The following is a 144,179-nucleotide window of genomic DNA, read 5'->3' as shown; positions in this document are numbered from 1 at the left end:
CTGAGGCTTCAGTGAGTCTCTCCACCTTAGCTGCCATTTATGGATTTCCCCTCTATCATTACATCATAGGAAAAAGGTGAGTGGTGAGCCCTAGATGAAGGCTTCCCAGAATGCCCTGCATTTCAAAGATTCTCCTCTTCAACCACTTCCCCATGTTTGCTCACATTCAATTTTGTTTCTGGTTTTTATTACATGCATCATGTTTAAGCATACCTGACCAGAATAGCACTAATTTGGAATGCTGGTTTCACAATGGTTAGAAGACACAGAGTTTTCTACAACAATAACATGGCCTAGACTGCAGTCTGCTTAGAGAAAAGCGTACACTAACTCAGACATTCCAGAGTCTCAGTAAATTAGCTTCATTTTCTCCTGTAAACGTAACATCATTTTGTTTGTTTTGTTTTAAAGTAGGATAAATGCAATTCAAAAGGTTTTTTAAAATTATAATGAATGTTTTATTCTTTTTTTTACTACAATCACCAGAATAATAATCATGGTTGATATGGTATATAACACATTATTACTAAAACTACTACAAATGAAGTGATATTTAGCAGGAAAAAAATCCGTGTTTTGTCTTTCTGTAGGTTTTCTGCACTGCCTTAGAATTTATGTGAAGAACAGTTTTAGCATACATTTTAGCTATTTTAAAATTACTGTTTCTTAATTTTTAATATAAAAACCATTCTATTGGTAAGAAAGCAGTATTAGGATATAGACCAAAGGAAAGGTAAGATGGGAAGCAATGTCCTTAAGCAGCTTGTAACTGGTTGTCCAGAGCTCTCTGAGCATCTTATATGACTTCTAAACAAATCCAGCTGTCATCTAAATTAATTAATTTTTTTTACATTTATGTGTGTGTGTGTGTGTGTGTGTGTGTGTGTGTGTGTGTGTGTGTGTATGTGTGTATATGGGGGTCAGAGGATAGCCTGTGTGGAGGGCCTTCCACTGTGTGTTCTGGCTGGGGGTGGAACTCCTGTGACTGAGCGTATCATGAATGTTCTTTACTTACTGAGCCATCTCATCAGCCTATTAAGTATTTTTTCTCAGTGACATATTTTACTTGTATATTTTGAGAAAGACTTAATTTATTGGTCTATTTAACTTTGTGTTTCTTTCATATTTAATTAAATAATACAAATATAATTTTTGAGCATCATTTTGGCAATATCATATTACTGACAGTAAGTATGGGTGAATAACAACTAATTTTTACCATGTTCGAGCATTTGTGTGTCATGTATTATGATTTCTCTTGGTTGATTATCATAACCGGGTGGTATGATGACTGCTGATGACACCACACACTTTGCTTGCAGGGTACAGAGAAATCAAACTGACCAGCACACTCTACCTGCTGGCTCACTTTCATGGTGCTGGGATATCAATGCTCTAAGCCAGCGCTCGACCCTGTGTGCCACACTACCCTCCTACCACACAGAGTGGCAACGCTGTGCACGGGTGTAACCAGCACCTATCCTGATTAAATCTAAAGCCTGCTGCATATGAAAGACAATGCCTGGCACTGTAAACATGGTTAAAATCCATGGCTAGGGAATTCATAGGCCTGAGGCTGGGGAGACTACTGTTGTTTTGTTCAATAGTCATGTTGTCAAACTGTATTCAAAGTGTTAATGTTTTCAGGTTAAAAAATACCAATTTCAGTATATATGACATATTACTCCCGTGTGTGTGCATGCTCCTGTGTTCACATGTACACACATGCACCTGTGTGTGCACATGTGTATGTGCAGGCTGGATCAAACTTGAGTGCTGCTCCTCAGGAGCCATCCATTTTGTTTTCAGGAGACTGGGTCTTTCACTGAGACCTGGAGCTTGCTGACTGGGTGAGGGTAACTGGTCAGCAAGGTCCAGGGATCCTCTTATCTCCAACCCTTCCCCCCCAACACTGGGATCACAAGTGCTCGGCACCATACCTGGCTTTTTAACGTGGGCATTGGGGATCAATCTTCAGCATTCATGCATATTTGGCAAGAACTCTATCAAGTGAGCCGTTTCCCAAACCTCTAAGATTAAAATATTCAGTTTAGTAATTTGTCCTTGAATTAGGCATATATTTATAATTGGGAGATATCTAGTAATTTCTAGGTGCCATGAGCCACAGTTGGCAATCACTGAACTAGATCATTTGTTGAAACTGCTTTCTGTACTTTGTCAGTGTGAAAACACCAGGTAGGGCACCACAGGTGAGGATTGTCATGGAGCTGCCCTGTAGGTAAGGCACCAGGGGTGAGGATTGCCATGGAGCTGCCCTGTAGGTAAGGCACCAGGGGTGAGGATTGCCATGGAGCTGTCTGGTAGGTAAAGGCACCAGGGGTGAGGATTACCATGGAGCTGCCCTGTAGGTAAGGCACCACGGGTGAGGATTGTCATGGAGCTGCCCTGTAGGTAAGGCACCACAGGTGAGGATTGCCATGGAGCTGTCTGGTAGGTAAAGGCACCAGGGGTGAGGATTGCCATGGAGTTGCCCTGTAGGTAAGGCACCACGGGTGAGGATTGCCATGGAGCTGCCCTGTAGGTAAGGCACCAGGGGTGAGGATTGCCATGGAGCTGTCTGGTAGGTAAAGGCACCAGGGGTGAGGATTGCCATGGAGCTGCCCTGTAGGTAAGGCACCACGGGTGAGGATTGCCATGGAGCTGCCCTGTAGGTAAGGCACCAGGGGTGAGGATTGCCATGGAGCTGCCCTGTAGGTAAGGCACCACGGGTGAGGATTGCCATGGAGCTGCCCTGTAGGTAAGGCACCACGGGTGAGGATTGCCATGGAGCTGCCCTGTAGGTAAGGCACCACGGGTGAGGATTGCCATGGAGCTGCCCTGTAGGTAAGGCACCAGGGGTGAGGATTGCCATGGAGCTGCCCTGTAGGTAAGGCACCAGGGGTGAGGATTGCCATGGAGCTGCCCTGTAGGTAAGGCACCAGGGGTGAGGATTGCCATGGAGCAGCCCGGTAGGTAAAGGCACCAGGGGAGAGGATTGCCATGGAGCTGTCTGGTAGGTAAAGGCACCAGGGGTGAGGATTGCCATGGAGCTGCCCTGTAGGTAAGGCACCAGGGGTGAGGATTGCCATGGAGCTGCCCTGTAGGTAAGGCACCAGGGGTGAGGATTGCCATGGAGCTGCCCTGTAGGTAAGGCACCAGGGGTGAGGATTGCCATGGAGCTGCCCTGTAGGTAAGGCACCAGGGGTGAGGATTGCCATGGAGCTGCCCTGTAGGTAAGGCACCAGGGGTGAGGATTACTATGGACATTCATTTCTCTGAAGCTCATTTCCAGATGTCCACTTTCATTGTTCCTTCCTGGAGACAGGAGCTTGCATTTGAAGTCATTCAATAGTCCCGACAGCAGTGACTCAGAGCCCCACCCTAACCCAGTTCCCACACCAGGAGTAAAGCTGAAATGCCGTTTATGGTGTCTTACTCAATGAGCAGTTTGGACTCTAGTAGCCTCCTTCTCTCGCCTCTCACATCCTAGGTTCATGCCCATTCCCACAGCCTCTCTCCCCCAAGTCTTCCAAAATTTTTGGCCTACCTAGTGAGATACCTTCTTGTTTTATCATTCATCAGAGATTCATGTTCTCATTTTCTGTAATTTTCAAGGACTTGGAGTAAGGATTTGGGACAGGTGGTGAAGATGGAGCATGCTATATTGATTAAAATTTTAATAGTCATTAATTTGCAGATTCTGCTGTGTCATGGACATACTGGTGACAAAATATGTCTTCAAAAGATAATTAAATAGTACAAACATACAAGGCTACAAGGCATATATAAAAATTACATTTTGTAACAATGTGTCACTCTACCAAGCTCTTTCCCACCTACAGACAGTCTTAGCTAGGTGAGACACTGTAGCTGTTAATTAAATGATGTGTCTGTAAGGTTAAGGCAAAGTTCAGAAACACACACATAAATTATCAGTGTATCTATTGGAGCATCTCCCCCTAAAGTAACAGATGTGTCTTCTTTAGAAACAAACAAACAAACAAACAAAACTAAAGCTTTAACATTCTCCTAAAAGAAAATGCCCATCAGTGCTGGGACAGACCAGTGATGTGCAAGCACATGCTCACAGCCTTACGACAGGAGATCAAATGCTTTGATTCTAATAGTAGGAAAACATGAGAAACCGGGAAACGGTTTCCAAAAACATTGCCACAGTGACTGGCATTTTCTTTCCACCCTGGACATGTGTATAAAAATAATTATAATATACTATTTACTAGGGTAGTATATTCTTTTACTCTCTAATTCTTATGGAAGGAAAACAGGTAAAAGGTATGAATGTATATCTATATCAAATATTTAATTATGATTTTTTTCCAAATTCTCAGAATACAATCCACTCAGTTGGTCACTCTGTGACACGGAGGACTTACCATCTGCCTGCTACCTCTAGAAGGTGACCTTCTAATGGCAAATTGTGTTTCTGGATGGTAGTGGTTTACCAGAAGATTGAGACAAACAAGCAATAAACTTGCAGACAAGTGACATAACCTACTGCTTTTGTCACTTCTCACCCTACGTATAAATGCTCCATACATCAATTTGATTTTGTTAAAAGTTTTTTTCCCCTGAAGCTCTGATAAAAATAATTATATCAGCATTCTTTGATAGACCAATAAAACCACATCTGGCAAGTTCATTAAACCAGTATTTTCACCCTAGATATAGAAAAGCTTGGGTTCTCTTCTCATGATCCTTTCATACTTCAAAACTTAATGTCAACCTCATAAGTCTCCTTTTAGCTTTTTTTGTTTGTGATGATGATGTTTTGGTTTTAGCCAAAAACTCTTACAACATTAGTATTTTATTAGCGTGAAATGCTTGATCTGTAATCATATATATATATAATATATATATATATTATATATATATATATACATATATCAGCTTTGTTTCTGGATTATTACATGTTCTAATGTAGGTGTAGGTTTGGTATCTTTTAATATAAAGTCAATTTCTGTTCTATTATTTTTCATTTATTTCTGTTGCTGAGATTAAAATATCTTGATCAAAAGCAACTTAGGGGAGAGAAAGTTTATCTGGTTTATGACTCTAGGTTACAGACCGCCATTAAAGGGAGTTAAGGCAGAACTCAACCAGCCAGTCATATCACTTCACAGTTAAGAGCAGGGCAAATAAATGCACACAAGCGTACTTGTTTCCTCACAGCCAGCTTGCTCTTACACTGCCCTGGACCTTGGCCTGGAATGTTGCTACCCACACTAGTCTAAGATTTTCTCTATCAATCAACAATCAAGATGATCCCCCCCACAGACATGCCCACAGGTCAATCTGCTATAGATAACCAGCTCCTCACACAGTTAACATGAAAGGAAAGTCCAGGTGGGCCCTGGGAAATCTCTAGAACATCTTTCCTATGAATATCCTTTGCCTCTCTGACTCTGGACTTTCTTCAGTTGAGCTTTTTATCTTAAGATGGAATCTTGCTACAAAGCCTAGACTGGCTTTGAACTCAGGATCCTTCTTCCCCAGCCTCCTGATCACTTTGAACTCAAAGTTTGTCTCCCTGTCGAGCCCCTCTGCATGTGCATGTGTGTGTGTGGGTGTGAGTGAACAGAGGTATGGATGTGCCATGGTCACACACAGAGGTCAGAGGACAAGCTCGGGCATCAGGCTGTAGCTAGAGTTTTCCTGCCTGGCCCACGGTCAGGGCAAATCTCTCTCACCCGCCAGTCCCACAGCCACTCAGACCCAACCAAGTAAACACAGAGACTTATATTGGTTACAAACTGTATGGCCGTGGCAGGCTTCTTGCTAACTGTTCTTACAGCTTAAATTAATCCATTTCTATAAATCTATACCTTGCCACGTGGCTTGTGGCTTACCGGTACTTTACATCTTCCTTGTCCTGATGGCGGCTGGCAGTGTCTCCTTCACCCAGCTTCCTGTTCTCTCAATTCTCCTCTCTGTTAGTCCCGCCTATACTTCCTGCCTGGCCACTGACCAATCAGTGATTTATTTATTGACCAATCAACAACACATTTGACATACAGACCATCCCACAGCATCAGGCCTTACCTATTTTGTTTGAAACAGGGCCTCTGCTGTTTCCTCTCCACTTGCCAGACAAGCTCCCAGGGCTTTCTCATTCTCCCACAGAAGCCCTGGGTGCAGATGCTCACTCTACATGGGTGGCTCAGGTCCTCACACTTTCATGACAAACATTTTTATTTACTGAGCTGTATCCTCAGAAAAACTGGAACTTCTGAGAGCATCACTCACCTAGTAAGTGATCTTAGGCAGGAAGGTCCCAGAATAAGGCAGATCAGACAAAACATCAAGGAAACACCAACTGCCAAACACCCTCAGTGCTTCTGGCCGCCCATCCTTGAACCCCAGTCCCAAATACCTCTTTTATGTGTCTTCCAAAGATAAATTATATCCCCTAAGTAGCTTTTTATGGGTCAAAACCACATTTCAATGAAAATCAGGTAGTAGTATCTGTAAGTCTCAGTCCCCAGGAAGGAAACTGAAAATCTCAATACAATTGTGGTGGAAATACTTTGATTTCTAATATTGAAAAAATTTTTCTCCAAGTAAAAGCTAAATAATATGAGCTATATATGAAGTCATGAGGTATTTGCAATCATAACTTTTTAAGTATGCATAAAAGTACCTTGTTACTTAATAAAGACTCAGGATAAGTGTGCCCCTTTTGGCTTGTCTGTGATAAAAATCATCAGTGCTGATTTAAGCATGCTTTTGCTATTTGACGATATGCATTTAAAACGTGTCTACTGGAGTAAAGGTAGGTGGTATACACAGCATGGGAGATAACAATTACTCACCCTGTGGGCTGGCTCTCAAATTCTTCTGACCACTGCTCTTGAATATCCTCTGTAGAAAGATCTACATCCCGGGTGGTGGCAAAATTGAACTCACTGCCTTCATTTCCATGGAAATAAATGGAGTTCCCATCTGACTGACAGCTATGCTGTAGGAAAAAAAAGAGAGCATGGGGTGGCTGTTGAATTGGTTTTGTATCTGTTTTACTTATGTATAATTAGAGTTTTCAGGAAAGTCATTATATTATTCCCTCTACGATGGACTCACAAATCAAAAGGGCTTGTTACCTCCTTTTCGCCTTGCTTAATTCAATTATAATCTCTTTCTAACTTATTAAGTCATCACACAAAAGGAGTCATGAGGGCATTTGAGCTTTGCCATTTCAGCCTTTAGTATGAGACAAGAATATTTTAATTGGAATAATATCCCATCTTTATCACAGCCCTTGTTGTGAGAATTAAGTCTGATAATGACTTGTCATGTATTTTCAATTCTGTGGTTATAGGCTAAATCACAGTGACCTTTTCAATATTCCATATAGTTCTGACTTGCCATTCAAGTCTTTCACAATTTGTCTGTAAGTGGAATATGAGTAGAATAGCCAGCTAATCAAAACATGGGATACTGAAAAGGTCACAGTCATCCCTGACATGTCGTATATTCTTAGCCATATTTTCAGTAAAAGTTTCTGAGCAGAACTGAGAAGTGCACGTTTCCAGTGAGAGGCTTGGAAACCACAAACTCTGTTATTCTCTGACAGAACACTTGTGAAAGAAAAAATAATTTCTTGTGATTTATTTTTCAGCCTGTGTTTTTCAGCTTGATGTAAATGGTCAAAGACAAGATGAAAATCTAGAACTAAGTAAACTGAATGCCTCCTTCTCAAAATTAGAAGCTTTTATTATGGCTTTTTGGTAATAAATCAAAAAGGGAAATGCTAACATGTTTAAGGGCAAACATTCATTTAATCTTTAATACTCTTAAAATGAGGTAGAGATGAAGAAAAACTGGATAAAAATACCCATTATGACAATGGCTCTACGGAGCAGGGACATTTCACCAGGTCTCAACACAGTGCCTGGCATGTAGGCATTCAAAACATGTTAAACAGCTCAATGTATGAAAGAAGTAATGCCATGGCTATGATTTTTTTATTTTAAAACTATTTTATTTGTGTGTGTGTATGTGATGCATGTGTGTATATATATATATATATATGTGTGTGTGTGTGTGTGTGTGTGTGTGTGATGTATGTGCATGTATATGTGAGTGTGTGTGATATATGTGTATGTATGTGTATTCACATAAATCACTAGAGATGTAATTTTTGATAGAATAGTTGCTGGCCACATGTGAGGAATTTGGTTCAATTCTCAGCACAACCACCCACCACCACCAACAAAAATAATTGTAGTTTAGTTGAGAAATATTAAATATCAGAGATAGGGCTCAATGGTAGGCAGCATATTAGTGTATAAAAATGTGTAAGAGCTGGTCAGAATCACCTCTAGAAGTACTCAGACAAGCAGACTTTACAGATGAGCAGACCTTCATCTGCTTTAAAGGACAGATAGATATCTATGTTGGACGACAAATATATACATCAAAACAAAGCTGTAATCCCCACTTTACTATACGAGCATAATTCTAAGCTGTATTCTAAATATGCGTCCTTAGACCCACAGACAAATGTAGCTCTCATCCCTCGTCAGAGAAGCTTCTCTTTGCATTAGACAGAGACCATCACAGAAAACCACAGCTGATCAAAATGCAGAGAACAAGCCATCCTATGGTGCCAGCCCCAGCTGATCCATCATCTACAACACAACTCTTGCACCTAAGGAGCAGGGAGCGTCTTCAAAGGGTTGGAAAGATTGTAAGAGTCAGAACAGGATGTGTGTTGTGAGACCCATGAAGTCTCAACAGCACAGGTGTATAACCAAGACCTGAACAAGGACGATGCCAACAGTCAAGTTATTGGACAGGGAAAAAAATCACACAGGACCACAAGTCTGGACAAAGAACTATCAGCAACCAAGGAATGCCGAGAGTGGAGGAAATTAGTCTTCTGTAGGGAAGAGCTGCAGTTGGTTATTGAACACCAAGTGGTCAGCCTGAAATCATCTACATATGAACAATATAACAATATAAGATGTCCACAGCAGAAGACACATGCATGTCTTCTGGGCCCTGCCATCATTTTAGCTAATACTTCCACGTGGCAAGCACTGACTGCTTGGGACTCTTGTCACATGCAATGAATATGGATTACTCATGGATGTTAAACTGAACTCATTTTATGCAATCCTTAGCATGGACATATCAACCAAAAGGTAGAACTTAGTTCTTTTGACAGTAAATGGAAACTGTCAAATGAAGATAAATTTTAAAGATTTCCCCACCATGCCCACCTGAAAGAGAACCAATGCTAACAAGCACAGCAAAGGTTATTTCCCTGAAATCACCCACTGAGTCCTAGGTGTGGGCCTTCATGACTTTCCTCACTGTCAGACCTCAATCCACTGTGGCCTCTGGGTATCTGAAACTAATACACAGACTCAGACATCATGGAAATGGCAATATTCAAAGAAATGGCACACATAAAATACCTTCACATGTGAAAATAGCAATGTGAATAAATTAAGTCACTTAAATGATTATCAACAAATACTCATATTAGTAGGCTATAAAACTAATCTGTCTTCAAGAAGTTTCTGTGAGAGACAGAAGGGTGTCATTTTTTTTATACTGTTTTAAAATCTCTTTAGAGCTCTTCTAACCAATACTCAATACCAGATAGACACAGGAGAGCTCTCTGTATGCCAGCTTCGAGGCTTGGCCTTGGAAACGTCCTGTTAGGTTTAAATAGTAAACTCAGTTACCTGATTCTCCTCTCAAGTGAGCCCAGTGTCTTTGTGGTTGTTCCAAGAGGTGAATTCCTGAGTTACTTGAGAGCAATAGACCTATTGAGCCCCCTACACTCTAAGAAGTTGGTCATCTGCAGGCCTTGCATACACGAATCCTGGGTGCAGTACCAGGCTAGTGTTGTATTCTCATTCAAGGATCTTGAAATTGATTATAGGACTTTGAATGCGTGGAACTCAATGTTTTGAAATCATCATGATTCCCTAGAAACTCTCCAAACTAACAAAGGAACTAACAAAGTTCCTGGGCTTCCAGAGGGCTTCTCAGCCTCTTCAGGAGAATCCAGGGTCTGCTTGCTTAGGGGCTGTGTGAACATCTCCCTCCAGTCTGACTTATTAATGAAGCACTTAACACGAATCAAGGAAATCAAAGCTGGGAAAAGCAAACCAATGGAAACCAAAAACGATCAAGCTGATACAGAACGAAAACTCAGGTGCTGCATCCATCCTCAGGGACTCTGGAGGTTGGGATGAGAAGGCACAATAAAGCACATTTTTTTCTACCTGATGGCTAAGGGCTGGCACAAGCCATTTTGCCCTGTAGGCCTCAGCTTCTCAGGGTGAAGAATGGTGTAGCTGGAGTTTTTTCCAGTCCTGCCCAGGCCTGCAGTTGCTCAGGCCCAAATAAACACACAGAGGCTTATATTAAATAAAACTGCTGAGCCATTAGCTCAGGCTAACTACTGACTAGCTCTTACACTTAAACTCAGCCCATTTCTGTTAATCTGTATGTTGCCACATGTTCCGTGGCTTTACCTGTGTTCCATTACATGCTGCTCCCTGGACGGCAGGCTGGCATCTCCTGACTCAGCCTTCCCCTTCCCAGAATTCTCCTTGTCTGCTTATCCTGTCTATACTTCCTGCCTAGCTACTGGCCAATCAGCATTTTATTTATCAACCAATCAGAGCAACACATTCACAACATACAGAACACCCCACAGCAGAATGGAGTCAACAATATCTGCTCTCTTGATATGTTGTGAGAAACTCAGGGATTGAGAGCATATCTTTTTAAATTCTAAGTGCCAATAATATCTATTTCTGAATATACACTTTTAAAAGATATGTACTACTATATTTTACAGTCTTAGTAGTAGCTGATTGAGAAACAGAAGAAACTTAAATATATTTTTGTTTTTCATTATAAAAAATATTAAAATTCCTCAGATCAAATTAAGACCTTTAGAAAATTATACAAGAATAGGTCCCATGATACAATATAGTAAAAAAAATACTGCAAACATTCACACATTATTACAGCAGATAAAAACCATCAATTACATTTCAAAAGCCCTCAACATTTTGGAAGATCACCAAATAATCTCCTAACAGATGAAAATCAAGAATATGAAATGACTGACACTACCTTTCTTCACAGAGGAACTTTCATTGAATGACATCAAAATCCAGTATGCTAAAAATCCAAGTAAAACAAGTATTGAAATTATGAAGTTCCAAAATATTGTTCTCCATTTTAATACCCAGCTGCTTTTGTTTAGCACCAATTCAAACTCATTTCACTTTTGTACATTAACAATTACAAACCTAAACAACTTCAACAACAACAGCAAATGTCAAGTAGTTGAGCCAACATTTAATAACTAACAACAAATTAGCTCATCTATTTGGGCTAAATAAGGCATAAATTCTATGGCTAGTTCTATTTTTCTGTTTTGGGACCTTTCTATGTGCCATCAGCTATTACATTAATTAATTGCTTCATTATTTTAGCATTGGTAAATCATATATACTTAAGTAGCAATGAATCTATAATTTTGATATCCCTATGTCTTTATGTGTTTTCCTCATCCAAAAAAAAAATAATAAAAATATTTCTCTGCTTTGCCACTAAATGAAATTCCTTTATTTGACAAGCAGAACACAGTGTAACTAAGTGACAAGAGTTTGCCATTCAAAAAGGCATCAGGAGGAAACCTCAGTGAAATTCCTCAATTCAGGTTAGCATTTCCTAAGCTTGCTCCCTCTGCTCTGCTGCAAATGCTAATGACTTCACCTCTGCACTTGTAAAAGGTACTTAAATCACCTCTACCGTTGTTTAATTAGGCTTTCAGAAAAAAAGAGCATCGGAGGGACTCTTAGTACTTTCTCTCTAGGGCCTAACGACCCTGATGATTCTTTTAGGGATCTACAGCCTCACAATTTACTTCCTGATGGCACCGTTTCTGCTGAAAGGCGTACACTGGGCATTTGGGCAATGCCAGCTTGTAGAGGGCTAGCAGCAGATGGAAGGAAATCTGCCTGGTGTGTTTTCCCTCCACATGAGCCGAGAGGCATCCATTTCCTCCATTAAGGAGCTGTCACTCAGCCCGCCCAGCTGGAAGACCATTTCTGATGGCCAAGCTGGCTGGTGGCAGACAATTCAGATACAAAGTGCACTTTAAAAGGAAGCTAAAACAGCATTTGTAGGAAAATTGAAAATGCATGGCTTCCACCACAGCCAATTTTTTAATGACTGTAATATTTTAAGTGATTATTTTTGCCACTTCAGATTGCTCCTTAGAGAGGAGAAGATTTTTAATTAAAATTTAGGCAATGCAAACAGATGAGATATGAGGGGCACAGGAAAGAGAAATAAGATGAATAAAATTAATTAAAATGGCATTGTTGGCAGAGCCATAAATTAGCCAGTGTCTGGCTGGAAATAAAATACATTGGCATGTGAACTTCCTGATGGAAGTAAGATGTGCTGTGTGGTGGTTGAAGTGGACTGGCCGTTAGCCTACATATTGTGCTCTGAAGCCTTTTGTATATGTTATATTTTTATCACATATTTCCTACATCCTGGTTCCATGGTCTTTAAGGGTACAGACATCCACTATAAAAAGAAAAAGAAAACCCCTAATAGGAAGAGAACAGTTTTCTCTTGAGACAAAATAAATTTCTATTATTTTCCACACATTTAATTCTAGGTAATTTAATGCCAGTTCCAAACCTGAAAATTTGGCTGTGAGCGCAGTCCAGGTGCAGGAGGGCTGCCCTGTGTTTTCTTCAGTCGACACAATAGATTCAACCGTGGTGAGGGGATTTTAGGGAGCCCAAAGATTGTTTTTTTTTTTCTCATTTTCTGGGATCATTAAACATTCACATTTGAACCACACTGTAGTAGGATTTACAAAGATCTCAATTTATAGTATATTTTGTGACAAGTGTATAATTACTTTACAATAGTATCAACTCTGAAATGGAAATAGTGACAGAGAGGAGGAATAACCACGTGAACCTCCACCAGATAGTTGTGAGCCTTGTCTTTGGTGATCAGCTCGATGTTCAGTGTTGGGTTTTCATACTTGCCTTCTCAAATTAAGGCCCAATATGCAGGCATCAGGTGGAGGGCACAGCTTGGCATGCAAGGGGCACGCCTCACAATGAAACAGACTTGGCTTCAAAGTCAAAGCCTTTTGACATGTTGGAGCCTCTGCTTCCTTGTCTTGGAAACGGGGATAAGGAATAGATGAGAGGCCATACGGAGTATGTTTAAAGATAGCAATATTAGGAAATCATAAAAACTACTTTTCCCTTTATTTTTGTTCCATATCTTTAGTCATTTGCTTAAGAAGCCTTACTTCAAAGAATGCTACCACGCAAGTTATTTTGTTAGGAGATGTAACACACACAAAGATGATGGAAATGTTACCATACAGAAAAAATAAGCTTTACTTATTGAATACTGTGCCAACTTTATCAGAGATGAAAAATATCAGTTTTAATTGCAAACAAAACAAGACAAAAGCAAAAGACACATCAGGCTCAGGGGATTTGTCTGAATGGTTATCTTCTGTAGAATTTATCAAAACTAGTTGTTCCTACATTACTGCCACTTTTGTTATGGTGACCTGGCTCATGTCCATATTTCACTGATGCTATTCCATGTTAATTACTATACAAATAGACCTCACTAGGGGGAGATTGTGAAAAGCACACTTCCACACTTAACCCTTCATCCCCAAAGTACTCTTATTAGCTTAACAAATTATATTCTGGCGCATTGTATAATATGTATCCACCTCTTGGGGGAAACACAATAATAAGAGCAGCACAATCCAGATGAAGAGTTCCCCAAGCAGAGGGAATCTGGGTAGACAGCATGCAATTAACCAAGCTGGAACCTAGCCAGGAAATCACAGTTATCATTCAGACTCCTAATGGAATAAGACATGGGAACATGGTTGGCCACGAGTCTCACTGTGCTCAAGTTTATCCTCATTAGAAACTCAGTACATAAGTCCCACAGTCACATTCTAGACAGTCTGAAGAAGAGCGATCCGCAAAGCATAGTTTTGCCAAGCAAATCTGATTGCTTCCTATTTGTCCTTTACCTTGAAAGAAAACAAAATTGTGAAGTCAGCTGTTGAACCACTTTTCCAAGGTACTGAGTGGAATGGTGTATGGAAGACAAGCTGGACACCTGCGTCAAGCAGGCCTTGCTCTTCAGGGGGTTTATTCCCAGAAGGCAGGTTTAAAAATGATTTGGCTTCTCCTGGCTTCTCACTTTCGCCATTGTCAAAGACTTTATTTTTCCTCATGAGCCTCAAATTTCATTAAGATTTAACAATTTTCAGCCAAATTCATTTACATTTTTTCTTAATTTGAACACGCACACACATGCACACACGCATGCACGCATGCGCAAACACAAGACAGCAAGAAGCCATGGATGATTTATACTTTCAAGATAAAAGTTGTGCCTGCCATCAAAGGTGTGAGCAAACAGACAACAGAGTGAAACATCTGCTTGACCAGCACATGTTCATGGCGTATTAATTCATTCGGAAATTCTTCTTCATGGGGTTTTATTAAAGAATGGGGAGAATAGAAAATTTTCTGACTCAAGTGTAGCTCTTTCTAGCTCGTTTAGTCATGATTCTCCTGGGAGTAACTCACTGACGTTTGCAACCCTCCTCTCTGATGGCACAGGATGGAAAGCATGCAACTGTGGCAGCTCTGGGCTGACCCTGCAGACTTACACGAAACACATTCCTTTGAGTTTAAAACTAAGAATCTTCTCAAATTGCATGATGCATATTTGAAAAGGTGGAAACATGAGCCTGATGAATTTGTTGAGACATTTCAGGAGTGGGTAAGCAGACTGAACACTGAGCTGTCAGTGTCCTCCCAGTCTCCCAGTGCTGATCAGCACTGATGCAAAGCTGACGTCAGGTCTTCCTCACAGTGCCTGTAGCTACAAGCCTTCGTGAAATACTACCAGTACAACCGCTCTTAGTTACCATTTATCATAGATACAGTTATGCTACTGTTATTATTTTCATCCATTATTGTCAAGGATCCACACAGTTTTCACAATACTGCAAGTATCTTTCCTGAGTATGAGAACCTTACCTGGCATAAAATGCTGAAACTTGATAGTCTTAAATGGGAAGAGCAAAAATATTTGGTTCATTTCCTTTAATCCTTGATTAGACCAAAGTCACTCACAGCTGGTGCTCAGAAGTTGCCTTGAGATTACTCATTCCCTCTCACCAGGTGGGAAGGTGATATCTCTGACTCTTATATGTGTCATGTGAACACCCACAGCTGCCAGACAGAGGCCCATCCTAACAACTGTATTGATGAACTGATACTACAACCCACTTTAGAATAGTATAAACTGACAATCTTTTGTTTCTAGAAAAACATACAGAAGTTAAAAGTCTCATTCTGTGAAAGAAGACAGAATCACCATTGCTTGCAGGTGAAATGGTGATGTAATAGTAAGTGGCCTTCAGGCTTTTCCTGTGCTAAGTACACATCTGCTCCTGTGTCGTGGATGCTAAGGAGGCACCACTCTGAGGAGCTTTAGCACATGCACCAGAGTATTTACTGGCATTTAAAGCCTTGTGTACTTGGTAGTAAGCAAAGGGCTGCTTTGGGATTTGTGGGAAATGAAAAATAATGATGGTAATTAGAAGCACAATAGAACATGGCACACCTTTCCTTTTATGTGGGAACATTTTCTGGGAAAAGCCTGGAAGATGCAGCAGGCAGGGCTGTGGCCCAAAAGGATGAAAGAGAAACACATGTGGCTACCTGAGAGCTTTTTTACCATCTACTTCAGTTTACCAAATCAACACCTGCAGCAAAGAGCTGCGGATGCAGCTCGTCATAGATTACAGGTTCAATACCTCACCCCACATGACCAACACATACAACATGAGACAGGCTTCTCCAGTAAAAGCTGTATTCTCATGGACGCAGTTCACATTAATTATTAAAGACCAAGAACGTCAGTGTTCTACCAGCCCAGAGGAGATTTAAGCTGGTGAGGTATACCTACAGTTCCCTGGGTCATGGGACTCCTTAAGCTGTCTAGTCTTTGGCACTTTGCTCTACTTGGGATAAACAATGACAGTTCAGATGAAATAGTAAATATTTCCTGAGAAATTGAAACATCTGGAGAAGATGAGAGAAATACTGTGAGTGACAATGACTCATTTTTCTCTTTCTTTTTTTCTTTTTTTCTTTCTTTTTTTTTTTTTTTTTTGGTTTTTCGAGACAGGGTTTCTCTGTGTAGCTTTGCGCCTTTCCTGGAACTCACTTGGTAGCCCAGGCTGGCCTCGAACTCACAGAGATCCGCCTGGCTCTGCCTCCCAAGTGCTGGGATTAAAGGCGTGCGCCACCACCGCCCGGCTCTCTTTCTTTTTTGACCTATTACCTTAAACACTGTCTTTGAGATCAGCAGCTGGACAATTTAGTTGTCACAACTGTGTATATCTATAACTGTTTTACTTTATCAACATTTGCATTTAAGAGAATTTTATAGACATACACACACATGCACACTCACACACATGTGCACACACATATGCACACACATGCAGACATGCACACACATATGCACATATGCCCAATACATACTTTTTTCCCCTCTCTTAATCATGGGAGGTTTTTCTTTTTGACATAGTTAAAATGTAATTACCTTAGTAACATTTAATAAACATAAAAAGACAAAGTAGGTTGAGCAAACACATGTAATCCTTACAATTAAAAGCCAAAATAAAGCAACATTTAAAACACTCTCATAACCTACAGGCACACTGACTGACATGTTTTCTAAGTAGTTGTATTGTATTCTGTGTTCATCTCAGAGGCCACTAAGGAAAGAGTTAATAGTTGATAAGTAAATTTCATATAGTTTTAAAAAACAACTTTTATTTTAGTATTCTGGATCATCTGGTCAAAGAAAAAGTTTTCTGTTGTAGAATATTATTTTAAGGTGTGTTACTTTTGTTTATGTTGTATTTGTTTAACTCTGTGAAGCTGTGTTACTTTGTCTGTCTGAAACATCTGATAGTTGTCTGAAACATCTAATAAAGAGCTAAATGTCTTTATTAGACAGGAGAGAGAAATAGGCTGGGCTGGCAGGCACGGATAATATATAGAAGGAAAAATGTGGGGAAAAAAGAAGTAGCCAGAGAAGGAGGTCATCAGGGGCCAGTCACCCAGCTATATAGCAATACATGGAATAAGAAATAATGAAAGGTTTACAGAAATAGAGAAAGGGAAAAGGCCATGGCAAAAGCTAGATGGGATAATTTAAATTTAAGGAAAGCTGGTTAGCAACAAGCCAAGCGAAGGCTGGGCATTTATACGTAAGAATGAGACTCCATGTGTGATTTATTTGGGAACTGGGTGACAGACTCCCAAAAGAGAAAGTGTAAAAACAACCAATAACATTTTGGTGCCCAACACTGGGCTTGAATTTCCATAGTGCCTGAGAAAGCTTAAAAAAATATGTCTCAGCCGGGCGGTGGTGGCACACGCCTTTAATCCCAGCACTCGGGAGGCAGAGGCAGGCGGATCTCTGTGAGTTCGAGCCCAGCCTGGTCTACAGAGCAAGATCCAGGAAAGGTGCAAAGCTACACAGAGAAACCCTGTCTCGAAAAAAACAAAACAAAACAAAACAAAACAAAGTCTCCTTTAAGAGTTTCTGCTAGACAGTGAGCAGCCAGTATGTTAAGTAAGAACAAAAAAATAAGAAAAAACGTCCGCCACAGAGCAAGCATCAACATTCTAGAGCTCTAGGAAGGTGGAATGCAGTTCCTGGTCATGAACCTCTGATGAGGTCACAGGTTTTAGGCCTGACTTTCATGATCCAACAAGTAGGAAGAGCCAGCCACCAAAGTCATGGGCAGAGGTCCACGCTGCTTAGCAGTTTAAAGTTTGCTCATGAAGTAAAAAAAGGCTAAGTGATACACAGTAAAAAAAGGTCCAGATGGAAAAAACCTCTAAATAGGGTACAGTGTGCTTAGCAACGTGCATAGGCTTAAGAAAAAGGGTATAGTCATAGAAAAAAAAGAATAGTTCATAAAATAAAGTCTTTAAAGAGAAAGGAAAAGAAAAAAACCGTGTAAAGATAGGAAATACACAGGGAGTCTGAATTCCGTATAGTATTATTTTGATTTTGAATTTTTTGGAGGCTTATGGGCAAGAGACAGCTGCTGACAGACATGGGCGTGTGGACAGGACTGCTCTAGACACTTTAGAGCTATCTTAACTTTAAAAAAGAAGTTTAAAAATGTACTTTCAAATGGAAATAAAAAATGCTTAGGAGTTTTCTTCCCACAGGAGACGAGAGGTTGTGGATTCTTCAGGGTATGGATAAGGTTTGATCAGGGAAGACCTCCTGAATCTTGACAGGTGATATCTGTCAACAAAGGTTACTCCTGGTCTTCCCAGGACTTGGTCATTACCTCAAAATTTTCTTAGGGACCCACAAAGATGCCTTTGCCCACAGCCAGCAGGAAGCAGTTTAGAGAAAACTATGCCCACATTCCCAAGAGTTGGGGGGTGTGGGTGGCTTTTGGTTATTTGGTGGGTTACGGATGTTTGTTATCATTTAGGCGAATATAGAATATTGATACAAATGAAAGATATTTTTGTTATGCTGTACAAATGTTTCTACTCTTGTTTAATGGATTTTTGTACATTAATAAAAATTTAAGGTTATTTTTGTTACAACATATCGCATGTATGTTTCTATTTTTGTTTGAGGTATTGTGCCTATGCAGTTCATTTGGAAATGTAGAGTGAAGTTCTAGTTTTTGAAAGCTATTATAAACTATATAGGATAATCAGGAAACACAGGTTAGTGGTTAGTCATTTATAACAATCAAATTAGCAGATATGTTAGGTATGTTTTCAGGATCATATTGAAATATATTTTAGATAGATGGTCTTCAAATACTTCAAAGACCTATAGAATATGGTATTTAAAATGTTGTGTTATAATAAGGTTTTTCACGACAATGAGACCCATCTGCTCCTTGTAGCACCAATGTACTTCAGAGATGATGGGCATTGAGAAACTCCTTACGGAGTTTGCTTTCATTGTGGCAAGGGTAGCCACTGGGCAAAGAAACTGCTCTTGCCTTTGACTACTCAAAATGTGCTATGTAGACTGGACATGCAGGAAAAAATACTGTTGAACTTTGCCAAAACAAGGCAGGACAGTCCTTCAAAATTCCTGCTCCACAGGAAAAACTGCCAGATATTCTTCAGGACACAGAGGAAAGTGACTAATGAACTTTGTCAATATAGGTGGGACAGTCTTTCAAACTTCCTGCTTCACTGAAAAGTTTGCCAGATATTCTGGGTTTGCAGACTACTGAAGATGGATGCCCCAACCTTGCAGAGGAACTTTTGGTGACTGTCCGGGCAGCCAAACGTCTCTGTTGTTAGATAATATTACATCCTTCTGGGTCTTTGATGGAGTTGAAGACTAGATAGTTATAGTTGCAATTTTCCTTAGTTATGATAGAAAGTGGATTGGGTGTAAAACTTTGGAGTCACTAAGATGGATGGATAGTGGACTGTTTTCTCTGAATTTGCTAAACATAAATGAACTGAATATTGTAAATTAATTCTTACTTGATAACTGTTTTTGTTGTATGTAGTTATACTATTAAAGTTAAAACCTTTTTTTATTTAGACAAAAAGAGGAAATATTGTAGAATATTATTTTAAGGTGTGTTACTTTTATGTTACATTTGTTTAACTCTGTGAAGCTGTGTTACTGTGCCTGTCTGAAACACCTGATGGTCTAATAAAGAGCTAAATGTCCAATAGCAAGGTAGAAGAAAGTATAGGAAGGGTTGGCAGGCAGAGATGATATATAGAATCTGAAATCTAGGAAAAAAAAAAGAAGTAGCCAGAGAAGGTAAAAGCCTGAGGTAAAAGCTAGATGGGATAATTTAAAGTTAAGGAAAGCTGGCTAGCAACAAGCCAAGCTAAGGCTGGGCATTTATACTTAAGAATAAGCCTCTGTGTATTATTTTTTGGGAGCTGGGAGGCAGGACCCCAAAAGAGAAAGAGTAAAAACAACCAACAACAGTTTTCATTTTGAGATATTTCAAACAAAAATAAGAGTGGTCATTCAAATAAATTAAAAGGACAAATTCTTAGATTTGACTATGGCATTTACTTCAAATTTTCAAAAGAGACATCAGAGAAGAACTTCTATCTGGTAGGTGACTTAAAGACAATGAAATAAATCATTACCACAGGACATTTTTTCCTTCGTAGACCAAGGTCTCTTGGCAGTTCTCAATTGTGTGGTTAGTAAGCTTATGAGTGGGACAAAAGACCAAAAAGGAAAAAAAAAAAAGCATTTTCTACCCAAAGTTTTAATTTAATTAAATTTTCTACTGAAGCAAAAGCAGACCTAATTCATTTCTATCATGGGTAGAACCAAAGTACACGCATTAAGAAACCAAGCAGCTAATTAGGTTAGTATAGTAGTTCGTAATACAAGGCATAAACGCAATCTGTTTAGCAGAGAGGATGAGAGTCAGATGATAAACGATGCTGCTGGAAAAGGGTTCAGTGCCTGCTTGTTAGTGTAGATGAAGACAGCAGAGAGCCCCCTTCAACACAGTGGCAGACGATATCCCAGAGTATCATGACAAAGTTCTCTACGCAAAAGGACTGGGCACACTCTTTCTAAGGGAGCGCAGCTTTGGACTGTGTTAGGAGATTTTCAGTAAGGAGGCTAGCGGGATGCTTTTGTGAACTGAGCTGAGGGGTGCCTATTTTCAAGACCAGTATACAGGTGTAACCTTATCACCTTGAGCCAAAATGACTACAAGTTTTGATCACTTGAGGAAGAAGGAGAATTTTTGTGTTGAGATTTCACTAAATAATTTACAATCCTTTTTCTTGTATAGTACTGAAATAAATTATTATTTTTTTATTTTTGATAGTGAATATTTATTCATTGAGGTCAGATTCCTTTGGGTAGATGCTAAAAATAGGATATAACCAGCATAATTGTGAAATCTTAAAAACAAGTGTTTCTACAAGACTCTTGTTTCAAATATTATAATTATCAAATAATGATATTGTTTGATTTTCCTTCCTTAAAAGCCATAACCAGAATAAAAAAAAACTGAAAAAACAATCAACTGATATTTCAACACTCAATGTATTGTTCAACTGACATAAATATCAAGCAGAGTGGTCTAAGGCACCAGAGTCAAACTCAGCTTCCTGAAATAAATTACTAAAAGGGGGCAAGCAAGCTGTATCTTGTGGCACAGGCCTCTAATCCTAGATACCTAAGAAGCAGAAGAGCCAGAGGTGGCAGAGGGCAGAGGTCAGAGGTCAGAGGTCAGAGGCAGAGGCCAAAGGGCAGAAGCACCATAAGTTTGAGACCTATATGGACTATATGGTGAGTTCAAGGCCAATCTGGGCAACTTGGTGAGACCTTGTCCCAAGCCCAAATAGTAAGAAGAGAATTGAGGATATAGCTTAGTGGTAGAATATTTGCCTAGCATGCATATGGTCCTAGGTTAATTTCCTATATTACATATACAAACAAGTAAAATACTTTAAGTCTTTATGTTCTCTTAGTTTCCCTTATTGTTACCTTACTTCCACCTAGCACAGGATTGTTTTGCATTAGTAAGCCACAGCTAAAAAACAAAAATATCTGTAACCTGAATTTGTAATTTATTTCTACACGTTAGAGATATGTGGGGACATAGTTGAAGGCCTAATAACATTTTTCATATTGTTTCTTTATCAGACTCTTATCAGGCAAGTTCATGATTGCCATCCCATTCATCAGTGACAACTACCAACATTGCACCTTCCTAACTTTTTGACTCATGCCTCTGATCTCTTGCCAACCATTTGCTGCTTGGCTTTAAGAACATCAAGAGTTATGTGTCCATACTAAAGTAACCCTTACCTTCCTGTGAACCTGTTCCTCCTCCTCTATTTCTGTTTCAGTGAGTAACACCCTTGTCCATCTAGCTGCCCAAACCTTGCCCTTCACACCTACCATCCCTTTATCTTCTTTATCAGTTCCCAACCTGAGGAGGGAACATTCACTTGTTACAAAATCTGGACTATGTCCACACTTCTTCTGCCTAACAAGATCTCCCATTGAATGATTTGTAAACATCCTATTTGGTCTTTCCATGTATTCTTTTCATTCAGTGTACTCTTTTAGAAGAGCAATTTCAGGTACCAAATATGATTGACTCTTATTTAAAGTACCCCAGTAGATATGATCTTCAGATAGAGTTTTAATACTACAGCAGCTAGCAGATCTTCAAGGTCTTCTCACTTGTCATACACTGGAACTACTTACTACAAGTCTCAAGAAATACTGGAGAACTATTTTGAACTCCATTTAAGGGTTTTTGCTTTATGCATTCACCACCTAGACCAGTGGTTCTCAACCTTCCTAATGCTGTGACCCTTTAATACAGTTCTTCATGTTGTGGTGACCCACAACCATAAAATTATTTTGTTGCTTCTTCATAAGTGTAATTTTGTTATTGTTATAAATACTAATGTAAATATCTAATATGCAGGATATCTGATAGGCCTTGTGATCCACAGATTGAGAACTGCTGATCTAGACTCTGTCTTAGTTTGGGGCTGCTATGAGAGACCATTATAGCCCGGAAAACTGAAATAGGAACATCTATTTCTAACAATTTGGGATGTCAGGGTCTGTGATCAGAGCTCTGGAAGACTTAGTAAGTGCCTACACTTTCTCCCTCAGTCTTGCTGGCTTCACATGCTGAGGGCCAAACAGTTCTCTCTCTTTCATAGGGACACTAATCCCCATTCACAAGTGCTTCATCCTTATGATTGAATGACCTCACAAGGTCTCTACTTTCTAGTCCAATATGATCATCTTGCAACACACAAATATGTGGAAGACACAAACACTCAGCTCAAACCTCTACATATGAGATCTCCAGTTCCTGGCATGCTAGTCCTCCTCCCACCTGCCACCTTCCAACCACCCTTACCACGCTTCAGCATCTGCTTGCCTTCCCTATTTTCTGGATAACCTTCCAAATCCCCATGCCTGGACTTAATGCTGCCTCACAACTCTAAGCTTTCCCAGAAAATGACAATTAGGCTGTTCTGTATTTGCACAGCTATGTGTCTATCTGCTTCCACTAAAATGATAGCCACAAAATAGGAGAAGAAGTGTATTTGCCCTTTCATGATTATCTGCTCAGGGTTCAAACCCAATCTGAGTTCTCAAACAATTGTTAAATGAATGAGTAAACAAACGTTTTTTTACAAAATGATATCACACCCTTAAATGGCAATATATGAGATAGAAGAATGTTAGTTAATACTCAGAGTTGTCTTGGGAAAACGTTATCTTGAAATGACTGTTCAGTGAGCTTTGGGTTTCTAAAGGAAGAAGAAATGAAAGCACTCAAACCTTGACCATTGCTCCAGGGAAGAAGAGCCAGTTGCCTGTGTCCACTGGGTCGAGACTGTCTTCCAGAACGACTTGTCTGTGGGCTGCATTGATGACCAGGATGTTATCCAAGGCCCAGCAGGCTTCGTACACTTCACCTACATCCAGGCTGTCCTGCTTCCACTGGAACTGCACATTTTCTCCTTTGGCTTCCTCAGGAAGGTAGAGGATGTGGATGATTGTGCTGATATTGGAAGGGGCTCTGGAAAACATGGTGTGAAGAGGAGGTCAAGCACAGTTAGGATCACTGGCTTACTGTGAACATGCAATGTTCACCGTAGATTAAATATAAGCCCATGGTCCAACCTTCAGTCTCTGCTGCTTGCTACAGCTTTCCTACTAAGTGATAACAGGGCATATACTTAAGGTCTTTGAGGGTTTTATATTTGACACAAAGTAAGCACTAAGTGTGTTCAAATAAGCCAAGAAGGGAGCAAGGGCAGGGGCAGTGGCCCAGCTACTATGATTACACAAAAAGAATGAAATTGCATCGAGAAGAGTTCTGGCACATGGTAGATGTTCTATTTAAAATCACTCACTTGATAAGAAAAAAGAAAAATAGAAATTAATATTGATTCTTTGAAATTATGCATTGAATAGAGGTCACTGCATATGCTATGTTTAAATACATATACACACATATATACGACAGATTAGTCTTTATAATGGTTATTTTTTTAGTTATCAGATACATTTTTTACATCTAATGACTGTATTCACTTATAATTATTTACAATTGTATTTGGTCAATCTTTGAAAAAGATATAATTTAATAAGACCTTTATATCACATCTATTAGGATCTGTCTCTTTCTGCTATGTAATAAAAGTTTTATTAATCTTCTTATTCTACCAAAGTAAAAATCTGCTGCTGTAAAAATGGCCGTTTTAGCTGAGATTAAAAATGGTGCTAAAATGCAAACTAGTGGTAGGCTGGGCTTGCTATAAATCAGTTTTGGAAGGGCTGGAGAAAAAAACCATATTTTTCACTCACCAGTGAAGCACATATATATCTTCAGAATTGTCAGTGCGGTTATAGATGGTGTTTCTCACCTTTGGGGGTAATCAATTCAATTCTCTTTTACAATATTTCATGGTGAGTATTATTTTTTTTAGCTTCAGAAGAATTTAAACTCATGAAGAGAATATACTTCAGTTGAAGACAGTGGTTAGAAAAAACTTTCATGCTGATCCCCAGTGGTAAGGAGGATTTGCATTCACGAGTATGGTGGTTTGATACACAGCCTAAAACTGAAAGTGCCATTTCATGAAAAAAAAATTATTGTACTCAGCTGAGTGTAATCTTCATATGTGCAATCAAATGTGTAGTTTCATCATTTATCACTTCAGAAGCATATAGCTCTTTTCCAGCAACAAACATACATTATAACTTATTTAAGTCATGATATAATAGAGTAGAAGAAAAGCTGTGGGGATATAGGTAAAATTTCTATATGTATATTGGTTTGCTTACAGCCATTTAGATGCCTAAGTATCTAATATGAATGCATTTTCAAAATTCTACAAATTGGAAAGAAGAGCAAATGTTATCATAAAGTTGACACAGCATGTTAGAGCTCAGCATGCAGTAACCATCCATAAATTATATTTTATCCATTCATAGAGGAAATAATTTATTAAAATCCTAACTTAGAATTACCTTTCTCAGTTTTGTAAGATTAGAGCTTAGATACTTGGGTTTTATTGTTTAATGTACTCTAGAAGCCTTGTACAAATTGGTAAGTATTAAAGATTATCAACCTAATATTTCTTCTGCTTCCCTAAACAGATTATCATTCTTTTAACATAAAGAAAAGAGCTTATGGAAAACAAATGTCTCAAAACTGTTGGGAAATATTCTACTTAAATTTTTCTCCAATTGAAGAACTAACCCAGCCACGTAATCATTTTAATACAAACATGGGGCTAAGGCCCTCAGTGCAGCAGGCAATATGTCAGTCTCATTGTTTTCTTTTGCATATTATTCCTGCAATTAATTATCCACTTTGAAGTTTATTTCATGGCTTAACCTCGATAGCAGTGATAAACACAATTTGGGACTTTTTAACATCATCAAAACCTAGAGCATCCTACTTCATTTTCTTATTGGAGAACTCTCGAAGGAAGGAAAATACAGGATGTAAAGATGTGCTTGAGGGACATAAGAAGTTAAGTGGCAGAACTACATGAGATGCAAAGGGCCAAGCAGCTATGAACCCATATCACCGCGGAAGAAACGGATGCAGGCAGTCAGTCTCTGGTCCTACTCTCGGGTCTGCATGCCAGGCCAAAGTCAGCTCACCTCCTGCCTGCCACAGCTGGTGATGTTATATGGTAAAAAGTGCTCTCTCAAAAGTTATAGTCCCAAATGTGCTGCAACCCCAAACAGTTTGGTATAAGGAGTACTAACAGTAGGAATTTATGAATGGGAAAATTACATTTCTAGCGACATCTCCCTCAAGTAGGACAGGCCATAATATGTATACTCATGACTTAATTACTTCAAAGAAAAATGTTAGGGGTAGAGTGCAGGAAGCAGAGGATCGCAGTCTACTCACAACATATAGGATGCAAATACTTCAATGGTAACAAACCTGATTTTCTCGAGTTGTATCCAGTCGGCAGAATTGTTCTTGGCGTATGACACAGTGATGCTGGGGTCGGAGTAACTAAATCGGCACGATCCTGACCCTGTAAATAAGAATACCAATGAATTTGAAGATTAAAAACAATGCAATTACAAAGGATCCTTCCTATAAATATTCAAAAATATTTGTGTTTATTCTACTACTTCTACTATGTTGAAATTTCTTGTGTTCTGTTATCATAAATATAATTTAATAAATAATCTTTGAAACCAGAAGGAAGGTACAAAAGATAAATTTCAGATTTCTCTAGAGAATATGAACTATTTAAATTACATTAAAAAACAGGTCTGTGGCAAGAAATATCTAAATTTTTTGAATGATTAATAATGCCATTATTGCTTTTGAGAGTTAATATCAATTGCTAGTGATTACTTTAAATGGTATATGAGTCATTGAATTGGAGAATAGAGTCACCATTCTCTTTGTTTATGGGCTATCTAAATGATGCAACAGTATACAAGGAAATAAAATAGTGTAAAAACTTTCTGGTTCTAAATGCCTAATGACTATTGGAGATGTGGTAGGTGTGACTTTATCACATCCTAGTTCCTGACATCTAAGACAGAGGTATGACATTCCATTGTGAGTATTTGGTGCTTACTTCTCATTATTATTTTCAATATTAGAGTATGAATACCAAAGGAAGTTTTAGAACTGATGAAGTATTTGATTCTCCATTTTCAATGAGTTCATATAATGAAGAATGGTCTGAGTGTAATTTCAAAGATCTCAAAAATCCCAAAACAGCCATGAAGCATTTGCTACAAGTTTACTGTAACTAATATAACAGAATTTTTTTATATTGCAATAAAAACAAATGAACCAAAAGGAAAAGAAACAGTGCAATTTGTGTTTAACTTTCATCCATCTGCTAGAAGAGCCTCCATTTCAGCAAATAGCATCTGTTGGTGGTTTTATATTTGTAGTAGTCAGGGGTGCCAAGCTTTCGGCAGACTAATTTACTTCATTTCAGTGGTGTTTAGTACAAAACCAGTCAGTTTGCAATTGCCAAAGCTGGCAATGTGCTGAAAGGCCAAACACCAGTCTTCTTAGATTTATTCTTACAGCTGAAATGTAGGTGAAAGAGGATGAAAGAAAGGAGTATCTAACAGAAAGCCACTCGGCTACCTTGATCTACTCAGAAACCCACCTTATGTCACTGTAATTGTTGCTAAATTCCACCTTTCGTGAACAGCTGATTAAAATAAATATCAAACTGTGCGGCTGAAAATGGAAGCTGCCAGGATTTGTGGGACAAACTTTAGCACAAACCAGAATGAGGTCTGGCAGAGAATGGTATTTCAGGGAAATTCCAAACTAGCCTGAAGATTTGGATGCTATTTGCATGCTTCTTTTGTGTTTTGTGTGCCCTAGTGCTTAAAAGTAAATGACTGGGTGACTCCTTGAGAAAGATAGAACAATAACCTAAAAGTTACATACAGAATGCAAAATCCTGCAAACATAGAAAGAATGTTGACACATATCAAATAGATATCCAAGGCAGCCTGATAACAATCATTATTTCTGTCGGGTTTCTTATGCTACCATTTCAATGTTTTGAGATTAAACTACGGCATAACTACGAAACAGAGACATTTGACTCCTGACTATGGCAGGGAACTCACTTTCCCTTCCCACTGGATCATAAAATTCTCTCCTATCTGGTGGAAGGCAAGGAATGGGGGGTGAGAACATAGGGAAATGGGAGGGCCGAGCTGGAGCGGGTGGAGTGGGAGAGCAGGGAGGAAGATACCGTGATAGATGAAGACATCATGGGAGTGGGAAGAGCCAGGGTGCTGGGGAATCTCTCAGGAATCCACAGGGATGACCCCACCTTGGAGTGCTGGCAGTGGTCTAGAGGGTGCCTGGACTGGTCTAATCTGGTGACCGGTCTAGTGAATATCCTAACTGTCATCACAGAGCCTTTGTCCAGTGACTGATGGAGGCAGATGCAGGGATCCACCGCAGGGCACCATGCTGAGCTCCAGGAATCCAGTTGCAGAGAGGATGGATACGGCGGGCGGGGGACATTGAGATAATGATGGGAAGACGTGCAGAGATGACCGGCCACACTGGTGGAGACCCATGAACTGTAGACTAGTGGCTGTGGAGCCCCCATGGGACTGGACTAAGACCTCTGGATATGGGAGACAGTTGTTTGGCTCAAACTGTTTGGGGGGCATCTGGGCGGGAGGATCAGGATCCATCCCTGGTACATGGGCAGGCTTTTTGGAGCCCAGTACCTGCGGTGGGGCACCTTGTGCAGCCTTGGTGCGGCGGGGAGGGGCTTGGACCTGCCTCAGCTTGGTGCACTGGGCTCTGCTGACTCCTCATGGGAGACCTTGATTTGGGGGATGTGGGGATCGGGGGTGGCTTGGGAGGGAAGACTGAGGGGTGGGAGGAGGGAGGAGGGGGGATCTGTGGGTGGTATGTGGAGTGAGTAGAAAATTTCTTAATAAAAAAATGAAAAAAATTCTCTCCTATCTAAAGTGAGTTCTTTAATCCATCTCCATGTCACCACTGTCAAGGCGGCCTCATTAGCTCTCGCCAGGTTTCTGTACTTGTGACTAGCTCCCCCTTCCACTTCCAGCCTCACTGTCCTCACCAGCACTAGTGTTCTTTCTGTAAGTGAATGAGTTTTCCTGCGGTTTATAATACCAATTCCCCAGTCCTTTCTGCAATCCTCAGCAGCGTCAAGAAATCAAAAAGAGAAGTGCATCAGGATTCTAATAGAAGGGTGGACACCTGGGAGGCCACGACTTGGGTTCAGGGTACGAGTGGCCTCTGCCAAGGAACTGAGATGAGGACCGCCAGCTGGTGGGAGCACCTTCTGGAGAAGTGTTCATCTTTGGAGAGCTGCCATACTCAGAGGCTATTCCTGAGTCACCCTTCCAAGTGGCACCAGTCCAGTGGAGGAATCCCATCCCATACCCACTCAGAATGAAGCTGCTACCTGTATAAAAACCATTCTTCACATAAACTGCTTTGAGACTGAAGTCCCCTCCATGTTTATTCTCACATAGATTTCAGTCAGTATTGTGAGATTTGTTCTTTCCCAGACTCAAGATGATTGCTTAGCCCTCATGTGGGAGAGAGGAGTTGGTAACTTTCCACTGCATTCTTGCATACTCTGGTGCCTAACGCTACTTCTGAACTCCTGTACCCTGACGTGATATTCAATTATTGCTTCTGCAAGCCTCATGCATCTGAAACAGGTACCTCTGTATTTCCCTCTCACATTGAAGATATCAAATTGACAAGTCTGAACTGTAAGATCAGACCATAAGTGTCAAATGCAAAATATCCTCATTTGCAGATCCATTTCTCCTACACCAGACTACTGTTATTGCAATCACTCACTCTAAAATAGCAACTGTGTAAGAAATTAAAGATTGGATAACGGAAGGAAGACCATGGTAACAACTATGGTCTAAGAGACAATGTTGGGTAAAATGGGTCTAAAGTTCAAAGGCTAGGCATATGCTTTTAATCCCAGTACTCAGGAAGCAGAGGCAGGTGAGTCTCTTTGAGTTGGAGGCTACCCTGGTCTATATCAAGAGTTCCAGGAGAGCCAGGGCCTCATAGTGAGACCTTAACTCAGAAACAACAACAGCAACAAAACCTTCAAGCATTTTCTTTGGTTCTTCTCAGCCTATACTTTCATTTTTACTCACAAAGTGATAAAGTTTAGTGTCAATAAACAAAATTAATGAACTTCTCAAATTTACTGAAGATGCCACAGAACCCAAGAAATTCGGTCACCACATAGTGCTGCAGATGGTCACGTGCTCAGTGTTTGAGGTAGGACCATATATTTTATGTAAAGGGACTTTATTAATCCTCTATCTAGCTGTCTCAGCTGGCAGTTCTTAATTTTAAATTGATGAAGACGAATAGCCAGCAACTGTTGTTTACACCCCCATTGAGCACTCACAACTGTGGTGTATAATGACAGATATTCTACCAGTACTTCACCTCTGGTTTAGGACACATCTGCACTGCAGTGTAATACAAGTCATCTCTTGTGTGTGTGTGCTAAAAGTGCTGGATACTACCTTGAAGCTGTCCAGCAAGAAGCAGCCCTTTACCCTTTATCGAGATGTCCTGAGCTGGGCCACTCTGTCTTTGAATCTGTGCTATTTAAAAAAACCTCAAGTTCTGTACAAGAACACTGGGTTGTCTTTATAGCTTCTCAGCATTTAAATTTAACATTCTGTTCTCAGATCACAGTTGATAACAATGTAGGATTTATATATTGAGACAAACAGAACATGTGATGACAATGTCTTTTTTTTTTACATACAAGTCTACACATTCCACATTGCCTTATATATTCATATTTTCTGCATTTCTCTGGCTATCCTGCTTTTTTCCCCTAACTGAGACTGTACCCTTTGCCTAGTGTCTCTCTTTACCTTGCCCGCCATCCCCACTCTCAGGTTTTGGTGACTATCATTCTATTTCCTAGTAGACACATACTGCTTTAATCCTTTCTTTTCTCTACATTTACCCCCTTAGGTTCTTACCTACTTCTCAGGCCTTTATTAAAATCTATACCATAATGACCTAGTGTGATGGCAGTACTTTTTGTCAATTGGACAAGCACGATCTAGAATTACCTAGCAGACAAACCTCTCGGCCTTTCTGGAAGAAATGTCTAGGTTGGATTAAGTAAAGCAGGAAGACCCACACCAAATGTAGGTGGGTGACACCATTCCATGAGCTGAGGTTTCTACAGAATAAAAATGGGAACGTGAGTGATGGAGCACCGGCGTTCATCTCTGCTCCTGATCGTGGATGCGCTGTAACCAGCTGCCTCACACTCCTGCCAGCACGCCCTCCCTGATGGAGTGAACTGGACTTCAGACCACAAGGCAAAGCAAACGCTTCCTTAACTTGCTTTTGTCAAGTATTATTTTCACAGCAATGAGAAAAGTAACTGATATATCTAGGTTTGTATCTCTCAACAGATTTTCTCTCAAGAGATCCAAGGGCTACTAGCCATCTCCAGTAGACATCTAATATGTAGTAAATCAAGATCAGAAGCATTGGTTTCCCACTTTTTAGAGTGCAATTGCCTCTGATAAATCTTCTACAAGTTGCTCTGTGTAGGTTAGGGTTAGGGGTTGGGAGAGCAGGTAGCTGAGTCAGGTTGTTATGCTTATAATCTTTACTTTCACATCTCTCAGCTGTGTGACCTTAGGAAAGACATTTGCTACTTCTGTGCCCTGGTTTCCATTATTGAAAACTGGGAAGACTAATGGCAGCCTACTTCACAGAACTGCTGTGAAGGCTGAGGAGGGAACTCATAGACATCCAGAAAGCAGTTCTCAGTCCACACTACTTCTTAACCTATTCATCAACATTTTAAGACTCCATTTCAAAAATTCATTTATCCTAGAAGAAGGAAGAAATACTTGATCATATCTGTTCCTGAGATAAAATTAAATTTAATTACCTTTTATCAAAGAATCATAGTACATTCCCCCTACAGTTTCTGACTCTGGCTTGTACAATTTCCTGTGGTTGGTTGAATTACTCTGCAGGGTGTTTTGTTTGGTTTCTTGCTTATTATTTTGTGAGGCTAATAGGAATCTGCTTTGTGATGACTGTGAAGCTTACAAAGAACACATTTTGATTGTAATGAGCTATTTTGAAATGATGGCAATTTAACATGATAATAGAAATGGGCTATGGCTTGGAGAGTGTTTGCCTGGCACCCATGAGGCCCTGGGTTCAATCTCCAATACTGACAGAGACAACTACAAAAGATCAGAAATAACAAACAACAGGAACAAGAGGAAATGCTAGCTGTAGCATGGGTTGAGGCCACATGTCTTCTCCTGACTCAAGTTGTTCCAGAGGCTCCATCCACAGGCAGACCTTGGAGTTAGGGCTTTTGGGCTCTGCTCAATGTTAAACTTCATTAGCTAAGGACTGTGTTCCAGGGCACAGTCTCCTGCTTCCTGTCCTGTCCTACCCCCAATGAATAGTCCTGAATTATTCCATGCTGTCCAATGTTGGGTGGTGCTGATGAAGAAAGATCCTTGGTTACCAAGCCTGACAGTGGCTAGTCACTCCTGAGTCTCACAACTAGGGGTTTGCACCTGTTCAGGGGTGCACTAAGTCTGATACCACAGCTGGGGATGATAGAAGCTGAAACACAAGGTTTGTCCTATGTAGGTTGACATTGGGACAGTTCTAAATCCCTGTCAGTGAGGACTGACATGGTCATAGTTTGCTTCCCAATGTTGGAAACAGTTCTTTGGCTTATACTAAATTGGGCTACACTTTCATCTTGAAGGTTCAAGGATCTGCACCATCTCAGGGAAGGATGAATGTACCTCAGGTATACTCCATGGCTGGAAACGGTCTAAGAAATTGGCTTGTCCCACTGAGATCCAGGACTCTGCCCAGTGCCAAGCCTTTTAGAGGCTCTGCCTGTGAGTTCTTGCCTGAGCCTGGAAACCTCAGGTCTGGTACTGGGCTGGGAAATATACCCCATGCTAGCTTACAGGGCCTTCCCACCAGTGGGTGGAGTCTACCTGACATTAGAGGAGGGGAGGAGAGACACCTAGCATGTTATCTGTAAACTTCCCACCAAGCCCAGCCACCTGGCACAGGCTGCCCAGCACTGGGCTTTACCAAGGTGGACCTAGTACTAGGTCTCACCCTAAGGCCTGGACTTCATCTTCACCCCCTTCCCCTGCAGGGCAGAGGTGCATCACGCTCTAGACTGGGTTGCTTGTGACTTTAGAGGAGGATGTTGCAGAAACCATATTCTTCCTATCTTCTGCAATAACTTGTTTTGTCACACTAAAGGAGACACTACGGTCTCTTACCATATTTTCTTAGCTTTTGTGGAGACAGTTTGGTGCATGAATAGATTTAACTTGGCTATCTGTTGGGCAACAATTACGGGAGGGTCACAACCACAATCTTGCTCTGCCTCTGCAGCCACCACTTGTAAATTCTTGCCTGATGAGTTTTTCCCTGCTCTACAGTGAAAATGCTTTAAGTTCACACACAAAATAAATGTAGATGACTCCAAGACAGTAACCCACCTGCCTGTTAGTAAGGCAGGTAAATATATTAGCAATTGAATCTACTTAAAATAAGACAAGAAAAGGGGATGTGCTAAGATTAGGACAGTAGACAAATCAGGACACAGAGATAAGAATTCATAAAGTCTATACAGCTGCTGGAACCGAGTTAAAATTTAGACTGTACAGTCCTCAGATGCAAAGATTAACAGAAAATATTTTCTATTCAAATTTTCCCAATACCCACCAAGAAATAAAAATCTGCACCCCAGGAAAAGAGCTTCTGTGAACTTCTAGGCACTATGCTATGCACCCCCATTTCTAGGCACTACACTATGCACCCCCACTTAACTTGGTTGCATGACAGCCAATACATGGGAATCAGAACCAGGCAGATCAGAACCCATTCATGATACTCTTGGTACACAAAGCACCCATTGCTGTTTCTTTTCCTTTTCTTTTAAACCATATCCCAATGTCTGAACATGCCTCACATGATCAGAGCATGTTGAGAGTGGTTTCTGTGCCTTTATTTCTACTTAGGATCATGACTTAAGACTGTTATTGCTTTGCTATTGATAAAGAGAGAAAAATACAAATATGCAAGCACCTTACACACCTTCATGGTTATAATCTCATTTCTCTTTGGTTAGCACCTAGACCAAGTGCATGGCAGCCTGTTTTGAGAAGAAAGATACTGTTGGATGGACATTATCTCATATTCCCTGTGCATTTCTCTTCTTTTCTATTCTCATAGCCACCAATTCTGGGGACTCTTTCTACGCCATTGTTTTTACTCCACCGTCACCTCCTTAGAGGACAGGATCTTTCACCCAGATCCCTGTGATGGTCTCCTAACTGGGCTCTCAGAACAAACACAAAAGGTTAATTTTCTTGATTAGTCATTTGTTTTAAAAACCCACGAGAAGCTATTTCAAAAAGACTTTATAAATTGCTACGTTCCATAAAAAGGAAGCAACATACAAAAAATTTCCAGCTCAGATAATTGTTGTATGTGTATGTGTGTGTGTGTGTGTGTGTGTGTGTGTGTGTGTGTGTGTGTGTGTGTGTATGGAGGCCCAGAGGATAACCTCAGCTGTCAGCCTCAGGAACTGTCCACCTGGTTATTCAGACAAGGTCTCTTGCTGACCTGCAGCTCTCTGGCTAGCCACTGAGTCCCAGGTATCTGTCTGCTTCCACCTCTCCAGTGTTAGGATTACAAGCAAATGTGCACCACCATGCCTGCCTTTTGTTTTGTTGTTAACATGTTCTGAGGAATCAAACTCATGTCCTCAGTGCTTAGAAGGCAAGCACTTCATCAATGGATCCATCTCCCCAGCTTCCAACTTAGATCATTTTAATTATGTGAAAACTGAGCCAACAAAGACAACAGCAATAGACATGCTAATGTGGATGGTAAAAGCCCATGATGCTTCATTCTACACAAGAAACTACAGGCAACTAATGAATGCGGAGAGCAGGAGAAATAGTCTTCCTCAGGAAGAGCACACCAATTATTTATCCAATACCAAATGGTCAGCCCTCAAAACATACATACAGATATCATTATACAGACTGAGCAGGTTGTCCTTATGTATTTAGGAATACTGCCCCTTCCCATGTAACAATAATTGATAGAAAAATAGGCCATGAATTTGAAAAAGAGCAAGAAGGGGTATTGAAAAGGTCTGGAGGAAGGAAACGGAAGGGGGAAATGATATAATTATATTATCAAAACTGAAAGAAATTACTTTAAGAAGATGTTAATCTGGTATGACATCAAAATTAAATGTCAGATTTCAGGTTAATTGCACTTGTAGCCTAATGAATGAATTCTAATGGTGACTTGAAAAAGCTACCACCGAGCTACACCCCAACTCCATATCACTGTAATTCTAAAAAAATATTTTATAGTAAACTTGGTCTGAATCACTTTACTCAGTTAAAAGTTGTAACTAAAATTAATTGTGAGCCCTTAGCCCCCACAATGGTCCAATATAAATAGTATTGTCCCTATTATGATTTAGAAGAAATGGACAAGGAATTTTCTGCCTTTCTGCCTTTGTTAATGGAAGCCAGCCCACAGGATAAGCAATCACTTAATTAATGAGTCAACAAACTTAAAAAGTAGTGCTAATGTCAGGGTTAAGTGTGGACTCAGAATTCTTCACTCTTATCCAGTCTTATTTCCCTTGACTTCAGCTGTCATTCAAGAAAAACAGATCCCAGACCAGCTTCTCTCTCCTAAGAGGTAAAACACTCTTTATTGACCACATTCATGCAGGTTCTACTGCGGCCAGAGATCTGTATGTATGGCTCCTACACTGGCCATACCTTCTGTTGGGCTCCTTCACACACTTCAGGCCTCTGCTGAATGAACTCTCAGAAACCTTTGCCTGGCCACCTTCAGTGGTCACTCACTGACCCTGGATTTAATTCCTTTGTTGCATTGCATCAACGTTGGCTCCAATGGAACTCCTCTTTCTGCGGGACAGGGAATTGAGAGGTACGGCCCCCATCTACCAGAATGGAGATGGAAACTCTCGAAGGTGCCAGGGCAGCACATTGATGTCTATTAAACCTGTATCAAGACAATCTGTTTACAATGGCACATGAATTGCCAATGTTGCATCTCTGTTCTTGTTTTAACATTGACCTTTGGTGGCATAAATCAACAACTAAATAAAATAAAAGATAAAGGTAAAATAACGATACAGCAACCAGTTCTACATTTCTTGTGTAGGTCACCTTCACTAAGACAGTCAACATAATAACCATGTTTCCTGACCAAATGCATTCCTGGCTAACTTGTGGCTCATTCTTTAATCCCAGTTCTAAGACGTTAAAACACAGTGGCAAAACATTTAAGCAATCAAAGAGACAAACACTTTTCTTTTACAAAGTGTTGCCAGGGGCGTACTTACTCAAGGGTGGGTAGAGGGTACATTTGGCATGGACATCGCCTCCCCGTGTTTTTATACCAACATCAAAATATATGTCATTATATATGTATTAGAAAGTCTCATATTATAGAATATTCTGAATGTAAAAGAAGAGTCTTAACTTCAAAACCCACATTAATGTGTACCACTTATTAGGAATTGGATCACAAAATGTAGCAGTTTGTAGAAATCTTCATGGTTCCTGTAGATGACTATGATATAGAAGTGTATTAAAGATGCAATGGAAACTTAAAGGAAAAACAGAGGCAACTAACAGGAGAATAAAAAGAAGTGAAACGATTTATCAGAATGTAAATACAGACACATGAATTAATGCAATATATATAAATACAGCATGTAATTCTAGCATGTTTAGTATGCACAGAAATGCATTTACCATTAAACTGACTTGCATGTATTGGCACCTTCCAAGACCCTTCTGAGCACTCTAGCAATGTGTTGCATAACAGCATTCTAAAATATTTGCTGTCTGCATTACTACTCCCTCATGCCATGCCTCATGACAGCCAGTGGTGATGGCAAGCATGGTTGCATTGGGAATTTCTGTAAGGAAAAGCTGATTTGAAGATACCTTTATTGTGGGTTGCTCTGACATTCTTCTGTAGTTTGCATCTATTTTAGAGTATAGTTATTCCCAGTATGAAAAGAGCTATCAGGAACTCCTACGGCCCACTGTGCTGACGCACACAGCACCATGACTCAACAACAATGATGACACATTGGTTAATGAATGACGTCAATTCAAATATTAGCTTAAGATTAGTCACTGCACAGAGAAAGTTAAAAATACCCTGAAAAAAAAAACCAAGACTTTTTCTCGTTTAATAATTATCCTCCAAATTTAAATGGCATTATTAAAAAGCGATAGGTATGGTAAAATATTAAACATCAAAAACTAGAGACAGAATTACCTCTCTGTGCTCTTAATAAAAAGTATCACAAAATTGCTTGTTAAATTATAAAATATTTTTAGAGCATGCAACCAATGAACATGGATCAACATGATAAGGTCACCAAAAAATTATCAAAGAGGTTTTTATTTCTTGATTTTGTAATGTCTGTAGAACTGCTACTTTCTAAAAATCTGAAACTGGTTCTAATTTTTCATTCTAAATATATAATCATACTTGTACCTGATTTTAATTCTACCTTGTTACATTTTTTTCCTTAGAGAAACCCTTGCCATGCCCCTCTAAACTGTAAATTAAATGTACAAACTATGAACCCCTCCTACAGAGAACAAACACAGCATTTTTATTCCTGAGTTTCATGCATGTCTAAGAGCCCTTGTACCAGAGGGCAGCAATCCACATCCCCAACTTTATCTTCTATTTTTCTGAGCATGACAAAATCCAGTGATAAATGTATTTTGACAATAAAAAGAGAATGGGGATGTGTGTGGCTATATCCAGTCATCCTGGAGTGTGAAGAATCTGTACTGTAGATATGGTTTGTTTTTTGTTGTTGTTGTTTGATTGATTGTTTTTGAGACAGGGTCTCAACATGTAGCTCTGGTTGTCCTAGAAATTACTGAGATCAACCTGCCTCTGCCTCCCAAGCGTTAGGATTAAAAGTGTGCACCACTATGTGTGGTTATGTAGATACTTCAAATCAACATGTTGTACATGGCAAATGCATATAATTCTATTTGCTAATTTAAAATAAATAGGTATACAGAAATATATGAGAAAGAACTTAAAAATTTCTGAAATTCTTTTTTCTATTACTGAATTAAAATATTCTGATAAGGAAATGGATCACATTACCATTCAGTTGAAATTAAAGAAATTACATTTAAGCAGTTGTTTGCTTACATAAGAAATATTCAGTTTTGGAGTTGAACCTGAATAAAGTCTCATGAGCCCCAGAAGTTCAATACAACCTGAAGAGGACCAGTAATTCCCAGGACCTGCTCACTAGAGTGCTTCTGTGCTAATCTGATCCACTGGGGACTACACAGAGCTGTTGTAGAGTTGATATTCCCAGGACCTGCTCACTGGAGTACTTCTCTGATAATCTGATCCACTGGAGACTCCACAGAGCTGTTATAGAGTTGATATTCTCAAGAATACACTAGCACATGAACAAACTGCAATTATAAGTGCAAGTCAAGTCTAGCCCATTTGAAGCACAATACAGGATTGCTCACTGTTCAGTAGCTCATTCACTATCCTGTACACACATGGAGAAGACTGTAAATATCTCCTGGAGCCAGAAACTTTTAAAAATTAATTTAAAAAACTTTCATTTCTTTCTAGCTGTCTTGGCAGCTGACATAAAATAAACAACTTGTACAAGATTTTGGTGTAAAATCAAGGCCATCTAAAGTCAGAAATATCAGTAACCTCTAATGAACATTGATGAATTACTCCTTCCTTGGAAAGAGAACTATATAGGTTCTTAATCCCATGAGGTTTAGTGGATAATAGATTTCAAATAGTTTATTTATTAAATTTACAGATTTCAGAAAGGAAACATGGTGCATATACCATATACTATGGCTCACCCCAAGCAAAGCTGGGGTAATACTTTCTAATCAAGTACATTGATATTTCTGCAGTGAAATGTGTGCATATTCACTTGTCATAGAAATAAAGGCTATAAATAGCTTTAAATCACTCAAGTCAAGTCTTGCTGGCAAATGAATTTAAGTCATGCCAGGTTTGCCACCACATATATTAAAAAACAAACCTGGCTTGTGATTTTCCTGTAGTTTTCTTTTTTCATAATATGAAATTGTAGATTAGGGATTGTAAGCTTCTATCTCTGGCAGCTCCCTCTATTTCTTTCCCCTTTTATAGTAACAGGATAAATCACTTGGCATTTCATCTCTCAAGGCCTGGGTAGTTTTTTACATGGTTATGTCCTTTCCCACTAATCCCAGAACTTTCCAAAGAAAATCAGATCAGAGCAGAACACAATAGAGGGAGTTATTGTCCTCTTGGGGACCAGCAGTGGATGCAGAGAGCAGCCTCCTCCCCAGCAAAGCTCTGCTTTAAAAACAATCTGCCTTTTAAAATGCAGCCCAGAGCCTCAGAAGGAGGAGAGGACCCATCTCACAGAATTGATAGATGGGGAAGAACACTGGCGAAATCATGCCTCTGGATAACAGAGTGGGGCCATAAATACTGTAGGCTCGAGGAGTGTCTGAACAGGACCCTGTGGAGGACTCTTGTGGTACAATTGCTCCTGCTGCCATCACTCATCACCCCATGAAATGAGCAGGCTCTAGGCGCTGCATGTAAATAACAGCATTAGGTATAAAAACATCATAAAGTTATGGCATGCATGCAGTCTGGCTGCTTAGGGCTCCTTGCTATGATTGGAGCAAATCTTCGCAGGATCAACATGCCCCTTTATCTTTCAAGATGGGTAAATAGAGGGCAGGGCCATTAGCTTGAGATTGGAGAGAAAGAGATGAATGAGCAACTTTGAGGAAAGCTTTTAAAAGGCTAGACAGTGTCACTCCCAGGAGTTACCTACTACACTCAGCTGCAGTGATCAATGAAGAGACTTGCCTCACTCTAAACTGAAATTAGAAAATAAGATGGGCAGCATGAACCCATTGGTAAAATAATTGTTAATTATATTTTATGTTTTTTTTTTAAAGCTATGAGTGCCTTTTTAATGACACACTGTGTGGGTGGGGGTAGGGGTACTATCACAGTATCCCCAAAGCATCAAAGAAAATAGTTTTCTTATTTGCTACTTTGTGATTTTTCTTTAAAATAATTCTGCCCAGTCAAGACTACCATTAGGTACATGATCCATTGTTTGATAGTGCCATGAGTGTCACTGGAGGCAGCTGTTCAGGTTTATTCATCCTTTAACAATAATAGTGTAGAAAATGGCTGTCTTACACTTAAAGTTTTATTTCCATCTTTACAGAGCCTGCAATAAGCATTCTAGGAGTACTGGTTATTATTATTATTATATTATTATACCAAACTAACCTACTGTTACTACAGAGCGATATCTTAATAGATCAAATCTAAAAGTCCTAACCTACAATCTGTAACTATACTATGACCCCCAGTTTTAAACATAAAGTATTGTCATTTTCAGGTCAGTTTAGTATTTCTTAGTTTTCATGTTGTTTTGTTCCTTTCCTACTACAAAACCTACACTATTATAGTGTTACATATTGATATAATTTATAGAACTTATAAATTATATAAAAATATAATTAGCTTTTCTCTAGTAGCAATCTAGCTTCTTGTCTAATACCACTCAAAGTAAATTGTTTTTATTATTCTTACTATTTTACTGCATATCAGCTACCACAGAATACCATGGGGTGAATGTAATATTTCAGGCAAGTGGGAAAATCTACCAGGAAAGACTAGAGTTTTGTCTTAAGTATGTCATTTTACCAAATTCTTAGATCATGAGTTAAAATATGTGCAAAGGAATGGCTTCAGAAAGAAGATGGTCCTTGGCTGAGGCAGCAGTCTACCCAGTTTCCAGGAGGCACGCTCTTAGCTGCAGATCGCATGTCTGAGGATGTTACACATCCTCCAATGCAGGGCTGCTCCTGGATTTCATGAAGGGCAGGTTTGATCTTTCCATGCTGTGCCTGCATGAAAAGCTGGCAGCTTGTGCCTCACTGAAGTTCAGGGGCTGGGGCCAAAGGGGCAGCATTTTGATTCATGGGTAAAAAGCTGAGTAGGAGAAAATGCTCACTCTATCAGATAATTTTTTGTGGCAGTCCAGGCAGGATATGTCCTGGGGCTTCTAGGTTCAAATGACATAGATGGGAATTGTGGCTGAAAGGACCCCACAGATAATCACTTTAATTAAAAAGAGTTCCATTCTACACAAAGGTAAATCTTGGAACTACTCTTGGACCTGTCAAGAACACATGAACTCAATTTTGGTGAAATAGGACAACCAAAGTTAATAAATTTGATACAACATTATTTTATTAATAGAAGTTGTCAATTTAGAGAAATGAATATGTCTATAATATTTGGTTAGCATTGAGTTATCAATTAATAATTATTTAAGTATGGAAATCTAGGGTTTAATGTCCACATTGCGTTTTGCCCACTAAAAATACCCTGGAGAAAATGGCATATTTATAATTTATAAGTACAGTTATATTTATAATTTATATTTATACTTGAGGAAACAGGATAATGTAGAAAGGATTATTGCACACAGGAAGATTCATTTTAAGCATTTACTCAAATAGATATTAAGGAATAGGAGAAAAAGTAAAGTATTTAAATTAATGACACCTCAAGGATATTTTGTAGGTATTAAAAACATGCTTCTTTTAAATCCCCCAAACGTAGAAACACCATGCTTTCAAAGCAAGTGTTTTCCATTTTCTGTTTTATCTGTTTATTTTTTAAATGAGGATACCAAGGAGCAATGACTTCTGCTTGGGGTTGAATCTATCAGTGAACAGGATCTGTGGACTTTGCAAAGAAACGTGACCGTGTGTGAGTTATTCATATCTTGTTCCTCAGTCATCTTCCTGGCTGGAACCTCATTAGAGGACATCTTCCAGTTTACGGCAGATGGACAGTGACCACAGGATATAGTGAACAGCTGTCACCACTTGTGCCTCTCTCCCTTTCAGCTCTGTCCCTATTTTCTCCCTCGTCACTGCCACACCTATCACAGGAAAAGACACATTGATTCTCTTGCAATTTGTGTATGTGACAAATGCTGTGACCTCCCTCAGTCGCTTCAGGTACCAATCCTTTTCCAGTTCCCTTTTAGGCCACATAAGAGAGCTTTTGCCAGAGACAATGTTGGGGGAACTCCTGGGCAGGAAATGTAAACTGTGTCCGGTTTGCCAGGACTTCCTGCCAGGCAGGCCTCTTTGGCTTTCTTCTGCTCCGAATCGCTTCGCCACCATCGTTGCATACTGTCCAACTTGCTTTCTTTTCACAAAGAAACTCTCCTTGCCCAAACTATTTGGTAATTGACTTTCAAAGAAGTTTTATTTTTTTGTTGACATAACTATATGTATTTAAGGGGTAGTATGGGATCTTTTGATGCATATATTTGGTTTGATAATGTTCTTAGTTATCGTAGTGATTACAGGTGCAGTACATCATATACAGTAAACTTCCTGAAGAGCTTCCCTCTGTGATAGAAGGATCCTTTATCAAGTGCTCTTGATTAATCAACAAGGAACTTGAAATCGCTGGTTCACATTAAGATCTGAATTGTTCTTGGATTTCCCTCAGCCTATTCCATTGCCACAGAAGTCAGGAATGATACTGAGCACAAATGTGGAACACCACTAAGTCACTCTCTACACCCATGAATTAAACTCAATCTAGTTCACATGTATCTAAAGCCACAAAGAGATGCACATTCCCTAGTCCTTGATGGTTATCTAAGCAACGGAAGGTAAAGAAGATGTATAGAAATGGCCAGTCAAGGCAGAGTGAAGCAGATATCACAAAAGAAATTCAGAGGACTTGGAGGTCCAGAGCCATCAGGCTGGGGCAGCGGAATGAGTTTTCAGAGGAGTGGTACTGGAGAGAATACTGTCTATACTGATGATCAACTACTCATTCTACATCTACTTATGTACTCCTTCTGTGAGGAAAAACCCTGATAAATACTAGCAGAATGTAGTTATGAATGAATTGCTGGTGTTAGAGGATCACTGGATGAGTGACACAGTGAATATTTCAAGAGAAAGGACATATCTTTACTTTCCAATAGAGTACTTTAATTTATATGAGGTTTATCTTTTATTTAGTTACTGGTTTTAGTAATTAAAAATTAATCTAAAAATTTCCCAGAAATGTATACTTAGTGTAATTTTACTGCAGTATTTAAACTGATAAAATAGTTTCTTTTAAAAATAACATTTAATTCTTTGGTGTGAAAAGAATTTAAAATATATAAGTATAATTTTAAAATGAACCATGTATGTTTTTAACTTAAACTAGTCTTTTAAGACATAGAAGCCCTACAGAGGCGCAGGCCACTCTTGCGATGAAAGACAGGATATCCTGGGACAAAATCAGCTTCACACAGTTATCGATTCAATCCAGAAGTAGTCTATACATACTATTTAGTCTATAAATATATTTATACAAATTTATTCTACATATATATTTATTCTATAGATAGATTTACTCTATTCAGAAGTATTATATATACATATTTAGGTTTTGTGTGTGGATATAGATCCTTAGAGACATGAAAATAAAGTTTTAAATGTAATTTTAATATAGTTTATACCCAAGAATTTTATAATCAAACAAAACATGTATTGAATTTCATAAAATATGGCATTGAATTAATTTTGCCATTAAAATTTTCTAAAATTCCACATTTTATTGATATTTGTTTTGAGCTCAGGTCACCAGAGATGTCATTGGTATGACTCAGATTTCCTGTCTCAGATGAGGTTTCACTATTCAGTCAGATTTCTTGAAGGTCTTACTTAGCAAGGAGAGCAAGTCTTGCATTGCAATGCACAAGCCTCTAATATGAAATATAGTATATAATTTCAGTAAGTTCATGGAGGAAATGAGCAGTAATTCACACAGAGGTATGGAGGGCTCAGTTTCTCCTTCCTCTGAATTACCTGTTCTAAAAGAACTGAGAAAATTTATCTACTGAATCAAGTTCTGAGTAATTAAGATATTTATGAATTGGGCTCAAGGGAAAGATGAACAGCTTCTCTATGCCACACGAACTATAATCTCTCATACAAGTGGCATTTTATTTCTTTATTTAATAAAAAAAAATGAAGCCACATTTCTTTTTTATAAATTTCCAATTCAGCTAAGAGCACCTCAAACTTGGGATTATTCCTGTGTTTAGTTTTCAAAGCATGTTCATACAAAGCAGGCAGCTCTTGTTTATCTCAAAGATCCTTTGGCACATGTAGTACAGAAAGAAAGAAATTCAGGCTCAAGCATTCTTTCACATCTTCATATCTAAACATAAAGCTTATATTGATCTAATGATCTTTAACTGCTTTGTGATTATTAAAGCAAACAAAAAAGGAATACAAAAACACAGAGACTCACATCCCTCCAATATAAAAAATACAAACATACAAATAACACCCTAATATAACACACACACACACACACACACACACACACACACACACACACACACACACACATGCTCTCTTTCTCCCAATATAAACACACACATACAAAACTCCTCAAAATAAAATCACAATAATCAACAGATATACAACCATCCAATAGAAACAAAAAACAAAAACAAAAGCCCAGACATCTATAAATAAAGCCAAATTTAAAAGGTAATCAATTTTATGAATTATCAACAAATTAGATATTCTAAAATTGCTCAATAACTCCATTCTGCAGAGTACATGAGTATATATTTCTGCCTATTTCTGTCAGTAGAAGCAAAATTTATTGGTGATTCTTAGTTTTCTTCAGGATCATCTCCATTGATTGACATCCTCAGATCATTTCTCTGAAACCACTTTTGTTATGAAAGCCTGCATCACACCGATTTAGCACTCACCTTGATGTCACTGGAATGATTACTTGTCACTCTGGTAGTAAATTTCTATTTGTGAGTCCCAGCTCTGGATCTAAGAATGTCAGAATGCTAAGACAGATTTGCCCAAGTCCCAACATCAGTTTTGTTCGTTTGTTTTTGTTTTTTGGGTGGGTGTGTACACATGTGTGTGTATGTGTGTGTGTTCACATATACGTAGGTGAAGCTTGAAGTTGATGCCAAGAGTCTTCCATGTTCACTTTCCAGTGCATTCCACATCAGAATGCGCCGATTCCTGCTAGTCTAAGTAACCAGCTAGCCACAGGGATCCCCTACCTCTGCCTTATGGGATTACGAGTGGCTGCATACCTGTTCAGCTTTTTAGATACATGTCTGGTCCTTACACTTAGATGGCAAGTGCTTTATCCACTGAGCCAACTACCTCCCCATCCTACACTAGTTGCTCTTTATGGTGTCTATTTACCTTAATCCTTATTTGGCAAATGATTCCTATTCATCTAAAGAAAGAACTGGGTAGAAGTGAATAAGTATATTCATAGAGTGGCTCAATGCAAGTTTCTATCAAGCAAATGATAAGTTCAGTCTTAACACAACTATAAAAACAAATTTCTTAAAGAACTCCCCTTTTTATTGTTCTAGTTTGAGTTCTGGTGTGATAAATACAATGGCCAGAAATAATGTGGGGAGGAAAGGGTTTCACTTGGCTTCCCCTTCCGGGTCACAATCCATCCTTGAGGAAATCAGGCAGGAAATGAAGCAGAAGCCATGGAGAAGCTGCTCTGCTCACTGACTCACTAGCTCTCCGGGACCTCAGCTAGCTTTCTTATGCAGCCTAGGTCCATCCATCAAGGAATGGTGCTGTCCACACTACTGTAAGCTTTACTATATGAACCAGCGATCAAGAAAATGACCCCCACACAGGTCATAGACAAATCTTATTGGGGCAATCCCCAAACTGAGACTCCCTCAGATAATTGGGGCTGTGTCGAGTTGACAGTTGAAGATAACCAGGATAATTATATTTTATTGTTTAAGAGGCCCTTTTGTAGACCTCTGTTAAAACTATGCCATTAAAAAAAATTCATGGTTTTTCTTGAGACAGGATCTGACTATGTAGCACAGGCTGGCCTTGAATTTGCTCCATGTGCCAGCCTGCCCTGAACTCTCAATCCTCATGCCTTAGCCTCCCGAGTGCTGGAATTATGTCATTTTAAATAAATTCAATTAACTGACTAAAAATTCTCAGGTAGCCCTCTAATAAACATTAAAATCTGCAGCCTAGATGAACTAGCTCAATTTACCTGACTTTGCTCACATCTGCCCAGGCCAGTCCTGCTTTAGGAGGGCACTCTTGTTTCTCTCCTTGCCTGTGTTCAACTCATCGCCTATTGTGCCTTCTTCTGACTCTGGTTGTTGGCTCTCAGGATTTTTCTAGTTAGAAAGCTCCCCACAACCTCTGCCTTTGAATTATACCACCATCAGGACTGACGGTGTCCTGGCTCCTGAATCTGTACACACTTACTACTGTAACAGCCTGAAATTGTCACCCACTACTGTAACAATCTGGCCTTGGAGAGTTCTTGTTGCAAATCACGTGCCTCCCACTACACTAGCTGACTCCTGTAAAAATACTGTCTTCTCACTTTTTCTTTTACTATAACTAAAGTTAGCTCAAGACAACAAGGAGCAAATATTCAGTAAAACTCTGTTAAATGAACGACAGATACAAAGAACCACCAGCATTTCCCTCGGAAGCAGAATTCTGTCTGGGAACACAGTTTGGAGAAATCTGTACGATAATGGTTCGCAAGAGCATCAGCTCAAATTTCTCTTCCCATCCCAGAGGAAATCTAAGGAAATGGGTAAATGCCCCTAAGGCGATAACCATAAATTCCACAAGTGGAATCTAATGAATCAAGTGAGGACTGCAGCAATCGATGCCTCAGCACAGAAATGGAAACAAGATCTTTCACTGGAATGGAAAAATGAAAAGTTCTTAGAGTATTTTAGGACGCTTTTTAAAATGGCGTAGCTACTGATAATGTAAGAAATTTTAGCTTGCAAAATTGGCTTTCAGAATGCTCTTAATGCTCAAAATCTTCTATTTAAGAGTGTTTGCATATCTATTTATTTATGTGCATATATTTATTTATATGCATGAAGATACATGAATAATATAAATATACCATTTTAAGTATGCATATAATATTTATCCACATTACACATATTTGAAGGAACTTTAAGACACTCCTTAGTAATGTAAGCAATTTCTGTATACAGGTCTCCAAGGCACTTGGGACTCCTTTGGATTATATTTGTAACATAACTGGAAATGTTTACAAGGACAATATGAAAATATTGCTAATTATGAATATAATTAATCATTGAGCTCATAAATAATAATGAAATTCTTTATAAATTACCTATATATAATCTGCATGATTCTATACAATAAACACTGAACATGCTATGTGACTTCTGAAGTAGTGGCACTGAAACTGACTATAAGTACATTAATAGTATGGATTTGGAGAATACCAAGATATATAAAGAAATGCAAATGCTGGGCTCACAATGCACAACTGATTCTGCATAACCTTGGAGGTCGGTATAATGAAATAGTTATTAAACTCCAGTTGCTAGTTTGATATTTCATTACTACGGGCTTGTAAAGTTAGAAATGAATCCACACATTTATGACACACTTAGGATTTATGTTCATGCTTAGATGTAGCCCTCATACATCCTTGTCAACAGAATGGTGCCACTGCCTTCTACCTCATAAACATCCATATAAATGAATGGTCATGAGATACATAAAGCCATTTCTGGAAATCGTTCCAACTATAATGTTTATATTTACCATACAACATCATACACAATGTAGGTAATGGTTTGTTATTACATTGTTTTAACCCTTCTTTACACCTGAAAACTTCTAGTCTCGAAATGTAGTAAATAAATTTCCTAATGAAGTTTCTAAGCAATAAGTTAAAATTTCTCTAACTAAATATATTGTTTCATTCCAAATGCTACATTACAATTTCATTTTTTATTTTAAAACCTTCACCCAGAAAGATTTTAAAAGTATACTTAGTAGGTTATAAACTTGAATCTCTTTCTTTCTCGCAGACCCATTTCTCTTCAGTTATGTTACTCTTTGTATCATTTAATATTGGAGCCAGGATTCAAATCTTTGCTCTAAATTATACAAGCTACTTGGTGAACTTGTAGGAAAATCAGTCTGGGCTAAGTCAGATGCTATGTCTAACCCAAAGACCTTGGCCTGGAGTTATTCTGTGTTCTGAACGTCATGGACTAAACCTTGCACTCTAGCCAACTCCCTCACTCTCCCTGCTTGGTCCTTTTCATCAGTTTTATTAGACTGATACTGAAAAGCTGTTGGTATGACGGAAAAGTGAAGGAAATAGAGAATCGATGTCATATCTGTTATTCATAAAGTAGGCTTTTTTCCTTCCTACAATAAAGAATAATTTAATTGATACTAGATCTCTTCTCCCTTGATTAAAATGAAAAATCTAGTGAAATTATGGATTCCTTTGTGGTCCTTCATTGCCTGAATATAATATTTGAAATTAATGTTTATTTTTAACAAAAAGAATACTCCACGTGACGGCTATTCTTAGGTGTCAACTTAACTATATCTGGAATGAACTACCTGGTAGGGTATACCTGTGAGAGATGTTCTGCATGGTTTAAAGTGAATTCACCTCTAGTCAGGACCTTTGAGATGAAAAGATCTGGGCCTTGAGGCTGAAAGACACACTACTTTGATTCAGATCTTGAGGTGAAAGGCACACCCTTAATGTGGACCACACCTTCTGCTAGAAGCCTATATAAAGACAATGGAAGAAGGAAGGGCTCTTTTTTTGCCTGCTTGTCCTCACCTTGGTAGCACATCCATTCCTTCACTGGCATTAGAGCCTACTTCTTTGGGATTTCAGCATATAAAGAAGACCAGCTGAGACACCTAGCCTGTTGGAACTGAGCAAATTCTGGATTCTTAAACTTTCCATTAACAGCTAGCCATCGTTGGATTAGCAGGACTATAGCCTGTGAGTCATTCCAATAAATCCCCCATATGTATGTATGTGTGTGTGTGTGTATATATATATATATATATATATATATATATATATATATATACACTCATTCTATAAGTTCTGTGACTCTACAGAACCCTGACTAATACACCCCAATACAGATAAACCAGAAACTGTAATTTCTTTTTATTTTGACTTTTCAATGGTTTAATAAATAGAACACATTAATTTTAGTTAAGATCCACGAAGATACCTGCCAGGCTATAGTTTTAAAAATTTGTTATTGTCAAACTACAACCATAAAAAGAACTATATTTCATCTTGATAATGAAAGTTAGGATGGGCATGCTAACAGATTGAAAAAACAAAGTTAAAAACTCACTATTTCTAATCTTAACTAGCATTTTTTAAAATAAATATGCACTTTTGATTTGTCTGTAGAATGTTGTGGGTTATACTACTAATGTGAGAAGTAATCCAAACTCTAATGAGGCAGTCTCGCACACCTACACAAGCTGAAATGAGGCTGGCCAATGGAAGAGTAACACGTGTATGCTAGAAAGACAACCACAGTGGGATCCCGGCTGTCAACATGGCCATGCACTATGGAATGGGAGCTGCTGAGGAAGAGGGTCTTCTGCCAGAGGCTGATCTCCAAAGTGGACAGTCCAGATGGTGGAGACTAGAGAACATTGCCTATGGCTATCAGATGTCAGCAAACTCTGCAGCAGATCAGAGATAAACCAGGGTCTCATTGAGAAGGCAGACTCTTTCTTTCTCTAGAGTATTTTCTTTGGAAATGTATACATGTTGCTTATTGATTCACACACATGTGTATATATACATGCACATATTTATAAAATTTTAAAAAGAATGGAATAGAGAAGAAAAGTGCTACCATTTCATTAAAAGGCAGATTGTTACTGAATATTTTGGGTAGGAACTTTCACTTTTCATAAGAAGCCCTTAGAAGAAATATTTTCAGATACAGTAATTTTTTCATTAACTATACCAAAATTAAACTTAGGTTATTTATGTCAAACATAAAATCTTAGTTTCCTTCAGCCACTAATAATATCTCTTTTACTACCCATCAGAGCTCAGAAAATTGAGCACATGTTTATCTTAATCTGAGCAGACATGACAAGGAAGGCATTTCTGCCACAATAGAATAACCCAATACATTCAAAATCCATATGTAATCTTTTATAAAAATATTTCAGGGCTGTGAAGTACACTCGGGGGTAAAGGTGATGCTGCCAATCCTGAAAATTGAGTTTGATCACCAAAATCCACATGGTGAAAAAAGAAAATCAACTCCATCAAGTTGTCCTCTGACCTCCATATGTAAGCTGTGAACCACATTCATCTGTGGATAGGTTTACACACACTTACATACACACCATAAATAAGTGAAATGTAATAAAGTCTTTAAAATGCTATAGATTATCTTCAGTACTTTTAATACCATTCACTACTGGCAAGGAGTGAGAATGAAGTATAATATTTTAAAATATTAAATTTCACTTTTTAAATTATTTGCTACAAAGACTTACTCTTTCCCAGTCCTAAGAGCGCCTGGTCCAGTTGTATATTTCTATGTAAAATGCTACAATTGCTGAGAGACACTTACCAATGGAAAACTGCAGGACAGATGCTGTTGTTGTGTTTAGGCATGTGGTGGTCTAGAAAGAAAACACAAAAATCAGACAAGGAATGTGAGAGGAAAACAAGCTTGTGGGGAGAAAGGTTTTGGGAGCAAGAGAGCCAGAAAGACCCACCCGCAAAGGTTTCCCTTTCCCGGCTGCTCCTCATGCTCACCAGTATGCCAGCAGCATAGACAGATTCCTTAGTCCCCTTTGGGGATCAAACTGCTTGAGACCCCGACTTGAGCTTGGATAGTAAGATTCTCAGAGTGCCATTGAAGCAACTTTCCAGGTGACCATGCAAGGGCTTTTGAAAGAACTACATGCAGCCCTCACTTCCCTCTACCTCACCACCAGCCTGGGAGCCAAAGAGAGTCTCATAAAAAAGGTGAGCAAACAAAAAATGAGACATAAATTAAGAATAAAAGACTAGAAAAAGATGATTTTTAAAAGTAACCAGAGGGGCAGTGATATGCCTCAGTGGTTAAAGACACTTGATCATCTGAGCTGAGTTCAGGCCAGGGACCTGGCTGATGGAAGGAAGAGAACCGATTCTAGCAAGTTATCCTTTGACTTTATGTGTCTACTGTGGCACCCCCATACCCTGTTCCTATACACACAAAGCAGATACATGTAACCAAAAGTTTTTTAAGTCAACAGAACTAAAATAGCTAATTTAAATGCCATAATCTTTGAGGGGGAGATAATAAGATATTCTAAAACTGATTATGGTAATGATTGTACAACTTTGTAAAAGAATTGTACAACCTATGAATATTTCTTAAGATTAAAGAGGGAGGGGGGAGGTAGAGGGAAGAGAGGAAGTGAGAGGGAAGAGAGGGAGGGGGACATATTTTGAATAAGGGCCTGGGAAGAGCTTCCCCACATTTCTGTTTAATTGTAGTGTCACAAAGAACTCACTGACAAACTTCTCCACTCTGGAAAGAGGAGTGACACATGTATGACTATGTATAAAGTTGTTTGTTTATTCTCTGGAGCAGGTACACAGCTCTAATGAGATGAAATTTAAGTTCTCATTTTGCTGGGCTCCTGAACACCGTACACTGAGGTATGGATGCCTCACAAGTCTTCACTCTCTGCAAGTGTGTGAAAGCGTGCTCAGTACGCAGGCACAGTATGCTGCCTTACTTTCCCTTCTTCTATGACCCGACGCCTTGAAACAAACACGTGACTGTGAAATCCAGTGGGTAGGCGGCAAAGGGAAGGGGGCTGGCAAGGGAGATTAGATAACGCCTTCAGCCAGAGTCAGTGTGAGGTCCTGCTGTGGGCCAAACACCAATCACCAGTGTGGACTGAGGCAGGGAATTCTAGCTGTCTTTAATGTGAGTCTGCCTGCCATGTCCAGACCTTCCTCCCAGCAGAGACATCAGAGAAATAGGAACAATAACGTACTTAGAAAAGAAATCTGCTTTCCCCCCATAGCTTTTAAAGTAAGTTTAACTATCTGCCCTCATGGGTTTCCACCCGGATAATTCCATATTAAAATCTAAAGAGGCACACTACCAACAGACAAATTTTCTTTTAATTTCACATAAATTGAATGATTTCATGTAACTGAATAGATTCCCAGATGAATCATGAAACCATTTCTTTGAAATAGTGATACTATGTAAATGAAAATGATTTTATTATATATAAATGATGGTTATTACCGCTGCTAGTGCCCAGAGCATCCTAGAGAATCCTAATGCTTGTCCTGGTGACATAATAAATGATGCTGGGTCACCTGTCTGACCAAGTCACACAGCTGTGACCTCTGCCACTGAGTAGCAAGTTACTGCTCGAAACACCACTAAGTTTCAAGGGCTAATGAGTCGACCCTGGCTTTTAATTAGTCATTGATTTTATATTCTTTCCTTCACAGGGAAGGCTGAGGACTCCTGTGATGTTTGATGTTGATTTCATTACTGTGTACCCCTAACATCAGCAAAACTTTCAGCTACAAAAACAATAGGAGGGCCTTGGACATAAGCCAGGTTAATCAAGTGTCTGCTGTGCAGCATGAGGACCCAAGTTCAGATCCCCGGGACCTGTCTAAAGCATCAGCATCAAGGGGCTATCTGTATAACCCAGAAGCTGAGGGAGGGGGCAGGGCAGAGACAAGTAGATCCCTAGAGCTCGCCAGCCAGTCAGTTTACCTGAATGGGTGAGCTCCCAGATCAGCGAGAGATCATGTCTCCAAAAATAAGGTGGAGAACAATTGAGGAACTCTGGCCTTCACACATATACACACATGAGCTCTCACACAAACACTACAGTACACAAAAAATATTAGGACAGATGAAGATAAGGAAAAAAGATAAAATCCACTCATCTGTATTTGTAATTGGGTTTTATAAGTTATTAATAGTGATTTCAAATGTGTAATTTTACATTATTAAGCCTTTATATCTAACATTATGGAAACAAAAGGGCTTCTTATGGGGTTTAGATAAATAATATAGTAATTATGAATGTGTTATAGGAATTTTTTTCACCAAATCTCAGTGCTCTGAAACAACTAAGTAAGTTTCAAACTATAGCAAACAGATTGACAATTTAAACAAACCTTGATAATTCACTGTAGGCTGAGGCTGTTTATTATGCCCTCCATCTTTCTGAATTTAATAGTCTTTTAGGCCAGCTTACCACTGTTACTAAAACACATTTCAACTGTGTGAGGAAAAAGTCTTTTTGGAAAGACACAGTAGGAATGAGACACAGCTCAGCGTTAGAGTGCTTGCTCAGCATGTGTGAGGGCCTGTTTCTCATCCCATAGCACTGCGAGTAAATATATACTTCTAAAAAGTGAGCAACATAACTCATTCCAAGTTCTGAGAATACACTTCTCTTTATCTTCATTTACATTAGCGAAATAAATGAAGTTCAGCATCACCACCTAAAACCTGAGACTTGAATAGTTAACCAAGTGTCTGAGGATGCCATAGAACTCAGTGATGGAAACAGAGCTTCTCAGAATGCAGAGATGATCACAGACACCATTTCCAAGTGACCCTGGGTGTTAATGGCATGACAATTTAAGTCTGAGGAATGCAGGTTTATGAGTGGGTCCTTTTGTACTATCTTTTGCTCTCTCCTTTCAGCCTTCTGAAGGAGGCCACACTCACCATCCCAACTAACTCCATTTTGCTTCTTTGGGTTGTTTTTGTTTGTTCAGTTCTAAATTTATTTCTATCTTATCTCAAATACCAGGAGCAAGGAGCTTTGCAGGCAAACCTTTTATAACAGGATCGAAATGGCTCCAGGAAGACATTGCAGCTCCCTCAGTGCCAGCGGAACCCACACCACCAGACCTGAGATCAAGATGACCTGACTATGTCAGCCACACCCTGCCATAATCTCCTGTAGGGTCCTGGAGCCCCAGAAGGCAGTTCTTAGGACCCTGGACATCTCGCCTGTGTTAGTTGCGTTGAAGCAAATGCCTTCCCTGGTTCTCCACCACCTATGTGTCTGCTGCCAGGTTCCTCCTTGGGTAGGGCAGCCTGACCAGCCCTGGGACCTCAGACCCAGACCCCGTACCAGGACTTCGGGGACACGGGTGGCTTTTTCAGTAGATCCAAAGCGAAAGCCTTAACCGACCAAGACCTTGGCTTGTGGTTCTTCATTTCATAAATCCATAGGAACTGGATTATGAAAAACAAGCAGGCTCATCATTTAATAAGCAGTGTTTCAGGGCTCATATCAGTCCTCATGTACAACAGTTTCGACTGGATTCAGTTTTGGAGTTCCATGAAAACGTTCGAATTTTAGTAAATATGATACTGACAACTGAATCTCTCACTTTTCATTTGATTGGACTGCTTTCTATGAGCATGACATGGATACTACACATACTTGGGCCTCGAGGAGACTAAAGCAGTATAAAACTTACTGAAAATAAAATAGAAGTTGTTACTGTCAATTCTATTGCTTTGAACCTACAGAACATGTTCATTTTCAGGAAATACTTAGGATGGGAATACAAAGCTGCAAACCACTCTTATATCTTATTAGACATTTTGAGACAGGCAGGCCTCAAGCTCACCATCCCTCTGCCTCTCTGCCTTGTGCTGAGATTACAGGGTTAGTATGTGAGTGAAGATTAATCTCACATATACGACTCAAAACTAACCAACTGGGATATCAAATCTAATAATGAACATATGGGACTATAGAGAAACAATCAGGATTAAATTCATGTCTGATCAAATAAAGTAGATATTTCAGTTTTTACTCAATATAGGAATCTACAGAAATATGAATTCTGGCATTATAATACAAGATACTTTTATTTCCCATTGCCAATGTTTTCAGAAATATTACTGAATGGAGCATCTCCTCAAATAGGCAGTTATTCTCAGCTCAATTAACTATGATAAATTAATTTTATTTTAAGGTTTATAGATAATTACTTCAATCATGGTATATTATTTAAAGTGTGCTGGAAAATTTATTTTATTTTTCAGAGAGAATTTCACCACCAGAGTCACATTTGTCTGCAGGTATTATAGCACCTTGTGAGACTTGAATTTTAAGCACCTATTATTTTAATTTACATCTAATTAATTCTGTTTGTGATCTAGTTTCAACTGAAAACTCCATTTATCAATGTTCTGAAGCTCATATCCTTAATAGGTTAAATATATGTATTACCACAAGAAGGGTATTCAAGCAGAATGAAGAAAGAACATGCAGCAAAGTTAATTGGGTTCCACATCGTGATAACTAAATCTTTTAGTTGCTTATATACACAGGGCTTTTCTCCCTCTTTACTATGGAAGCTAATCTTTTTGGCAACTCTTAAAGTTAGTGACTTTGAAATGACACAGAGTGAAAAGGAAGGTGTAGGAGAAAAAGGAGAAGGGGCTGTTAGGGAGCAGTGGCCAGGCACCAGGGAGCAGTGGCCAGGCACCAGGAGCAGTGGCCAGGCACCAGGGAGCAGTGGCCAGGCACCAGGAGCAGTGGCCAGGCACCAGGAGCAGTGGCCAGGCACCAGGAGCAGTGGCCAGGCACCAGGGAGCAGTGGCCAGGCACCAGGAGCAGAGCAGCCAGGCACCAGGAGCAGAGCAGCCAGGCACCAGGAGCAGTGGCCAGGCACCAGGGAGCAGAGCAGCCAGGCACCAGGGAGCAGTGGCCAGGCACCAGGGAGCAGTGGCCAGGCACCAGGAGCAGTGGCCAGGCACCAGGGAGCAGTGGCCAGGCACCAGGAGCAGAGCAGCCAGGCACCAGGAGCAGAGCAGCCAGGCACCAGGAGCAGTGGCCAGGCACCAGGGAGCAGAGCAGCCAGGCACCAGGAGCAGTGGCCAGGCACCAGGGAGCAGTGGCCAGGCACCAGGAGCAGTGGCCAGGCACCAGGAGCAGTGGCCAGGCACCAGGAGCAGTGGCCAGGCACCAGGGAGCAGTGGCCAGGCACCAGGAGCAGAGCAGCCAGGCACCAGGAGCAGAGCAGCCAGGCACCAGGAGCAGAGCAGCCAGGCACCAGGGAGCAGAGCAGCCAAACACCAGGGAGCAGTGACCAGGCACCAGGGAGCAGTGGCCAGGCACCAGGGAGCAGTGGCCAGGCACCAGGGAGCAGTGGCCAGGGACCAGGGAGCAGTGGCCAGGCACCAGGAGCAGAGCAGCCAGGCACCAGGGAGCAGAGCAGCCAAACACCAGGGAGCAGTGGCCAGGCACCAGGAGCAGTGGCCAGGCACCAGGGAGCAGTGGCCAGGCACCAGGGAGCAGTGGCCAGGCACCAGGAACAGAGCAGCCAGGCACCAGGGAGCAGTGGCCAGGCACCAGGAACAGAGCAGCCAAACACCAGGGAGCACAAGGAACATGTCAGAACATGGCAGAGTGACTGAGCCAGGACCTGATATATAACAATGCTTTGATATCCTTTTCAGGGATGTAAAATCAATGCAGTCATCATGTCAGAAAAGAAGACCCAGTCAAAAATAAAAGGCCCATGAGCTGGATGATGATGGTCGGTGGTTGCTCTGTTTTTGATTTAGAATGCTCATTGCACATATAGTTCCAGAATTTACCTTCTCAAGAAATGGCTAACACTGAAATTAAGTGACGGTAACCTACTCTGGAGTCGTTTGGCATGAATGACATTAAAAACAAACTCAGTTATTCAGTGAATTCTTTAAAAAGAAATCCATCAAAGTTCATCTATTGTTAGGAAGCAAAGTTTTAAAGTAATGTCATAAGAAACTCTTGACTTGCAAAGAGAAAATAATAATAGTAAGAGCAAGTCTTTATATAAGAACTTAGTCACAATTTGCTTATATATGACATGTATTATGTACATGTGATATACACAATCATATCTGTATTTTAATTCATCTAATTATAGTAATGAATAAAGTTGAGTGAGACATACTGATGCTGCCAGTTTTATCACAGAACTCTCATTTTTATATTTGATAATGAGCATAAAACTACCTCTCCCAATTTTGAGACATCGATAATAGTACAAATAATACTGCAAATTTTCATCTGAACTCCTAGAATGTAAGAGAAGCTTTTGTTGACAAAAAGCAGAGTGAGCACCGTAATGAAATAGCTACTTCAATAGCACACACTTACCAACTCTCGGGGGCCGTACGGCTCGCAGAAGGTGACGGCATTGCCATGCATGATCGTGCCACACTGCTGTCCTGTCTCACAGTTGCTACACTCAGCCCTGCAGGGACACAGAATGCATTCTCAGTCTGAGAACCGAGCAGTACAAGTTGGTTTCTTGCTCCAATAAGGAAATGCATGATAGTTATTGTTACTTGGCTCAAATTGTCACTGCATAGACAGTCGTGGTATACTGGATACTGACAAGCTTCCAAAGACACAGAGCCAGAAAGGCTTGAGAATAAACCTTAGTTCTTTCAGTAACTTGTAGTGGCGGGAAATTCCTTAACTCTCCCAAAGAAAGTTTCAATTACCTCATGAATAAAATGACGATAACAGTACTGACCTCAACTAGCCACTGTGACAATTACATGAGAGCATCTAGAAACTGACAGTGCAGAAGCAGTCTGATAACAGGCCTTAATAATGGGATATGGTATTTATTACCAATCGTTATAGATAAGATATTGAAGTCCAATAGGCCCAAGTGTTATTTCAAGTGTTAAAAATAAAGTAACATACACTTACACAATAAACTAAAAATCTACATCTCTAAAACGGAAATGTGTCTCACAAATAGACAGCTTGCATTATGGTCAGTATAAGTGTTTTAAATCACTATTCTCAAGCAAACTTACATTTTACATTCCACTATGCTAAAAATAATAAAATCAAGTGCAATCTACATATGACTAAGGAATATACACAGATTCTAATACAAGTAAGTTTTGGATACTGACTTACATTAACCTTGAAAAGAATTTAATCCTCTGTTTATCACTATAAACTGAGGTGGTTAATAAAAATGTAAGATAGGATCAAAGTATATTTTTCATGTCTCTCTAGTAGAAACTGAAAGTATTTGACTTGGGATATGTTCAGTAACATTTATAATGCTCTACACTGTAACATGTCCACCTACAATTATTACACATCTAACATGCAGGAAGAAAGATCTATATTCCCCCATCTGGTCCTCAAACCACATGAGAGCTTTATGTGATGCAGAGAGAACGTTTTCAAAGACCTTCCCACTCCAGGTGACAAACGCTATCTATAGAAAGGGCACTCTGCCCTCTGCTCGGCAGACGCTGTTACCCCTCTTGCTGGTTTATGCTTTCAGGGAGGGGGCAGCAACTCCCACCCAGACAGGAAGACAGTGTGGAGAGAGATGAGCAGCCCCTGAGGGCAAGAAGCAGAAGCACAGAAGTATAAACATGGCAAATGAATCTCAGGACTTCTTATTGGTTCTCCTGTCTAGAGCAAAGGGCTGCCATGTTAGCCTTTCCAGCTGTGCACACACTAGAAGATCAGCAACACCAATTATCTCTAGATTTTTTCAAAGAAACAGAAAGGATTTCTAATGAGGATTTACAGTGTCATTCATTGTACTGTAAATCTTAGCAGGAAGTTGGAATCCTTTCTTGATTATTGTGCCTCAAAAGTCTCATAAAATGTCTTTGATATTAGAAGGAAGACAATTTTTGGTATGTTCATTTACTGTATGTAGTACTAATAAGTACTGGTTGAATGAATAACTGAATGTAATACAATTTCATAAGCAGAAGTATTCTTAAGATCAGAAGTCCTAAAAAAATTTCATAATACTGCTTGGCACATACTATGCATGAGGTATTACCTTATTATTATTAGTGAAATTACTATCACTATTAATTTCTTGTGAATTTCTACCCTTTTTGGTAGTTACAAAACTGGTATATCTGACTCTCTTCTTCCTAGGACAGAGGATGTTATATGAATTTCTTCCTATTGTATTTCTAATTAAAAGAAACAGCATAAAAATTAGATTGGGGGAAGGGCTGGAGAGATGACTCAGCAGTTAAGAGCACCATCATGGCAGCTCATGGTCATCTGTAATTCCGGTCCCAGGGGATCTGATGCTGTCTTTTGACTTCCATGGTCACCTGGAACACATGTGGTACACAGACAACATCCAGACAAAATATATATATATATATATATAGTAAATTTTAAAAAATTAGAGAGATTTTTTTCATCGATATGGAATGGGCTTCTTATATTAGTGATAGATGAGGATTATTTAATCTTCGTCATTATGAAATAGCTTGAGAGAAACATGAAACTTGACAGAGAAAAAAATAAGAGAATATTCAGAATTCATAATTACAATCTGCCATCAGCTCCAGGACAGTGTTTCTCAATCTTCCTAATGTTGGGACTCTTTAATACAGTTCCTCATGTTGTAGTGACCCCTAACCATAAAATTACTCTGTTGCTACTTCATAACTGTAATATTGCTGCTGTTAGGAACTGTAATGTAAATTCTGATGGTCTTAGGTGACTCTTATGAAAGAGTCATTCAATCCCCACAAGGGTTGAGACCCACAGGTTGAGAACACTGCTCTAGGACCATCACTAAAAAATACCATTATTTATATAAATCTGAGGTTGGCTATTTGAATTTCTGTAGCAATCATTTTAGCTCTATGTGTTCACCAGGACTTCCTAATCAACCATATATAAGGAAAATAATATCTGAATACAGCATGCATGGTAGGCCTCCCTGATGTAGACAGCCTGGAGTTAGAGATCGGTGACTAGACAGGAGGTGTGAAGCATCTGGAGGACCAGCCCTGGTTTGTAGAGTAATGGGGGGCTAATGAAACACAGAGGAAGAGGAAGCCGCAAGGGTGGAGCTCTTCCGGACACTGTCCAACACTGTGCTTCACATCTCCAGAACTTAAAAAATATTAAAGGCATGCTACCATGTTTAGACGCTTGCTTGAAGATTTCCAAGTGCCAGCTGTCACTCACAGGGTTGCTACCTGGAGGAACAAAGCCTTCCCCAAGGATTGATGGGTTAAATCAGTGGGCTTCCTGCCAAAGTCTTTTAAATGTCCTTTGCTTGATTTTCTCACAATCTGACTGCGTTTGTCAACACAATTTATTTTAATTTACCCTGAATGCCTATCCCTCTAGGTGGTCAGGTCTAACCCTTCTCTGAGCTGCAAGTAGTGTTTATTCTTTTATCATTTATTACTGCATTCTTCTGTTTAATAACACCATGTACAGGACTTAGAGGTCTTAACTTTAACACACTGTGCCTAGCTTTAGCAATGGCTGACTGATATACAATGCTACTTCTTCCAGCATTTACACTCTAGATGGAAAGGCAGAGAGTAAATAAGCAGTTCCAACAGAGGGTATCCATGCAATGGTAGCTAGTTGTTGCATCGTTTTATATAGTCGAGCGCCCTAAAGTGCACCAAAAGTGTGTGACACTCTCTTGGAGGTCACAGGTTATTGTTTTCATTTTTACTAAAAGAATAATGACCTTCAGAGAGGAAAGGACACTTGTTCAAGGTTACACGGTTGAAGAGTTGCAATCTGAACTTTTTCTACAGTTACTCTGTCCTTAAAATGGAAATATACACTGACTGTGGTGGGAACACTTCAAAACTGGGCAAGTAAGAGTTTCTGGAGAAGGTAGCCTCTGAACTGCTTCTAAGTGAGAACTAGAAACTAAGCAAGCAAGAAAGGCCAATGTGTGTAGGGAAAAGAATTTGCAGAACTTATGATCCATAAACTGAGCTGTTAGTTCAGTGGGTTAGTACGGCTGGAATCATACTGTACACACAGAAAAATGGCAAATCGTGAAAGTAGAGGGTTTCAGAAATGACTGACAGGTGACTGACAGGCACTTTGCTAGGCAGTCTACAAACAAACCGTCAGCCACCTAAAACTATTGCCCTCCAATCTTTTTATTCTTATTTAGAGATGCTAAAACTGGAATTTAGAGACACCATTGTCCAGGTAACGTAACTAGTAATTTACAGAACTGTGTCAGACCCCCACTGTTTTGTTTACAAAGTCAAAGCCATGAGACAAAGCCAACTTGCAGGAAAACCACTGTACAGATGATGGACTGGAGGCCCAATAGACTAGGGCTACTAATGTAACCCCAGTAAGACACAGGGGCCATATAACTGCCTTCCAGCTTGCAGGACAGAGGGCTCAGATGGGAAAGGCTCCTGCCACCAAGCCTGGGTGTGATCCCTGAGGTCTACATGGTGGAAGGAGGGGACTTGTTCATGCAAGTTCCTTTTACTCCACATGTATGCCACAGTATGCCTCTCTACCCTCATAAATAAATAAAAGAATGTAATTTTCAACTTCCTAATAGCTGCCTTACAAGCTAAAGAAACAGGGCAGGGAAGGCAGCTTGGTAGCTGGGCATTTGCCTGGCAAGTTCAGAGTCTTAGACTCAATTCCTAGCATGGCAAAATCAGAAACCAAAGAAGTAAGGCCCAAATTAAAGAAACAAATGAATCTTAAAGATATTTTATTTGATTTAATATATTCAAATTATGTTTTCACATGTAATTAACATGAAAATTATTAATGGCATAGTTGATAGTCTTTTATTCATAGTAGCCTTCAAGTTGTAATTTATATCTTAATTCAGACGAGCCATATTTCTAATGCTCAACGGTCTCATGTGACTAGTGCCTCTCTCTCTGGGCAGCACAAACTGAGGGAATGACTACACTGGAAACTGATGTTCTCTAGCTGCAGTGACAACTGGAGATGACAAGCCAGACCCCCAGAAATGGCAGCTTAGGATCTGGTTGAAATAATAAGCGTATATATTTTTTTGGGCAGGGGGTCTAGGAAGGGTACAAACACAGAGGAGAGGTCCAACACTGTATCCCTGGGGAGCAATTCAGTTGTCCCGAGTCTGGCTTCTGAGCTCAGACTATCATCATGGCCCTTCAGCATAACTTCCCTCAACTCTAACTCCTTAAAATTTCCATGTTTTCCTGGCAGTGGGGTTTCTTTCCCTAATTGTTACTAACCACCCCGTGCAGCCTGTGAATGTGAAATTCCTGATAGTCAATGCATCACATGACCTTTCTAATATTTCTTTTCTATCATTAAGATTAAACATTGTACAAGTCCACATAAGAAGCCTATTACCACAAAGGGCAAGAAAAGCCATCAGCTCAAGAAGAGGGAACAATTCTGAGGGAAACCAGACAGAACAGAACAAAGGAAACTTAAGAGTTTCTCAGAAGAAAATTGTGATCCATGTCTGAAGGACAAGGCAGATTTTAAAACTCTACAGATGTAAATAACCACATAAACTCGAAAATAATTCCTGGGTAACTAAGGATTTCAAAACAATCCCTAAGTGCTATGTGTTCCTTCTTCCTAGGTTCCTATCTCAACAACAACAACAAAACCTCTGGATGCCTGGAATTTTCTTCTTCTTTTGTGGAACAGTTCAGCCTGTTTCCAAGAACTGGAGCTAAATTCGGTGACGAGTAGCCCAACTTTACTGAGGCTCATAGGGGAAATGAAAGGTGCCGTTTGCTGTGACATTTGAACTGATGGCCTCATCAGCGGTTTCTTCCTTTGAGCTCCTTCTGAGGAAAATCAGGCTTTGTAGAGTCAGGCAGCATAGTCTTCCAGATGTGTGGGAAGGAGGAAGTTTTACGTAATCCCAGTTAAACAGGCTTTTGTTTCTCAATTTAAAAAGGAATGTGACCTCCCATGGCAAAAATATGGAATGTTTCTCTAATTCAAGAGACCCTTTCTCCCTTTTCTTACTTCCCCAGCTTGAAAAAGCTGCACATAAGAATTGAACAGACACTGTGGTACATTATGAACTGTTCACATCAAAATATACCCATCAAGAACAATATGATCAGAACACATTTTAATGGAAATGCATGTAATTTTCAAAGATGATGTGAGACTGAAATTTATTACACCCTCTCTGGGCCTATTTATTACATGCTTAGGTTCCATATGAGCCTCCTCTTAGAGTTCACAGATCATCACATTAGAGGGACCTGAAACATCACTGTGTATCGTTACCAGCATTTGATAAACAATGAAACAGGACCAGAATCCAAGATACCACAGTCGCCCCTGAATACAGCCAGTAAGAGACAAGAACTCCAGTTTTATAAAAGAAGTATGTGCTGCGAAGAATGCTTGTCATTTTTTTTACTGCCATAGCTTACTTTGAAATTCTGTAATGACTGTTCTTAAAGTTATTTTTTTTTATTTGTAAGATAAAGAGATTTGGTTTCATTAAAAAAATCCTATAAAAATAAGACAATGAAGTAGAGTTCATAGAAAAACATTGAATGAATTCACAGGACTGGTGTATATAAGAATTAAGTTCAATGAGACTTTGGCTCCTAGAAATCCTGGGATAACTAATCAAAACTTATTTTGTGTTTATATTTTCATTCTCTTCCTCCTCTCTCTTCTTTCCCTTACTATCAAATATAAAACAATCAGTAACTATGAAGGTTGTTCAACAAAACTATTTAGGCTCAAACCTGAATCATGAAAGATGAAGAAGCCCTTGGATGGGGGTTTTGCTCTCACTGTACTTGACCCGGTGACAGCGAAGCTTGCATTTTTCTATCCTATTTATGTGTTTATGTTTTTATATTGAAACAAAAATTTTATATGATGTGTATTTGAGTAGAGAGCACACTTCTAAAAGTATAATTATGTCATTTATTCTAATTTTAATCTATTCAGCAGGCCCAGGAGAATCAGGAGTGCCATGTGGCTCTGGAGACAGAGACCCACACACTGCAGTGACTAGCAGGCCCTTGGGACACAGGAAAGAGGGGGAGGATTAATGAGAAAGCTGAGTTCTTTTGCACAATTGCAGATTTATGGATGGTTGGTGATGACATCATCCCGATAACAATAAATAAGTAATTGAAATATTATTTCCTTGAGTTGTCAAATGACATGACTCATTCCTCTATCAGATCAGAATGAACTCAACCAGCCTTTAGTCAGACACGCTTCTGAAACGAGTTAGTCACCTGGAAACTCACTGACAATCACTTATCATCAGATTCTCATTTGAGATACATGGCCTTTGTCCTCAAGACCTAGAACAACACATTATCTATCCATAATTTATTACTTCTGAAGAGGTCAATCCTACACTCCACCCCACAAGAAGCAGTGTGCTTGTTATTCAGTGAGCCAGAATTGTCAATTCACCAGCATTTTTGTACAAAGATGTTAAAATAATTTTATTATTTGTCTTGTTCACAAAGGTTCTTTAAAACTGGAAAAGGAAAAGAAAATTATTCTTATAACCCTTTGATCCAAAGATAATGTATCTCTGCCCCAGAGTAGCTCACAATGTGCTGACAGAAGCTGACGTGTGACTTCACAAATCAAGGGCCTTAAACAAACCAGAGTCCAGGGCCTTCTGTGAAGCCTCCACAGCCTTTGACCATATTTTATTTTCTTTTATTTGACTTGCTTTTTGAGACAAGGTCTTGCTATGTATCTCTCATGAGTATAGCACTCACTCTATCTGCTGGACTGGCCTTGAACTCATGGCAATTCTCCTGCCTCAGCCTCCTAAGTGCTGGAATTACAGGCATGTGCTACCACATGCAATTTTATTTTGTAAAATAGCGATGTTTTGTACTAAAGAGAGTATGGCCATTTATTTGGGAATTATTTATGCAACCATTTTGAAGTAATTAAAAATTAAGCTTTTTTTTTTAAATCAAGCTTTTTAAATTTCAAAAAACATTCAGTACTCATTGTAAATGTAGAATGTCTCAGAAAAACAGCAAGGTACATTCACTCTCTAAGAATAATCTCACCTTCAAGTATATCATGCTTTTTTTCTAAGGAGCTAACATGCTTCAAATGTGAACATGACAAACTCCATTTATAGCTCATTCTTTCTCATCACTTCTCACTGTGGAAGGTAAGAGAAGTCTTCCGATTTCACTAGGGAGTTGAAAAATCTGGTCTCTTCTTCATTAACAGGCACATGACAAATAGGTTAAAAATAACCCTCTAAAAACGTACTACTGCACACGGTGTTCTCATCTCCTACTATGGCGAATTCTACAACATACTGCTTGAAGAAATATTTTCTCACTTGCTTCAAATATACTTGACATTTAATTCCATTGAGTGAGCTCTTGTTTCTGTCATCTCAAATACAGACTAAAGAAGGAAGTAATAGTCTCTAGATTTATACCTTCTTGCATTAGTGGTTCACCTCCTGGTTCACCTTTCTACTGTAGATAAAGACTGTCCCTGAGTAATTACATCACAGTAAAAAATAATAAGGGGAAGGGATTAAATGCAGAAGAAGAGACAGAGAGTTTTGTAATAAAGGAAAAGGTTATTAATGAAAAATATGGAGACTAAACAAGAGAGAGAATAACAGGAAAAGTTGCAAAAGACTCACATAAGAGCAGAGTACTGTACTTTGTGCCCCAAAATAGAATTATAATTCTTCAACAAATACAACAGAGGTTCTGGCAAGGGTGTGTCAACGTAGAATGTATTTTCCTCCGTTTCTCATCTGTTCACAATCTCTTTGCGTCACCTGTCCTGTAAAAGCTACGTATAGGGTTTATTCTTCCTACAAGCCCTACTGTCTTCCAACCTCACTGCCCTTGGGACTGCTGAACACAGAGTAAATTCTGTCAAGCAAACCTGAATAAGACAATTTCACCAAATTTCTTCCCTTTTTTTCTCCCCTGATTATCGTGAAACTCCACTTGTATTGTACTTCTCACACCTGCTCACTGAATGGCGGAGGCCTCTTGTTTCGTTAGTTATGGTGTGATGGGGTCTCCTACATGCTAGTGGAGCAGCCATGTGCCCAGCCTTTCCTGTGTGCTGGCTGAGTGCCTACAGATGCAGCTTCCACTCATCTCAGCCTAAGACCAGTGTTTTATACTCTTTCTTTAGACAATAATTTTCTCAGTGGAAAAGTATGATACTATACAAAATCATCATTTTTTTTGTTCTATCTGATATTAATTGCTTTGACAAATTAGTAATTTCAAGAGAATGCAGCCATAGCAGAGTCTGGGATCTTTTAGCTGTATATTTTGGGATTTTCTGGACCGTAACAGCTGACGGAGGATTCTCACTCGTTAGGGTTTGAGACAACCTTATGTCTTCCTTCTGGAGGCCCCCACATCCCTGTGGGTGTCACAGCCCAGGTGCAGAGAGGCTTCTTTGGAGGAGCAGCCCCCGATCCTATCTGGGCTGCAGGACACGTTTGCTGTTACTGTTGCTCTGTTGCTGTGCTGGAGGGGAAACATCTGCTGTCCTCTGGTTACCATCTATCATTGCGTTCCTGAGTAGCCCTGTACTTCCCACCAGAGCATCCAGGATATTACAGCCCCAGACGCCTTCTGCGATCTTCAGAAAACAAGCATTACAGGGATAACTTCAGCAAAACAAAGATGCCTCCTTGACTTAAAATTGCCTGGGGAAAAACACACTTGTAACTCAACTTAATCATTTTTAAAAATTCATTTATTTGTGTTTCCCTTTCTCTCTTCCTCCCTCCCATTTCTCTCTCATTGTGAGTTAGAAACATACTTTATTTATTACTTTTCTTTTGCTTTCTTCTGTTCTTATTTTATTATTATCATGTGGAGATGTGCAAACCACAGTGCAAGTGTGGAGATAAGTCTGTGGTCATTTTCCCCACCCTGCCTGGGTTTTGGGGAGAAAATGCAGGTCATCAGGGTTGCATGGCAGTCGCTGTTACCTGCTGAGCCATCTTACCAAAGCTTGGTGAGTTTTTTAAATTGGGATAAATTTATGCAACCGAAATGCATATATCTCTATTTTGACAAATATGCACATCTATGCAACATATACTTTCTCAAGATCATCATTGCTTCATAATAATGATGTCACATTAGTTTAATTCATAAAAAAAGTACTCTATACACACTAATGTGAAGTAGTAGTTACCCAAGTGTTAATGAGATGAAGTATACTAGTGGTTTCTGGAGATACAGGGATTCAAATCTAAACCCTTGTGCATGCTAAGTAAATGCCTTACCTCTGAGCTAATCCACAGCCCTTCAGATTCGTGGTTCCTAATCTTCCTCTAGATTTAAATTTAGTCATGAAATTTCCACTCTTTTGTGGGGACAGGGTTCAGAGGGTTGTTTCTGCACGGTGAGCGCATTGTGGATCCCTCTATCACCAGCAATGCAGCTGTGCTGAGCACACTTGCTGACAGGGAACTGTCAGCGGCATTAATGGGTTCCTGTTGCTCTATCAATGCTCCCTGTCACCCCCTCAGGTTCACGACACTTGAGAATTGTTGAGGGCATTGCTGTCCTTCAGAAGTAGGCCTGCATGTGGCCCACCATACAGGCCAAGCGAGAGTGGGTCTCTCTCAAGTCTGAGAAACCACTCCATCTGCCTGCTTACTCTCTTTGTTCCGAATTTAGCTCTCAAACAAAGCAACCAGAAGTAGGTGGGAGGGGGAGAGATCAAGGGCCCAGAGGAAGTCCTGGGACACAGAAGCAATGTACCCCGGGGGAGGGGGGGAGAAGGACAAAAGCTGCACATCACCACAGTTGAGTGCAGTAAGGCATCTTGGAGGTATATTGCCTCCTCTTCCCTAGTTAAGAAACAAAGAGCAGCTCCCAAGATGTAATGCAGGAACAGAAGCAGCAACTGCCCTGGAGGAGCGATTAGGACTGGAAGAAAGGCTCTCTGTGAGTATAGAGTCATCAAGGACTAGAGCTGGTCATGGAGGACTTGGAGGGCATCTACAGAAACATGTCTGGGCACCAGGGGCATCCCTACTTATCATGTGCCATTGCACTAATATGACTCCTGAGACCTAGCTACAATCTAGACAAAGGGCAGAGGGCAAGCCAGAATTGAACAAAATTAAGGCTGAATGGGCGGAAAGAAAAGTGATTAAGTGGGGCTACAGAAGAATAAAGCAAGCTGTGCCTTCCTGGTTTTAAGTTTGTGAATGAAATTCAAAATTACACTTGTGTTTGCACAAATAATTTCTAGAAGGACAGAGAAACTACTACCACAGTCTGCAGCTCCAGGGAAAGAGAACAGAATTCTAATAGAGAGGGAAAGGCCTTATTATTGTTTATATTCTTTTATTCATTGATCTTCTCACCAAATGAAACGGTCATGTCTTAAATCTTTAAACTGCGCAGTATGGAGTTCATTCACTGTTATGCTCATGTACAAAGTTTCCTGATCCCACATCACTGTCATCAAAACTTGGCAGAGCCACAGCACTACCCTTTAGTCACGACAATGGGAATATCACTTTTATTCTTCGCAGTTCATGTATGGTTATCTGCAATAAGACATCAAATGAGACAGTAAACAACTGCATGAAGTAGAATGGAAAATGGACATTATAAGAAAGTAATAGGAGCAAATAAGTGAATGACTGAACTTTAGAAAGGATCTAAAATTACACAGCTACAACTGTGATTTCTTCATGTCTCTTTTTTTGATTGTCCATACAAATTATGCAGCTATAGCTGCAGTTTATTTCTGATTTTTTTCTGAATTCCCATGGCTGTCCATAGGAATTACAAACTGAACAATGCTTATGAAGCTTCCAGAACCACATGGAGGACCACACTGATATGAGTGTCACACCTTTCTTTTTGGGAAGATTATTTGGTGAGTTGTGGGAATGCGGCCCTAAGTGTCCTACCCAGCACTTTGCTCCTCTCTGGTGTGTGTGGTATGGGCACAGACTCAGAGATGGCATGGAGATGATCCTTTCCATATGATCATCAGGCTTCCAGCAGGCTTTGGATTGCTTTGTGACAGAAAGAGACTCAAAGACAATATCATAAAGGACAAACATCATGACAAAGTGTACCGAGTAAACAGATTTCAGGAGAGTGAAAACCAGCCAGAAGGCTTCACGTCAAGGTGAGGCTTTGCCACTTTTTTAAAAACATTAAACCGGGGGCACTAACAGATGGCTCAGTGGGTAAAGCACCTGCCAAGCAAGCATGAGGATCCGAGTTCAAATCCCCAGAACCCACCTAAAGCAGGGCACAGTGGTGCATGTCTGTAATCACAGACTACACAGTCAGTGTAATCTGAGTTAGCAAGACACCAGGGAAAAGGAGAACTCACAGAAGCTCACAGGCTCGATCTCTGGTACACTCCTCAAAGAACAACAGAGACCCTGCCTCAAACAAGATAGAGAGTGAGGACCAATATCTAAGGTTGTCCTGACCTTCACACACATATACATTCTCATTACAGGTATACACACATATGCATGCGCGCGTGTGTGTGTGTGCGCGCGCGCGCGCACACACACACACACACACACACACACACACACACGAATATCTGAATTTACTGGGTTTTGATTCTGAGCCTATGGAGCTTATTCTTATTTTTAAGGGGTCCTAGCTGCCTGGCGATACTCTTTGTCCTTACCTGTGATTCTGCACATTATCACTCCATTTTCATTGCATCCACAGAGAATGCAATGTAGGTATATTTAATTTGATGTTTGTTTTTATGCAAATGTGACACAGAAGACTGAAGGACTCAAGTAAATGGATTAAGGTCATCTTTAAGACTCGTGTCTGGGTTCAGAAGAAATATAGTCCATTGTAGAAACATCATCACAGAAAGGAATGTGGGAATAGGATATGGCAGATGGGTAGGAAGGAAAGTAAGGAAAAAAGAAGTGGAGAGAGAGGGGGAAGAAGAAAGGGAAGAGAGAGGAAAGGGCTATGAATTGGGAGAGGAAGAAACTTTTATGCACACCTGTCATGCCTGGGTGTGGTAGCAGTACTCCCTCACTTCTTAATGCCTCATTTTTGCTGCAAGAAATGGGGGTCCCAGAAAGAAGGGAGCTCTTTATTTTTCTCAGGGTGCTGAGTTAGCAAGCTACATGTTCAGAAGTTAAACCAGACTGGCCTGATCTCAGAGACTGCCATTTCTAGTTTCACAAAATGCCTTCTCAAATAGGAGCGCCATGGCCTATGTTTTCTTAAAGGAGCTGAGTGAAGGGGTTGCAACAGCCAAGCTGGGGGTGAGCTTGCTCAGAAGCATGGCTGGTAGAAGTGCTGGTTCTAAGGTTAAAAGGGGAAGTGTCAAAAAGTGGAAAAATCATAGCATAAGTAAAAGAGACATAAAATCCATAATTTTGGCCAGGAAAGATCATACCCAATTAATCATGAAAATGGTTGAAGTAAAATCAATCACATTTCATTGATTTAAAAAACAACAGACTTTGACTCACATAAAAGTCACATTTTGTATTTGTCAAGAAAACTGAAGACGATGAGCTAACTTGACAGAGATGAACTTTCCTTGAAATAAACAAATCATCTGCTGACATCTATATTAGTGGAATGCAGAGAGATAAACGTCAAGAGAAAAAGGAAGAAGTTTTCTTGGTCAGACAAAGTTACTTAAAATATTTTTTGTTGTTTTTCTGCCTCTTCTTAATACAAATTTCTATTTATTTCAAGACATTTATATTAGGATTTTCCCCAGAGAATCCTCTTCTGGGTCCCATACTATTACATTTAAGTATCCCTGTCCACGATGTCTAACTTCTCAATGATGTGTCTCTCCACCATCATTGAACTATTAACTACTTGAGAGAAATACAACTTCTAAAAGAAATCCCATTTAAATAATTACTGCTAAGTGTCTGTGTGAGTACAACACGCTAACTGATTGTGCCACTAAAATGTTTGTTAAAACAGTAAGAATAAACAAAACAGCAGAGTGATTTCATATGCTGACATTCAGAGGTAACAAGGTCATCTGCTTTCTAATCTTAAGTATTGTTACTGCTTGGGCTTTCATTCTAGGTTCAAAGTTTATTATTTTTTGAACTCCCTTTTATTTACACAATCATATACAACATTACAAAAAGCCCAAAATTCACAGAGTCTTCCAAAAAGATCTGGATTGACAGACCTATTCTAAGGTCAGCAAAAAATGTAACACACGGCCAACACATTTAGATTTCAAGCTATATATAAAAGTTTCTAAAGACTGAAACAGAGTTCATTATTTTGTTGTCCTCAAAATCCCTAGAATTTATACTTAAAAGACTTCTAAAGAAAGACTGGGGTGTAGATAATGAGAGATTATTTCAATTTATGATGAAACCATTTGTCATTTCAGATAAGACATCTTCCTTCTTCTACTCAGCAATAATTACTAGACACATTCCAGCACGATATTGTATATATGTGATAGCTAATCTTGTCATGTGACACAGCTGGGAAGAGGGAACCTTAGTTGAAGAACTGTCTCCATCACATTGACCTGTGGGCAGCTCTGATTGCTAACTGATGTATAAGAGCCCAGCCCAATGTTGGACATCCCTCGGCAGGCAGCCTCACTATTTAAAGCTGCTGAGCAGGATCATGGAAGCAAGCTGGTCAGCAGTGTTCCTCCACAGTCTCTGCTTCAGGTCCCACCCCAGGTTCCTAACCCGAGTTCCCTCAGTGACGAACCTGGAAGTGTGAGCTTAAATAAGCCCTTTCTTCCTCCAACTTGCTTCTGATCATGGTGTTTATTACAGCAACAAAAAAATAAACTAGAATAAAATATGAAAATTTTATAAAACTAAATATCCATCCAACCACACTCGGGGGTTGGAAGAACACCTACATTCAATTTTAAAGACGAAACAAATGGGCACTGCAGCTGGTGTACAAGTCTATGCCATAGTTAATGGCTCTCATCAACACATTAGTACTCAAGAGCGGGTGAATTTTCGGTAACTGACCCTTCAGGGAGAAAATTTTTTCTTTAAATGAACTCAGCATCGTTTCTCCAATCAAAATACAACTCATCCCTGTAACTTACCATATATTAGGATTTAATTCCAGTTGGTGGTAGGAGTCAAAGTCATCCCGTAGGATCACACTGTCACTGTGTATTTCAGCTACGAGAGAAAGAATTTAGAAAAGAATTTTACACTATGGAGGGGAATTTAGTTATTATGTGTGTTAACATGCTGCATCTATGAAACATAGTCATACTTTAAATTAAAGCTGACTTTTAAATAAGCAGTTGGTTATAGTTTCTCTGTCAGTAAATGCTGAGGATGAAGGCCTTGCTGTTTACACTTCTTGAAGTCTGAAACCCAGAGTTCCCCAAAAGAAACTGAGAGGTCACAGGCAGGAAGGTCAAAGTGAAGAGAGGCTACACAGAGCTTGTCACTCATTCCTGACCATTCATGTCTACCAAGATACAGCCTGGGCAAACCTGCTTCTGCTCACTAAGGCATGGAAAAATAGGATGGAGAATTCTGGCTATTTACTGTAGCCAAAACAGCTACCATTTAGTCTTCTGAGGCATTTTCTCTTGTCCTTCTGGTCAGCCCTGTTGCCCTGGCTTGATTTTTAGAATTCCTCACATTCACTCATTATTCATTTAGTATGCTCTGAATTGCTAACTTAGCTGAATTACTAACCATCAGAATTGCGCTGAAAATATTATCTATACATATAACTACAGAGTCAATTTAAAAGTCAGGGAGAATGCCTGGGTGCCAGCCACGGTAGTAAATGTAGTAGTAGCACTACTTTGCAGTTGTATTCAACATTTATTTTTAAGCATTAGGATTTGGGGCACGCCAAAGAACATCTTCAAAAACTGTAGAGTGCCTACTTGCTCTGGAAAGAGGGTGGGCAAGGAAAAAAATGATTCCATAGCCAGCTATGATGTAAGTGTGTTCAAAGTGCAAAAGGAGAAATTAATTACTGCTTTAACAACATTCTCATCAGATTATTGGGGCTTGTGCAGGAAGTTTTAGGTAACAGGAATCCTCTGGGTCTTTTCCTTACAATTTTGTTTGATGTAGTTAGTTTTCAGAAAAATTAAAATCATATCATGTGACTAACAGAGACCCTTTAACAATTTTTATGTTTTTCAAAGTTGATATTTTCTGCTTTTAGGGGCTCAGTCACACAATTCTCTGAACTCACTGGGTAATTAAAATCTCTTCCAAATATCAGGGAAGATAATTTCAAATTCTCTTTGGTGACATCCTACCTATGGCAGTCTGCACCCCCTGAATACCAGGTATGCCAGCAGGCAAGCATATAATGAAGGCATGGAAACCCGCAAATCAGCATGTACTTAGGAGGACTGGCTGTTCCTCCTCGAAGCCTGAGGCATGAGAACAGGGAGAAAGTGGCTATCCACTGGAGAGAACCTAGTGATGACTCTGAGCATGGGCGTGATTTAATGATCCCTCTGAGCACTTGGATGTGGTGTCTGACATGCCTACAGGGTACAGCTCTCTCAGGTCACAGCTTGGCCAAGACTCCACTGCACCACTGTGGGTCACCAGCCTGTCGTGGCTGCCAGAAGGCATGCTTCTAAGCAGTTATGTTCAGCTGCCAAGAGGAGCCCCAAGCTGTAGCATTACATAAAAGCAGAGCTTCTCAAGGCAGATTTTCCAAAGAGAAAAATAAATTAATTGGGTTTGTAGGTTGAAAGGAAAAGCCCAAGAGACAAATAATGGACCTATCTGAGGCCCCACAGTAAGAGATGCCTGGAAGTACTGAGACCAGCAAAGAGGATTCCTTTCACTCTTATTAAATTACGAAGGGTAGGAAATTGCTTTTTAAAATAAGTCTTCACTGGCACAACATGACAAATTTAACTCTTAATGGTTACTTGTTTTCTAGAGACAACCCCCTAGGTTAGCTTCAGTGAATAAACACATTTTATATTTATTTATTACCAGATACTAGGATACCTTTTACTATAGTGCAGCGGCTTCCCTGGGAGGCCCTCTGCTCCAGCCCATCGGAACCTGAGTCTAGGTGACCCCAGTGAAGGTCAGAGAACCAGAGTTGGAAGTTTCCACTCCACAGCATGTGCCCATATAGCCAGAAGGGGAGGGGGCAAGGTGACCAAGTACTAAGCTAATGGCATCAGAGTCATATACTTACCGAGGTGAGACTGAGCACTGGCTTCTGTGGGAGCTGGAACAAAAGAAGAACAGAGAATGATGACTGATTTGTGATAGAAGCAAAATCAGTGACAAGCAACCAGAAATGCAGCAACAGAACCGAGCTCACATGAAATACATCACACGGTAAGGGACTTTTTACTCTGCAGGACTAAGAAAAGAAATGCTAAACCAGGTGTGGTAGCGCACACCTTTAGTCCCAGCACTCAGGAGGCAGAGGCAGATGGATCTCTGTGACTCTGAGGCTAGCCTGGTCTACAGAGTGAGTTCCAGGACAGACAGGGCTACACAGAAACCCTGTCTCATAAAACCCTGCCCAGTTCAAATTGCTGACAGTCATTTCCACCCTGCCACAATGATTTCCAAATTTGAGGAAATGTCAATTCACTACATAAACGTAAGAGTCATGATACATGTACTCTAAAGTATTTTCTAACTTTCAAAGAATAATTTCAACTAGACATGAAAAATCAATTTCTCCCACAATGGGCAGTGGCTTAGTTATGCCAGACTAAGAATCCAGAATTAACAGTATTTTAAAATGAGACTGGTGAGTGTCATATTGCTTCAGCTTAACATGTAATATACTGAATATATTTGTGTGTGCTTTTTAAAAGTAGATTCTAAGCTGGGCATGGTGGCACATGCCTTTAATCCCAGCACTCAGGAGGCAGAGGCAGGTGGATCTCTGAGTTCTAGGCCAGTCTGTCTACAAAGCAAGTTCCAGGACAGCCAGGGTTACACGGTAAAACCACATCTTGAAAAAACCACACACACATACATGTGCACACACACACACACACATGCACATGCACACACAGTAGATTCTATGGAGAGTACCATGATTAAATTTGTTAAAGCCATTTGTGGAACTCTTACAAAATGGAACATAACACATTTAAAGATTTTGTGTTTTATGTTGATACTTATTGATCAAGTTGCAGGGGTCCCGCAATGGCTCACTGAATTAACTCTCTGAATGAAGGTTTTTCTCCAAACAAAAGGAATATTTGCCAAATATCCAAAAATCAAAGATAGACTATGGCACAGGGATGCATGTTCTCCCATGTCACACTGCATACAAATAGGCTGAACAGAAAGCTTCCAGGAAAGGAATAGTTGACTTGCAAGCTAGCTGGAGAAGTGGAAGAACCTGTGTTGAAACTGAATTTTTTCCTAGTGTGCAGGGTCTCACTCTATAGTCCAAGGTGGGCTGGTGCTCACTATGCAGCCCACCCTGGTCTCACACTTACAGCGATCAAATGTTGGGATTACAGGTGTGTTCTTTGACAACGGCCTTGAAAACTAGAATGTATAGGGCTAGGAAATGGCTCAGTGGGTCAAGCGCTTGCTGAACAAGCATGGGAATCTGAGTTAGGCTCCCCAGCAGCCCTAGGAAAAGCCACATGTGGTGGTGCACATCTGTAACCCTAGCACTGGAGGGCAGAGGTCGGCAGCCCCAGGTACTCACTGCACAGCCAGGGCAGCAGAAACAGGGAGCTCCAGGTTCAGTGAGAGACCTTATCTTACAAAATAAGGCGAGGAGCAGTAAAGTAAGACAACCACTGTGGGTCTCTGGCCTCCACATCCCAGCACATACCACTCACGCATGCAAAAAAATAAAATAAACTAGAAATGTATTGATGTTGTACATTTCCTTATGTGAATGAATGTTAGATTTTAACTTGTAAGTCCCAGTGTTATCTAAACTGTCTGCAAAACCTTAGATATCAATCATAGCTTCTTCCTGTTACATTAAATAATACTACAGTTGCTTTTCATTTTGTGTAGTATCACTCTAAGTTACATATTAACAATACTAGATTGCTAAAAATAAAAGAATTTATTTATGTGTATATTGACATATACACATACTTTGAGCCAACGTTAGATAAACTCTCCTAAATAATGAACAAATTTTGTCAATATGTGAATATAAAGGAAAATGAGCATTTTGGATACTCAATCCAGTTTTTGAAGACTTTTAAGAAGTTAAGGACAGGCAGGCATGTAATGCTACTTCTAACTGCAAATTTATAAAATCTTGAATAAGCCAGATATTTAATATTTAAATGCATTCCACATATATAATATATTCCAGATTTTCAAGTCTTAGCACAAGAAAAAATAATGTAAAATATCTTAACAATTTTATATTGAAATTTTTAATATTTTACATTTTCTCTGTGTTAAATAAATTAACTATTTTATTTTTGTTTCTTACATGTGGACGCTGTAGATTTAAAATTACACATAAGTTGACATATTTCCATTGGACAAGGCTGAATTAGAGTTAGGAGGAAGCTCTGTACTAGGTATCCATTAGGGAATTATGGCCACTCAAAAGGTGGGAAAGAAAACTGAGCCACTTAATGCAGAGTGAAAATCAAGAATTGAAATTTGCTCATACTCTTTTAAAGCTTGGGCCTACCAAAATCACACACAATAGCCTAGGCATACTAGGGAAAACGAGATTGTACTTAATCCCCTCTTGACAACTGTGTTACCAATCATTGGTTTGTTTTAGGAGAAAGATTTAAGTCAACATGGGACTCAAAACACTGCAGCACTAATAAATTCCAGCCAGTTTATTGAGTGAAGTACTCAGCACAATGAAGTCCTCAATACCTTTGAGGAGAAAAAAAAGATATCTGAAATTGAGCTGTCTGTTAACATCACTGAGTGCTTAAGACCATCTTTGAATCAGGTGGGTAATATATATTCACACACATACACACACACACACACACGCACGCACGCACGCACGCACGCACGCGCACACACACACGCACACACAAACACTGATAGGTAATTTACACAAATATAGGCATTAGGCTACCAGAACTTTACATCCTAAGTCATTTTGGAATTCAAAGGCCCTAGGTAGTTTTGTCTCATGTATCTTTTCACCTAATTTGAAATTCTAATGTATTAAATTTCCAAAGCTAAATATGACAAATTAGACATGGTCTGTGAAGTTAGTATTTAATGAGCTATGATCCGAGACTTTCATCTCCCCAGGAATAATTTCTTTATTACTTTTTGTATTTTATTGCAATAAAGCACCATTTGACCTTCAAGTATGATAATTAAACTTCCAAAAATGTTATAAATTTGGAATGAAAATAGTTCTCCCTGTATTCAGGAAATAGTTATGATCAATATAAAAGATTACTTAATATTTAAAGTGCTAAATTATACACAGAATCCAGCAGTATTAGCAATTATTTTTCTCTTCCATCCCTCTCTCACCCCCACTTCAATTTGATTTGTGTTCAACAGCAGCTTATCCTTTTACATATCCTAAAATAAATTGAATAAGATCAGACCAAAAATATATCTATAACTTAGAGAACTCTTTCAGGTAAGACTGATTCTTTTATGAGCTATCAATAACAGGACTTAATGACTAAACCTTGTGACTCATTGTCCTATCATGCTTATGCACACACATTTTTGGAGAAACAGTCACATAGTTTTCAAAAAATTGGTCATGATATGAATAAAATTTTAGAGTGAAAAATAAGAATATAAAGTAATATGCTGTAGGAGTTGTTGGTAAATTATTTTAAAACGTTGCTGTATAATTAAAAAATTCTAGATCTTTGAGAACTAAAAAAATACAGTTCATTCATGGAAGAGAGAAAAGTCAGTAGTACGTTAGCCTGAAGGCCCAGAACATGTGATCAGGATTTAAACAACAACCAGGGGAAAGGAAGGGAGCCTAGAAGGGAGTAGAGAGGAAGAGGAAGAAGAGAATGGAGGGAAAGAGACGCAGGGGCAGTCTACAGAGGGTCTTGGAAGCCAGACTAGGCTGGCTACTGGAACCACTAACATGACAAAGGCAGTTTGTGTCGAGGAATAAATGAACTGGTGGAACTACTGAACAAAAAATGTGCCGGTACTTATAGAAAAAACAAAGGCTGTTTTAGGAAATACTAAGACTAATAAGTTATCTTAAACACACTGGTATAAGCACAGAAGGCAGACAGGAGTGAGCAAAAAATGGTCCCTGGGCTTCTGTTTAATGCTTGGGGTGATACTGCGATAAAAAGAGGCAGAGTCCAAGGAAAGTAAAGTCCAGGTTAGAACTGAATGAAAGGCAGTTAAACGGCATCTGAATGTCATCCTCTGTGACGGTTCACTGTGACTGTCAGCTTGATGAGACTCAATCCATGGAGTGTTATTCTGTGAAGGAGCTTCTAGATTGGGTTAATTTAAGTGGGAAGACCTAACCTTAACATAGGTGGCACCATTCCACAGGCTGGGGTCCCTAGACTATCCACAAATGAAAAAGTGGGCTGGACAGGGCATTCATCTCCCTGCTTTGTGGTGGTGGGTATGAGGTGATCAGCTGCAGCATATTCCTGCTGTCCTCTCCCACTGTGATGGTCTGTCACCTCCAACTGTCAGTGAAACCAAGGGCGTCCTCAAGATTCTTTTGTAGGCCATTTTGTCACAGTGACCAGAGAAGTGACTAAAACAATTAAGAACGACAACGCTCCCCGAGATGCCAGTTATCATACTACACAGACAGCATTTAATCCCTTCACTCTTTTCCTTTTCGGTGAAACCTACAAGACCAGGCCTCAGGAATGAGATGGGATGACTTGAAAACAAGAACTGTAATTCTTCCCACTCAAGTGACAAGGACATTGACACTAGGGAAAGTTTCATAGCTACACGGTAGCAGAACAGAAACTCAAATGCAGAGAGATCCACATTCCATGTTCTCAACCGCTTTGTCTTACTGAGTCAGCACCGAACAAATAGATAGAGTTCCAGAGATGAAACCCAGAGGTGTGAGGTCACTCCAATGTGATAAGAAGTTCAGGATTTCCCATGACAAAACCCCGCAGCCCCAGCACGGACACTGTGTGGTGGAGGAATAATGAAAAAAGAGAGAGAGGAGGCAAATCAAGCAGGACCCTGGACTGGCTGGTTCCTTGCGGGTGTCAGGTCCCTGTGGTGCCAGGCAGCAGGATTTAGAGTGAACCCCGAGGACACTTGGTGTTCTTTCGAGAACAAGAGCGATGGCCTATGTACTTTAAACATCACTTTTGAAAAGCAAGACAATGAAGCTACGAGAAAAAAAGCAAGACGATTAAGCAAGGGTCTCCGAGGAGACTGGAGAACAGCCTTCCACTGATTGTTTTTCTATACACATAGTTTTGTTTCTCAGCTGTGGGTTTGGACTAGTATCAATATGCTACAAACCATCTAAGGGTGGGGCATGACTCTCTCATATTGTCACACAACTCCCTTGGGTCTGGTACAGTACCACATATGCCTACTGAGGACAGAGCACAATATATGCCAGTTAATATGAGTATGTTCCAATACTTAAAAACTTATGAAGACCTATATTAATTTGTTATATGACACATTTTCATACATAAATCAAAATAAGAATGAATTAACAAGTTGTATGAAATAATATTTCACAAGGAAAAATGAAAATATGATTGATGTATGTTGGCAGCAATTTCGCTCCCAAGTAATTATATATACTCAAATCTAGCTTCTGTCCTTTAAAATATGAGGGAGTCAAGCAGATTATATAGCAGTTTGAGTGGAAAAGCCAGCTCTATGGGCATTCAGAGGCAGCCAATGTCAAGTTCCTCTCAAGCATAAATCTTGGTGTTTTGACTCCAGACTAGATAAAGCTGTCAAGTGGGAGTATATACAGCCCCCAGAACTGCAAAGAAAGCTGTTTACACCCTTGTTCAATCACCTTGAAAAAATAGCATCCATCTAAAATACCCCTTTCCAGGGAACGTAAAATGTAGCCAGACCCACCCAGGGACCAGCAAGACATTTTACTGTGACCATGTGAGCCAGCTCTGTCATTCCTCTTAATCTTGCCAGCCTTGGGTCACTCAGGGACACTGTCTCTGTCAGAGGCCCAGGGGGGCCTCAGTTCTTTCCTATACTGGGTACTTTCTCAGACCCTTAGCAGGACTGCAGCTCCTGGATGGCTTCCCCAGCCTCCTATCCAGCTCTCTTTGTGTCTAAATCACAAGCCTGGGAATGCCAGGAACAGAAGTTGTAGCTGCTACAGTAAAATTCAAGCTACAGAACAGCCATGGGGAAACAGATGTTTTTGACAAGCAAATCTTTAACACTGGGAACACTCAAGTGAATCAGTTTTCTTTACAACAATGAAAGTTGAAGGTAAAACACAACTCTGACTAATATTGTGAAAGAAGGCTGGTTTAGTAAAATTTTGCAGTTTAGGTTATTGGAAAAATACTTACTAATTTAAAATATTGCATAACAAGGGTATAGCTGAGGGAAGACTCTGGTAGATATGCCCTGCAAATGATATTTAAAATATTACTTACTGATTGATTGACTGCATTGCATGAATTGACCCCAGGGCCTTATGCTGACCACCACTATTAGCTCTACCACTGAGATACACCCCACTCTGATAGGTACATTTAAGGCTTTTGAGAAACACATCTAAATTTAATACCTTGTTTACTTTATGGGTTTGATTATTCAACTTTTACATCCTTTCTATCTCACAGTTTACAATTTCACAATCCTTAATACAAGTGATTAAAAAACATGAAAGAATTTGAGGTCTGGATGAAACAATAGAGCCTATGACCAGAGCCCAGTGCCCATAGCAAGCATCTCCACATGGTGGAGGGCAAATCTGTCCCTTTTCTTCTGATAGAAAGCATTTTCAGTTTTAGCCACTGCCATCAAGTCAACAACAGAGGATCCCAGCATGATTTATAAATGGCATGCATTTTTATATGGGGCACTACAAAGTACAACTGTGGTTAGACCACTAAGTCTGACATCTGGCTTTGCTAAATAATCAATGTGCGTGTTTGAAGAAGGTATGCCAAAAAGCCCAGAGGCCAGTGGACATACACTAACACTGTTATTCTCCCTGCTCCATCCTTGGCCATGATTTGTGTACACATTTGGTCCAGAGGCGGCCATGCTGACCTACTCACATCAGCTTCACACTGGACACTTGATTTATAAGCCTCTAAAGAATAAGATTTTTTCCTTGAGTTTTCAGAGGATATTGGCAATGGTGATTGTTTTTATTGAGGTGCATGTAATTCATGTGAATTTTCAAAATCAAAAATTTTCTTGAAACTAGATGTGGTGGCATAAGCTTGCAATCACGCATTTGGACGGTGGATGCAGGAGGATCAGCAAGCTTAGGGACACCTAGGCTCTGGAGCAAGTATGAATTTTATGATTCCATCTTTCTCGATTGTCCAATAATAATTCTTGTGGTGGACTGGTCTCTTCCACTTCCTTCCAAGTTTTTAGCCCATTTTGAATTTTCTTCTTTACTTTGAGTACCCCAAACAGTACTTCACCACCATTTTTTGGATTTAAAACCTTAGTGACATTTTGGGCAGTCTCTTGGAAAGGCACATGCTAATTTTTTGCTCCAGTATCACCTTTTCATGAGACCTACCTGATCTGGGGCCACCCTGTGTAAAACCATAGTTACCTTTTCCCTTGCCTCCCATCCAACTATGCTCTGTTCCCTGACACACCTCATGACTTAACCTAGCAAAGCTGGCACCCACAGTAGACATTCAATAATCCTAGAGGACTGTTAGCTATTTCTGTTCTTTTTTATTGCCAGTGAATGAACATGGGTGAGTATACACCCTCATACACACACACACACACACACACACACACACACACACACACACACACACACCCCGAACAGCAGAAGCAGCACAGCAACATCTCCAGGGTAAAGACGAGGATACTCTAGCCTGTCGTCTGGACCACAACTGTCAGAAGAACCCATCTGCAGTGTTTACTGTTACTTCTAGAACCTCAGAACAGACGATGATATAAAGATACTAAGGTGCGATCTAAGGCAATTCATTGGAGATGAAATGAAAAATCTGTGAACAGTTTTTAGATTAATTTGTGTGTATGATGAATATGTTATATGTATATATATATATGTTTATGTTCACGTGAGTGTGTACACATGCATGTGGGTATGCATGCACATGAGTATATGTGTATACATGGGTATACTGGCCAGGAGCCAGTGGCAGGTGTCTTTTTCGATCATTCTCTACCTTATTTTTGAGGCAGGATCTCTCTCTGAACTTGAAGCTAATTCAGTTAGGCTGGCTGGTTCCAAACCACCCTAGGGCTGGAGGTGCAGATGCATGTTGTACCTGGGTTATTATGTGAGCGCTGGGATCTGAACTTAGGTCCCCATGCTTACATGGTAGGCACATGACTGACTGAGCCATCTCCCCAGTCCTAACTTATAGATTTTTAATAGACAGAACTTACATTTGCAACAGGATAAGGACTACTGTTTTGTGACAGCCAGCCTGCCCCACAGTGCTCCATGGGAAAGGCTTCTCAGGAGAGGCAGTGAGTTTCCAATAGGAAAACCTTACGGTGATTCTTCACCATGTATTAAGTGTATGCCTTAAGACAAGCATATTGTGTGTTAAAGAAAAAGAAATCAAGGCATGATTCCTCTTTCCAAAGGCTTCCAGGTGGGGGAAATGAACACTCAGAAGGTAATTAGGACACGTGGAGAGTACAGGAGCGACACATGTACTCTGTATTTCTCTCCAGTTCTTGAAAAATAATTCAGTCCACCTGCTCAGCAGAAGTGCCCCTCCCTCTTCAAAAGGTAAACCTCATATTTGTAATTTGGGGGTAGGAAGAATTTCTGTTATTTTCTTATAACTCAATAATATAATTTCATTGTAAAATTTTAGAAAACACAGGCAAGCTTAAGAAGGAAGAATCATCACATCCTCCCTTACGGAACAGCACGCCATCTCATGGGCTGACCCTGCTGGAGCCTCTGCTCCAGCAGGGGCCTTCCCATGTGACTGCTGAGCCTCCTCTAAAGGCCAAGGTCACATCCACTGGCATAATGGCACAGTTCCAACCACACTCCCTGATTGCAAAGGACTTGTAAAGCCTGAAACCCAAAAGTAAATGACTGCTCACTAGCTTTCTGTCCTCAGCCTTGAGAGAGAACAGCACTGGCGTCTAGCAGCTGGTCCAGCCCTTGCAGCAGAGCCTTGGTGTTCCCTTGTGGAACATAAACAATCTTACAGACATCAGCTTTAGACAAGGCCACCCTGTGACCACAATGGATGGAGATAGAAACATCACAACAACCTTATTACTGCCAAGCCATTCATTCTCTCTCTCTCTCTCTCTCTCTCTCTCTCTCTCTCTCTCTCTCTCTCTCTCTCTCCCCTCCCTCCCTCCCTCCCTCCCTCCTTCTCCTCCTCCTCCTCCTCCTCCTCCTCCTCCTCCTCCTTCTTCTTCTTCTCTCTCTCTCTCTCTCTCTCTCTCTCTCTCTCTCTCTCTCTCTCTGCATGTGTATCTGAAAGCTCCAGTCAGCCAGAACAAAAGACATAAAAGGTTAATCCGGGCAAAGAAAAAGGGATAGTTTTGGGGTGCATGTAGCACTGGGCTTATGGGATGAAGCTTACTCAGGTGGTTTTAAGGTAGGACTAAGAGGAGAGTAAGTGAGGTGGGGATGTGAGTTTAGGTAGTCTTCTGGTGCTCCTGGGACTGCATTTGCAGAAGTCTTCCAAGGAAAGGGACCAAGGCTGCTGACCTGCTGGCATTCTGTTCTCAGATAACTCTACTTTCTCAATACTTTTAGCTCACAATACGATCTTAAAATGTTCCTGGTCCCATGCTCTACAAAACAAAATTGCTTTGTTTGAATTGCTTAATTTAATTAAGACCAACAAACTAAAATATATTATAGATGAAAGGCCGTGTGCTGTGGTATATAGAGAAGGCTATTTTTTTTCCTTTCATAAATATATTAGGCATTCTTTGTGTAATGCATAAAAAGTCATTACCTATAAAATTATGTTACTTTATTTGAGGAAATAATGTTTTAATTAAAAGTAGGAAGAACCAAAATAAATACATGGTTTACAGCACGAGCTATTCTCCTGACAGCAGGAAGCCATCATCCTCCTTAGGCTTCCTGCCTTATCTTGGTTGCACCAATGCGATTTCTGAGGATTATGTGCTGCTGAAGAGCTCAGTGCTATCCTTCGGGTCCTGGACTCTGTTTTTAACAACACCGTATCGACCAGATGTAAATTGTGTGCATGTGCAATACTATGATATAAGATGGGTTCTGCTCTCATTCACTGAGAATTTCTCCCATTAATTTTCTAAGCTTTTAATTTTATTTTAAATAGTCTAACCCAATGATAAAATAACAGACTTAAACTTGTACAGCTTAAGAGAATTTAATTTTTAGAGGCTGGTAAATGTGAATTGGATTTACCTTTTTTGACAATATATATTTTTCATGATATTGATGTTCCCTGCCTTATGGTATTCTGAATATTTTCATAATGTGGAAAAATATTTATATTATGATAGAATTCCTGAGTTTGCCTATTAAGGCATATTTTTAATGTCTGAATTCTTGAAAGTTATAGAAGAATAGTCAAGTTAACCAAACAATACTGACAATAGGTTTCTGAAATTATAGAGGGGAATTTTCTGAGTAAAGAAGTTATAAGCAAATAGAAGTTTGACAGTAACAACTTATCAAATATTACATTACTTAGGTAAAATCATACTGATCATGTCTATCCAAATACATAGATATATGTGCAACTCATGATAATACCACATAGATATTATAGTGTAAAGTAATAATAAGAAACACATATGACTAGAAATTTAACTGGCAAATTAAAGGGGATGGATTTTACAATTTTACAATTACTACTAAAATTTGTCACTTCTAGGACAACTAAAAGTGATTCAGGAGGAAATATTATGAAAATAGGACACATTTTCTTTGTTTTTTTTTTGCTGATAGTAAATATGTTCAGAAGTCAATCTTTATTAATAAACAATTAGCAGGGATATGAAGTGGTCAATAATTCAATTTTAAAACATCATGATAAAGTAACATTAATGAAATGGCAGCTCAGTGTATAAGACATAGGATCTGCCATGAATAATTTAGACACAACTAACATAAACAAGGCAGACATGCTCTTACCTCCTTGCTCACACAGCTGCTGGGCTAACGCATCTTTGAAAATCACCTGGCCCCTGTGTGTCGCAGTAGCCCTGGAAATTGAGTAGGAAAAGGTTATTTTTAATACTATATGTGATATTAAAGTATTCTTAAAAATAAGTTGAAATCTGCAGATACAATTTTTAAACTAATAGTGTAAGTAAACAACAGAATGAAGGCTTAAATCTAGCCCCCAGGGCCAACTGTTACCTGCAAGTCTTAACTTTATGAAGACACTGGAACATCCTCAGGTCTTACTTTATGAAGACATTGTAACATCTGCAGATCTTACTTTGTGAAGACACTGTAACATCTGCAGATCTTACTTTGTGAAGACACTGTAACATCTGCAGGTCTTACTTTGTGAAGACACTGTAACATCTGCAGGTCTTACTTTGTGAAGACACTGTAACATCTGCAGGTCTTACTTTGTGAAGACACTGTAACATCTGCAGGTCTTACTTTAGGAAGACATTGTAACATCTGCAGTCTTACTTTACGAAGACATTGTAACATCTTACTTTAGGAAGACATTGTAACATCTGCAGATCTTACTTTGTGAAGACACTGTAACATCTGCAGTCTTACTTTAGGAAGACATTGTAACATCTTACTTTAGGAAGACATTGTAACATCTGCTGTTCTTTAGGAAGACACTGTAACATCTGCAGGCTTACTTTAGGAAGACATTGTAACATCTTACTTTAGGAAGACATTGTAACATCTGCTGTTCTTTAGGAAGACACTGTAACATCTGCAGGCTTCTTTTGGAAACAGCAGGTGTGAGCAAAGCAGGGTGGAAGTAAAGGAAGGACACTTAGTAAGTTCTCTAGACACTGATGCAAACTAGTAGATTCTCTGAAAGTACTTTTAGATTTTTGAAATAATGGTCACCATAGGATAGAGAATTAAGGCAAAAAATTATTTTTAAAAGAATGTTTTCCAAAAATGAGGGCTATTTAGAGCTTTTTATAATAATAAAAAAATCTGTCAGGATAAAATACACCTTTTCCCCCCACCCACTGGGTGTAATTCACATTTGCAGGAGATATGCATCTCCCTTCCTAATCAGAGCTATGCATATGGAACACTGAAAAAAAAAAAAAAACAACGGCATCCTCATGGCAGATTTGTTATTCCATGGCTATAATTGGAAATGCCTTATTAAAGGAAGAATTACTTATTCTCTATATGTGAACTGTTTTCCCTTCAAAAGAATTATTTTGAGGTGAAATATATTATTTAAATGAAATTAGAACGGAAAATCATGTTTCCTTGAGAAACTTGATTTTAGAAAATAAGCCATACAAAATACATTTACTATCTAAAAACATATTAACATTAAATCTTTACTATCGCCCAAATCACCCTAGGACAAAAATAATTTGATTCTGCCGACATCTGGGGGAGATGGATTACAGACAACATACTGGGAAACTTCTGAGAGTGCAAACCTTGGTCTTCTTATTCCTCCCCCATAGGACACCTTTCGGCCAATATCTCAATCTACGCTGGATTCAATAGGACCGCCTGGCTCCTGACATTCACAACTTTGGCTCCATGTGGATGAACCTTTTCACTTACTTCATGCTGTGGGCCTTTCTGATTTCTGTTCTCCATGGAATTATTTCTGTGCCCTAATGCCACTAATCAAGTTTCAACTACCTGAAAATAATGAGGGAACAGTCCATGCTGAAGTGTTAATAGGTGATATGGCTCCACGCTAACATACTATAGCAGTGCAACTATGAAAAGTATACATTAATTAACACACATACACACAATGGCACAATAGAGGCAGCCTTGAATGTAGAGAGGAGACAGAAATGGTGAGAAAACTCATGGGTAGTCTTCAACTAATAGCATATGTAAAGTTTACAAAAGGAGTCAAGTTCTTGTTATATGCTAATCATTATCAAAATGACATGTAAGGAGATGTCATTTTTCTGTGTGTATTTGTGTGTGTATGTATTTATAAACATACATGTTTTCTTTACTTTCAGAAAGTTGAAATGAGGCCTAAACATTTGGCTATTCCAAGTTACAAACATATCCTATGGAGTAATCAGTACAGGTTTTCTGTCCAGAGGGAAAGTGGCGACTTTTTACCTCACCCATTCTCCATATCAAATGAACCAAGTGCTTCCGAGATCGATTTCCCACCTACTTCTAACAGTAACACTGCATCATAACTGTAAACATTTAATTTGAAATGGATATTTTCAGAAATCACTAACCAGCAAGAGAACCCCTACAGCATATAGTGCTTAAGAGAACTGTTTTGTTAGCGGGTGATATTCCTATTATAATTGTGCTTCTTGTCCACTGAATGAATTAGCATCAGCTCTGCACAAATAGGACGCGTCAGAGCACTGAGATGAGATGCCCACAACAGAAGATGCCCTTACCTCTGTCTCAAGTGTGAAAAAGCACAGAGCCTTGTTACTCCATCCTATTCCTTCAGCTACCCAGCATCTTCGGATCTGGGATTAAAAGCCTTTATCCATAGGTTTATTTCGGCATCTTTGGTTCAGTGAAACCAAACGTTTTAGCACATATAGAGTAGCTGCAGCTGAGGGAACCTTTGAGTTCATCTAGGCAAAATTTCTATTTTTTAAAAGTTTTTTTTTTTTTTAAAAAAAACATAATTTGTCTTTAAAAAAACTCATTAAACTACAACTGGGATATAAAATAAATAACAAAACAAAACAAAAAACTGTTTACAAAGGCAATTTCCATACAAAAATATAAGGTACTTTAGGTCTATTTTTCCCAGGCCCTTCTGCCCCCTCTTTCTCACCCCAACTCCCACTGACCTCCTTTGTTCCACGGGTAGTTTTGCTTCTGTTTTCATGTACTCTATACATATATGGTTTTATTTTCCCACAGTCTAGGACCCAAAATTAAAGGATGAAGTATGTGTTATTTTCTGAGACTGACTTAATTCATTTAGTGTGAATATCTTCTACCATATCTGTTTTCCTGCAGACATTGTAACTTCACTCTTTTCTATGTGTAGGAAGAATTCCATTGTGTTTATAAATGGTATTTTCCTTAGCCACTTTTCTGTTGATGAACACCTAGGTTGGTTTCATAGCTTAGCTGCTGTGAATAATGCCTTATGAATAAAACATTGATGTGCAAGGATCTCTTTGATAAAGAGCACACACACCCACACACACACACACACACACACACACACATACACACACACACACACACACGCACCCCCTAAAAAATTAAATAACTCAGATAACAAATGGGCCAATGAAATGGATGGACAATTCTTAAAAATACTAATAGTCAAGAAATATGAAATCCACTCAGTACCACTGGCCAGAGAAATGCAAGTGAAAACTACATTGTGATTCCATCTTACCTGCTCAGGATAGTAGATGCTGGTGAGGTTGTAGACATTATGGTGTGCACACCACTTGTGAGAATGTTAACCAGTCCAGCTTCTGTGGCAGTCACCACAGATATTCCTCACAAAACTAAAAGCAGACCTAACATATGACCCAGCTGTACCTCTCCTGGGTATTTACTCCAAAGAAGCCAAAGCTTACTTAGTAGTGGTTCTCATTCACCAAATGCATATGGAATTCCAAGAAGGAAACCTGAACTTCCTGCTTTTGAAGAATTAGCCCCTCTTCCACATGCTCTGCATAATCCATTCCCTACATCTTCCTGAGGCCTTTGGAAAGCCACTGGGCTATTCCAGCTCTCAACAGCACAGAAATAAGGAACCTGAAGACTTACTGCAGGCCACACAGCCTGTTAGAGGCATACGGGACCTGACTTCAGGTCTGTGGTTCCTGCAGGACTCTCCCTGGGAGCCACAGGAGGGAGGCACCAGGAAGTGCTCGGGGGGCACTGATCCATGCAACTGGACTGAGTAGGTTCTCATTAGTTACTGCTGTCTGAGGAAATGGCTCAGCAATTAAAAGCTGTCTCAAGGAGTATTGCATGCCATGTGCTCCATGAAATTATCCCAAGTTCTTTAGGAAAAGCAATAGCTATAGCAATAACAGGGTAGCTGGTATACACCATGGTTATTATTGTAACATCCATTAAGAATTAAAATTTGCCACCTGCCAGGCACTGTTCTGGGCTCTACCTAAATTAACTCAATTCTGACATCAACTCTGTGAAGATTGTAAAATTCTTATCATTTTCCTGAGACATGGAACTAGTGCATGATTACAAATGTCACAAAACTGGAGATGATGTCAGAACTCCAGTGGTGAATCCTCTAAGCACCATATTACATTTTCACTAACCCAACTCAAATGACAAGTGGCTGGCAGCTTTCTGTCCCTTGCTGACAAAGTGCCTGCTTTCAGGGTCTGTCCTTTAAAGTCATATCTGCTCTGGCTTGGGCCCTACTTCAATCCTTTAGGACCTTTAGTTTAATCTTATTGATAAACCACCTTATTTTCTGGTTCTAGTTAGAATCTTGGCCACAAAACCAGCAACCATAGGAAATTTGTTTTTTAAAATACCAGCTCTGGTGTGGCATCGTATACCAATACTCCCAGCACTCAGAAAGCCAAAACATATGAATGCCACAAAATCAGGCAAATCTTGAGTTACACAGTGAGTTGGAGGCTAACCTGGGCTACACAGTGAGAGCATGCCTGGAAAACAACAAACAAATCAACACTAACATTAACACCTGCCTATTCTCTATTCTCAGCCACAGTACACATGATAATCACGGGTGCCATTCCTTTTATAAACCTTTAGGACACTCAGATGACTGTCACATAGATATGTCCCACCCTATAGGAGGAGTTTCAAGGTCTGCAGTAAGCAGAGACCCAGGTGGCGAGCACACATGCCTCATTGCTTCATCCCAGGAGATGACTGCTCTGTCCTCCACAGGCCACCAGTGCTGGTGATGTCAGGCCTATGCAGAACATGTTTAGATCTACAAAATTATTCATGATAGTCTGACTTTAAATAATCCATGGAAATGTATGTATTATAATATGGATGTGTGTGTGTGTGTGTGCGCGCACACACACACACACACACACACACACACACACTCAAGAAATGTTAAAGGAATTAAAAGACTCTGAGAGGCAGATCTCCAATTTTTAACCCACAATATGTTTTCAGGAATATATACCCCATATTTTTAAGAGTAGATACCCACGGGATACAGTGACAAGTCTTATTCACTATCATAATTGTTATGTTATATAATTTATAGTTCCTTTTGGAGAAAAACTCATCAAATCTGTGGTGCTAATAACTATGTTGGTACTATTTGTGCTTAATTTTCTGTAATTAACAGTAATTTTTTCAGATGAGATCAGAAAATATCCTCATTGTTCAGTGTTCTGGAGTATAGACAATTTTCTCAAAATGTTTTTAATGAGTACTTACATTTTCAGAAGACATATAGATCTCTAAAGCAAGCCTGCCAACAAGAGTCCCTATTAAATCAGTAACTTTAAAATCATGTTTGGCTGTTCAATTTTATCATCTGACAAATTCTATAGATTCCCCAAATGAAGAAGTTCATTATAATCACCACATTCAGTTTTTAAAAATAGCTCGTGCAGTTATGTGAGGCAGTATCATCTTAACTGAACTCCTGGAGTAGCTGTGGGCCATGGCATGTGAGCACTAAATGTGTGCACTTGCTGTGCAGGGCTGAGGCTCTGGCTACACTGAGAAGGGCCAGTTTTAAACACCACACACTGCCAAGTATGTGCTGTCAGATGCTGGACCACTTCTTTAAGCATCTGGCTTTCACACTCCATGTGTGAAGAGAGATAACTTAAAATAACTACTGTCACTTAAAAAATATTAATATTCACTCTTTAGATACTTAAGTCTCTCAAAAGAGTTCAAGCTTCTGGAGGAGGGGGATCACTAATTTAAAAATACCTTCATCAAGAAACCAGTCACATGACTTGAACATAGAAGGAAGTCAAAACTATATTTTTCACTTCAAAATTTGCTTTCTATGTGCATTATTACCATACAATAATTACCAAAGAATGGATGCAAAAGAGGTTTAATATGATTGTTATTTATTTGTGAAATAAATCATATTTATATGATTGTTTATATATGGAATGATTCAATTGCTCACATAAACGTGAAGGACAGTAGCAGCTGCTCCATCTTATTCCTGAGGACAATGGTGGCTGCTTCCTCCCTTCTCTGCTGTTGCACCCATGAGGTGCTACAGTGACTTATTCCTTCACAGCTGGAAAGGATAGTCATTAATCAGCTATATAAAGTTACCCTCTTATAATATCAGAATGTTAAACTACTGCCAAGACACAGTTCAGAAATACACAGAATGGAGGTCATCTGTGTTTGATAAAATATCTCAAAAAAAGCAAACAAAAAATATTGTGTCCATGTCGTCTTCAAATTACAGTGCTTTCTAATTTGAGGGTACTGACTTATGCCGATTCTTCAAAGGACTGATGCATTTTTTATTAGTGTGTATGTATGTGTGCCTGCATGTGTTCATATGTACCACAAAGGTGCAGGTGTCCACACAGGCCAGAGGTATCAGATCTCCTGGAACTGGAGTTACATATAGTAAGCCATCTGGTGTGGGCAGGAGGAAACCCCTGCAGAGGATTCCAGTCCTCTGTGGGACAGTAAGCACTCTTAACCATTGAGTCGCTTTTCTACCTCCTTCTTTTTCTTTGATTTTTCAAGACAGAGTTTCTCTGTGTTGCCCTGGCTGTCCTGGAACTCGCTCTATAGCTGGCTTCCGACTCATAGAACTCCACCTCCCTCTGCCTCCCAAATACTGGGATTAGTGTGCACCCCCACTGCCCAGCATCTGGTTCTTTTTAAATCACTGTCTTGCTACATAGCCCAGGCTAGACTCAAACTCAGAGCCTTCTCCTACAGCCTCTTCAGTGCTGGGGTTGTAGATGTACAGTGTGTATATTTCATAATATTTTTCCTTTCAAATTTCCATTTTTCTTTTGTTGATAACCATAGCATTGTTACCTTCTGTCAAACAGCTAAATGCTTTTGTCCTAGAAAACAAGAGATTTCAGTATGATGGTGATTATCTGTTGGGGACACAGAGGTCCTTGTACTCACAGAGAAGTACTAAAAGAACCAGGAATGTTAATCACACAGGAGTATCTTCTCAAGGGAGGAGATAAAAATCAAATACCTGCATTCCATCCAGAAAGCTGAGAGTGGATTTTGTTAATGACCTGATGATCCTTTTGCTATAGAGGGAGACCTCACCACATTCCCCAGAATGATTATCCCAGACTCTTCCCCCCCAGACCATTACCCATCCTTAGTGGAGATGTCACACATACTTTATGGCCTGCTGACCTCTATGCTATCAGTCAGAGACCACACTAGATTCTAGGCCTTTTAGCTATAGAACCCACCCTCATGGTCACACATACTTTATAAAAGAGATTCTACATAGTCACACCTTAACCATTATTGTGCACCTGGAATTAGTCTGTTTGTTGCCTGGAAACATTTTCCCAAATTGTACTGTGTTTTAAAGATGCTGACAATGAATTTCCTGACATTAGACTCCCTGAAGTCTGATCCAGGTTGACAAAGTCTATCTGCATGGGGTTTTCATTCTCATCTCTTCTCAGGGCTCACTTCCCTGTGTGACACCTGCAGGGATTCCCACTATTATTCAGTAATTACAGTGTCTGTCTGCCCTTAGAGATCACCACATGTCTTATTTTCAAGTAAGGTATAATTTTTTTTAGCAAGATAAAGAACAAAGAATTTATGCAACAATTTAAGTAAATACTAAATATAGATATTTTAATAATTAAATTAGTAATAATTTAAGTACATGAAACAAAAGGTAATTTTGTATTGAAACAGCCATGCAAAGTATTGAGCTCTCACCTCCAAGCATGATAAAGAGAAAGAGTTCCAGCTTCACACAGGAAACAGGGCTTTTATATTAGGTTTCCTGTTCATTATTGGCATGATCCAGGCCCTGTCATTTGGCTTCTGTGCATCTCTTTTTCTTTTTTTGTTTGTTTGCTTGTTTGTTTTTAGAGAAAGGGTTTCTCTGTGTAGCCCTGCTGTCCTAGAACTTGCTCTATAGACCAGGCTGGCCTCGAACTCACAGAGATCTGCCTACTTCTGACTCCCCAGTGCTGGGACTAAAGGTGTGCACCACCACTGCCTGGTTGAGTCTCCTTTTCTTTTCTTTTTTTTTTTTTTTTTTGGTTTTTCAAGACAGGGTTTCTCTATGTAGCTTTGCGCCTTTCCTGGATCTCACTCTGTAGACCAGGCTGGCCTCGAACTCACAAAGATCTGCCTGCCTCTGCCTCCTGAGCGCTGGGATTAAAGACGTGCGCCACCATCGCCCGGCTGCTGTGGGATGGTCTGTATGTCAAGTGTGTTGCTGATTGGTCAGTAAATAAATCATTGATTGGCCATTGGCTAGGCAGGAAGTATAGGTGGGACAAGGAAAAGAATTCTGGGAAGTGGAAGGCTGAGAGGGAGACATTGCGAGCCGCCATCAGGACAAGGAAGATGTAAGGTACCAGTAAGCCATGAGCCATGTGGCAAAATAAAGATTAATAGAAATGGGCTAAATATAAGAGTAAGAGCTAGACAATAACAGGCCTGAGCTAATGGCCAAGCAGTTTAAATAATGTAAGAGTCTGTATGTTTATTTTATAAATGGGCTCTGGGACTGGCGGGACTTGGTGGCGGGAGCTGGAGAGAAATTCTCCAGCAACAAATGGCGCCCAACGTGGGGCAAGAGTTTCCACCTAAAAACTTAGAAAAAAGATTCTAAAACGGACCTAAAAACAGCTTCCTAATTGTCTCTCTCAAATAAGCGGCAGCTGCCGGTTTGAGCTACTGGCGGGTTCCTAACATGCGCTCTCGACCTGCAGTATGATGGGAATGAGGCCTCTGCAAGTAGCACATTAAACTATGTGATGGATTTAGCCTTTGCTAATACAAAACAAAAAAAGAGGTTTCTGGGCTACACGCTACTTTGGTAAAAATATAGACCCACTATTTCTGAGAGTTACGGCTACCAGAGCTGGCAAAAAGCGGACCACCGCCATGTTGGGAAGCTAAAGTGGGCGGAGCCAGCAGCCACTATGCCGTTTCAGGTTTAGAAGGCTGCAATTTAAAAGGAATAGGCTCAAGCTAATATAAAAAAATAAGCCACATAAAGATGACTACCACACAGAGAATCTGGATTATGTTCTCTTTGATATTCGTAACTGCAGAAAAACATTTGATTATAAAAGCTGTTGAATTATGCCAAAATATATATTTTAAAGGTACCTTGACTTCAAAATTTGGATATAAGGATATGTTGCTTTGGAAAAGAGTCTCTGCTCTTGTTTCCACAGAAAGCCAGAGACTATGGATTTGTTCCAGATTAAGATACATCAGGTTTGACCAGCCAAGACCCCCTGAAAGGTCTCCAATGACACCATGGCCCAGATGATTCAACATCCAAAATGGTTTCAAGTCAACTGGCTCAGATATACAGCCTCACGGACTACTCCATGATCCTAAAATTTTCTTTCTGTCTCCAGAAGATACAGCGCCCCCCTCCAGCAGGAAGTAATAAGAAAAGCTACGCCCAAATTCCCAAATATACCAAGCTGGCTTTAGAGATGGAATTGGCTCACTCCCCCTCTAAACCCAGACATATTGCTCAAAAAAAAAAAAAAAATGGTTAAGAGATTCTTATGTCCCAAATCAAAAGAGCCCTCTGATATGGGACAGAAAAAAAAATATTTTTATTTAAATCAGGTTGATTATAAATACAATCTCTTTCTAAAACAAAAAGGGGGATAGTTTAGATATAATAGGATAAAAGGGTAGATTAATGAACCTACTTTTAAATAATAACAACTTGTTTAAAATGTTTTACATTGCTATAGATTTTAGTTTATTGATACAAATTTAAACTTAATTTTGTTATACTGTATATATATATTTCTATTCTTATTTGAGATATTATGTTTATGTAACTCATTTAAAATTATAATGGATAATTAAAAAATAGATTAATAATTAGTCATCTATGATAATCATATTTGTAGCCATGTTAGTTAAGTCTTCTAGATATACATAGTTATATTTCAGATAGATAGGTAGTCTTCAAACACTTCAAAGACCTACAGAATATGGCATTTAAAATGTTTTAAAAATTTAGACTTTCTGGACAATGAGACATGTCTGCTCCTGACAGCACCGATTTACTTCAGAGAGGAGGATGGGCATCGAAGACACTCCATACGGAGTTTATCTTCACCTTGACAAAAATAGCCATTTGGGCAAGAAACTGTTCTTGCCTGGACTGCCTGATCAACTGGACATGCAGGACCCATACAAAGGTGACCACTGAACTTTGCTTGACAAAATGGTCCTTCAGGTTCCTGCTTTGCAGAGAAATCTGCCAGACATTCTACAGGACACAGAGAAAAATGAATAAGAGACTCTAGGCCTGTGGGCTGAAGACAGATGCCCCAACTTTACAAGAGAACTTTAAATGACTGTCCAGGCTGCCAGCTGTCTCTGTCTACCCTACAAGACTCCTAAAAGTTGCTTATATCCTTCTCCATTTCTCAGGTAGTAATATATCCTTCTGAGGTCTTTGATATGGTTAAAGACTAGATACTTACAATTTTCCTTAGTTATAATAAAAGATAAGTTAGATATAAAACCTTAAACTTACAAATATAAGATAGATAGGATCTCTTCTTTAATATTGTAACTATAATTCTTGCTTGATAATTGTTTTGTTATATGTAATTTTACTATGTTAAAGTTAAAACCTTCCTTTTTAAGAAAAGAAAAGGGGAAGTGCTGTGGGATGGTCTGTATGTCAAGTGTGTTGCTGATTGGTCAGTAAATAAATCACTGATTGGCCATTGGCTAGGCAGGAAGTATAGGCGGGACAAGGAAAAGAATTCTGGGAAGTGGAAGGCTGAGAGGGAGACACTGCGAGCCACCATCAGGACAAGGAAGATGTAAGGTACCAGTAAGCCATGAGCCATGTGGCAAAATAAAGATTAATAGAAATGGGCTAAATATAAGAGTAAGAGCTAGACAATAACAGGCCTGAGCTAATGGCCAAGCAGTTTAAATAATGTAAGAGTCTGTATGTTTATTTTATAAATGGGCTCTGGGACTGGCGGGACTTGGTGGCGGGAGCTGGAGAGAAATTCTCCAGCAACACCCGGCAAATTTTAAGATCGAGTCTCCTTTTCTTAATCTACAAAATAAACTGACAGGATCTCATGTATTACAACCTGGACTACATAGCTGAGGATGGCCTTTTAACTTCTGGTCCTCCGGTTTGTACCTGGAAACTGCCAGGATAATAGGCATTGCTGCCATACTTAGCTTCATGCAGTGCTGGGGATGGAACTCAGAGCTATGCTAGTCATAGGCAAGCACACACCACACTTGAGCTGCACCTCCAGCTCCAGCTGGATAGTTTCTAAAGTTTAAACAGCAGATTTGTAATGGGAAGATAGGGATTTGCACCATGGGTCAAGGGTTATATTGACCTTACCCAAGTGTTTGCTTTGTGATACAGGATTGAAAAGTATTCTTCAGGGTGGATCAATCCTATGAAAATTTCAATAAAAATATAAGGAATTATGGTAATGATATTCTAACTAGTTATTTCAGAAAATACTGATACTAAGTTGAAAGAGAATTTAAACACACACACACACACTCACACACACCAAAATAGCAAACCTATTTTGGATATTAAAAGAGTGAAAAGGCAAGACTGTTAAATGCTTATGGCAAAGTCAAAGCCAAAAGAAGTTCTAATACAGAGTGCAATTTCTAGCCTTGCTGGTCAAATCAGAACACTGAATTCTTGGACAGAAATCCTGTCATAGGATATGGGTTTTCCTTCTTTGGTTAAACATTTTGGAAATGTTCTCACAGACATGCCAAGAGGTGTGCCTCCATGGTGATTCCAAATCCAGTCAAGCTAACAATGAAGATTAAACATTACAATTCAACTTGACACTCAAACACATCACTTTAAATCATAACATCATTCTCCTTTCCCCTAAGGCCTCATTTTCAACTCATGATGCCGAATTCATTAGTCGATCTTGAAAGTCCCTATGGTCTTCACCAGCCTGGACAATGTTAAAAGGTTTAAAGTCAATACTGAGACTCAAGACAATCTCTTTAACTGTGAGTCCCTATAAACCATAGAATAAACATTCCCATTCCAAAAGGAAGGAAGGAGGGCATGACAATAAAAGCAAAGCAAGTAGTCCAGCAGGGAAAACAGCAAACCCTACAACAACATGCTTGGCATCTGAGACTTATGATGGACTCATCCGGTTTCCAAAATAGTTACATGCCTCTTTGGGTTCTGCTACTGGCAGCACACATAGCCACTTCCAGAGTGGGTCCACCCATGCCTGTAGCTTTCTTCAGTGACTACGTCATGGTCCTGCCATCTCCAACATATTGAGGCCTCCATTACAACTTAGGTTTCAACCTCAAATCCTCAAGTGGGATCCTTTTAGGGACTAGAAACAGGGACTGAAGTCCCACTACACATTGTCTGGGGTCACGGGCTCACTAGACTTTGATGCAAGCCTCCATGGTCCTTAATAGAACACAAGATGATGCCAAGTTCTGCTACTCACTTGAGATGTAGCCTTCCTATGCTGCACTACAGCTGTAGTGGCCTCTTTGTGCACTGGTGGCTGAATCTGCGTGAATAATTTCCTAGGCAGTTGTTTTCAAATGGGAGCTGATCAATAATCATCGGGAAATGCAAATTAAAACCACCATGAAACGACACTTCATGCATGTTAGATAAAACCACGATGAAATGGCACTTCATGCCTGCTAGAATGACAATTTCTCAAAGCACAAAAATAACAGGAGTTGATACAATCTTGGAGAAAAGAGAAGCTTTGCACAGAATTGATAGGGATATAAAATCATAGCCATAGCACACAACAGAATGGAAGTTGTTAAAAAATAAATATAAACTATCCTTTGATCCAGCTATACCACTGCTGGGATTTAACTCAGAAAATCTGAAATCAGTTTGTTGAAGAGATGCTTGCTTTTCCATGTTCATAAGCCCTAATAGCAAAGAAGAAATTAAATGTTCTGAAATTGATGATGGAATAAAGAACATATGATACACATATACACACAACAGGATGTAATTCGGCCTTATAGAAAGATATCTTGCCATTTGTGATAAGAGGAATGGAGTTGGAGGACTTTATGTGAAGTGAAATAAACCAAGCACAGAGAATTTCTGTTATCACATTTGTAATAACTATAAAGCATAAGCACAAAGAGCAATCAGGATGGTGGTCACAGGGTCTGGGGGAGGTATGGGTGATGAGCACCAAAAGGTACCAGAGTCAGGAAAGGCAGTGCAATTTAAAACACAAATCTACTGCACAGCACAGGGAGTGAGCAAATCATCACTACAAAACTGTTGAGAAGAGGGTTCAAATATGCTTACCACAGAGAAGTGCTAAGTATTTAGGTGATAAACATCTTAACTAGCTTGCTTTACTTATTCCACATGGTATGTATGGGCTATATAATCAGTTTATACCCAAATATGTACAATTATGAAATACAAATATTACTAAAGCAGAGGAGGTAAAAAGAAGAGTAAGAGACACCAAAGCTTTGGTGGCACAAGACATCATGGGTGCATATGGGAGAGGCAGCTGTCACAAGAAGCCCTTTGAGGAACCAATCTCCTGCATGTGCTGCCCAGCCTATGAACAGGAGCCCAAGCTCACTAAGCTGGGAGTCACAGTTCATATAACAACCTATCAGGAAAAGTGTACCATTCTCTCTCAGTTTAAAAAACAGATTATTTCCATTTGAGTGTGTGTGTGTGTCTGGGTGAGTGTCTGTCTGCATGTGCCCATGAAGACCAAAAGAGGGCACTGGATTCTCTGAAGCTGGATTCCAAATGGTTGTGAGCTACCAGACAGGGGAGCTGGGATCCAAACTCAGGCCCTCTGGAAGAGCAGCAAGTACTCTTCATCACTGACCCATCTCCCCAACCTCTCCCTTTTTATCAGGAAACAAGAGACTGCTCATCTCCAGCACCCCTGCCAGGCCGTCCCTTCCAGTCAAGTGGCATTGTGTTACTTCTAATTTCTAACCTCTGGGTATTTGTGGGGATATTTTGGGAGTTTTTGGTTATATTGTACATACAGCTTTGAAAACTATCCATGTCCATACTTGTGCTACAGAGTCTCATGTTTTCCTAACACATTTATGAGAATTCCTTAAGGGCTTAGGCTATTAGTCACTGACATATTTGTTGCTAATATTTCTAATGAAGTTTATTCTTGGTCTTTTGCTGTCCTTATACTTTTATTTTTTAAGACAAAGTTTTAGGGATAGGTGACATGGCTTAGCAAGTAAAGGCACTTTCCTCAAGCCCAGTGACCTGAGTTTAACTCCCGGACCCCACACGGCAGAGGAAGAGAACTGACTCCTGTATGTTGTCCTCTGACCTCTACAGATGCACACCCATAACACAAACATCACACAGGAACACACACAACAAATGAAATAAAACAATTTTAAAATTTGAAAAAGAAAAATGTTTTAAATTTTCAAGTAATAAAATGTTTCAAATCCCTCTTAATATTGCTGCAAGATTCTCATGCTTAGAAGTACTTTCTCATCCTCAACTCAGCTAAATATATATTTGCATACATTTTGTTTTAAAGCTTCTTCTGTCCACTTAGAATTTATTTTGGTATACGAGCACTTCGTGGGAATTTGAATTTATTTTTAATATTTATTATGGGATTTTATATTATTGTTTAGTATCTGTAAAGTTGCTTTTCTGAAGTATCTATACAGCTCAAATAATGAAGTATTGACAAGTTTTCACATAAAATCAGTTATATAAATAGAATAATCATGATTTGAGACTGTTTTCTAATGGTTTCTGACTTGATCATATAAAAACAGTATGAAAATACTCAGTGAAACTTTCAAATATGGGTATAATACTTATTTTTAGTTGTTAAATACAAGTAGACTAGGTATGCCAGGGAGTAATTATGACAATCTGAGAATAGACATAAGTGGAGTGTTTGTATGGGTAAAATGAAACAAATGTTAGGAAACTACTAACAACCCTGAGCTACTGTTCCAGAAACTGAGTCAGAAAGGGATGGAACTGAGCCCTGGGGCTGAAGGGAGAAAGATGGTCAGAAAGAACCTGGCAGGGGAAGTGGGGCAGACACATTCTGTTCACTATAAAATGGTCAGAAAGTTGAAAGCCAACAAGGATAAAGGGAAGATCCAAAAACTTCCAGGAAAAGAAAAGGGCACCTTTCAAAATCAAATACAACATTCCCAGGTGTGGCGTCTGCCACCTGGAGGCCAGCACACTTTTCAGAAAACAGCACTTTAATTTCAGTGTGGCTCCAGCACATCTGTCCCTCAGAGGGAAGGAATCAAGCATCTCATATGTACATTTTCTCAGGAAGTGATGGAGAAAGTGTAGCAAGAAAAACAACCCAGAGTCAAGATATCAAAGCTATCACTGGCTCAACAACACCAACAAAATCCACACAATCCACCCCTTGATTCTGCAGTGAATGGGAACCCACTGTGTACCTCAGAATGGCCTAGGGGTTGCAAGGAAGAAGGGCCTTGGGGCATTATTTCTAACTTTAAAGAAATAAGGCATACAAGGGAGCATAAAGTCATATTACAGGAAACCAGAGAGCTAGAATGAAATATATATCTTCCCTAGAAAGATACACAGTGCTTAAATTTATCCAAGAAGTTAAAAAAATGTAAATAGTTCTTTATGTAAAAGAGATTGACATTGCAATTTAAACTTAAAAAAATAAATAGGGACTTGGAAGATGTTTCAGTCATACAGTGCTTGCAAACATACAAACATGAGGAATTAGGTTTGTGATTCCAGCTCCACACAAAATCTGGGCACGAGGGATATGTCTGTAACCCCAGCAATGAGGGACAGAGACAGGCAGGTCCCCTTGGACTGGTAATCGGCCAATCTAATTACTGAGTGAGCTCCAGGCTCATCAAGAGATTCAGTCTCAAAAACGAAGGCAGAAAATTATTGAGGAAGAAATCCACATCAACCTCCAGCTTCAACACTTAATGTCAGTGTCTTCTGGACAGGACAGCATAGCTGCACTCATGAACTCACAACTATGCTGTTCTCTCAACACCACAGATCAATCCAGTCCACATTCCATCATGGAGGGTAGGGGTGGGAGCCGATAAGCTGCCAGCCCTAGTTGAGCAGCTACTGATAGTTGATGGATTCAAGGAAAGAAAGGTCAATTTTCTCTAAGGGTATTGCTCCTATGTGGGGAAAGGGATGACAACAATTTGAGGGAATAGAGATAGAGGGAGTTTCTGGAAGGAGTTGCGGGGAAGGCTTAGGAATGAATATGATCAAATACATTATATGACATTCTCAAGTAATTAATAAAAAACCCACTTGTCTGGCAGAGAAACATGCTTCTGTATATAAGCTCTTTCCACATACTACCAGTGCACATGCGCAGTCACCAACAGGCACACACACACACATCAAAATCCCAAAACTTGCACAATAAAATCTTAAGCCCAGATCACTTCATTGGTGAATTCCAAAACACTCTGGAGAAATATGACCTTTACACAATCAATGACATCTTTTGGATAACAGAAGGAGACATACTTTCCAGTGCAGTTTGTGAAGCCAGTCTTACGAGCTGGAGTCCTGGATGAACACAAAGGAAGAAGGAAGAAAGCAAAGCGGGCCCATAATCCACTCCTCCCTCCTCCTGACTCAGGTGCCATGTGACCTGCTGGACCATGTTCCCGAGAGCATGCCTCCTCCACCAGAAAGGACTGTACTCTCAGACGGAGCCAAAACAAGCCCTTACTTGTTGCTGTCACAGCAACGTGAGAAGTACAATGGTAATAATATCCAAATGGATCTACAGGCTAAGTGCAATGCATCTCAAAAAACCCTCAAATTGACAAACAGGTCCCGAATTCTAGTACAAATGCAAACGACTCTGAAGAATCAGAATGATTTCCACAAAGAAGAGAATTCGTGAACTTGTACTTCCTGACCTCAAAACTGACCACGAAGTTATAGTAAATAAATCAGTGTGGCATTGAGGTAAAGAAAAACAGAGCCACTGAGCCTGTGGTGAAGACATGATAAAGTGCTTGCTGCATAAACAGGGGACCCCGAGTGCGGATCGCTAGCACCCACACAAAAGGCCAACCACGACAGTACTCACGTAACACTCTGAAGGTTTGGCATAGGGACAGGAGATTCCCAGGGCTTGCTGGCCAGTCAGACTTTCCTAAGGAGTGAACTTAAGCTGAGAGGGGAATTCTGTCTTAAAATAGAAGGTAGACAGTGAAAAAGGGTGGTACCTATCATTCACCTCTGACTTCCACATGGAAACAGACACACATGTTTGGGGACACACACACACACACACACACACACACACATACAACTGAAAATTGTTATGTTCAGACAAAAAAATGTGTACACAAATATTTTGAGGAGCATCACAAATAGTTGACAAAAGTAGAAACAAATGTTCACCAACAGATGAATGGCTAAATAAAATGTGGCATATCCATAAAATGGAATATTATTCAACCATAAATAGGAACGAAGTACTTAATTTTCATGTTATAATGTTGAGGAGCCATGAACATACGCTGAATGAAAAAAGTTAGTTATAAAAGGCTACACATTGTGTGATTCCATCTACATGAAATGTCCAGAACAGGCAAATGTACAGAGAGGAGGTCAGTTATTGGGTCCAGAAAATACGGGAAAGAGAAGTGGAAGTGACTGCTAATGTGTACAAGGCATCTTTTGGGGTGAGAAAAGATGTTTTGAAAATTTTAATAAAGACTACATAATTTTGTGGTTATAGTAAAGAAAACTTAATCATGTGTTAAAGGGTTGACATTGAGGTATGTTAATTATATCTAAATGAAGTTGTTATTAAAAACAAAAGCTAGAGTTAAGGAAATGGCTCAATAGATAAGACCACCCGCTGTTCGAGTGTGAGGACCTGAGCACACATGGCCAGCACCTATGGAAACAGCCAGGTTCAACTGCACACACCTAAAACCAGGAGGGTCACAGGGATTGATGGCCACCAGCCTAACCGCAGGCTCAGTCCTCCTCTGGCCTTTGTGCTCAGGCATCATCAAGCGCACCACACCACTCCAGTGTGTACATATAACACACATTAACAAATAAAAAATCAAAGTGCAAACATTCTGGAAGGTGGACAGGTGTGTTGGGGGATATCTGCAACTTTGTGAGGTAAACATTAAACAAAAAGAAGTGTTTTGATGTTTGCAACATCAGAGAACAGAACTAAATTGGCATTTGTAAATGCTGTAATCCTTCAATGGTTCATTAAAATTTGCAGCAGGTGGCCCAAGGAAGCTATAAAATCTCAAATTACAACCAAATTTCAATTAAGCTAAAGTTTAATTTCTGCAGATTGTATGTAACTTTGAGCGCTGCAAGAAAGAACTCTTTCTTCTTACAGTACATGAGTTGTCTCGTACCTGCCCCAGGACACATTTAGATGAAAGAAAATATGTTAAATTATTGATGTAATGATGATTTGAAAGTCCCCTTAAATTAGTTAGCATAAGTAGAGAGGAACTTTAGCCCTGCTCAGGCAAGACTACAACTCTTCCAAGTACACCCGAGAACAGTTGGAGGTACGGTTTTTGATAAATTATAACACTGAATTAACCAAGAAGAATGCTTAAGATGTTTTTCTGGATGAAGGCTGATTTTTTTGTCTGTTTTTCTCCCACAAATACATTTACTTAGGACTATTAGAAGCAGAATAAACTCAGGCTCCTCACTGTTTCAAGCAAGCTGCAGGGCTGCCATGTTGGGAGAGTGTGGAGAAGATATCGCTGGCTCTGCTCCTGGCCAGCCCGATTTTGGAACAATCCAAATGTCAGCAAATGTCTGGTCAGAGCTGTTAGTAGCTGTATTGGCTAGTTTGTGTCAACTTGACACAAGCTAGAGTCATCAGAGAGGAGGGAGCTTCAGTTGAGGAAATGCCTCCATGAGATCAGCTGTAAGGCATCTTCTCAGTTAGTGATCAGTGGGGGAGGACCCAGCTCATGGTGGGTGGTGCCATCCCTGGGCTGGTGGTTCTGAGTTCTATAAGAAAGCAGGCTGAGCAAGCCATGTGAGGCAAGCCAGTAAGTAGCACCCCTCCATGGCCATTAGCTCCTGCCTCCAGGATCCTGCCCTATTTGAGTTCCTGTCCTGACTTCCTTCAATAATGAACAGCAATATGGAAGTGTAAGCCAAATAAACATCTCTGCATCTTGCTTTTTGGTCATGGTGTTTCATTGCAGCGATAGAAACACTAACTAAGATAGTAACCTAACGCAAAACAGACAGTTGCACCAGGGAGGAAATATGGAATTCCTTAAGGGCAGTGCTAGACCACAGGCTTTCGCAGGGAAAGCTTGAGAAAAGGAGGGGTAAGGGCCAGTAAGAGTGAAGATGGCCATTGTGGGTGACGTAAGTCAACAGTTGCTAGGCAGAAGTACTTCTCATGTTTTAATAATGTATCTTCAGGCTAAATAATCTAGACTAGTGATTCTAGGAATGGAAACGTATTTAAATGTAGAGATGAACAGGCCCATCCTCAATGAGAGCTGGTGTACTTGATACTCCTTACAGCACGGCTAGAAAACTACTGTTTTGTAGGACCTCCACCCATACCAAAATTACAGTATCTACACTGAACATACTGTTTTCAAAATTAAGTGTTATACATTTTGACATCCACACCCTAAGAAGTAAACTACTGTATGTTTATTCTGAGCCAGAGTATACTGTCCTGGCCCTTCAGTAACATCTTACATTCTGTAGCATCATTACTACCAGCCAGCTAGTTGTTCTATTCCTTTCCCTAACTAAAGATCAAAACAGATCTTTGTGGTCCCATTTATTTCAAATTTTCACTTTCTTTTGTAGATGCAAATTCCATGTACATCTAATTAAATATTTTTTACATTTACTTATTTGCATGTGTAGTAGGTGGAGGGGCAGAGAGGTAAATGTATGTCATAACGTGTATGGAGGTCAGAAGAAAACTTGCTGTGATCCACCATGTGGGTTGTGGGGACTGAACTCAGGTTATTAGGCTTGGCACAAGTGCTTCTCCCAGCTGGGCCACCTTCCCAGCTAAAGAACAGCTTTTTAATGAAGCAGGACTCTCTGGCAAGCCTAAGAGTTCCTGAAATGATGCATTTTTCAAAGTGTCTTTGGGAGAGGCATTTATTTACAGGCTGGTATAGAAGCAACTTCTCAACACTGGCACTATTGACAGTGATCTGGCTAATCCCCTGCTGTAGGGAACTCTCCCTGTCTACCCTAGACCACTAAGTAGCTTCTCTAGCCTTTTACTACTAGATACTAGGTATGCTAACAAAAACTGTTTCTGAACAGCATCAAATTCCTGAGATTAAGGACCACTAATATATGGATTTATGACTCAGCCCATAGCAAAATTACAGTAACGAGACTGAACCTACTGTTTATAAAACTAAGTACTAAACATTTTGATATATAAGAAATATTTCAATTTTAGTTCATTTCTAAATGCTTAATAAATAATATCCCATAAAAGCCAATCAGCTTTACTAATGAAATCAATTTCTAAAGAACACGTATACACAGTTTCCTAGTTGCTTTGGCAAAGAAGGAAAAGCATGCTTTTAACATCTGTATAAAGAGCCCTTACAGGCTCTAAAGCCTCGGCTTTGGGGAAGTTGTCAGAACATTTTCTGTGAACATTTCGTTTGTGTGGCTAACACAGTTCTTAGGGTAGTAAAAGTTAAAGTATACAGTATTTTTTATTTAAAAGGTTTTTCCTGGAACTGAGCAGAATATTGTTGAAGAAAACCTAGTGTGGCTAAATGGGGGTTGACAGAGATAGAAGGTAACCTGCCAAACCTCAAAATCAAAATCCTAATCTAAAGTCGGAGTCAACTGATCGGAAAATAAAGACTAGAGGCCTGAGAACCCCTGAAGTCTTCTTTCCCCTTTGTGCGAAGGTATGGATACCTGTTCCACTCTGAAGGTGGTAGAATCTGGGAAAATGGAGCCTAAAAAATGAGGTGAACTAAAGTCTCATGCCATAGCCAATTTTATTCAGAGCCTCAGACAATTTACTCTCTGAGGGTTAAGAAGAGTCACGTGAGTGAAGTGTATAATCACAAGGAAAAGCTGCATGTGCCAGACAAACCACACGAGGCAAAAAAACCCATAAATTTCCACAGAGGCATATAAACAAGTAACAATAGTCAGCAGTGATGAATAATCTGAAGTGAACTCACTCTCACCTGGAAGGAGCGCGGAAGCACATTCCAAGATTAACTCTGTGGTTTTTGAAGAAATGAGGTCACAAGACTCTTGTTTTCTCACACCACTCAGAATTCCCTTGTGTGACTCCATTTCTGGACCCTGTTCTGGCAAATACCTAATCATCTCCTCTCAGGAAGTTTTCTACAAAAAGCAATCCTTTACTATAGACAAAAGCAGATGGCAATATGATCCAATGTAAAGTCACAGGAGCTGGAAGATGGCTCAAATGGCTATACAAGTAAGAAGACCTGGGTTCAGATGCCCAGCACCCATGTCAAAAGCCAGGAGTGTCAGTATACACCTGCAATCCCAGCACTGGGGAGGCAGAGGCAGGCGGATCCCTGGACCTCACTGGCCAGCGAATCTAGCTTAACAGGTGAATTCCAGGTTCACTGAGAGACCCTGTCTCAAATAAAACCAACAAAAACAATGACTAAATGATGATGCTGATGCTGTGCAGAATGACTAAGGAAGATAAAGTTGGCCTACACGCGCGCGCGCGCGCGCGCGCGCGCGCACACACACACACACACACACGGATGCACCTTCATATACATGCACATGCCAATATACCCATGCATGTGCGAACGCACGCACGCACGCACGCGCACGCACACATACACACACATAAGTTAAGTAGTAGAAAATTTTATTTAAATTTTTTTTATTATTATTATGAGCTCCAGCCCTGACAGCTAGTAAGAAAATAAAGGCCAGGCATCACATTGTGTCCCAGTGAACACACACTATGTCAACTACTTTCTACAAGGAAGACTGTCCAGTACAGCTTGAGCTCTTGGAATGTCAACTTCTGCCTTCCTGTAAACATTCGACCTTTTTGTATAAGGTTAAAAGAATGACATTCATTTTCTGTAGTTCATTTTGGTTTATTGTTGTAGAAACTGCCAAACCAATCAATTTATATAAATAATAGAACAAGCTTCTATTACATCTCATCTGACAAATTGCTAACTAGCCAATCTATTCCAAAAGGAAAAACGTGACTTTTCAATACTCACCCAGTTTTAACATTGTTAGAGTTATACACAGTAAATTCTTACGGTTATTGGGCTGAATGTATGTATTCAAGCACGTATCCCTTTAAATTATGTCACAGAAAGAATACTGATGGCCCACCACACCACCATTACATAAAGAACAAAGCCTACATGAGTATTTAAAACCCAGAGGAGTTTTACTCTTCTGATGTTTCAAACAGTGGCAATTCAGTAACCCTGGTCTTTCTTACTCATTTCCCAGATCATCAGTGAATGTTTGCTTAATTCAGACTTTCAGAATCAATCACCCCTCTCCAGGAGGGGAAAATGGTTGTGCTTCTTATTTTGCAACTTCAATTCAAAGACACTGACCCACCCAATGCTCAGTAGTCATTTATTGCACTGGGAAGAATAGATACAATACCTTTAACCCAGACATACTTCCTAACGTGCAAAGACCACAGGACTCAAGAATGTGATAGCTAATGTTTTACTGACCAAGAGTTTTTAGCAAATAAATACGTGAAAAGCTGCAGAAATAGCCTTACCTTCTGTAGTATGATTTCTATATTTTAAATTTCATAATTTATTTCTGAATATTACTTGGCATCTTTATAAGATCCATTCTATAAATGGATAATACTTTATTTTTAGATGATTTTAGATATATAGAAATGTTACCAAGACCGTACAAGAGAGTCCCATATACCCTTCATCCAGATTCCAATATTGACACGAATGTAATCACGGTTCATTTAACACCAAGAAATCATCATTCCAATTTTGCCAGCTTTTCTGATGATGCCGCTCCACCTCAGTCTCCAGTCCAGGATACCACATCATATTTAGTGAAATCCCCTTTGTAAATACAAAAATTTCCAGGCCATGAAGTTTATTAAATTACCAATCAACCCTACTGTGAACTCATTCATTACACTGATTTTTTTTTTTCCTGCAAGGGAATGATAAGGGAAGCATGACAATCTGGGCACATGGGGTCTAGACGGGGTTATAAAGGGACGGAAGTGCTGCCAAGAAAGGAGGCTACAGATGAAAGCCAAAAGACACCCAGTTCTGCCCGAGGCAGGCCTGTGCAGCTATGTGTAATTAGCTCCCTCAATTACTACATCTGACAAACTCATTTTCATTTGCAAGAAAACAACAAATCATTAATTATACTAATAAGTCACGGGTTAAAATCTTTGTCTGTGGGTCCTACATGCACTGTGATTCTTGCCCTTGGCCAGCCAATGTTTTGTTCTTCAGTTTTCCAGCTCACTTGTGAGAGTAATGCCCTGTGAGGCATCTCTGATTACACAGCTCTGGATACAACACTCAGCCACTGCTCAGCAAATTTGGAACAATTCTTCCTTCTGCAGCTCCTTCTCCTAAGCTGCTCTTGCTCTGATGGTAACTCGAGGGCATTACTGTTTTGTTTTTGGTTTTAGATTTATTTATGTGTGTGACTGTTTTGCTTATATGTATGTATATGTATCAAATGTGCACCTGGTGTCCTCCGAGATCAGAAGAGGGCATTGGATCCCCTAGAACTGGAGTTACAGACAATTGTAAACTACTGTATGAGTGCTGGGAACCAAACCCAGTTCCTCTATAACAATAGAGAGCTTTTCACTGCTAAGCCATGATTCCAGCCTACAATGAAATTCTGAGATTTCAAAGTGCTACAGTAAAAAAACATAAACTCTCCAATAAAATCTTAGTTGCACATTTTATGATATTATGATCTTAGACAAATAAATGCCTTTAAGCTTCAGTTTGTTCCCAAGTAGATGGGGTTCACTTATTACTCTAAGGACTAAATAAGTGGATTCTTATGATAATATGCTTGTTGTAGTCATGGGTGGTAACAAAAAGGTCAATACAAACCAACCCTAAATACAAGGAAGAAGAGCAGTTCTTCAGCCCTGACATCCCGGAGGGTTCAGAATTTACCAGCCTTCTCCAGTGTGGGATCTGGGCAGCTGCCTTCATGCTTCCCATGATTATCATTATCTAATAAGAGCACTACAATTTGCAGTCACAATAAAAACATTCACGGAGCCCCAGCCTCCATGTTAATAGGAAGTTGAAATGTGGCCATAATCTACACAATAACTAACCATTTTAGAACAGTAGCACACACTTAAAATCCCACCACTTCTCCAGCTGAGGTAGGAGGATAGCAAACTCCAGACTAACCTGGAGACCTTTTGTTGAAAAAGAAGCATCAGAAGAAAAAAGGGGCTTATAGGATCAAATATTTTATGTCTGTACATCTTTGGCTTTCTGATATAGCTAGTTTTAAAATACATATTTATTAATTCTTTGAGAATGTCATATATGTATACAATGTATTTTCATCCTAGCTATCCCCTCCCCAACTCCTCTAGCTCCACTCCCACCTCCACCCCTCCTAATTTCATATCCTCTTTTTTTTTTTTTTACATGTAGATAACCCACTGAATCTAATTTGTGCTGTTCATGGGTATGGACCCAACCACTGGAGTGTGGTCAACCAACTAGGGCCACACAGTTAAAGAAAACTGACTCTCACTCTCCTAGAAGCCATCAACTGTCAATAGTCCCTCAGCTAGGGATGGAGGCTTATGATCCCCCTACGCTCAGCAGGGATATTGACAAGATCAAGGGTTGGTTTTTGCACAAGTCTTGTGCAATCAACCACAGCTGCAGTGAGTCCATGAGTATAGCAGACCTGTCACGGTCAGAAGAAACTGCTTTGCCTTGGTGCTCCCCAAGCTCTGGCTCTTATCACCTTTACACCTCTCTTGCATGATGGTCTCTGAACCTTGTGGAGGGGTAAGGATGTATACAGATAGCCCATTTATGGCTGAGTACTGCACACACACGTATTCTGTACTTTGTCCAGTTTTGAGAGTCTATGTTAACACCTTCCACTGCATAAAAAAAAAAAAAAGGTCTGGCTAGTTTCAAGTCATCTGTAGATGGATAATAGTTAAACAGAATCCTATTTAATTAAAATCATGGCCAAGTTACACTGTCCAATGAACTGTGCCTCTGTGGGGTGAGGTCAGCCATTCTGTATTCCCTGCCTCCCCTCCTTACTCCTGCATCTCCTCATAGTCACAGTGTAGCTACTGAGTTCCTAAACACCTAAACACTTCCTACTCAGGACACTGGCATGCACTATGCAATTACATTTGGGTGAATCCAATCCTTCTCCTGGGCCAACTTCTAGTAACCCTTGGGGTTCATCTTCTATGTCTTTTCCAAAGAGGCCCTTCTTCTCTCCTACACTAAATCCAATTCTTTATTATATCGTTAAATATTTTTTTACTTTTCCTACATGAAGTCTGTTGGTGGTTTGAATAAAAATGGATCCCATAGGCCCATAGGGAATGACACTATTAGGAGATGTGGCCTTGTTGGAGTAGGTGTGGTATTGTTGGAGGACATGTGTCACTAGGGGTGGCTTTGAGGTCTCAGAAGCTCAAGCCAGGCCAGTTGTCACTGTCTCTTCCTGCTGCCTGTGGATCCAGGTGTAGAATTCTTGGCTCTTTCTCTAGCACCATGTCTACCTGCATTCTGCCATGCTCTCTGCCATGACAATAATGAACTAAACCTCAGAACTGTAAGCCAGCCCTAATTAAATGTTTTCTTTGTAAGAGTTGTTGTGTTGTGGTCGTGGTGCCTCTTCATAGCAATAGAAACACTGACTAAGGAAAAGTAGATCACTATTGTGATGAATTTTTTTACTTGTATAAAGTAGAGTTGAGCTGTCAAGAGCACAGGCTCTGGGGCCTTAGAGCCTAAGTCTGAGACTGATGTGGGTGCTTACTTTGACAAAACACATGAATCAATGATGTACTTCTCTATCATCCCCAACTATTATTCACCTCATAGGGTTAAAGTCAAGGCTTAAAATAACTTCACAGAAAGCATTTATCCTGGCATACAAAGACTGCTCAGTAACTGTCAGTCACAATAAGGGTAATGTAGGAATGACCAATTCTCCTTGTATTTCTAGGGTTGGCATTACTCATGCCACATGATCAAAAAGTATTTCCTTAACTGATGAAGAAGAAAACAAATACAAATCAGGGTTCCTTTCAGGGAAGGTTTCCTGTTCAAATGGGAGAGACATGTTCACCCATGGGGTGAAGAAAAAAAGACAAGAGTAACATGAAACATAGAAAATTTCCATCAGTTCAGAAGGAAAATGACAGAACTTGATAAATACCCAAAAATTAGCTACAAGTCTTGAAAGACTCTTTCAAAAGAATCAAATATTATCAAGTGCTAAAAATTATTTTTAGTAACAAAATATAGCTGAAATTTGATACCCAAACCTCTGAATTAAAACAGACATTTGTCTCATTCAATGTAGTGCACATATTCACAAAAAAAGTATATTAGGGAACTAAAATAGTCAGTGGGAGTACTGGCAGTTAAATAAAGGGAGACTGGTAGTTAAAAATAATGATTATTTTTTAAAAAAATCACAATTCTCTAATTGGTCTTTTTCTATAAACTTGTATTTTCATACACTGAATTCACTCAAAGACCATTAAATTGCTCTAGATAGAACAGTGCTATGGGATATATATATATATTTTTTTTTCAAGACATCTACATGTGGAAATTTGAGAAGCATTTTGTTCCGGAGCAAAGGATAATATCAGCATTGTGCATTTAATCCCCAAGAAAATAAACTGGACATCTAAAGCAGTCCACACACAGTCCAAAGACCAGTTTCATTCAAAGTGGCTTCAGGAATAGGCTCACCATGGCAGCTGAAACACTCGAGCAGGATGTGAAGGGTATACCTTCCATAGGAAATGCATAGATAGTTAACTTATTTGGGTCACAATGAATCACACACACATAGAAGCCACAGTGGAGTCTCTTTTATGGCCAAGAACAATCTCACTTCTTTCTTAAAAAGCCTTATCAGCTTTGTAGTCACAGTGCTAAAATAGTTCATCTTTATTCCCACTCAAGCTCAAACGTATGAACATATTTTTGTGTACAATTACTTTTCACCTGCGAATGCATGTCAGGCACTCATTTTTTTCACATTAATGTAATCACAATGCAAATGAATAAAATGTCTTAACATGTCTAGGGCTTTTAATGCATTTTACCTCTTCAATTCACCACTGTCATTCTATATATGTTTGATGATGTCTTCAATATACTTAGTGTTCTTTGCATATATAATAAACTCATAGCAGTCAGTAATGGGCGATTAACATAATATTGGTTAAAAGATGTCTGACGGGAGTGACAATAATTGAAAATTCTGACACTAACTCCATGACTCTGCCTAGTGCTCCAATGATTGATTCAACATGTGCTCTTTGACACCTTCTAAGTATAAGGCTTTATGCTAAGCTCAGTGGGGGACAGGCACCTGAACCCTGTTATCAAGTTGCTTAGAGACTGCAGAAGGTGACCAGCATCCAAGGCTACAGGAAAGTCAAAGGCTTATAGAATTCTCCAGGCACTCCTGCACGTTATAATGGATGAAGATCATTATGAGCCTAGATGACAACCTTGACGACGGCATTTCCAGAACAACAGGAATCAGCAGGGTTGCAGATCTCAGGATGCTGCCATTTGCTCCTCTCCTAGCAACAGACGCAATTACAGGGAATGCTTCAGAAAGTGGGGTTCGCCAGCTATCTTAAAAGGTGGAAAATTTTATGAAGGGTGAAAATTACACCCAAAAATATCTCAAGGTTATGAAAACCACCAAGAAATCTTCCAGTTCTATGTTTAAGATCCTCAAATGCTATGTAATTGGAAGATCTCCTTGCATAATTAGCTTAACCTTCACAACTGCATGGAGATGGAGCCCTGATCGGATCCTTTTATTTCCTCATCTTATAGAGGGAAAAATTCTTACTATTGGCATTTTTTAATGTATTCATATCTTTATCTTTGGGAGTTGTATTTATTGACTGAAATTTAAAAGTTGACTCAGTTTGAGGCTAAGAGAGATGCACAACAATTCTCTGAATTATGTCTAACTTGCCTGGGAGATTGATAACAAAGCCAAAATATTAATGAGGAGAAATCTCAAATTTTGTCTGAAGTTGCTGGAAAGATTTTCTATTTCAAATAGAATGACACTAAATAGTGGTCTGAAAAGAAACCTATCATTCATGCTCTGAATGCCTGACAAATTAGAAATAATGCCTGTTACACTATGCGGGTCACAGGCTGTCAGGTAAGCAATTCATCCCACATGGCAACGGCAATGCATATATTAGCTATGTAAATGTGAAAGCTACACACAGTTTCCAGGTTGGAATACGTTCTTTAAAATATGGGTATAAATAATGTGTAGTAACATGGAACCTGTTTCTGCAACATATAGGCTTCCACAAATTATTTCTAAGAACTAGGAAGCACGGTCCTTTAGACAGATGTAATGCATTAATGTACATCTTCACTAAGAAATAGTACAGAAGACAATAATAGGTTATTTCCTGGTAACAAATTAAACTCCTAAATCTTAAGTATGAGCTGCAAAAAGTGAGTTGGAAAACAATTTGTCTATGTTATCAAGTTAGCTTTTTGTGATGCATTTTTCTCTGCACTCTTTTGCTGATCATCATCACAATAAGCCAAGCATTTCCAATAGGGATAAGTGGACAAATGATCATGAATGAATTATGTTTAATTTTGATCAGGAGGTCCACTAGGAATTGCTTTTCACAAAGTATTTAAATATCTAACTGGAATTTGATATACTATATGAGCAGACAATTATTTTTTTTCCTTCCAATTGTATGAAAATGGCAGGATCAAGTGAAAGGAAAATTAGACCCATCTCTTTTTTCCATTGACAACTGGAATGGATGAGGTTGGACAGCAGTTGGCTTTCCTACTTCATGGGTTTCTATAAGGAGCAGCAAATATGACAACAGATATGAAAGTGCTTTATAAATAGAAAAAAAGTGTGTGAAGAATGAATACATAATTTCTCCAGGACCGTTTTAACCATCTTCAGGCATCTGGTTGTACATGGTACATGAGTGTGCATGCACAAAAGCATCCAAAAAGCAGTGATGTGTGTTGCTAACTTCTAAAGCTGAATAATCAATAATATTGTGTACTTGAACTCTACCCCAATTTTCCATGTTATAATCCTCTGGTCTGGATATTTTAAACAGTGTACTAGAGTGTGTATTAAAAAAGGAATGAGTTCATTCCAAAATACTTCTGAATGGTCCAGCCAAATTCCAGTTACTTGGGATTTAGTCAAAGGGTTCTTCTACTATATTAGCCATTGGTCCAGTAATCACTTGGAGGTATGGAAGACTTTTACTGCTTTCCCTATATCATGCATGGTATTACACACCTACATTCAAATAAGATAAGCAGTAAATGGAAACAAATAGATACCCATGACTGGACAATCAATGTTCAGGGAGTGAGAGACCTTGGAACACTCAATCCCAAATGGTATGTCTCCATCTCCATCAAATCGCTGCCCTCAGAGACTGGGGAATTTTGTATAAGAGGGGATGGAAAGATTGTAAGAGCCAGAGGGATGGAGGACATTAGGGAAACAAGGGTTTCTAGACACAACAGGGCTGGTACACATATAACTTCACAGAGTGTGGCAGCATGCACAGGGCATGCACAGTTTTAGGCCAGATGTGGTTCCAGAACTGAAGGGAAGTGAGCACAAGCCCCCATCCCTAACCCAGAAGGTATCTCCTATTGAGAACCACACAAAAAGGAAAATTTAGTTTTCTCCAATGGAGTCTCACTGTGTATACAAACCACTCTTATGGCCCGGCACCATGCCCAGCAATAGATTGCTAATACAAACCGAAAATGGAATTTTTGGAATTCTTTGTTTCATAATGCTTTGTGGGGATTTTTATTTATTTACCTTTTATCTTACAGTCCCTTTGCCTGTTTCTGCTTCGTGTGGAGGTGGAAAGGAAAAGAAACTGTAGTGCAAGTATGTGACTTTGCTGTGAATGGTATTTACATAATCAACACTGCAGACCATTAACCTGGATCCAACCAAAATTACAGAAGGATAGTTTAATTGTCTTTGGTTTCCATGTCCAACATCCAATGATATCTAAACTAGAAAACCCAAGAATTTCAAGATCATTTACTCTAGAGTATGGAAGAGAATTCCGAAACAATGAGTTCAAAGAGGAGCCCTGTTGTGTCTGAGTGAGTCAGAGGCACGAACAGGGACACTGATGGTAACTCACAGTCAGGCTTTCCTCTTTCAGGTTGTAGAATCTCCTAGATACAAATTCCAGGAAGCATATTTTTGAACGATAAGTTTATGGAATGTCTCTATTTTTAATAAATTATTTACTTACAGTTAAGCTCAAAAGGAACTACTTCAGTCACGCTGTGACCACCACCCTTCTTAGCAATTTTCCCCCTCAAGGCACCCTGTTCTAGCAACAATCAATTCCCACTCTGCTTCCTTCGCCAACATGCCTGGGGTCCTCTGCTCTCACACATGCATATTCACTGTGCCCTTTGCCCAAGCGTTATGAAATCAATTACTTATTACGCCACTAAGTAATGTCATTTCCTCTCATCTCTTTGTCACTCCAGCCTTGAAAGCAATAGCTCATCCATCTTCCTTTCCTTGCAAAGCCTAAATAACTAGGTCTGAAAATCGTCACCACCCAAGCTTGGTCTAATCAACTGGAACCAGAGGAAGGAGGCAAAGGCATTTGTGTCAGCTTCTTGCATATGCTGGAATTATTTTCTATGGCAGTAACATGTCACAGTCCTTTTTGTGACAGTCAGCAAAGCGGATCACAGGACTATATAGCAGGCTGCTGACGAAGCCCGACAACCTGGCAATCTCACTATTATCCCAACACCCCTTGTCGTAGCTTTGCTGGAGGCAGATTATCCATCCCTCCAGGAAAAATCACCTCTTCTGCATGGATTACAGGGTATTGAGACAGTGTTTGGTTCAAAGAATAAATACTGGTTACTGCAGCACTGATAACAAAGCCAGTGAAGTCCAACGCCAGGAGAGTTTATTTTCCTACCTTTTTCTTGAGAAGCTAGCATATAAGTATGTCTTAATTCCTGTCCTTGTGTAGTTGTTTACTTCCAAACAAGCAAGAAACTCTACTTCGTTGGCATGTTTTAGCTGTAATATTTTCCTTTCCATAATTTGGACTGGCAAGGAGAAATAACCGGGTCCATTCTCCAATGGTTAATTGGGGTATTTGAAAAAAAAAATTATTGCTGAAATTTTAAGACTCAAAAATAACAACTCTTTTGACCCAGTGTTAGTATCCAATTGCTCTAGTTTTTAAAATCATTATTAGCCATATTTACTTAGAGAAGTATGAGAGCTGTGAACTTGAGGTAGCTGGCTTCCATTGTACTTCTGTTGCTGCCAAAATACAACCTTTTTGTGGGACAATAATAGGATCCAATCATACATAAATAAAAAAATGCATTTATCTGAAAAGTGGCCAAGTGCAAAGCGACCTATTATTTTTACCTGGTGTATAAAGTCACACAGGAGGACCTGGGTGTAATCACAGAGGTACTGTAAAACACATTTGTGACATCTCCAGCCTTACTCACGCCTCCATGAGAGATTGGTACATCTTATGAATTAAACATAAGTCCTGATTTATGTTCGGTTATCCCTCATATCAAAAACTACAGTAGCAGAGCTGTGTCACTGTGAATTCATTTAACGATATTGATGAGACAGCCTACATCGAGATGCAGAGTAACCAGCAGTGCATAGCACAGCCCTATAAATCACCGCTGCTGAGTGGCTGAGCAATAAATAACAAGCCATTAATTCCCCGTAACGTATGCTAAGAAGCTCAAACTACGTATGTACCAGACTGTAAATAAACACCCCTGCTACAGTATTTGAAACAGGCAACATTTGGTTTTGAAACACTTTATAAGGACAAAATTTCATTGAGCTGAATTAATTCATTATGGATTTCCCTCAGCGAGTATAAACTAACACAGACTTTGATTAATGGACTCACGAAACTTCTTTTGGAGTAAAACACATACCGGCTATAAAATGCTATGGAACTTTTTATAGCGTCCAACTTATGGATCCAACCAAAAAGTGAAATAATCGGCCTGCCATGAAGCCCTTGGAAAGGCTAATGGCAATTTTTGTGAAGAGTGAGCTATTAAAAATGAGGCTGGGTTTGAATTGTTTTGTCTGGTTGTAGTCACAGGATCTACAGAAAGCCAGCAACAGGCACCACATTTCAGTTGTTTCTTCATGACTAAGAGAACAGTTTCCTTCACTGGCTCCCTTTTCCCAGCCAGGCACCTTCCAGTCAGCAGTCCCAAACCATTTTTATGTAGGGGCACTTGGAAATACTGGAAATAACAAATCCTTAATGTTCCCAGGACGCCATCGTCTGCCTGCTTTGTGCTCTTTTGACATCACCCAGGTCCCATGCCACTTACCCCTCTCTTGCCCTCAGAGCCCTGCTTTCTTCTTCCCAGAGGGCCAAGGGACAATCAGAGTAGAAACAACCTAACTGACCATGATTACTGCTCAAAAGCAGAACTCCAAAGTTCTGCTTCAGACAGGTCAGGGAGAGGAGACGAGGGGAACTGGCCCTTACTGAAGGTTGGACATGGCTGGTGCCTGATTCCCTGGGGTATATGGTATTTGCATACATATAACCAAGGCTAATCTTTTCTTTTTCTTTCTATTTGCTTTATTAGGATTTGCCCTGTCTGAATTAATATGTAATCAAGGAACTCCAAATGAGCTCTCTTCAGCAAGCTGTTTACCTGATTCCCTCTATGGAACCTCAATACAAAGGTGTTTGAGCTATATTACATTTCAAGTGTATATCTGATTTCCTACTTACTCTCACCTCAGACCTCTTCTACTGTTATTGCTCTCTAATTCCAGCTAATAATATCAGTGTTTCAAAATGCTTCCTCTCACATTTGCTTACATTTTTATTTCCTATCCCCTCTAACAATCTCCAGGGACACTTTGAGTTTTGTGTGATTCCTCATGAATACTGTGTAACAAACATCTCTCCATTTAACATCACCTAGGAACTTAATTAACAAGCTCTTTCTTCTGTTTCAGGTCAGTGATGAAGACATGAATGTATGTGACCATGGTTTTCCTGGAAGGCCACTGGAAATGCTTTCTCTTAAATATAGGACATATTTTCTCTTATGATCCTCAGGCAATCTTTTGTTCCTATTAACTAAGGGTTGAAGAATAAAGGCTAAATAAAAGCAACTGTATCTTCAGATGGAAATAGAGACAGTGAGTCAACCAGCAGGAGACCATTTCTGCACCACTGTACTTTGAGGGCAGGGTACTTGCTATTTTTAAAGTCAGTATGTTTATATACGACAGTGTTTCATCAGTGGGATTTTCTATATGAGCCAATTTTCTAGATGAGTTCAGAAAAACCAAAGCTTTACCCCATGAGCACAGAAAGAAATCTCAAATATAAAGTGCAAATGATAGTGTAACAGGAAGATATAGTTACTTCAATTTGAACTTGTTGCAGAAAACTCAGAATACAAGGTCATGGTAGAGTAAAAAATCCAAGTGAAATGCCACCATCTTAATCAGTTATCCGGTACCAGTCTGTGACAATGTGGCTGTTTAGTTGTTTCTAACATATAGGTTCAGCTACTGCCTGGAAATAGTGAGGACCTGGGGAACAGAGGACAGGGTCTACAGCAGGTGGTCTCCTCAGCTATGTAAGTGTATGTTTGGAAAGGAGAAGCCTGGGCTGTACTGGGGAAGGTTGTCATGGAGCTCATGATGGTGAGCTCCCGTCTCTAGAACCCAGTTTCCTCATTTTTACAAGGTCAGGCCTTTCTGGATGCCACATAAGCCCAACAACAGGATGGGCCAACTTTGTTCTCATGAATACACGACTTGACAGTGGTCCTAAACCAGTAGCGTTTTCCACGTTATACATCTTTAATTGGAAACTAGGGATGGAAAAATGTATGAAGAAACATAACTAATCTCCAAGGTGATTCAGAGGCAATGGGATGTTCTACTGAAAGATTTCCACCATTAACTTTCAGTTGTTAAATTGTCATGGGAACAAGTTTATATCCTGAAAGTGTTTGCTCACAGAAATGACCAAATTTACAGAAACAGATATAACTACTGTAAGAATTACAAAACTATCTGTTAAGTCAGTTTGGTTATGAATTTTCCCCATTTTCATACATTTGAGAAGATCTCAGCTCTCAGCTATGTAAGTGTATGTTAGCTAATACTTAGCCTTGTAAAATTTTACACATAATGACATGCATTAGTTTTATTCTTTCTGGAAAAATAACATTAAACTTTACCTATGTGCTGTGGTTTCTAAGGCAGGCAGTTGGGTGAATGACTTCAGGATATGATTTCCTCATACTAGAAATACTAAATTTGGCTTGACACAGCAAGGAAAGAGCAAGTTACCTTTGAAAATGCAAATGTTTATCAATGCTGCGAATCCTACAGATTTAGTGACTTAAGCTTTAATTCCCTGGTGATTCACAGACACTACTTTTGATTAAATTCTGTTATTGGCTATTGTGACGATCTTATTTTGAGAAATAAAATGCGTATGTGAGAAAAATGGGTTGTGGAAAGTCATTCTTATGAACTGGCAGAGGTGAGCCAAAGTGCTCGACAGATCTCTGTAAGTCAAATGCTTACACTCAGACATTAAAAGTGGCACATACTGCAAGTATGTTACTTTGAAAATCTCTATGAGAAGCGTTTTTAAATTCCTTTTGGTCTTTTCTTTTGTTCTCTGAGACAAGGTCTTGCTATGTATCGTTGGCTGGCTCTGAACTCACAGTCATCCTTCTGCTTCCGGAGTTTAGGTGCAGACTCTCAGCTTAGTAACTCCTTACACACACTAACTGTCCAAGGCCATGTCTGTCCTCATCACTGTTACACCACAAAGTTCTGTATAAATGGGCACAAAACAACAAAAACCAATTTCAAAGGTAGTTGATATTTAAACCTTCTGGTTAACGCATCCATAAAAGTACTTTTACTTTCAGTTCCAGAAGTATTAAGTTAAGCTGTTAAATAGTTTTTGAAACTAGGAAAAACATACTTTAGTGTATTCCAGAAATTTTGTTTTCTCTATGTAGACTCAGCAGAAAGGTAGTATAGTTTTAAGGTTCCTTATTTTAAAAAATAATCAAGAAAATGTAAATCATCTTTTAATTTGCATAAAAATGTGAAAAGTTCAATATACAGAAAGCTATCTCCCCAAAGAAAATGTCATACTTCACAGTGGATATCAGTAGTTATCGTTCTCTGGACACACACACGTACACACACACACACACACACACAAATCATAAAAACACACATACACATGTACACACACATGCGCACACACGCATGTGCACACACACATGCATGCACACATACACACACACGCACACACACTTTCAAAGGTTTTCTTTCTTTCTTTTTTTTTTTTGTTTTGGTTTTTTTGTTGTTTTTTCAAGACAGGATTTCTCTGTGTATCCCTGGCTGACCTGGAACTCAAATCTGTAGACCAGGCTGGCCTCAAACTCAGAGATCCACTGCTTCCTGAGTGCTGCTAATCAAAGGCGTGTGCCACTGCCACCCCGCCACTTTCATTTCTAAAGGTTTTCTTTAGCAATGATAGGATATAGGCCTTACACTGAAATTATTTTAGCTAATATTATTCCTAGTTACATGACAGCTTCCTGTGAAGCCAACATTCTCTGTTCAGTGGCCTTTGAAGAGCTGCTGAGAATGGAGCGCTGGGTACGCACGGCCTTCTTGGAGACCCAGTCCTCCATCACCAGTCCTTCTGTTGGTGGAGTGGCTGAGAGCATCACTGTGTGACACAGGTCATAGTACTTTCCTTGCTTACATCCTTTACTCTGTTTTCACATTGACACTGATGTCTACAGTTGATCCTATACTTCTTCACAGCAAGTTAGCAATTTATTCCCAGGAAAGTCCAAAGGTACTAATGCACCTGAATATTTCACTGTGGATTCGTGCTTCTGGGAGATTTATGGACCAGTGAGCAGAGCGCAAGGGCAGCCAGATAACCAAGGATGTAAACACACCAAACACACCGGCAACCTTCTTCTCCTCTTGTGGGAATATTAGGCCTTGAATTCAACAAAGCCAGAGATGGAGATGGAAACCACCGCGACACAGATGAGAAAGTGTAGTGCAAATATTCTTGTAAACAGAAAAAAATGGTTGGTAGTAACTGTGGTCATATTTGTATTTGTGTAATAACTATAATATCCCAGAATACAGCTGTAGGATTTCTTTTGGAAAAAGCTTAAAGAAACTGATATTAAGAACTTACTTTGAAGCCGAGCATAGTGGCACATGTCTTTAGTTAGGAGGCAAAGGTAGGTGGATCTCTGTGAGTTCAAGGCTAGCCTCATCTACAGAGTGAGTTCCAGAATGTCCAGGGCTGTCACACATAGAAAGTATGTCCCAAGAAAGAAAAGAAAGAAAGAAAAGAAGGAAGGAAGGAAGGAAGGAAGGAAGGAAGGAAGGATTTACTATAAAAAATAGAATGCAGAAGGAAAGAAAGATAAAAATAATGCTGTCATAAAAGTATTAATAAATTAGTGATAATTTTAAAGGTTCTAACAGGAGCTTGTAATCACTTGGGAATGAGCTATTTAGAAAGTCAATATTTGTATAATATAATAAAGCCAAAGCCCATTTAGTAATGGATCTATATTTTATTATATAAAAGGATGTTTTATTAAATGACAAAGTAAAAAACATATTTAAACGTGCATATATGTATACATACGTGTCTATGTGTCAGATTTAGCATCTTATTCTACTGACTTGTCAGCTAAAACACTGTGCATTCCATGGGGCTTTAGAAACAGAACGCTTGCCCTCAGTTGAAAGCAAACATTTTAAAGTGTTTATTGAAATTCAATAAAGGAACATAAAACACTACAAAGTGATAAAACGCTGTTGACTAGAGGATTACAACAATAATCGAGCATTGTCACTCATCTTGGAAGTAACAACGCTATCTTCTTCGTGTGCCTCAGGTAATGATGAAATGCAGGGTTAGACATGTCTTAGTTTTTTCTTTTATCAGAATGAATTCATAGTTAACTTTAATATGAAAATAATATATTTTCAGTTAGAATTATGCAAAAAATTAGCTAGAAGATTGTCCATCAGAAAATTACATATCAGTAACCCATCAGAGGCAAGCACAAAGTCCACGGACGAGAGATTAACTAAATACAGTGCAGTGTAGGTATCTAATATCGGCAATCTGGATGGTAATGTAGATGGATGTTTATTGGGAAAACATTCATAATGTAAACATTTTCTTTATCTTAAATAAAAGCTAGATTAGAAAATAAAATGGATGGTAGAACTCCAAGTTCATTAAAACTATAGTTGAGCACATCTGCATGTCTGTTGAAATACACGCTGAGGTACTGTTCTGGTTTCTGAGACAGGAGAAACATGTGTATTTGTATACATGAAGGGACTGACTAGGTAATATTTTAATATATACAAAGATTGCTTTCATTTCAGAAAAATAACTTAGAATATTTTAAAGGAAATAATATTTATTATCAAGTATAAATGTACAAAATAAAAACTGTTTTTTGAAAAATATTTGCTTATTTCTGTTTTTAATTAAAACTCATGATATTTTGTATTCAACTCAAACACAAAAGACAGAAAGTCAAAAAGTAATAATAATAACTTAATTGTTAAAAAAAGGACTTAGACACAATGTCTGAAAACAGCAGTAAAAATGAGTTTATATTCCAAACATAACTCTTGATTAAAAACTTAATTTAAAAGTTTAATTGGAAGCTATCACATGTAACATAGGATTGAAATTACAGAACAAATATTTAGAGAAAACTGATTTCCCTTGTCCTTAAAGAGTAGCAGCAACATGCTGCAGTCCTCCTCGTAGTGTGGGGTGCTCAGCTGCACAGCAAATCTGGGGTCTGTGGCATAAAGTAGAGAAATGTGTAGCTCCAACGCCAGCAGTAACGTGAAAGAATTCTGAGTTATTTTCTTGTGGCTGATGATGTCGTGTGTTTGCTCCCAACAGCTGAGAACCACTTTCATTCCTAACACACGGAGCTAAAAAGAATCGAATGCTGACCTTTCTCCTTCTTAGAGGCACACATTTAATGTATTTAATGCAGATTCAATTGTCCTTCTACAAAATTTCTCCTTCTTAGAGGCACACATTTAGTGTATTTAATGCAGATTCAATTGTCCTTCTACAAAATTTATGCAGTACAAAAATTTCTGTCTAATTATCAGTTTCAACATATTTTAAACTTTTTTCTCCAGTGTATGGGGCATATAAGAAAGTATAAATATTTACTTCAGTGCTTTAGATTACATTTAAAATTTCCTTATATTGATTTCAATTTCCCTATTGAAGCATAAAATAATACTATTTTATTTCTAAGCCAAAAGATAATGTCACTATAAAACATCTTTAAATATTAGACATTTTTACCTAATGTGATTGTAGGTACAGGTTTTTTTGGGGGGGGTAGGAGTTAATTTCTTTCTTACACACACAAAATCCACATAATGATTCCATGCCAAATCCTGGCTTAAATGTCTTTTTTTCTTTTTCTTTTTAAGTTTAAACTTAATTCCCATATTTAGTCTTCTATAATCTTCAGCCTTTAAAAAATGTCAAGTACACATTTTTTTTTCAGTTATATTTTTTGAGAAGTCAGATGGGATCCCATGTAACCTGGAAGTGGGTGCAGGCTATGCTTTTGAAGACTCCCCATGAGCCTGTTTGTCCTGTGATGAATAAAAATAAGGTAACAATTTTCTTTAAGCAATCATGATGAGTCAGTGGGATGTTATTAAGAATGTTCATGGACAAACACAGGCTATCCACATTGATGGTAAATGAAATTCATTATTCTGGATGGCAAAGGAGTCTCAGTAACAAGGCATTCAATATGTTAACCAGAACTGGACTGACAGGTAAACCCCTTAGCTTTGTTTTCTAACAATACTCAAGCAAACTAATGAAACACATATATTTTTTTCATCTTGGAAAGAAAACATGAAAGGAAAGTATGTTCTATCCAACATCATAATTTAAGAATTATTACAAATTAAAGTGTTTTGTTTCTTTGTTAAGAAAAATCACACATAAAAACAAAAAACAGTGATTTTTGAATGATGCCAACACTGTTTAATACAGTCCGTTTCCTGTGCAGACTCCTCCGAGGTTTTGTTCCCTGATAAGCTCACCTTGCCCTTACCATGCGGAGTCATAACAGCAGATGCTAGAATAATTAAAAACCTATCACTCTGGACTCCTCCATCACAGCGCAGACTAGGAAATGAAGGTAGTTTATGGGTGCCCTTGTCGCATGTTAGCTACGTCTTTGGGGCTGACGTCGGGCTTTATGTGTATCCTTGCACCTCTCCTTCGGCCGGGAAGCCCGTCTCTGGGGATCACTTGCAGAAAATAGGACATTGAGTCCATAATTAAAGTAATCTCTTCCTAGGCAGATGCTGTGGCTGGCTCTGTTATCACATATTACAAAAGGCATCTTGAGAGTTATAAAATGTGCAGCAAGTAGCTTTGGAGATGAGAAACAGCAATTTTTCATCTAATTTTGATCCATAGACATGTAAGTACTGACTTGCTACTTTTTGGGTTTGAGCCAAATCAGTATTATGGTGCTGAGATGAGCCAGGCAGTCACCAAAATTAAAGTATACTCCAGCTTTTATCCTTGGAGTGAGAAAAGCTCTTTTGTAACCATCTCTGCTCTTAGCAAATAAGGATGCAGTCTCCAATCTGAGCATTAATGCCTGCAGGCAGATTGAGAAGAAGGGCTTATGTGGCTGAGCTTTAGAGACACTTCCAACATATTTGCTTAAGTTAGAACAGGGGTCTGATTAAGGGACCTACCATTTTAGCTTCCTTGCAACTACAGTGTACAGCTCTAATTAGAAGCCTTTTCACCATCAGCCTTTCCTAAAAAATTTGGAATGTTGCTCTTTGAAATATGAAGCCCAGATCATGAAAGCATTCTTCATAATCCCATCCATAAACACTAATGGAGATGTTCTCCCTTACACATGATTCCAGCCTAGGACTTACCAGTGTCATTGACTAAATCTACCTCAGTGTTATAAGGGGGTGTTTTTGTTTGATGTTTATTTCAAAAATGAAAGGACTTTAAGCATATACTGACATTATTATTTAAATATAAGTTCAGAAATTGTGTTTTACACGTGTAGTTCCTCAAAAATTTAAAAAATAAATCCTCAGTAAAGCAATAAGTAATTCCATGGACTTGGATCATTCAGCTTAAAACACAGTCAACAACATTAACTTTAAATTTTACATTAGTCCAAGTAGCATTCAAAAATAGGAGTTCAGTCAGTTTACTAAATAAATATAGCTGTATTCTAGAATGTTTAAATATCAAAATTTTAATACTTAGAATAATCTATGCAATGTCCTTGGAATTGTTAGAGAAAACTATAAATCAGAAAATTTAAACTGATGAGAGATTTTTATTAAATGACCAAATTGATACTGCCCCAAAACAATTAACATATTAGGTAACCTGCTGTTCCTAGTGCATGCCTGGAGGGAAAACCATGAATGCATAATCTTCTGATATGCCATGCATTCACATACCCATTCAATGAAGAGTTACAATAGTTAATCCCAATTAATGTTACATTGGCTTGATAAACTACATTATATGCACTTGTGTGGCAAAGTGTGAGGTCTTGATGCAGATTTATGATGTTGCATGATTGAGTCAAGTGAGTTAATAATTGCTTACTCATGTTCTATGGCGAAGCACTGGAAATTCAGTTATTTCGAAATGTATAATACTATTATTATCTGTGTTTACCCAGCTTTCTGTACAATAGATCACAAAACCTATTCCTTTTATTTGAAATTTTGGGTCATTTGATCAAAAAAAAAAAAAAAAAAAGCTCTTCCCTCCACACCCAAGCCCACCTCCACCCTCTGATAACGATCCTTACCTACTCAGAAATTCAGAGTTCAACTTTTTAAAAATGTACATATAAGTGAGATCATGTGCTGCTTCTGTCTGAGTCTGACTTACTGAACTTAGTACATTTCCCTCCATAAACATAACCCATTACAAATAACAGGATAGCAGTCCAGTGTGCATGCATATCACATGACCTTATCTGTTGGTGAATATAAGTTATTTCCACATCTTGGAGATTGTGAAGAATGCTATAATAAACACCAGGGTGTAGACATTCCTTCAACATGTTGACTTTATTACCTGTGAATGTGCAACCACAAGCAGGTGGGCTGAGGCCTATGGTTGAGAGTTCTAAAAATTAGAGTGTTTTATGAATCTCCAAAATATTTTCCATGATAGTTGGTAATTAAATTCCCATGAGGCATTTATAAGAATTCCCTTTTGTCTTTGTCTTCTCCAACACTTTTTATCTTTCATCTTTTCAGCAAACATATTTTAAAGAATTTTATAATGCTATTTGAAATTTAAATATTGAAAATATGTACTCAGCACCCTGCTAAATAAAAGGTACTTTTCAGTTTTAAATGTTTGCTTCAGCTCTGTTCACATGAAAACTGTCTTGTTCTTAAGCAGTTATCTTTAGCCTTAATAACACATTTTTATGCTTTTCCAGTTAATGTAGCAATGCTTCATTACTTTCGTATAGTACTTGCCTGGTATGCCTTCTTTTTATCTCTGTTTTTGTAGCTTTGTGCTTAGGTTTGACTTTAAGAAGCAACATATTGCTACATTTTTGAAATGACATTATGAAAGTTATTTTCAAATGGAAATTTTCACCTGTTTATGGTCATTGTAGTTATTGACAGACTCAGGCTTTTTCAGGGATCTGCTACATTTTATATTTCCATAATTTTTAAATTTGCCTTTTTCATTTATTGTATTGGATTAGTTACATGATGTTTAATCCTTTTCCAATCTCCTTGCTTTGAAAGTTCTAATTTCATATTCATTTTTAACTTTATATCTTTAAGGCTATAATCTTTTAAGTTAACTTAAGGGCATTTAATACTTTATTTTCTTCCTTCTTCAAATTCAAACACTATGCTGCATTGTAGTTTGATTATTCATTGCTTTAAAATTAAAGCAATTTGTCGTGGAATAATCCTTTTGTACACTGTGGAGATGTGTCACTGACTGGTTTAATAAAAAGCTGAATGGACAATAGCTAAGCAGGATTTCCAGGCATAGAGGATGTTGCGAAGAAGAAAGGCAGAATCACCAGCCTGAATCAGGGGGAACAGACATGCAGGAGGAGAGGTAAAATCCATGAGTCATGTGGCAACACATAGATGAAAAGATATAGGTTAATTTAAGTTATAAGAGCTAGTTAGAAACAAGCCTAAGCTATTGGCCAAGCTTTCATAACTAATAATAAATCTTGTGTCATTATTGGGGAGCCAATGGTCCTGACAAAAAGGTCCAACTACAGCAATTAAAGTAATTGTCATTGTGTATTTCTTCAATTATTTCCACATTTGATTCTTAAAATTCTAGACACTCACCAAATGGTTTTTCTCCTCATGAGTGCCTCATGTCATGAAGTGTTGCATTTCCACCTTTCTTCTGGATTTATCTTTTACTAACACATATTCTCTAAAAATCTTGCTTCAGAATGGTCTGTACAGCAAAACTCTTTAAACTACGGTTTTTAAAATATATTTACTTTGCTTTCATATTTCCCACACTTCAGGCACAGAACCCCAGGATAATGGTTGTTTTCCTTTACTACTTTGAAGATATTTTTCCTTTGTTTCAGATGAGAAGACCACTGTCCAGCTGAATTTACAGGTAATACACCTCTTTTCTCGTTGCCTTTGGTATTTTTGGTTGTAATATTCTGAAGGCTCATTATCAGTTGTATCACTGATAATTTACTTTATCTTGCTTAGGTAGAAAAGATGTTTTACTTTTCCTTAGTCCTAAAAATTCTCCTCCACTATCTCCTTAAGGATGCCTCTTCTCACTCTTTGTATTACCTCCTTCTAATGTTTATACTGCTTGTTAATTTCTTAACATGGTGTTTGATAGCACGCAATTGATATAAAACTACTGTCTGTCATATTAGTCTCTTTTCCTGTTGCTGATAAAATAGTCTAAGAAGGGGCTAGAGAGATGGCTTAGAAGTTAAGAACAATGGCTGCTCTTCCAGAAGACCCAGGTTTGGTTCCAAGTACCTACATGACAGTCATAACCTCTATCACTTCCATTCCAGAGGCTCTGCCATCCTCTTCTGGCCTTGAAGGGCACTGCATGCACGTGGTGCACAGGCATGCACAGCAGGCAAAACACTCATATGCATAAAAGAAAGAAAAAGACCCTGAAAAAAGCAACTCAAAGGAGAAAAGGCTGATTTTTGGTTCATAGTTCAAGATACAACCTATTGTGGTAGGAAAGTCAGTGCAGATGTTTGGAACATTTGATCACTTCACAACTATAGTCAGGAGGAAGACAGCAGTGGATGCTGGTGACCAGGACCTAACCCCAGGGAACAGAGCCACCCACTCTGAGGGTGGCTTTTCCACCTCAATTAACCTCATCAGGATAATCCCTCCCATGCATGCCAGAAGTGCACCTCCTAGGTGATAGTAGGTCCTGTTAGGCTGATAGTCAATATTAACCATTACAGCAACTCTTCACATGCTGAGGGGTTAGCATCTTATAAGTAACTTATCTTTATGGATGACTCCAAGAAGATAAAAAACTTTTTTTTCCATGTGTTTCAGAAAATGGATACTTCACAGGGAGGACCTGTTTTTCAGCTCTCATCCTTTCTTACTTCATACCATCATTAAAGGGGCTCTCACAGTTCCGGGTCTACACAGGGTAGAAAGCCAAACGTGGGGCCTAAGTCTACACTCAAACATCAGTAGAACATGACAGCCTCACTTCTGCCTCTTAAGTCAGCCCAGCCATTTCTCTTTTCTCCCGGAATCTGGTCCTGCCATTCTCAAAGACCTCAGAGTTTGCTATCTTAGCTCCAATTTCTACATGATTGTAGCAGGAAAATTGCTGCTGTGTCAGCTTAGTCTTCCATGATGCCAGAAGTCCTCTACGAACTCAACTGTAATGTGTTGGAAATTAATCATAGCAACACATTTCTCTAGGATTTTTTCACTCCACATTCCAAGCATCTCCCAGGTTACTATGTTGTCTTCATGAATCCCATTTTCAATGTGCTATAAGATGGTAGTATAGGATGCTGGGTAAAATGTTAAAATTTGAGTCAAATTTATTGTGCAATCCCTTTAGGAACTCCTGGCTTGGGAAGTGTGAGGGAGCTTAGGATGCCTGACATGCACATGCCAGCACACGGAAGATGGCATTTTACTGTTAATATAATACTACTCTTCCCATCACTACTACCATCATCAAACGGCACGCTAAATCCCATTATTGCTCTTATATTCTTAATAATTAGCCCTCCAGATGAGCTCATTTTAAACAATAGACACATGAGAGTAAGTTTCTAGGGGTAAGAGCACATTCTAGAAGGTGTAGGGTCTAAAGTATGTGGCAGAGGTGGGAGAGGATTGGCAGAATGAAAGCAGAAGTAGGAAAGAAGTAAGAGGAGAGGGGCACCCGAAGATACTGCTCACCCATCACACACAGCTACCATGACACAGCCATGTTTAAGACCATGGAAAGTGCATACTGGCAAATGAATCTAAAATGAGCAATTAGGTAACAAGCTTTTCAGGAAAAACCACCTTGATTGATGAGGTTAAAGCTTGGCAAACTTGATCTAGCTCATTTGATCACCTAGTTCACACCTAGTAAGAACAGATTGTGTAGAACTATTGTACTTTGAAATGCATGATTACTTTCCACAAACGTCAAGGTAATGCCACAGGAGAAGATGATCCAGCAGATTCTCTAAACCTGTTACATACAAGGGAACTTCCTGCAAGGGCTAAAATGATGTGTATCTGTGCCAGTCAACAAGAGTCACAACAGTTATTGGCTACATGCTGTGAGTGAGGATGTGAAATGTAGCTGGTAGTACTGAGGAACTACATTTTAAACTTTATGAATTAACTTCATTCAAACAGTTGTACATAGCTTGTTACTATGCTAGAAAGTACAATTCCAAACAAGTCTAAAATATATGTATGTGCATATGGTTGAGTATGTAGGTGCCCATATATACTAATATGTGCATATCCAAGTAAGTTATAAAGGACAAAATTAATTATTTCAATTTTTATATGAAAGGATTAAATTTTTATTTACCATTTGTACCCATGATTTAATATTCTGATATTGGACTAAAAGTAGAGTTCAAAAATAACAGTGGTGCTTGCTGTATGACTCAACCCTCCAGACACTGGCCAATCACTGAGTGGCTGCTGCCACGGGAAAAAGTTATTTACCTGTTTCTCCAACATCATTGTCATTGCTAATTTTAAATGTGTTAAACTTTGGGGTGAAAATTCAATAGGGGCCTCTAAAATTAGCTAAATAAATTCTAAAAATAGAGAAATAACCTAAGCATCCCCACGAACATCACATAGGGCATTTCTATTAGCGTCAGAGGCGTTTCTCACTGTGACCTGGGAAGCCGGCAGGGCAGACTTTGACTGTCTACTTCTACAGACATTCCATGAGGTTCCAAGTAACATGTGTCGGCCACAGGGCTCTGCTGAGAGGGGCACCTCTGGCTCCAGACCCTCTAAACGCTCTCAACATCCTCACCCCGTCAAGTGAAACCAAGCAAGAAGTGGGGCTTTGCCACAGACTTTCCCAACTGTCTGAAAAGCAGGGATTTTCAGGAAGGAACAAATTCTCTAGCACAGCTATTCATCCTGGGGTAGAATTCCACAGCCATATATCCATCTCCCACACTGAGAGGCAGCTGCTACTTCTCTGGCAGTCTCATGAGTGATGCAAAAAGGCAGTCCTGAGGAGACCCCTGGAGATTATCCTAATGGAATCAACCAGGCTTACCTTGTGAATTTCTGGATGAAGAAACAAAGGAATGGAGAAAAGAAAAGGGATGACAGTTGTTTTCACTTTCAAGTATTTGCGAAACTTTAAAAATATGTCACATCATTAACGTAACAATTGGTTTCTTCAACGCTTCTTGGAGTTTGATGTATATATTATTCTCAACCATACTCTTCTCAATTAAAAATTAAAACACAAGAAGCACCCTGACCTCATTTGCCAAGGTGCTGATCTCTGAGAGCACATTCTAGACTGTCACCTCGTCCTACCTAATTGGCTGTGCAACTCTGATAAAAAGCAGGGGCCGGCGGGAGGCGAGAACTACAGCCAGGCTTCCAACATTTCCCTCTACGGGTGAATAATATACTTTTTATCCTGTCATTCACAGGTACATTTTTGAGCAGCACTAAAATAATTGTCTCAAATTGGAGGATGTGTATAAAAAAAGAAAATCAGACCATCAGGGAAAAAAAGGAGAACTGTGATGAATTACAGATGAAATTCCTTATTCAAAAACCAGCATTCTAGTTTTATCTCACAGTAGGGATACAATCATTTCAAACTTACAGGAGAAGTAATTTATTTTTTGCAGCAAACTGCATGCAGTCTTGAGATCCAAGTAGAATCCATACATATCAACTGCTGACACCCTTGTTTGTGGCACAAATGAACTCCCAGCAGACAAGTACATGCAGGGTCCCTAACTTATTTCAGATGTTTAAGTAACAAAGCAAATATAATTGTGGGATTTCCTTTTGATAGGTGGAAATAAATGAGCAACCAACAACTGTTTTTCTCAAGGGATTCTCCAGGCAGGCTGGAATGGCTCCCATCAAAAATTAAAAGCATCAGGGCTGCACTCAAAGCAATGCTCCAGGTATTCAGAAGCTGCTAGTCTTCAATTTTTCAAATGATCTTTTTGCTTCTTGTTTAGAGTACTTTAAAAACAACCCCTCTAGAAGTTATTTCTTTGGGAATATCAATGTTCAAGTATGGTTCCTCCTGGACCCTCTTTGCTGACCCAAGTTTATCTTAAATAGAAAATACCTCAGTTCATTTTGTCTTCAGTTTTTGTGTCTCTTGGTATGTGGATGAACTGAGTAATTGTGCTGCTCATCTTATCAGTATACATGTCAAACAGAGTAGGAAACACCTGTTGGCCACGTGGGAAATATCCCGATGCTACACTGCAAACTCTATCTGACTTAAATGGCTTAAGTATAATTATCTTCTATAATAAAATAGGAAAGTGATCATTTGGGGAAATATTACTTTTTTTCCTCAGGTTGTTTTGCTCACAGAGTTACTTAAGGCTAGTTATTTAACATTTCTATACTTCAATGTCCTCATCTATAAACCGAGACAGTAATTCTTCAAAGGGGTACCATTATTATGAGAATTATTGGATTAAAATATAAAAACCACTTAATGAATGGCATGCATAAGGTAAATCAAACATTATTACTTCTCTGATGTCTTTTGCAATAATTTTAAGCTTAAATAGTCTGAAGATTTCTTCTTTGCCTCTTCCTTCCTCCTTCACTCTCTTGCTTCATCCTTGCATCCTTCCTTCCTGTCCACCTGTGTCCACCCTCTCCTCCTCTTCCTGCCCTCCCTTTTTAATTGAGTCCCACTAGTCACTGAAGACTATGATTCAGTATAAAATTAGAGAGAAGCAGTACAGCTATAAGACACAAATGTGAGGAAACTGTGAAGCAACACTACTTATACAGTGTTACCAAGAGGTGGCAAACAGTGATGCTAAACTAAAGGTAGCTTTTTGTCTATACGCATCAGTACAGCCTACCCTTTATCCTAAGGGTGCCCTCACCTCTGTCTCCCACTTCATTATTTTTTTTAACAAGAAAGGCAGTAAATGCAGCCAGCATGCTGCATTTGTAAGTGTTTGGTTTTTCAGACAGAAAGCTATTTCTTACTTATTGGAAAGGTGCACGTAACATATTATAGAATTGTCTTGAATTTCAGTTCAAATGTATCTAATTCTTGGTGCAGAATTTTTAAAGGTTTCAATGTGAGTGACTTGGTTTAAAACTAAAAAAAAAAAAAAAACCATAGATTGGCTATGCTGAGACTAAAAAATTGAGTGTACAATCAATTCAATCAGTTTTACAAAGACCATGTACATGCTAAGTTATATACTAGTCATTGAATGTCTTCAAAGCTAGCATTCCGTCTGTTATAAGACATTAAGTAATACAATAAAACCACAAAAGGAAGAAAGTAGAATGGGAACCTATGACTTTAAATATCTAAAGATATATTTAGGGCTGGCAAGATGGCTTAGTGAGGAAAGGTGCTTGCCACCAAGCTTGATGATCTGAGTTTTAATCTCACTCACATACAAATTATTCTCTGACCTCCACACGTGAGGTGTGGCATGTGCATGCCCCTATCACTCCTACAAATAAGTAAGTAAAGGTAGTTTTAAAAATTGAAAATCTATTTTAAAAACTCTTAAACCTATACAGCAAGGATATATAGTTGACTAATAAAAATGCATTTATAAGAGTCAGAAATGGGGGCTGGGGACATGGCCCCACTGGTGAAATGCTTACCACACAGGCACCAGGACATATGTTTGGTTCCCTACCACCCATGGAAAGTTGTAAAAATTAAGGCATGGTTACGCTGGTTTGTAGTCCCAGAACTGGGAAGGCAAACACAGGTGGTTCCCTGGGGCTTATCCACGAGCTAGCCTGAACTAACTGATGAGCCTCAGGTTCCGGTGAGAGACAACAGTGTCTCAAACAAATAAAACAAAACAATGTGGACAGATGATGAATAATGAAACTGGAGGTTGGCTTCCTTATATACAACATACACACACACACACACACACACACACACACACACACACCCTACACATAGGTTTACACACACACACACACACACAAAGTCAAGAATAGGCAAAAAATGAAAACAGGAGAAAAGATAATCTTTGAGGATATAATTGTTAATTACTTTGGTTTGATCTTTACACATTATATACATGTCACTGAACTATAATGGTACCCTACAAAGAAGTATTAACATTGTATGTCAATTAAGTAAAAAGCAGAAAAAGAATTCTCCCACCTTCATAAATCAAAGCTCTAATTTCAAGGCTAAATGAAAAAGAGAATGCATAGTGTATTTACCTTCAAATACCATAGGTTATTGTACTGTTTTAGTTTTGTTTGGTATTTAAAATTAACATTGAATATTGCCAACATTTAAATATTAACAACCTTCAATCACTGCTGGAAACTTACTAATTATTTATGCATAAGTGTACATATATACACATATATAGTATGCATATGTATCATATATATGGAACATAGGTAGGAAAATGCAAACAGCCTGCTTCAGCAGTCCATGTTTAGTCTCCCTTTCCTGTACTTCTCACAAGTGACAGGGAATGAGATTAATGAGAGAATCTCACTCACAAAAGACAGATACTCTACAAAGTAACTGTTTATGGAGAATCCTAGAAAGTGCAAACTGTATTATCAAATTTTACTTGAAACTATTTTTGAGAGTGACTGCATTTCTTTTCAGTCAAAAAATTTATTCTGAACAAATGGATTTTTTTCTGATGGACTGCTAAGAAAACACCAGAGATAAGACTTAAAAAACTCAGAAGAAACAAAATTTCACATTTAGGAACAGTGAGATCATAAAATAATTTGTGTTGTGTGATCTCTATCGGCAAACTGGCTGGATTTGGAATCACCTAGGAGCCACATTTTGGCAAGTCTTTGAGAGTCTTTTGGAGAACTTTAAGGAGGAAGGACCTACACTGAATGTGGGCAGCACCATGCCATGGCTGGGATGGATGAGAAGGGAGAAGTGGGAAAGACAGTGAACTTTCTCTGATTCCTGATCAAGCCACAATTCCTGTTGCCATGCACTTCAACGATGTGTACATCCTCACCATGATGACCACTTCCTTTCCATGATGGTCACTTCCTCACTATGATGGGGCACATCCTCGCTGTAAATGGGCACATACTCACTGTAATGGGCACATCCTAACTGTTATGGGCACATCCTGGCCATGATGGGCACATCCTCACCATGATAGGCACATCCTTGCCATGATAGGCACTTCTCCATGATGGACACTTTTCCAATCGTGATGGGCTTTCCCACCATGATAGGCACATCCTCATCATGATGGGCACTTCCCTGCCATAATGGGTGCTTCCTCTCCATGATGAGCACATCCTGGCCATGATGGGCATTCCTCACCATGATGGGCATTCCTCACCATGATGGGCATTCCTGGCCATGATGGGCATTCCCGGCCATGATGGGTACTTCCTGCCATGATGAGCATTCCCCACCACAATGGGCATTATCCTCTCAAGCTTTGAGCCAAAATAAATCCTTTTCTCATAAGTTGCTTTTTGTCAAGTATTTGGTCACAGTGATAAAAATATTCAAAAATCATATTTTAACATTTTTTAAATAGATTCAACTGAAAACTTAAATTTGGGGATTTATTATAACTCACAGCAGAGAAGTTGGATAGCATGGTCAAGGCTGTAGGTTTAAGCCTCACTATGAAAAAAAAACAAAACATAAAAGAAAACCTAAGTTTATTTAAGTAGTCAGTTTTATTTTTTGCATTATTGTATGTTTTGCCTTTTAAGAAAGCAATTCTTATTTGGAAGTAAGAAGTTATATATGCATGCTGCAAGAGGCAGGGATGATTACTGAGTGAAAATAAACTGTGACACTGGAGATCATGTAACTTGAGATCACATAACTCAGACACTGTACCAACTACCACATAACACATACAAACAACAAAACAACAACAAAAACTGCTCCCCTCAATCAGAAAAGTTTTTGAACAAGTCTTGAAGAATATGTCAGCAATTAGACTTGGGGGAAAACAGCCCAGGGAGAGAGAAAAGCAGGAAGAAAAAGGTTTCAGGAAGCTCTCCTACGCTGTGCTTACCTGGAGCTAAGAAAAGAAGACAACAAAAGCAAGCCTGAGAATGGACTGCGGGCTCTCCCCAGAGGCCTGGCCTCAGAAGAGCAGCTCAGGGTCTCCAAACCTCAGTGAATCATCACTGCAGCTGAGACTGTCCATGGTGTAGGACAGAGTGTGGAGAAGCGGGCTGACCAGGTACGCAACCTCTGCAGTGACCCTGAAGGGGGTACTGCAGAAAAAGGTCAAACACAAGAGCTTCCCTCGGAAGAAGGCAATGGGACTAAAAGTCACCTGACTGCATGGGATGGCTGTGATAGTGTCAGCTGGGTCACACCCATCAGAGTGGCAGGAAGAGCGTGTGGCCAGTACCAGGGGTGGCCACAGGAGACCCAACACTGACCCGATGCTGTCAGGGGAAGAGTTAGTGGTAAATTTTGGTGTATACTAATTTTATGGATTTTGTTGCCTGAGCATGAGGTTAGAAGAGAAACATCAATGATATCTTCTACCTCTGTTTTGCCTGACTGCCCACTGAACAGCTGTTTCTGTCTCTGAGTTACTGCATTTGCCAAATATTCAGTGAATGACTACTGTGTGCCAAGGACTGTTCTAGACTGTTGGAGCAAATCACTAAAGAAACAAAGATTCTTGCCTTCAAGGAACTTGAATTTTACTGGTAAGAAGATAATTAAATGAACAAGACCATATGTTAGAAATAAAAACAAAATGCAGTGAGGGACATGAGTAAAAGCCAGACAGGAAGGACGAGGAATGGTGGTTGCTGGGTAGAAGATGTGCAGTCACCAGGGTGGTGTCTGTCCTGTTATGAAGAACTTCCACTCTATCTCCCAGTCTCTTTAGTGAAAGCCCATGGGAGAACCTTAGGTTCAAAATCGTACCTCACTCAGCACCACCCCAAATCATCCGCTATCACATTTTCTCTTTCCCCTCCTGGGAAATTTCTCCCTGTGTTAGTTGTTCTCCCAGATACTCTGGTCATAGCTATACAAAAGTAGCTAACTCACTTAGCAGTTTTTAAACACACACTTTTGGTCAGAAAGCTCAAAGCTAAATTTGCAATCATTTTCCAAACAGTATGCTAAGCCTTGAAGCATTGTTTGTATCTGCTTTCATTTTATTTTCTAACATTCCTTTTCCTGTTGCTTAGATGTTGTTCATGGAAAGGGAGGGCCCTGTGAGATTTTTACCCTCCCATTTTGGCATGTCTATTCATGTTGTCATGGTTCAGATCTTATCTAGACAGCCATATTACTGAGGTATCATGGGTTAAGCTTCCCTGCCATTTTTAGGAAACACAATCCCACAGCAGACTTCCTGTTCCTCTGGCTCTTACAATCCTTCCACGTCATATAGGACCTATGCAAACTGCAAGGGGAAGGAAGCAATCTTTAGTCCTATCTAGCTGTGATGTTTATGAACCACAACAATGACCAGCATGGCAAGATATGCCTGCAGGTGCAATAGTGGTACACATGTCTTGGCTGCAACCAACAGCTATCAACCTGGACTTAAAGCCCACTCAGCAGGAGGGCAGTCATGCCTGGTGCTGTAAACCCAGCTAACTATCAGGGCCATGAGGACACTTAGAGGAAACCATACCCTAATTCTGAACTGTACTCTAAAATGGTTCTCTCATCAAAGACAGTTCTCTTAGCAGTAGATGGAAACCATTATATAAAACTACAACTGTCAAATTGCAGAGATCAACTGATCACGGGGTGCCCAGCAGCAATAGATGCACCACAGCACAGTTCCTGCACCTAAGGTTCAGGGGCGTCACTCTACTTTTAGCTTTGCTTCTAAACTGGCAAATAGGAACTGTATAGATATTGGGGTGCAATTTGGTTTTGCTATGTGTTTATATTACAGAATAACTAAATGGTGTTAATTAGCATATATATATATATATATATATATATATATATATATATATATAAAATTACACATAACTTTTTTTGAAAAAGGGTCTCTCTGCATAGCCTGGGCTGTCATGGAACTCACTATGTAGATCAGACTGGCCTTGAGATCACAGAGACAAAGCATGTGCCACCACACTCAGCCCATATACTTACTTTTAATGATGGCAGTATTTAAGTCACACTGTCTTAAAGTTGTGATTTTTATTTAAAATGTCTCCTATAGGCTTATGTATTGAAGGCGTGATCCCCAGAAGGTGGCACTATGTAGGAAGGTTGTAGAAACTTTAGGAGGTAGAAGCTAGCTGAAGACAGTGGGTTACTGGGGACATTCATTCTCATATCCCCATTATCTCTTACACTCTCTCTCTCTATTACCCCAACTTCCTCAACAGTTGTATAATCTCCCATGCTACCTGTTCCTGGTACCATGATGTTCTACCCAAACACAGAGCAAATAGGCTCGGACTACACTCCCTGCAGCCAGAGGAAACATACTAGCTGTGGTTTTCACACTGCTGCAACCTTGCACTAGGTAACACTCTTCAGTGACATCCTGTGCCCTTTAATAACCTCTCACCATACCATCTTTCTCCTCCTCTTCCCTGCTCATTTACCTCCAGTTTATTAAGCATTGTTGTCAGCTGGAACTGAATAAATATGGAGCTTATAAATAAATATTCAAGATAAAACTTTAGTTGAAATGCTGGATGGTGGTGGCACACACCTTTGATCCCAGCACTCAGAGGCAGAGGCAGGCAGATCTCTGTGAGTTCAAGGCCAGCCTGGTCTACAGAGCAAGTTTCAGGACAACCAGAGCTGTTACACAGAGAAACCCTGTCTGGAAAAACAAAAAACAAAAAACAAAAAATTAATTGAAGACTGACAACTTTAAAAACCAGCTTTGGCTTCTTTTAACACTACAATTAATAGTTTAATTAAAGTCAAACCTACTGACACAATGTAACTAAATAGTTACTCTGTGTAATCCCCCACATTTGTCACATACACACTAGGTACTTACATGAAATTCACACAGCCTGTGCCAGCTGGGGGGGCAATCCAGACAAAGCTGAGGTTGGTGGTAGGCAGGTGACTCACATGAGAGGCAACCACACTGCACATAAACTGGTTACCAAACTGGTGGTCAGACATGATCCCTGTAAGACAGAAAGGGAGGAATGTTACAAAGCAAACAAAATGAAACAGTCCTTCCTACCCACCAAGGCATGACATTTTATGGATGTCTTTGATCCTTCTTAACAAAACAGTTCTCTTAATTTTAACACAAATAAAAATACTGATGAAAAACTCAACAATATGGAAACAACTTACTTAGAAAATAGACAAAATACCTGAAGATATTCTATACCAAAGAAAATACGTATGGCAATTAACATACAAAAATGTTCAACACCATACACCACTGCAAACTGCAAATCAAAACAACAACATAGCAACTGTCTGCTGTCAGAACAGTCCAAATTCCACCATGGACAATACCGCCTGCTGGTGCAGGTATGTACTGAGTTCTTTCTCCCACTGCTGGTGAGGACACAAAACTCTTCAGCCCTCTGAGGAGACGATTTCCTCATAGAACTGAAAATACTATTACCATAACACATAAGAGTGGTTTTCTTTACCACTCATCCATGTGAAATGAAAACTTGCATTCACACACATACAAAAAACAAGTGTTTTAAAGCAGTTTTGTTAATAATTGCGAACACTCAGAAGTACCTAGAAGGTCTTTCAGGAGATGGGTGAATAAATTAACTATGATTTAGCTAAAATAATAAAAAAAAGTGAAATATGTATGGTACAATGTGAAAGCAGCCAATCTGAAAGGTTACAGGATTTCTGACTCCAGCTAGACATCACATTAGAAAAACGCAAACTACAGAAACAGTTCAAAGACTAGTGCTCACCAGGGCCTGGAGAGGGACAAAGGAAAAGGCAGAACATGGGGTCTGAGGGTGGAAGGGCAATTCTACACAGTGCTTCAACAATGGATCCATGTTGTTATGTAAATGCTCAAAACTCATAGGACATAAAATACCCAGAGTGGACCCTAATAAAAGCCATGGACTCTGGCTGATAATGATCTGTCAGGTATAGGGTCATTGATTCTGATGAATGAGCCACTGTGGGGCAGGATGTCAGCAAGAGGGTTTTCATGTGTGGAGTCAAGGGCTAGATGGGTACTTTTAAAACTCAATTTTCCTATGAGTTTCAACTTATCTAAAAACCACACATATTAGTTGAAAACTAAAACAATGCCAAGAATAGGAAACTAAGTTTCAAAATTCTCTCATTTATTGGATTTGTGGTTTTGAGCAAATCTCTCCAATCAAAAAAAAAAAAAAAAAAAAAAGGAAATTCTGGCCCCTTATATCATAAATGCCTAAATTTGTTGTGAGACAGGAGAAAACATATCGGTACTGCCAATACAGCCAAGAATCCATGGCTAGGGGAGCTCACAGTCCCTGGAGGTAAACCTACTATGACTACTTTGGTAAATGGATATAAACAGCTTAGATTTCATATGTAAAACATGAAGTGTTTAATTCTCACAACAAACAACACTTAAGACAATGCCTCATGCTGCACCTAGCTGACTCTGCTTATGACAAGCACAAGTTTTCTTCCTGCCTTCCACAGTAACATTGAACAATAGAATTCTAAGTATTTCCCCACAAACGTCTCATTCTATTCACATTGTCTAGACCTGTGCCATCTAAAATGGCTAAAGTAACTTGACTAAAAGTAAATAAAATGAATAAGTCAGTTCTCCAGCTGCTGATGAGACAGCCACAGGTATCCGGTGGCTGTCTACTGGGCAGCAAAGAATAGAACACATCCTCCAAGGGTGAAATTCCTGCTGGATGGCTGAGGTTCAGCTCCTCTGGATGGATCTCTCTCTCTCTCTCTCTCTCTCTCTCTCTCTCTCTCTCTCTCTCTCTCTCTCTCTCTCTCTCTCAACTTTGTCCTCGCACAGCCAGCCTCCATGTCTCTCGCATCGCCTTGCATGTTGCCCATTTCATATATCAAGTGATTCCTTCCCCTGTGTTAACATAAACTATGCCCACTAATTAAAATACAATCTCCAGCTGTTCTGTTTCACCTCGCAAATCCTATATCGGGATGTACTAGCCTCTTTTCACCTCCAAGAAATCCCAGGATGTTCTTCCCCAGGCTTCTGTTGAGTCCTTTACTTAACCTCAACATACTACAAGGCATCTGGAATGTTCTGTGTCTTGTCCTTCACTACATCTTCTGTTCCTTAAAAAAAAAAATCAGATCTACCAATTCATATTTTTCTAGCACCTAACACAGTGTGAATAGTCAATATTTTATTTAATTTTACTTTGGCCATGCTTTAAAAAGTTTCTCAATTCTTGATTAAAAACAAATACATATTTCTTTCTAGTAATTCATCTTCCTGATTACAGATTCAGCACTTCAATGTTTTATTTTGGTGTGTGATGTTCTCATTGCTAAATTGTTCTTGGTGTCATTGTTTCTTCTTGGGATTCCACAATAGCTCCTTACAGGTTTTTCTGCCCCATCTCTCTCCCTATTCTACCAAAATGAGTTCTCAGAGAGGTAACAGATGATTGTGTCAATCTCCTGCTCGTTTTCCTTTCATAGCTTTCCACCAGACTCCAGACACATGCAGCTCTCAGCATACAGTCTTAAGTTCAGCACAATCTGGCCTCTCATTCTCCCTGAAGTGTCCACGGGGCCTGTGCTCTGAGTGCTGGTTACCATACAGAGAAATATATGTCCTCTGATCTCAGATAGAATCACTTCTATGGCCTCTTCAAGGGAAGGATCAACCAGCTTTTTTAACACCAGAAGAGAAGTCAGCATGTCAGGCTTAATGATACACCAACCACCCTCACCCTCTAAGACTTCCCTTCCCACACTGCCCCAGCGCCATGTTCGGGTAGGTGCCTCTCCTACATGTTACAGCAGTCCACCTGTTCTTACATCGTAACATGAGACTTTCGCCCCACACAGTCTATTGAGAGACTCCATCTCAATCTTTGCATCCAAGCATACAGCATGGTATCTCACCATTATGCATATTCAATATGTATTTTCTGTTTAAATACACAAATAACTTTAAAATTAAAGACTAGAAAGCACAACATGTGCATTTCTTTAACAAATGAAACAGAATCTTCTTAGTAGAAAGTTGGTCAGAATAGGTTACAACTGATGTAAGAAATAGAAGAAAAAGGTAGTTTTGCAATATAAAAATTATGTTCTTTTCTCATTTCAATTTTTTTAAGCTGCATCTTAGACAAAATTCATCAAGCCAGAGGAACCACAAGGTTACGAGAATATGAGATTCAAGGGCCAAGACTCAGGAACTGCCTGCCACTCCCCGCCCAGTCAGGCAGGCAGGAACCCAATGACACATCTGTAAGAGTCAGTCTGGCCACAAAGTAGAGCAAAAGTTCCAGCTATAATCATGTGGGAGAGGAAATGAATGGAACAGGCTAAGATTTCAAAGCCTTGGTAATAGGATTCATGGCCAAGGATCTCTTCATTCCTCAAAGCTCTTACAGAGTGAGTCAGTGTCTAGATCACATACTACTTGACTGAAATTAGTAAGATGGCTGTCGAATGATGTTCTTGCAATCTAGCTGTCCAAGATAGTAGCTCTCCAACCTTACTGTTCAGTGTCACCTCTAACCTGAATGCAGAGACTTTTAAAAGCTCACCTGTCAACTATTATTTGTAGCCAATAACTTGCATTGAAAATTATTATTAACATTATTGTTATTATTATTAAGTAATTATAGTATAATACTATAATTATATGTTGTTATAAATTATAATACAATAGTGAACATTATATAATTATATACAATAATTACAACATTAATATTATTACTATTAACATAATCTATAATTCTGAGCTTAGGGTTAAAACTATTCACACCATCAAAATTTCAATACAATTTAAAAGTATACAAGAGTCTTACCGAATGGCCTTTGTAATGATGTAAAATATCTATATTCTTGTCCACTACTCCTAAAATGATCCCATGCATGTTTTCTGGACCCTTGTGTCTGTGTATGTGTGTGGATGCATGTGATGGGGTATGTACGATGTATATGGAGGTAGGAGGACAACCTTGGGTACCATCCCTCTGGAAGGCTGTCTACCTCCTTTGAGATGGGCCAGCAAGTTCCAGGTTCCTCCTATATCTACCTGTCCAGAACTGCACAGAGCTACAACCATTAGAAATGTATTTACTTACATAAAAATCAGAGGGGAAAATCTAATAGTCACAGAAACCCTATTTTGCACCAAACATTGTGCTAAGCCATATGAAAGTATGTGAACTAAGCGGAAGTGACAGACTCTACCCCGAGATGACTTGAGTGAGAAAGGTGTAATAAACTAATATTATAACTGAACCAGCTAGAAAATAAGTATGTGCTAACTGGATGGTACTGATAAAAATGCAAATTCAAACTATAAATGTGATTCACATGTACAAAACAGTGAAAATGCATGTCAGCAGAAACACTTCTATGACCTAGGACCATGATTCTGACACTATTTTACCAGTTAGCTCACTGAGAAAACTTGTTCATGGCCATAAGACAGTAAGGGAAGGAGCCTGGAGTCCGACCAGAGCATTTGCTGCAGTCAGAAACAGTAGTGGTCAGTCTTGGAGGGAAAGCTGCAATTTCCCTTTCTTATGTAAGCATTAAGGATATGGAACAGTCCCTCAGCTGTGCACATACAGATGTGGAGCCACTGTCAGGGGTGCCTCGGTCAAGCATCATGCTGACATCTGTGCACTGCTGGTCTTGAGCACTAAGACCTCCTCTGGCTCCAGAGTGTTCCCAGCACAATTGAATGAACAGAAAGATAAGAGGACTTTGCACAAACGCAGACCTGATGACAAGAAGGGAATGACAACTGTCAGGACAGCTTCCATTGTCCCACAAAACATAGTTCACGGTATCCACCATGATCTCTTCAACGCCTCTGTGTCACAACAGACATATAATTCATGTATGCGAGCTGGAATCTTAT

General features: G+C 39.4%; 1 protein-coding gene across 1 annotated transcript; it reads right to left on the bottom strand.

The window, feature by feature from the left end:
- Nucleotides 1-23,457: 23,457 nt before the first annotated feature.
- Nucleotides 23,458-135,490, bottom strand: LOC131905583 (reelin-like). The gene is made up of 9 exons (XM_059256445.1): nt 135,313-135,490; nt 112,751-112,880; nt 84,771-84,841; nt 73,719-73,751; nt 71,620-71,698; nt 56,923-57,019; nt 50,337-50,388; nt 26,096-26,192; nt 23,458-23,704 (listed from the first exon to the last, which is right to left on the bottom strand). Exons 1-9 carry the CDS (start codon nt 135,488-135,490, stop codon nt 23,458-23,460), a joined length of 984 nt encoding a protein of 327 aa, XP_059112428.1.
- Nucleotides 135,491-144,179: the final 8,689 nt, after the last annotated feature.

The sequence above is a fragment of the Peromyscus eremicus genome, chromosome 3 (assembly GCF_949786415.1).
Source record: "Peromyscus eremicus chromosome 3, PerEre_H2_v1, whole genome shotgun sequence".
NCBI lineage: Eukaryota > Metazoa > Chordata > Mammalia > Rodentia > Cricetidae > Peromyscus > Peromyscus eremicus.
The sequence above is the reverse complement of the archived record's forward strand: the minus strand, read 5'-3'. Positions and strand labels throughout refer to the sequence as shown.

Coding starts and splice junctions, on each gene's coding strand:
- LOC131905583 (XM_059256445.1), bottom strand. CDS start 135,490: ATGGTGAGGAATGCCCATCATGGCCAGGATGTGCTCATCATGGAGAGG. Junction 112,881..135,312: donor GCAAGGATGTGCCTATCATG/GTGAGGATGTGC, acceptor CCACCTTTTAAG/ATAGCTGGCGAACCCCACTT. Junction 73,752..84,770: donor GCAGCTGTGTGAGCAAGGAG/GTAAGAGCATGT, acceptor CTTTTGTTCCAG/CTCCCACAGAAGCCAGTGCT.